The sequence below is a fragment of the Camellia sinensis genome, chromosome 3, assembly GCF_055761805.1.
Source record: "Camellia sinensis isolate YWXY chromosome 3, ASM5576180v1, whole genome shotgun sequence".
Taxonomy (NCBI): Eukaryota; Viridiplantae; Streptophyta; class Magnoliopsida; order Ericales; family Theaceae; genus Camellia; species Camellia sinensis.
This window is the reverse complement of record NC_138963.1, coordinates 12,856,749-13,000,927: the sequence shown is the minus strand read 5'-3', so window position 1 is coordinate 13,000,927 and position 144,179 is coordinate 12,856,749. Positions and strand designations below refer to the sequence as shown.

Genomic DNA, 144,179 nt, shown 5'->3' with positions numbered 1-144,179 from the left:
AGTAAGGGTATGGCTGAAGAGTGGTTGGCTGGAATAAACCAACACTTGTTACTCTTCAGCCGAAGTAAGTGTATGGCTGAAAAATGGTTGGCTGGAATAAACCAACAATTGTTACTCTTCAGCCGAAGTAAGGGTATGGCTGAAGAGTGGTTGGCTGGAATAAACCAACTCTTGTTACTCTTCAGCCGAAGTAAGGGTATGGCTGAAGAGTGGATTGGCTGGAATGAACCAACACTTGGTACTCCTCAGCCGAAGTGATTATATCGGCTAAGGAGTGGTTGGCTAGTAAGCATATTTTGGCCAACCGAAACCGAAATAACAATTGAAGTAATAGAAGACATTACAAGATACAGGCATACATACCACAACCGGAATAAGAGTTGCGTAAAATTTTCATTGCAAGAAAGGTCATTACAAAGGGGCCTAGTTTGGTTACAAAGAAAAAAGTACAAAGTCAAGAAAAAAGATCTTCGATCTCGGCGTCGAAGGCAGCATCGGCGTCAACCTGAAGACCGGTTTCGGGCGCAGGGACGTTTTCAGAAGGAAGAATGGTTTCGGCCGGAGCCACGGTTTCACTTGGTTGATCAATAGTTAGATCTTCCACCATGGGCTCCGACCGAACTACCTGATCTGCATTCACAACCGAAGTATCCTCAGGGGCAGTGTCTTCATCAGAGTCTTCATCGTCTGAGCCCTCAAGGAACTGCTGTTGCATGGCTTTGGCATATTCCATCAGGGAGTTCGGTATAAAGTAGGTCGGAGGGTTGAAAACCTCGGTCTGAGGATCATGACCGAGCTTCTCAACGGCCCCCCTCCAGCCGCACTTAAAGAAGAGGTCCTTGGCAGCATTACACTGTTGGGCATAAGCATCCTCTGCCCTCTTGAAGCCTTGTTTGTCAGCTTCCTTTACCTTCTCCTTTATTTCGGAATCCTTCTTTCTTTCGAGCTTCACCAGCTCGCGCAGGTATTTGTCCTTAAGAGCTATGGCAGTCTTCTGCCTTTCTGCCTCAGCCGAACTAACCAGTCCGGTCAGCCTGCTGTTCTCAGCTCGAAGCTCGGCCATTTGCTTCTTGATTTCTTCCACTTCGGCCGACTTCATCTCGGCTTCTGCAACAACATCCCTTGTAGTTTGTCTGAGTTCCAGCACCTTCTTGTGAGTATTGTAGTTCTTTTGAATTGCCTGGCAAAAAACGAGGATTTCCCATAAGCCGAGATAAAAGTCTACAAAATTGGACAGAAAAATGGACGGAGTGGCATACCAGGATCATGGACTTCGTTGCAGACCGAATGGACTTTAATTCGGTGTTTAGCTGCTTTCTGTGGTGCTCCATATCCTTGGGGAGGCACACTCCCTTAGCCAGATTAAAGGCCAACTCGTGATCTTTTTCGGCGACAACCGAATCAGCATCCTCGACATCTCGGTTTTTAAAAGTCAATTTTGGTACCCAACGGGTGGTAGTTCGGTCGGTAGGTTCCGGTTGGGGGCTCGGTGGCAAGATTGGTGGAGTAATAGTCTCATCTTCATCAACCAAACTTGGTTCGGACTCGCTGGTTAGGGCGCGCTTAGTTCGGCGCGATGAAGACGGTTGTTGAGAGGGGAGGGCCACAACGGTAGGCTGCGTTTGGCTTGGTGACGTTACTTCGGGCCTAGTTGTTTCGGTGAGAAGGGCCCTAACTCTGCTCCTCTTCGCCATCTCCTCTTCAGCGGTTAGTGGGACAAGTCTTATTTCGGGCAGAGTTGGGTCCGGCTCTGGGGCTTCTTCAAGGAGAAAGTCTGTTACTCTTGCTTTTCGGCGACCGCTGTACCGGTAGGTCGGCTCAAAGTTCAGAAGCTTTGCCCAACTTCTTTCTTTAATCCGTAGTGTGGCTCGCAAAATTGCAAGGTTTGGATAACTATATAAGGAATGAAGATGGGCGAAATCTGCGCAAAAGACAAGTGTTAGTTCGGCTAATAGACTAACAAAAACCGAAATAAAATACAAGGAAGAAGACCGAAGTTAAATTACCAGGCTCTCCCTTCTTCCAATTTATAGGTCGGCCAGGAATTTGGGCTTGAAAATCCTCAAAATTCCCAGAGACCCAGAAGAAGTCATCATCATTAAGGTCTTTGTCCAGTGTATGCTTAATTATCTTCTCTCGGCGGCGGCGGATCCTAAGGTAATAGACCCACCCAGCATCTTTCGAGCCGATGGAATACTGGTGGAATATTTCGGCAAGGCCAAGGTTTAAACCGGTTTGGTGGTTTAGGGCGGCTATTCCCATAATAATACGGTATGTATTGGTGGACAGTTGGGTGGGGCATAACCTAGTCTGCCTAAGGAACTCACAAATCAATGGTTGGACAGGAAACCGTAGTCCGGTTTCTATTATGGATTGAAGAGTAATGGGGACGAAGCCTTCATTATCCCAGGGTGTGATGTCTTTTTCGGCCAAAACTAGCTGGACGTCGTCAGGTATTTGGTAATCTTTCCTGAATTCGGCTAAGCCGCCCGGGGTCTCAACTAGATACCTATACTTACCCATCTGATGTTTAATTTACTTATAAGTTATATCGGTGCAAAAATCGTGCTCAGTAGCTCGGTTGAGCGCACACAGGAGTGCCTGGGTAACCTAAGTCTGCAAAGTAAAAAACAGAGGGGGGTTAACGCACTGATCAACGGACCGTGCTACAATCTAAAAAGCAAGGTATAAAAGCCCTACTTCGGCCTCAAAAGACTAGTTCTATCTCGGTTCATCAAGAGGGTTGGTAGCTCGGCTTGAGCAGATTGCTCGTTAGACCGGTTTATCGTCTAGGGGGCAGCTTTCTGAGTTCGGTCTAAAACAACTAAGAAAGCTGGTTTAGCCCCAAGGCCTAAATCGGTTGTAGTGTGAGTATAGTTACTTCGGTTAAGCCTCTAGGGGCGGCTTTCTGAGATCGGTTTAGAAACCAAGAAAGCCGGCTTAGCCCCAAAAGCTTAGTCCGGTTGAAAACCGAGGTTCCTAGTTTGATATGTTCAAAACTCGGTGATCTTGTTTCGGTTAGAGTGACGTGAGACGTAAGTGACTCTAGTTCGGTTATTGGCTGAAGGGATCTACCAATATTGGACAAACAGTATCCTAGTCCGGTTGCTATGTGATTTTGGATCTAAGGCTGGTTTTCTACATAATAGTTCATACGTACATGGGGTTCTACTGGTTTCTTCATAAAAGTACAGAAGCAAAGCAGACAAATGGAGAAAAATGTTTGCAAAAAGCATACAAAACAGAAATGGATGGTAAAACAGATAAAAAAGAGCAAGAAGGGTAGGCTTACTTACCAGATTGGAGAACAAGAAGCTGAAGATGAAGCGGTAGCAGCGATGAAAAGCACAGATTTGGAAGCAAAGAAATGAAGACAGAGAGAGAAGGTAGGGTATATGAATGATTCAGAAAGGAAGGTGTGTTTTGTGAAAAATATGAGAGAGGGATAAGGAAAGAAAAAAGCGGGAACTGTTTCAAAATCACGAAGCACGAAGACGGCGTGACAGCCGTCCTTAGCCAACCAAAACATGCCACGTGTCATAAGAATGGGAAGCGTTACAGACACTATGATTGAAGAGACGTTTTTCACCGGACAAAATAGGGCCCGGAGTAAAATTAGCTCGGCTTAAAAGTTCGATGGTTTTTAGCTCGGCTGGAAAAGCTTAATAAACTCTAGCTCGGCCAGTAGACTGGTAATCCCAATCATGTTGCGCAGAAGGAATTAAGGGGCAATTGAGAGGGTAATTTTTGGGAAAAATTGGGCCGAGCTTCGAGTTGGGCTTTGGGGCCCAAAACGCAAAGGACTAGGTAAAAAGGCCGTAATGGATACTCCGGCCCAGGAGAGCAATGTTACTCCGGCCTTGGGGAGGCAAAGTTACTTCGGCCCAAGGTGGTGAAATTACTTCGGCTCACAAATGATGAAGTTACTTCGGCTAAAGGAATGGCAAAGCTGCTTCGGTTTTGACAACATGAGTTAGTCCAGTCTGAAAAGGTAGTCCGGTCGTGATTTTATTCGGGTAGGTCAGTTGTACTGTTGTTACTCAGTAGATCGGTCCAAACACACCACGGTTCATGTATGAGAGAACCGAGATATGGTGTAGCATGAAGAAGAACCGAACAACTGTTAGTACGACCTACTTTGTGGCTCGGCATAGCCATTTTTACTTCGGTCAAAGGGAAGTTCGGTCATAAAGAGAACCATCCCACTTGGTTTAAGCAGTGGGGGAGGGTGTAAAAGGATAAGCATTGTCCTTAGGAGAATGAATCCTAGGAGGACACTGCATGGAGAAATACAAGTCCTACTAGGATTGTGCCATACGAAACTTATAAAAGCTCACAAACATCACCTTGGAGGAGGTAATTGAACATAATTCTTTCTGAAAACATAGAGCTTTGTCTATTTGTCAAGTTTTCTGACTTAGGCATCGGAGAGGTTTCCGGCACACACCCGCCGGCTAGCTCATGTTTGTGTTTTCAGGTGACAAAACGACGTCGTACGGAGGAGCGTGGACTTGGTCAACAGGATTATACGAGGAGAATTATTTCCTCCCCGTACAGGCTGATAGTCTCATTTTAAGGAAACTGCATGAGATGCTCCGTGGGGTGACCCCACCACTCTTTTGATTGATTCATAATTTTTTTTTTTTTCTATCACTTAGAGCCCTCCACGTGGGGGTTGGTGTGTGTGCGCTGGGGTCGTCTCCAATGGAGATCCCCAGCATGATTGTTCCATGAAAAGGTTGATAGCAAAAGATGATGGTGACTGACTCCCTTCCCAAATTGAAGTCAAATTTCTATACGACGATTTATCTTTCTAATTTCTGTGACACCTGTCCCATATACAAACCAGTATGTGTTAGGTACAGTTAAAATCTATATCATTTTTCAAATTAATTATAATTAGAATCACGTTTTCATTGACTATAATAATGTAAATTATAATCGTAATTATGAGGATTGTACATTTGCGATTAAGAATAATCTAAAATAATTGTATGCTAAGTTCAATTGATTTTTATACCATTTTCAAATTGATTATATAGCATTAATCATGTTTGTTGACTATAATAATGTAAATTTTATCTTAGTTAAGAAAATGTTATACATATTTGGCGATTGCATGTTTGCGATTAAGAATCATCGGGAAGGCCTATGTGTTAGGTTCAATTGAATTTTTGTATTTTTTTTTTCTTTTTGATTACTTAAAAAGGGAAATTTTATTGATAAAATGAACATACATTACATATAACACTACATCAATAAAGAAGAGACAAGAGCAAATAGCATCATAGCATTACTCCCTAATTTCAATTAGGTTGCCATCAAGAAAAAACATCCAATCATATGTTAGTTTGAGCTAAAAATTGGTGAGATACCAACCCAAAAAAAAAAAAAAAAAAAAAAAAAAAAAAAAAACAATTTAGCTAAACAAACAACAAATCGCAAGATGAGTTCAGAACTAAAACAGTCAGCCACAACTAATGGAAACACTACACCAATCAACAGCAACAACTAAAATTCACTTCCACATCCCTTCATCCCAACCTGCTAACCTCCTGTGCACGTGTTTCTGGTCTTTCACCCAGAACACTCAAGCCAACTTAATCAATTCCATCTACACCTCCTATTCGGACTTACCAACGTATTTACCCCAAAACATTTCAATAGTTCTCATTTCTCAATAATTTTTTCTCAATGCAAGTTTCAAATCCCAATTTAATATTTATAACAAGCAATTTATTGAAGTGCCAATGCAACAATTATCCATGCAATGCAATAATCAACCATGTAATGTAATGATTATCCATACGATGTATTCATCCTACCACTCACAAAACTTTCCCACAAACTCTCCGTTTGTGATCACAATTTCCACTTTCCTTTCCAATGCATTTCAACATATATAGCATATGAATTTTTATAGCTATCCAAATGTAGCAACAATCCCACATCTCATGTATCCTCAACCATTTATTATTTCATGATTATGTACATATATACTTAAAACAATAGATTCCAAAAATCCACTAATTCTCATATACTAAGAAAATTGTTATTTGTATCCAATATCATGAAATTTCCACTTAAACATTCATTTAGCACAAGTAAATCCATAGGTTCTCAACATCCACCCAAAACCCCCAAGTTTCTAGGTTTACCATCAAAACAATGCATCTATTCATCTCTTGGTAAAATCACACCAAAAACATCATTCTTAAATCAACGTGATTCAACTCCTCAAGAAAATCTTTTAAGGAGAACAAGAGCCTTTTTCAAAACCACCAATTTCTTGAGCCAAAAACCAACTTCCAAAACAAACAAGGAGGAAATCTCAAAATTGACCAAAAACTTGCAAATATATATATATATATATAATATATAACTCTAAGAAAAATCCCTACCTCAAGTTTGGAGAAGAAATGAAATGAAACCCCCAAAATCAAAGGTGCCAAAACCCAATCTCCACGGCACACACTGTAGCCCTCGAGCTGTTCTTCAACTTTGATGAAGGGACTAAGGGCAAAATTCTAATGAATCTGGAGAAATCAAAGTTTTGATCTAATTTGGTGTAGAGAAATGTAGAGAGAATGGAGAGAAAAGAGTTTTTAGAAGGCGAAAGATACAACCAAAGTGAGATACAATTAACCCAAAAAGGAGAGAAAGCAAAAATTTTGGACTCACCTACCACCGCATGTGCGGCACCCACGCTTGCACGAGCGACACCCACGCTCGCACGTGCGGCCTTCATCCCCGCATATGCGGCCATTTCCCCGCACTTACACTCCCGCACCTACATATATTACAGTGTGCTCCTCAACACTCCTTTGTTTTCCACACGTGCGACCTCACCTCCCACACGTGCGGCCCCTCTCCCACACGTGCGGCCCAAGGCCCCGTACGTGCGGCCCTGGTCCTCCAACCTAGAAATTTCTCAGCTCAACCGCAGACACTCCAGACTCAACCCCGTATCCTCCGAAACAAGTGAAACTCAACACCGAAATAAACAAGAATAAGAATTTTAAAGAAAACTTCCAAACACAACAAACCGAATCGGTTAACAAGGTTCCAATTTAAACCAATAAGAATTTTAAAGAAAACTTCCAAACACAACAAACCGAATCGGTTAACAAGGTTCCAATTTAAACCCGTCGCTCTAACAAGGGTAAATCCAATGAAATTAGTAAGGGAAAAGGCAAACAACGTAACCGGCCATCACAACCTCCCCATCACAAGAAATTTCGTCCCCAAAATTTAAGTCAACCACTCAATAAGAAAAGTTTCTAGCAATCACCACCATGCTATTATAATTTGAAATCGCAAAATGAATTGTCAACTCCCAATACCACACTAGCAAAGACCATCCAAGACAAACATATGTATGGAGCTTTTCAATAAAACAATAACAACTCACAACAACTTCATGCTTGAAACAACAATGTACATCATAACAAGTACCTAACAATTTCAATACATTTCCCCTCAACGCTAGAGAATAAAATCAAGGAAAAACAACTTAAGCATGTTCAAATAAATCCAGATAATTGGAGCGGACTTCTGCCTCCCGTTCCTAATTTGCTTTCTCAACGCCATGGTGTCTCCACAACACCTTTACCAACGGTATAGTTTTGCCCCGTAGCACTTGTTCCCGAGTATCTAGTATTTGGACCGGCCACTCTTCGTAAGAGGCATCCTCATGTACCTTCAAATCAACCCAATCAAGTACATGAAAAGGGTTGGGCTCATACTTCCTAAGCATAGATACATGAAACACATTGTGAACCCCCGAAAGTTGTGGCGGTAAAGCTAACCGGTATGCCACTTCCCCAATTCGCTCCAATATCTCAAAAAGCCCAATGAACCTCAAAGACAATTAGCCACTCTTATCGAATCTCATCAAACACCGTCTTGGTGAGATTTTTAGAAACACATGGTCACCAACTTCGAAAGATAAAGGTCGTCTCCTCTTATTGGCATAACTCTTTTGTCGGCTTTGGGCTGTTGCTAACCTCTTCCGAATGAGGGCAACTTTCTCAGTTCTTTCCCTAACAATTTATGGGCCCAACAACGATGCATCACCCACCTCGGCCTAAAAAATCGGTGATCTACAAGGTCAGCCATACAAGGCCTCAAACGGTGCCACCTCGATGCTAGCTTGGCAACTATTGTTATAGGAAAATTCAATCAATGGTAAGTGCCTCTCCCAAGACCCCTTGAAATCAAGGACGCAAGCATGTCCCCCAAAATCTGAATGGTACGTTCCAACTGCCTATCGGTTTGAGGATGATAAACGATGCTAAAGGTCAACTTAGGTCTCATCTGAGAACATTCTATTTTAGTAACTTTTTGGTTTTTTGGCTAAAATATGAGGTTAAAAAAACTAGTATGTTTAGGATGACTTTTTGACTTTTTACGAAAAGATATGCAAAAAGTAGAGAGAAAAATGAATGTTTGACTTTTTGGTATAGGTTATATGTTTTTTGGCTTTTATAGTAACTTTTTGACTTTTTGGCTAAAATGTTAACTTGCCAAACGAGGCCTTAGTTCCCAACGCCTCTTGAAGGCTTTGCCACAACCGAGCGGTAAAACGAGGGTTTCTATTTGATACAATAGTTACAAGAACCCCATGAAGTCGAATTATCTCTCTAATGTACAACTCTGCCAAATGTTCAACTGAGTCGCCGATGTGCATCAGAAGAAATGTATAGACTTAGTTAATCTATCAACAATCACCCAAATGGCATCATTGCCTCGCTGTGTTCTAGGAAGTCCAATTACAAAATCCATGGTAACATGTTCCCACTTCCACTCGACTATCGGTAAGGGTTGTTGCAAACCCGCTGGTCTTTGGTGTTCGGCCTTCACTTGTTGACAAGTAAGGCACTTCGATACAAAGGAAGTGATATCCCGCTTCATGCCCTTCCACCAAAACTGACGACTAAGATCATGATATATTTTGGTGCCTGTCGGATGTATCACAAGGCGTGAGTGATGGAACTCTCGAAGTATGCCCCCTCTACAAGATTCTGGTACAAACAAACAGTCTAGATAACGTACACTCAGATCCAAGTGAATGTTCAAACCCTTCTTTTCCTTCCCGTTGGAGATTCTAGATAACGAATTGACTCTACTTCAACGTCTCCTTGTTGTGCCTCTATGACTTTACTAATCAAGGTAGGTTGAGCACTCAAAGTAAATAAGGTTGCACTCTCATCGGACTCACCCAAGTGCAAATCAAACTTGCCGATATCACCCAACATAACCCATTCCCGGATGGCCACACTTGCCAAACTATTCACAGATTTTCAACTCAAGGCATCGGCCACTACATTGCCCTTTCCCAAATGATAGTGTAATTCAAAGTCGTAATCCTCCATAAATTCCATCCACCTTCGTTGGCGCAAATTCAAGTCTTTTTGTGAAAACAAATACTTTAGGCTCTTATGATCGGAAAAAACCTCAAATTTCTAACCACAAAAATAATGTCTCCAAATTTTCAAAGCACAAATTACCGCCGCTAATTTCAAGTCGTGGGTGGGGTAGTTCTTTTCATGAGTTTTCAATTGTCGCGAACCATAAGCCACAACCTTTCCCCCTTGTATCAAGACTCAACCAAGCCCATCCCGAGATGCATCACAATAAACGGTGTAATCTAAGCCTCTTTTCGAAATTATCAACACCGGTGTGGTAATCAATCTAATCTTAAGTTCTTGGAATGACCTTTCACAAGCCTCACTCCACACAAATTTGACCCCCTTTCTAGTCAACCTAGTCAAAGGCGTGGCTAGTCTAGAGAAGTAATTTACTAAATGTCGATAATACCCCGCTAAACCCAAGAAGCTCCAGATCTCAAAAACATTTTTGGGTTGTCCCCAATCCTGCACGGCATCTATCTTTGAGGAGTCTACAGTTGCTCCCTCCCTCGACACTACATGACCCAAAAGCTTCACCTCGGTTAACCAAAACTCGCATTTCTCAAACTTGGCATACAATTGGTGCTTCTTAAGCAAATCAAGCACTACCCGCAAATGAGCCTCGTGTTCCTCCTCGGAAGTTGAATAAATTAAGATGTCGTCCACAAAGACGACCACGAAACGATCCAAGTATTCTCTAAAAATTATGTTCATTAAATCCATAAAGGAAGCAGGTGCATTAGTCAACCCAAAAGGCATTACAAGAAATTCATAGTGGCCATAACGCATACGAAAGGTCGTTTTCTAGATTTCCTCCTCCCGGACTCTCAACTAATGACACCCCGGCCTCAAATCTATCTTCGAGAAGCAACGAGACCCTCTAAGTTGGTCAACAAATCATCTATTTTGGGCAGATGATACTTATTCTTAATGGTAACTCGGTTCAACTTGCGGTAATCAATACACAACCGCAATGATCCATCATTCTTCTTCGCAAAGAGAGCTGGCGCTCCCCAAGGCGATGTACCAGGGCGAATGAAGCCCTTGTCTAAAAGCTCTTGGAGTTATATCTTCAACTTATGTAATTCAGTGGGTGCAAATCTATACGGCACCATGAAAATTGACGCCGTGCTAGGCACTAAGTCAATGGAGAACTTGATCTCCTGGTGGGGTGGAAAACTAGTAAAATCCTTGGGAAATACATCCGAGTATTCGCAAACTACCCTGTTCTTGGGGCTGGGATGAAAAGGTGTTCCTGCTCTTCTTGTTGGGTATATAGTCCCTTGACCCCTCAACCTTCAACTTTGAAGCCTTTCCTCCTCGGCCTCCACGGTAATCTCTACATGTGTCGCTGCCTCCACAAGACGGTCATAATTCTGAATAATATTCCCAGCAACCTTGAACAAAATCTTGGTTCTCAATTTCTTCTCAAATTCAGTGCAATGGCGCTCTTCCGTTGCCACCAGCTCCGGTGCAAACTGGGACAAACTAGAGAAGTTCACCTCAAACTCGGCCACAAACATATTGAGTTGCTTGAGGTCTTGAAATTCTTGCCTCAACCTCTCCTTAGCAGTGGAAGGTAGATACTTATCTTGGAAGGCAACTACAAATGCTTCCCACGTCGGCTCTACTCGACCATTGGCGTAATTCCACCATTGGCCTGTATCTCATTTAAGGTAGTAACTCGCAAGAGTCACTCTTAGCTCACTGTCTTCAATGTGAAGCATCTCAAATGTCTTTACCGTTTGCTCGAGCCACTCATCCGCTTTCTTGAGCTCGGGGCCACCATGGAACTCATCCGGCTTGGCCCGCAAAAACTCCCTAGTGAGAAAACTCGCACTTGCCTCTACGGCGTTCTCTCTAGCTTGGTTCTCTACCCTCAATATAGTCATTGACTCCCTTAAGGCCCCCGCCATTCCTCAGGCTAAGGCCCCCATTGCGGCTTGACCGGTTGCCCCAAAATTTCTACTTGACCCACTTGCTTGGCCACATTAGCTTGGCCCGCTTGTTCGGGCGCATTAGCTTGGCCGAACCCTTCCTCTTGCACCAAAACCTCATCGACCGGTACTTCATGCACACCCCGATGAGCCCTACTAGGCCTCCCGCCTCTACCACTACGGATTTGACCACTTCCTGACATCCTAATTAAGGAACAGGATAAACAATTTAGCACATAATTCCAAATGTGCTTATGACTTGCCCCACACGTTTGATCACAATAATTCCATATATATATATATATATATATCTACCATGCGAACAATCTAATTTCACTCCACATAAGCACTTAGTCACAAAAACATATACGGATTATTCTTTTGTGATGAAATTTGTCCCACAAAAAATCAAGAATTCTTAATAGAATAAGTAGTGATCAAGTACCCTTCTAATAAGACCTCAAGGAATTTAATAGGTGCAAACATCCTAAAAGTCTAATCCCATACCCATCTAGTCACGTAGACATGTTATCACATAGCCACAAAATACAAACATCTCCTTATCATGCAAAATGAACTGACTGTGGTATAACAACCACTCCTCGCGAGTCCCAAGTATTCAAACCCCGTAGCTCTGATACCAAGTTGTAACACCCCAAAAAAATACAATGGATATAATAATAACCATGGTTCTTAAGAGATACCAGAATTATCCCCAACACATTCAATTACATGATCGCAATGTTTATACAAAAAAATCCCACATGCAGTTATACATTCAATGAATTCTAATACATGAATATATAGCATGTAAAACATTCAATCAAAATAATAAATGCCCTCAAGGGCTTACAAGTTCCAAGGCTTGAGCCCGGTTACACAAAGGATGGTTTCTTAAACCCATACATAGACAGCCCTAGGCTTCCAAAAATATGGTCACAACAAAATAGAGCCTTGTGTTCTCAATACATACATCCACGCCCTAGTTTGGCAGATTCCCCACATCTTTTCCTGCACCAAAATCTCATAGGGGTGAGCATAAAGCCTAGTAGAGAAATCCTTAACAAAGTATATACATTTTATACAAGCCTCATAAAAAGGAATGCATATGCCATGCTATGCTTTAGACATAAAAAAAAAATTCACATTATTATCTTCTGAAATCCTTTATGCTCAATGATATCTTGAAATCTCAACAATGCATAAATTATCAATTTAATTTAAGGGGCAGTAAATACAACTCAGGTAATTCCTAGGTAGGTGTCTGCAAGTAGGCATAACTAGCACTACCAAAACCCCACTTTACCGGTTGCTAACTGGAAGGGAAGTGGTACTTTCTCCGCGTGTGTTTTCAGTCTTTCACTCCGGACACTCAGGCCAACTTAATCAATTCCATCTACACCTCCTATTCGGACTTACTAACGTATTTACCCCAAAACATTTCAATAGTTCTCATTTCTCAATAATTCTTTCTCAATGCAAGCTTCAAATCCCAATTCAATATTTATAACAAGCAATTTATTAAAGTGCCAATGCCACAATTATCTATGCAATGCAATAATCAATCATGTAATGTAATGATTATCCATACGATGTATTCATCCTACCACTCACAAAACTTTCCCACAAACTCTCCGTTTGTGATCACAATTTCCAATTTTCTTTCCAATGCATTTCAACATATATAACATATGAATTTTCATAGCTATCCAAATGTAACAACAATCTCACATCTCATGTATCCTCAACCATTTATTATTTCAGGATTATGTACATATATACTTAAAACAATAGATTCCAAAATTCCACTAATTCTCCTATACTACGAAAATTGCTATTTGTATCCAATATCATGAAATTTCCACTTAAACATTCATTTAGCACAAGTAAATCCATAGGTTCTCAACATCCACCCAAAACCCCCAAGTTTCTAGGTTTTTCATCCAAACAATGCATTTCTTCATCTCTTGGTAAAATCTCACCAAAAACATCATTCTTAAATCAATGTGATTCAACTCCTCAAGAAAATCTTTTAAAGAGAACAAGAGATGAATCCCTTTTTCAAAACCACTAATTTCTTGAGCCAAAAACCAATTTTCAAAACAAACAAGGAGGAAATCTCGAAATTGACCAAAAACTTGCAAATATATATATATATATATAACTCTAAGAGAAATCCCTACCACAAGTTTGGAGAAGAAATGAAATGAAACCCCCAAAATCAAAGGTGCCAAAACCCAATCTCCGCCGCACACGCTGTAGCCTTCGAGGTGTTCTTCAACTTTGATGAAGGGACTAAGGGAAAAATTCTAATGGATCTAGAGAAATCAAAGTTTTGATCTAATTTGGTGTAGAAAAATGTAGAGAGAAGGAAGAGAAAAGAGTTTTTAGAGGGAGAGAGATACAACCAAAGTGAGATACAATCAGCCCAAAGAGGAGAAAAAGCAAAAATTTCAGACTCACCTACCACTGCACGTGCAGCACCCATGCCCACACGTACGGAGCGTGCCTCCTACACGTGCGGCCTTCATCCCCGCACGTGCAGCCCTTCCCCTCGCACTTCCACTCCCGAACCTGTATATATTGCGTGTGCTCCTCAACACTCCTCCATTTTCCACACGTGCGGCCCAAGGCCCTGTACGTGCAGCCCTGGTCCTCCATCCCAGAAATTTCTCAGCTCAACCCCAAACACTCCGGACTCGATCCCGCATCCTTCGAAACAAGTGAAACTTAACACCAGAATAAACAAGAACAAGAATTTTAAAGAAAACTTCCAAACACAACAAACCCAATCGGTTAACAAGGTTCCAATTTAAACCCATCACTCTAACAAGGTTAAATCCAATGAAATTAATGAGGGAAAAGACGCACAACGTAACCGGCCATCACAACTAAGGCCAGCAACTATTTGTAGTTACCTTAAAATTTAAAGGAGGCATCTATGATTATTTTCACATATGGGCCTGATCTATTGTTATTCTATTGTTAATAGAGGCTGGATGTATATGGAAATTTAAAGGAGGCATTTTTGACTTGTGACCGGTGTGAGTTTAGAACACCTTTGAAAAGGTGTTTTGCATGTAAAAAGATGCCTTTTACCAATAATTGAGAAAAGATGAAAACCTTCTTTTGGAATTGAGTTGTTAATTAATGCACTATTATAGTTGTGATGGTGTAACCACTTTAATTGTATTTCTAAATCTCGAGTTCTGTACGTTCGGTTATGTGGATTGTTGGGCGTTGTAAGAACTTGTTAGACCGGAATCATGTCTTGAGCCGAGTTTTGTTGTAACCTTTTCCTTAAATGAGGTAACCAAGGATCTTGTGGTAAAAATCTAGTTTCCATCTTGTTGGAGTACTGAGCGTGGAGAGTGCTTGGGTTAGTGGTGGTGGATACTCGGGGTGTGCATGTGGTTGCCGTGGTTGTTTGTTGTTCTTGTCTCATAGACCCAGTGAGTGGTGTGAATCGAGGGGAAGTCTGTGACCCTTTCCTTGTGTTCTTGATTAATTCAGTATCCTTGGTATTCCTCGGGTCGGGGTAGTATTCCAAAATTGGTTGTGGCCAGAAGTTAGTGTTGTGTTTCCTTGGTTGGTTGGGAGGTCTTCCTTAGCACCGTTTGAGGCCTTGTATGGCCGACTTTGTAGGTCACCAGTTTGTTGGGGCGAGGTAGGAGATGCACCATTGTTGGGTCTGGAGTTTGTTAGGGAGACAACCGAGAAAATTACTCTCATCCGAAAGAGGCTAGTTACGGCCCAAGGCCGACAGAAAAGTTACGCCAATAAGAGGAGGCGACCTTTGTCCTTTGAAGTAGATGATCATGTGTTTCTTAAGATCACACCTAGGCAGGGTTTGATGAAGTTTGGCAAGAGTGGGAAGTTGTCTCCGGGGTTCATTGGGCCTTTTAAGATATTTGAGGGAATCGGGGAAGTGGCATACCGGTTAGCTTTACCGCCACAACTTTCAGGGGCTCATAATGTGTTTCATGTGTCTATGCTTAAAAAGTACAAGCCCGACCCTTCTCACGTGTTAGATTGGGTTGATTTGGAGGTAGATGAGGATGCCTCCTACGAGAAGCGACCGGTTCAAATCCTAGATACCCGAGAACAAATGCTACGGGGTAAGACTATACCCTTAGTGAAGGTGTTGTGGAGACACTATGGAGTGGAGGAAGCGACTTGGGAGAGGGAGGTGGAAGTCCGCTCCAAGTATCCAAATTTATTTGTCAATGCTTAATTGTTTTGTTTTAATAGTAAGAGTCCCTGGTGTTGAAGGGAATAATGTTGAGAAAATTGATTACATATTGTATGTACTGTTGAATGGAGCACGATGTTATGGAAAGATGATGTTTTGTTACAAATGTTTCATTCATTCCTAGCTTGGTGATTGTGTTTTGATATAATTATGGTGAGAATGATAAGTGTTGGTTGAAATTTTGATGTTGTAACTTGAGAATATTGTTAGAATCATAGTAGTTACTAGGACATCCGGTGTTGGTAAGTCTGTTTAAATTTCGGGGACGAAATTTCCTATGGTGGGGAGGTTGTGATGACCGGGACCCTTTTTCCTCTCTTTCTTTTTCCTTCTTTTGGTTCACACTCTTTTGTTCTCGTCGGGTTGGCACCCTCGGAAATCATTTCCAAGTTAAGACTCTTGTCCTTACATATGGGTCGGTGTTGAAGTTTCTTGTTCCGAGAGGTGCGGGGTCAGGTCCAAAGTGCTCGGGGGCAAAGCGGAGAAATTTTTGGGCTACTGGGTAGGGCTGCACGTGTGGGGGCCTAGGGCTGCACGTGCGTGCGGGGTTGGGTCGCACGTGCAAGAGACCAAGCCGCACATCCGAGAAGAGGGGATTTTGGGTGGCCTGCATTCTACCTAAAAGGCACGTGCGGGAGGAGGTACGGGAAGAGCCCCGCACGTGCTGGGATGAAGGCCGCACGTGCGGGAAGGGGGCTCCGCACGTGCGGGAATGGGTGTCGCACGTACGGCGATCTGGGCAGATTCGGGGCTCTGTTTTCTCTTCTCTTTTAGGGATGATTCTATCTCATTTTTTTTACACCTATCTCTGTCTAAAAACACATTTACTCTCCCTTCTCTCTAGAAACTCTCACCAAGGCTCTAAAACACTTTGATCCTTGTAAATCTTGAGTCTAAATCACCAACATTTCTTACCAATCTTGAAGATCCGAGTTGGGGTTCCTCTTGGGGTTGTGGAACATTGAAGAATCCTCCATTGAAGCTAGGGTTTCATCATCTCCTTCATCAAAACCTTGAGGTAGGGATTTCTTGAGTCATATATACAAGTTTTTCTATATTGTTGTTGATTTAAAAGTGTTCTTGAGTTTTGTGTTGATTTTGTTGTTTTTGACTCAAAATGTAGAGAGAGTTTTGAATGGGGTTTTATATCTAAATCTTTTACTATTTCTTGAGGGTTTCCCTCTACTAAACTCAAAGAAAACTTCTAGATGGAGCTTCTTTTAGAAAAATGATGAAGGTTTGTTTCTTATGAAAACCCTAGAAATTGGGGCTTTTGAAAAATAATGAATGTGACTTTGAAATTGTTTATTTTCTTGTATCAAGAGAATGTATAAGAGTAAGTCTCACCAAATGTTTAACAAAATAGCAACTTCTTGATGTATATATATATATATATAATGGAGGTCCTCTATTGTAATCCTTTGATAAATGCATTTTTGTGTAGAGTGGTAAGATGGTGAGTTATTGAGTGCCATAAATCATGTAAAAATGCTCAACCGTAATGTAATAGGAAATGAAATGAAGGATGGTATGCTAGACATATTAAAAGTTTGGTTATGATGAATTATTGTTGAGGAATTGTTGTGGTGTGTCGAAGACACATGACTATTGTGCGAAATGAGAAATTTTAACTATGTGTTGGAGACGTATGGGTACCTTATGGAAGAACATGGTAAGGAGGAAATGAAAATGTGATGTTGAATATTGTTGTGGACATGTTTTTGAATATAAAGGAATGCTATGAAATTAGTAGTTATTGCATCATATTCTCATTTGTTTTATTGTCATTATTGCACATCTTGACATGAGTTGGAAACACATTTATTTTGAGAAAGATCATTGTAATGAGAACTAATGGAAATGTTTATGGGGTAAATACGGTGGTAAGTCCGGATAAGGGGTATAGTTGAACTTGCTAAGTTGGCCTGAGTGTCCTTGGTGAAAGGCCAGAAAGCCACGCGGATAGGTTTCAAGCCTTCTGGTTAATACCGGTAAAAATGACAGTTTGGTAGTACTCATAGAGTCTACTTGCAGACACCAGCCTAAAAATTACCAGTGTCGCATTTACCGCCCCTGTTGATTTAAATATTGGAAGTTTGAAATTGATGAGATTGCTAAATATTATTGAGAACATGGTGAATTCAAAGTTGTGCATTGAATATTATTGAGAACATGATGATTTTGAAATTGTGCAAAATAAAATTTTCCTTCATTATTGGCACTTGCATGGCATTACATATGCATTTTTAACGTTGATGGAATTGGCATAACTGTATATACTTTGTGAGGAATCTCCACTGAGCTTTATGCTCACCCCTATGGGAATTGGTGCAGGTAAAGATGTGGTGACCCCGCCAAGCTAAGGGCGTGGAAATGTTTGAAGAAGAATAGTTTAACTCTTATTTTGTTGTGATATTTTTGTAAGCCAAGGGCTAATGTGTTTGGGTCTGAGAGACCAATATGTGTAATTGGGCTATTACCTTGAAATTTGTAAGCCCTTGAGGGCCTTATTCGTAGTGATTTAATGATGTCTTTTACATGCTATAGATTCATGTACTAGTGTGTAAATAAGGGTATAACGGCATGTGAGAATACTTTGGTAAACATTTGAAATTATGTAAATGAAATTGGTTAATATCTCATTTTGGAAGTCAATTGATATAATAGTTATGTGGGATTTATTTTTGAGGCGTGACAAATATATATATATATATATATTAAACATCAAATAAAATCTTAATAATCACCATTTGAGCAAGAGAGAAAGATGCAAAGAATATTTATTCTTGTAAACATTAATATTTTACGTGGATGCAGTGAAATATAAGCTCTTTTTTTTTTCCCTTTTGAGGAAGGGATTTAGTAATTCCTACTAAAAGAAAGATTAATTAGTTAGGTAAAATATATAGTATATATTTTTATTATAGAAAGCAATTCCTTAAAGTATGTGTATATTGTTAGGTATAAAATTTTGAAATTTAAATTCCTAAATCATAGATGAATTCAATAGCCAATGATATTTAAATTTTTAACTTTAAATTTCAATTTTTAATAGCCAATGATATTTTTCTCTTTTTAAGAAATAACAAAAAAAATAACATAATTGGATTGGAGTTTTGAAGCTCATAAAACTCTGTTTGGTAGAACTTTTTAAATTTAATTACACCCCTTGGTTTGAGTGTGGTATTTGGTTAGAGTTCTCAAAAATTGATTCTATACCTACTTTTGAAAGCACGTCTACCCGGTCATCCTTCTGGACGTCTCCTCGGACATCCAGTCGGTTGACCAGAACAATGTTTGTTTTTTTTTTTTTTTGGCACCTCTTATTTTTATATTTTAAATAAAAAAATATTCTTAATTTTTTTTAATTTTTTTATGAGTTTTAAATAGAATTTTGGGTTGTGTGTTTGGTTATGAATTGTAAATTTTTGAATCAAATAGCACACGTCACATCAAAAATTTCAAACTCAATTCAAGACTATTTTCAAAACTCATAACCAAATAAATGTTCCACACTCAAATCATAATTTTAAAACTTACAAACTCAAAATACAATTCTATTCACAAATCATAATTCTAAAACTCTATCAAATTTTATCAAAAATTCTCTTCGATTTATATAATATATAAATTTCCTTATATAATATATAGATTTCCTCTTCGCTATGCACAAAATAAATAATAATAATAATAATAGAGCTGTCATATCCGGACCTTAAGATAAAAAAGAAAAAAGAATACAAGAAAGTCTTTTTTTGATAATGGTTTCTATGGCTAAAAGAAAGTCCTTTTTTTTTTTTTTTTTCAATCAGAGTGTCGTTTTGGGAATAAAATAAAAATTCACGGTTTTAGACAAAATATCTGAAAATGTAAGTGCCAAAAACATAACAAAATTGATTTGGAAAGTGCCAAAAATGCAAGTGTAAAATTACAAATTAAGGTATATGACAAAAAAATAAAAAAATAAATTTCTTATGTTGGATAAGGGTATTTTGGTCATTTTAATTTGATTTGACACCATAAATAAATATAAAACTAAAAAGTCAAAAGTCAGCTTTTTACCAATTTCCTAAATCACTTTTCAAAAAGTTAAAAAACTTAATAAAAAATTAAAAGTCAACTTTTTACCAACTTCTCAAAACACCATAAAATACGCCAAGATTTTGGCTGTTTCTCAAGAAACTTTTGGACTTTTTATTGTACACTAAGGATTGGTTTGGAATATCCTAAAAAAGTATATTTTTTATCTTTTTATAAAAAATTATACAGAAAAATAGAGAGGTAATATGATGAAAAAAAAATTAAAAAATAGATTATATAGTGCATCCCAAACCAACCCTTAAATTGCATTGGCTTAAAATATATCTGAACGTAATCTACTTAAGATTTCCTTATGAGTCAACCTAATGGGCCAATACACTCAAACTCAATCACAAAAGAAGAAAGAAAAATGTTTTAGAGCTCTAATTTTTTAGTTTTAAAGATAGCTCTAATGAGTTGGTGGTAGGCTCCACTCATAGTGATGTGATATTTTGGTCTTGGTTTGTTTTTATTTTATTTATTTTTTTGTTCATTGCCATGTCATTAGTGTTCTATTAGAGCACCAAAATTAGTGGTATGAATCATTGCTGAAGAAGAAAATATGTGCATTAATTGGTATATTGGTTTCAAATAAATAAATAATAATTAATTTTAAAATTAAACACTAAAAACAATTAAAATACATAAGAAATATAATTAATTAAATTTTAACTATTTCATCACAATTTCACTTATGTTTCTTTTTTCCTATCATTAATATTATGTTTGAAGTTTTAAATAATAAATACATGAATCACATTGTAATAAAAATTAAAAAAAAATATGGTAAATTACAAATATATTATCATTTTCTAAGGGTTTCATAATTTTAATTTGTCATATATTAGATTTATACGATGATATAGTAAACTATGTGTGTATATATAATAATTACTTCTCTCTTTTTTTCTTTTTCTTTTCTTTTTTTGTTTGTTTGTTTGTCTGTCTGTTTGTTTGTTTGTCTGTCTGTGAAACTAACTCAAAAAAATTGAATAGCAAAATGAAAATGATAAACAATGAACTACCAGTGATCTTTATTTTCTTGTCCTTCTTGTAATTGAGTTTTACCTACCAAGTATAATTTCTAAATTTTCTCACACTCGCTAGCTTTTGCGACCCACATTAAGCCCTTTTCTTGTTCTTCTCTCACTTACTTCGCAATTTTCACGATCTCAATTATCTAACTTTTCTCCTACTAGACATCTTAACTTTTCTTTGTCAATTACCCTTGCCTTGTCACCACCATTTTACTAAACCCCTAAACTCACTTATATTTGTATATAAAATATTGATTTGGCTAGTCTACATTTTTATATATTTTAAATTGAGTAATGTAAAATTATCATATTTTTATATATTTGTTATATGATGTAATATTTTGCATGGAACTAATTACATCATTTGATAGGCTCTATATTATATATATATATATACATATGAATAGTGTCATCTAAAGTATGATATCAAATGTTGCCAACATAAATTATTGAAATTTTATTTTGAACATTCTTTTTAAATATTACAAATTTAAATAGTAACTAAAATTTAAGCAAGAAAATGTATATTACCATGCATAGATTGTTTCTAAAATATTTTTCTTATGAAAAATTCATTTTTGTCATAGAATATTCATACCAAAAAAAAATAACTATTTTATTTTCTCATATTCTTCTTAAACTGTAACGCCCTCAAAATAAACCCATAAATCATACATTCTTAACATGCTTTGACATAAGAGAATAAAGTATAATTTCATTCATCAGAATATTCACTACAAAAGTATTACATGTTGACATCAAAAGGAAATGCCCTACGGGCTTACAACTTTCCAAGTCAACACTTGGTCACGAAAGGAGAGTACTAACTCAAATTACAAAATAAGCCCTTGGCTTGATTTACATGTAATACAATCAGAAAACAACAAAAATGTCAATCAGCCTCAAAGCCTCTCAAGCTACGTCCTTGGAGATAGCATATCGCCTGTACCTGAAAAGGATTTCCCATATAGGGTGAGCCAACGCCCAGTAGAGATATACTAAACATAATATGAGAAATAACTAAAACATTAGCATTTGATAAATGTTTAACTCTTACAATTCAACTCATAACACGTTTCAATTCCATGACAAATATGTTCATGTTTCATTCCTCCATCCTTTACTTAACCAGTTTTCAACTCGTAGATATGGCTCAGAACTTGGTCAAACCATCTCCATGAGACCACAACTCATATCAACAATATTTCCATTATCAACAATTCAAATGAGATAACAACACATATTAAACACTTCCATACTTCACAATAGATACACGTATTTGCTGTATCAATGTCATATTAAAACACTTCCATACTTCACAATAGATACACAATTTTGCTGTATCAATGGAGTCCATCCCCTATCTTCTCCCAAATAATATCCGATTTAGGAGTCCATCCCCTATCTCCTCCCAAACCGTGGAGTGCATCCCCTATCTCCTCCCACACAATACAATGTATATAAACAATTATCATATGCATAATCAATCAATACACATATTTGATGTATTATTCCAACCGTCATATTCAATGACATATTCAATCGATTAGTTTTAGTTTACCTAATCAATCATGCAGTGTCTACAACAATCAAGACTATCCTCCACCGATAGCCCAAAGCAATTATTTCTAAACAGATAATAAATGCATCAACAGATAAATTATCAACATTTTCAAAAGTGAGCGATTAATAAATCCAACTCCACCATTCGATCTCATCTTAATCCAATTTCATCATTTTCATCCCAATTTCATATTTCACAATGAAAGTCATTAATTACACTAATGACCCAATAAAACCCAAATATGGCATTCTCCTAATTTTTCCCAATATTGTCCCAATAGTCTAAATATCAACAATAAATATCACTAATCTCATTTTAAGACCCAAAATACATATATATGGGTTAAAATAACAAAACCCCTCTTTCTCAATGTTCCAAATCTCAAACCCTAACACCAAATCGAACCATTTATACAAAATGCTCAAAATCTATGTCAAAGCTCATAAAGATGAGTAGTTATCCCTTCCTCAAGAGATGAGACCAAATGGAGAAGATGAAGAATTTCGAAGGTGCACCAAATTCCAAGATTTTTGGATAAAAAAAGAAGAGCAAGCCAAACCCCATACTTTTTACAAAGTCCCAAAGGTAGGAGATCACTCAAAGTAGATCAAACCCTAGAAAGAAGTTAAAGTTTAGAGAGAGGAGCTCTCCAATGGAGGTTTTGAATAGTGAGAGAGAGAGAGAGAGAGAGAGAGAGAGAGAGAGAGAGAGAAGGTGCCGAAAAAGTGATCCAAAAAGTCAAAATTCAGACTGATATAAAAGTTGCCCCGCTCGAGCGTGGAACTCCCCGCTCGAGCGTCAGACACAGACCCATGCTCGAGCGTCAAAAGCACCGCTCGAGCACCGGATGCACACCTCCAGAAGTTTTACAAACCATGGTCCCGCTCGAGCGGAGGAACGAAATCAAAGGGGCCCGCTCGAGTGTCAAAAGCCCCGCTCAAGCATTCGATGACCTGCAGATAAAAAAATACTGGGAGATGGAAACTCACGCTTGTAGACGTCCTCGAACGCCCCGGGAGGAATGAGCTCCCGTTTTGTTCATTTTGGGGTCACTACAGCTCAGGACTCTCAAATTTGTCACGGTTCTAAGTCTGAACCAAAGAGTCCAAATCTGGCAAATCGTTTTGAGAAAACTGATTTTTGAAAGAAGTGCCAAACATGGACTGCTTTGCCAGATACAGAGTCGCCACCTAAATGTTTTTAAAATGGGAAATTTTGGAAACCCTGACTCGGTGCCAAAGGCCACGTGTCCGTCATCACCAAAGTTGCCTCGGCTCGGGAACTTGGGTACGTTTGGGGAAGGTCACTTCGTGAGCATCCCCGCTCGCCCGGTCAGAGACCGGCCTCTACTAACCATGATATCTATTTTTGAAAACATTGTATGTTCTTATTCCGGTTATTAGCCTAGGTTACTATGTGATGTACACAACATATAAGTATAGACCAGGTCGCCTGAATTGGAACAAAACATTTCATGTTTATTTTTGAAAGACGGTTTGCTACTCGTAAGTAGGCTTAAAATGCAGATTTTGCCACCCTCAAGTGGGCTTAGGAAAAGATGTTTTTGCCACTATCTAATGGGCCTAAAACATTTGATGATTTATTCCAATTTAAGTAACCCAACCTTCACCCACAGGCATTCAGGCAGTTATATCACATAAGCAAATAGCCTCATGGTAAGCATGCTAGTCATGGCAGTCACTCACACGCATGCAAGGATGCTAAAGCATAAAGCTCACCGGGTACTCCAAGCCAAAAAAGGAAGCTAATTAGAAATCCATGCATGATCCTAATTATACAGAAATGCCTAATGCAACACATGCAAAAATGCAACTAAAATAGGCTCGGTTATTCTAAACATGTCATATGGAATGCTACAGCTAACATGTATTCAATTTGGAATTGAAAGTACAATGCAGTTAGTATGATGCGCCGAGCCCGGTGCATGCAAAACAGATGAATGATGCAAACATGCTGTCATACTTTATGCTAATTGAAATATGCCCTAATCTAACCATCATAAGCAGGTAAATAAAAGTGAAGAAAGACGTGGGGTTGGAAGACATACATCACACTCACCCACACTTATTACAACATTGCCCTCGCGCAGAGGGTCCGAATAAATATACAGTCCCGAATAAAAGAATATTACAGTCCAAATAATACAGTCCAAATAATGTACAAATTCCTAATTAATTAACAAACTAAATAAGAAAACTGTAAAACTGGCGTGCAAGCCAGGGACTGCCTTGCTCCTGATGGATGATGCATGTTTGGGCTGCCTTGCACGGAAATCCACTGGGATGCCCCAATTAGCCTCTGTTTTGTGATTTTTCTTGGGAAGCGCGCCAAACTCCGGAAGTTTGCTGATTCTTTATTTGCTGCAACAGAGAGCAGGAAAGGGGCATAGCAATGTATTTTCACAGATATATGCATGCCTCGATCCTCGTGTCACCAATCACGCATACCGATGCATGATGGCCGAGGAGTCGAAATGTGCAACTCAATATAGAATGAATGCACGTGTAAACACAACAAGAACCTAGCCCCATCATGGATGATCCGGAATGTCGGTGACTTGGAATTGAGACACGTTCCGTCACTCGGAGTACGGAACGCACCTCGTTTCCCGTGCCCGGGCTAACTCCTACCCCGAACACGATGCAATATGCATGACATGCATGAATGCAAATAAGACACAGCTTAGTATGCACAATGCTATGAAAATGAGATGGCTTGAAGTGCGTGCGCAGGGGCACGCAAACTGAGGAAATGCATGAATGCGATCTAAGATACAACCTAGTATGCACTATGCTATGAAAATGAGATGCCTCGAAATGCATGCACACGGGCACGCAAACCGAGAAAATGACATACGCAATGCAAATGACATGGAAATATGATATGGGCTTACACTAACATGAGAGAGCCTCAGCCACACTCACATAAGAGGCCGATGGATGAAAATGAAGTGCCTCGAAACGCGTGCACACGGGCACGCAAATCGAGGCAATGGCATATGCAATGCAATATGGCTAAAATGGCATATAGAATGCAACATGGACTTATACTAACATAAGAGAGCCTCAGCCACACTCACATAACAGGCCGATGGATGAAAATGAAGTGCCTCGAAATGCGTGCTCACGGGCACGCAAACCGAGGCAATGGCATACGCAATGCAATGGCATGAAAAATGATATGCAAACATGCTAATGGAATTTCAGCACTGAAATGTAGGGAAAACAGCCCCGAAATAAAGCGAAAACACACCTGATGCATGGAATAGTCCCGAAACATGAATTTTGGGACCCGAAATGGCCTATAGCTATACCAAACATGCTCAATATGGACATGTAATGAAAAGACAGTAGCAAGGCAGCCCCAAAATTAGCATTTTACCAATACAAATCATGGCCAAACAGCAAGCAAAGATAGGGCAACAATGGCATGCAAAAATAGGGGCCAAGAGAGGGCAATGAAACAAGTGGTATATGCAAAACCCAAACTGAAAAATGCCCTTCTACAAAACTGAAGAGGGACCAAAAATATGCACATTTACAGTTTATGGAAGCCCCAAAATCAGTATACAAACATGCTAGAAATGCAATGCAAAATGAGGCTCAAAAGTGGCTATAATACAAAGCATACAAAATATTCAACAAAAAGCCAAAGGCCCTTAATTAAACATGACAAGGGGGTCAAAATATGGCTGTTTTCAGTTCGGACCAAAGTCCAAAAACAGCAACATCAGGGGCTGCCAAAGCATGCAAAAATGGGGACCAAAAGAGAGATATAACATGAAGTGTATAAAATATACCTCAAATCATGAAAGGCCCTTAATGAAACATGAATAATGGGCCAAAATAAGACTATTTCTAGTACTGTAAAAAGGCCAAAAACCGAAGCATAATAGGCTGCCAAAACATGCAAAAATGGGGACCAAAAGAGAATATAAAGGCAAGTATAGCATGGAGGTCCCAAAAAGTGTTGAGCCCTAAATGAAACATGAATAATGGGACAAAATAAGACTATTTTTAGTACTGTAAAAAGGCCAAAAACCGAAGCATAATAGGCTGCCAAAACATGCAAAAATGGGACCCAAAAGAGAATATAAAGGCAAGTATAGCATGGAGGTCCCAAACAGTGTTGAGCCCTTCTTCAATGTTGAAGAGGGGCTCAAAATAAGCCTATTTACAGTTTACATCATGCTCCAAAATAGATCACACACAAGCTAAAAATACTACGCAAGATAACGGTATTTAAGAAGGATATTGAAGCAAGTGCAATATGGGGGGCTCAAACAGTGTTGAGCCCTTAAGAAAAAGTGAAAAAGAGCTCAAAAGAAGGCCACTTTCAGTTAGGGCCGGAGCTCAAAACAGCAAGCATATATGGCTAAGGAATGTTGCAAAAATTGGCTTAAAAAGAAGGAAATGGCAACTCACCCTTGTAGACCAATCTTTGGTTGCTTCTTGGACCAAGTTGCAGCACCTTTAGCCTCTGAGAAGCCCTCCTTGCTGCTGGAAATGGAGTGGTGGTGATGGTGTTAGGTGGTAGTGAAGAAAAGGGGATGAAACTTGGGTGTTTTAGGGTAGAAATGAGAGAAGGAGAGGGGATATAATGCAAGGGGCTTAATGGATTTTTTTTGTAACCCCTAATACCAATGCTGGCCCCTGGTTATATGGAACAAAAAGAGGGAGTAAAGCTGGGGAAAAGGTGGGGGAAAAGGAGGCAAGTTTTCCCCCAAAAAATATCCCTCGGATTGAGATATTTTCTAGGGGATACAACTATACAGCTGTAAAGTGTGTATTGCAAGGAACATGGCCGGCCACCTTTTGGAGCTGCATGTGGCCGGCCGGCCACCCCCCCTAGCCGGCCGGCTAGGGGTCAAAAAGGTCAAGTTGATTTAGTGGCCGGCCACCACAAAAAGATGGCCTCCCAGGTCCCCTCATCACAACCCTGTGGTTCGAATTTGGAAACTCTAAAACAGGAGAGAGAACAAGCCATTTTTAGGAGGGGTTCAAAAGGTTCAATTGGAGTTTCTGGCCGGCCACAAACTTTTAGGGTCCTCCCATGTGTGTACAACACAAATATGTGGTTTGGGGTTGAAGAAAGTGCCCCCAAGGTGTTCAACATTGGCTCGGAAGTGCGAAAAACGGGTGTCGGAGGGCGAAAATGGAATATAACTGGTTGCCAAGATAATTGCTGGCCTCCCACCCTCCAGTGACCTTCCTGGTGATGAAACAGAGGCACCTGCCAAAAATGAACAAAAACCAATGCAAAACGAAAGTTCGAGGACCAAAACACGCAGTTCGGGGTCCCGAAAACGGGTTGTTAAGCACCGAAAGTGGCATTCAGCCACGAAGTGGGTTTCTCAGACCCCAGTGTCCCTCAAAAGGGAGTAAAAAGGAAGTATGCCAAAAATCAGAACAAACGGAGATGGTCAGGCGGTCCCGAATCGAGGCACACGGGCAACTGTCCCGAAAAATCGGAAATCGGACTCCGAAATGGACAAAATGGCCTACAGCCACAAAATGTAGCCCACGGCCACTGAGAGATGGTCTACGGGACCTCTCCCTCCCCTCAGGAAAAGAAACAGAGAAAACCGAGCCTGGTTCGCAAACCGAGGCAAGGCACAGAAAAGGGTTCGAAAATCCGGAGGCAGGGCTGACGGCCAAGACTCTGAAATTTCTGAACGAGCACATTATGCAATATCACCAAGTGCTCAACTGGTGACGTCTGAGTCTTAAGGTCGGTCAAAAATGAGGTGTCTACAACGCTCGAGCGGAGAAGCAACAACAAAGGGCCCGCTCGAGCGTCAAAAGCCCCGTTCGAGCATAAAGGCCAAAATCTAGGCATCAACCTATGGTTTCTAAACACAACCAACCTGTTTCAAACCTGCCCAACACGACCCAAGACTCAAATACCAAGAGTAAAGGATGGAAACGAGAATAAGACAACAACACCTCCATGGAACAGAGTCCGGAATATAATACATAAGGAAAAGGGAAAGCTAGGATCACTATAACCTTCCTCCCTTAAAGAATTTCGTCCCCGAAATTAGCAACATAAGTTTTGAAAAACATGTTTTCTCAATTCTTAACAACATCACAGTTCAACATTTCACATCCTGACCCATTACTGGTCATCCCATCTCCTCTCAAGAGGCAACTTACAATATACAACTCAATATGCATTATTAACATGCTTTCCCTTGAAATTTATCAATTTCAATACATTTTCCACAATTCAATTATATATTCAATGCCAACAATATATTTGCATTTCTAAAACATCATTAACACATACAATGTTAAAATCAACTTCCATTTTTCCAAGGCATATTCAACAATGCTCCCATAAATCAAAACATACACAATGTTTTACAACTTAAGACATATTCAATACTCTTAAAGTTTATCAATACAACAAAATTCCCAATACATGGTTTAAACATTAATAAACAAGTCCGGATATTTTTTCTCGGACCTCCAACTCACATTTCCAAGTGACTTCTTCCACTCCGTGATATTTCCACAAAACCTTTACCAAGGGTATCATCTTGCCTCACAAGACTTGATCTCGCTTATCCAAGACCCGAACCGGTCTCTCCTCATACGAGGCATCCTCATCTACCTCTAAGTCGGTCCAATCCAATACATGCGACGAATCTGGCTCATACTTCTGAAGCATACTAACATGAAACACATCATGCACTCTGGACAACTGCAGCGGCAAAGCTAAACGGTAGGCAACCTCGCCAATCCTCTCAAGGATCTCGAAAGGGCCAATAAATCGAGGGGACAACTTCTCATTCTTACCAAATCTCATCAAACCCTGCCTAGGTGATATTTTCAAGAAAACATGATCATCCACCCCAAATACCAAAGGCCTCCTCCTACGGCCGGCATAACACTTTTGGCGACTCTGGGCTGTAACAAGCCTCCTATGGATAAGCTCAACTTTCTCCGTCGTTTTCCGAACCAACTCTGGACCCAACAAAGGTGCATCACCCACCTCGACCCAACACACTAGAGACCTACAAGGTCGGCCATACAAGGCCTCAAACGGTGCCATACCGATACTCGACTGAAAGCTGTTGTTGTAGGCAAACTCCACCAAGGGCAAGTGCCTCTCCTATGACCCACTAAAGTCAAGGGCACAATCTCGAAGCATATCCTCAAGGATCTGAATAGTACGCTTAGACTGCTCGTTAGTCTGAGGATGATAAGCCGTGCTAATGGTCAACCTAGTGCCCAAGGCACTCTGCAAACTTTGCCACAACTTAGAAGTAAAACGAGGATCTCTATCTGAGACGATCGACACTAGGACCCCGTGCAACCTCACTATGTCCCGAATATACAAGTCAACAAGATGATCTACCGAATCTCTCACACGCATCGGGATAAAGTGCGCCGACTTAGTCAACCGGTCTACAACCACCCAAATAGCATCACTACCCCGCTGAGTCCTCGGAAGACCTACAACGAAGTCCATAGTGACATGCTCTCACTTCCACTCGGCAATAAGCAAGGGTTGTAACAAACCCGCTGGCCTCTAATGTTCGGCCTTCACTTGCTGACAAGTAAGGCACTTCGATACAAAAACTGCCACATCCTTCTTCATACCCCGCCGCCAAAACTGGCGACCCAAATCACGATACATCTTAGTGCCTCCCGGATGCACTTCAAGGCGTGAATGGTGAAACTCTCGAAGTACTTCCTCTCGGCAAGACTCTGGCACAAGCAGACGGTCTCGGTATCTCACACTCAGGTAGGGATACACAGTCAAACCCTTCTCAACCTTCCCACTAGAGATCTTCTCCGGGAGGGATTCTACCTCAAGGTCACCTCTCTGTGCCTCTAACACTCGAGTCACAAGTGTAGGCTGCGCAACAATAGAAAACAAAGCCGTAGACTTAACAGATTCGCCCAAAAGCAAATCAAACTCGCCAAGTGCACCCAACATTTCCCACTCTCGGATGGCTATACAAGCTACATCACTAATGGATTTCCTGCTAAGGGCATCGGCCACAACATTGGCCTTTCCCAAATGATAATGCAACTCGAAATCGTAATCCTCAATAAACTCTACCCACCTCATCTGCCTCAAGTTCAAGTCCTTCTGTGTAAACAGATATTTCAGACTCTTATGATCTGAGAACACCTCGAACCTCTCACCATAAAGGTAATGCCTCCAAATCTTCAAGGCAAAAATTACAGTTGCTAACTCTAGGTCATGTGTAGGGTAATTCATCTCATGTATTTTTAACTGACGTGAGTCATAGGCTACCACTTTCCCCTCTTGCATCAATACACAACCCAAACCCTCTCGTGAGGCATCACAATATACTGCATAACTCAAACCTCTCTCCGGAATAATCAAAATCGGAGCGGTGGCAAGTATAACTTTTAGCTCTTGGAACGACTTTTCACAAGTCTCACTCCATACAAACTTGACCCATTTCCGTCAACCTAGTCAACGGCGAAGCTAGCTTGGAGAAATCCTTCACAAACCAGCGATAATGCCCAGCTAATCCCAAAAAACTGCGGATCTCAAAAACACTCTTAGGCTGTGCCTAATCCTGCACTGCCTCAATCTTGGATGTATCAACAGACACCCCTTCCCTAGAGACTACATGGCCTAAGAACTTGACTTCTCCTAGCCAAAACTCACATTTCCTAAACTTGGCATACAGCCTATGGGCTTTAAGTAACTCAAGCACCACTCTCAAGTGTTCCTCGTGCTCCTTCTCAGAAGGTGAATAAATCATAATGTCGTCCACGAAAACGACCACAAAACGATCTAAGAATTTCCGGAAGATCCGGTTCATCAAATCCATAAACACTGCTGGTGCATTGGTGAGCCCAAAAGGCATCACCAGAAACTCATAGTGGCCATACCGCGTACAGAATGCCGTCTTCGGAATATCCTCTTCCTTGACCCTCAACTGATGGTAACCCGATCTTAAGTCTATCTTAGAGAAACAACGGGACCCTTTCAACTGGTCAAACAAATCATTTATACGAGGCATAGGGTACTTATTCTTAACCGTAGCCCGATTCAATTTTCAGTAATCAATACAAAGTCTCAAGGCACCATCTTTCTTCTTAGCAAAGAGGGCTGGTGCTCCCCACGGCGAAGTACTAGGGCGAATAAAACCCTTATCTAGCAACTCCTGGAGTTGAATCTTCAACTCACTTAACTCGGCTGAGGCAAAATGATAAGGTGCCATAGAAATCGGCGTCGTGCCGGGCACTAAATCAATAGAGAACTCAATCTCTCGATGAGGTGGCAAACTAACGAGGTCCTCAGGAAAAACATCCGAATACTCACAGACCACTCTCGGCAACTCAATCTGGATCTCATCACACCCACTACTCATAAAGCTGGCGAGAAGACCACTAAGCTCACTCCGCCCTCGCGGATCATACACCGGTGGCAAGACACTACCAACTCGATCCCCCAAGAAATGGAAACAATCCCCGCTCAAGGCACATACAGTGACCCTTTGGCGGTAACAATCAATAACAGCCCGGTATGACGATAATCAGTCCATACCCAAAATTACATCAAAACCCGACATAGCCATAACTACAAAAGAAAATGGAAGCCGGTGGTCGGTGACCTCTATATCACAGCCCCGACACCCCTGTTTCAGAATCCACTCACCCCCAACAGGTGATACAACACAAATAGGAGAAGCTAACTGCGTCAACTCTAATCCCAAAACAGATACAAATGCAACAGATATAAAGGAATGGGATGCACCCGTATCAAATCAACACATTGGCCACCGAGTTGCAAAACAAAAAGGTGCCTCTCACAACAGATGGAGCCGGTACAAAATCCTGCGCGGTAACAGCATACACGCGCCCTGAAGGTCTCTGATCTACCTGCTCACCTCTAGGAGCAAAAGACTACTGCACAGACTGAGACGATGAAGCCCCCTGATTGGCCTTCTAGGCCTGAACTGACTGTGCTGGCCGAAAACTCTGTGTCTGCCTCGAACCAGATGCACCCGATGTGGCACTTAACTGCGGGCAGAACCTCTTCAGGTGCCCTACCTGACCACACTGGTAATAAGAAAATGGCTGACCTCTGCCCTAACTCTAGCTCTGAGGTCGAGTCGAAGATGAAGCTACTCTCTGACCTCCTCCCCTCTGCGGGCTTGTGGCCTAGCTGACCACACTTGTAACAAGTAATGTCTCCTTAACTGCCTCTCCCAGAACCTGCACTCGGCACTGGAATGGTAGATCTAGCAAAAGCACCCTGAGACTGCTGAAGGTTAGGACCCCTTTGCCTCCTACCGTCCCCCTAGCCATCGTGACTCCTCTTGGAGCCCCTCATCCTCTCATCCTCTCATCTTCCTCCTATATCATAATCTCCATATAGGCCGCAGCATCCACAAGGCGCCCATACTCTCGGGTCATGGACCCCCCAACTCTAGTCTTGAGCTCGTGTCTCAATTTCTTCTCAAATTCCAGACAACGGCGTTCCTCAGACGCCATAAGCTCAAGTGCAAACCTGGATAAACTGGTAAATGCAGCCTCAAACTCGGCCGCTAATGAACTCAGCTGCTTGAGGTGACAAAATTGATCTCTCAACTTCTCCCTGACAGCGGGAGACAGAAACTTCTCCTAGAAAGCATCTACAAAGGCCTCCAAAGTCCCTCCAATACGACCCCTTATGAACTTCCACCACTGACCCGCATCTCCCTTCAACTGGAAAGACGCCAAGGTCACCTTCAAAGCCTCGTCTTCGATGCCAAGTATCTCAAACGCCTTCGTCATCTGCTCCAGCCACTCATCAGCCCTATGTGGCTCCTTCGAATCCCCTAGAAACTCATCCGGGTTAGACCGGAAAAACTCCCTCTTCAGAAAAAAAGGCCCTGCCTCAGCAACATAGGCCTAGACTTGATTCTCAGCTCTGAGAATGTCCATAGATTCCCTCAACGCTCCTGCCATCTCGCGGGCTAAGGCACCCATGGCCTACTGACCTACTAGCTCGGACACATTGGCCTAACCAACACCCTCCTATTGCGTCGGAACCTTATCTGGTATAGGCATCTCCTGCCTACCACGCCTACCACCATGTCCTCGTCCTGACATCCTAATAAAGGTAACGAAGAACATTAGCACATTCATAAATGTGCCGAAGCTAATTCACTCGGGTCCTAATACATTGGACAACAGTAATTCATTCCACATAAGCACATAATCACATAAGCACTTACGAATTTCATTTCTGGATAATGACAGTCCCGAGGCGTTGCTAGAGTTCCGGTTAGAAACAACATTGATCAAGTTCCGGGTCCATAGTGACATGCTCCCACTTCCACTCGGCAATAGGCAAGGGTTGCAACAAACCCGCTGGCCTCTGATGCTCGGCCTTCACTTGCTGGCAAGTAAGGCACTTAGATACGAAAGCTGCCACATCTCTCTTCATACCCTGCCACCAAAACTGGCGACCCAAATCCCAATACATCTTAGTGCCTCCCGGATGCACCGCAAGGCGTGAATGATGAAACTCTCGGAGTACCTCCTCTCGGCATGACTCCGGCACAAACAGACGGTCTCGGTATCTCACACTCAGGTCGGAATACACCGTCAAACCCTTCTCAACCTTCCCACCGGAAATCTTCTCACGGAGAGATTCTACCTCAAAGTCACCTCTCTGAGCCTCTAACACTCGAGTCACAAGTGAAGGCTGTGCAATAACAGAAAACAAGGCCGCAGCCTCAACGGATTCGCCCAGAAGTAAATCAAACTCCCCAAGTGCACCCAACATCTCCCATTCTCGGATGGCTATACTAGCTATGTCACCAACAGGTTTCCTGCTAAGGGCATCGGCCACCACATTGGCCTTTCCCGGATGATAATGCAACTCAAAGTCATAATCCTCTATAAATTCCATCCACCTCCTCTACCTCAAGTTCAAGTCTTTCTGTGTAAACAAATACTTCAAACTCTTATGATCCGAGAACACCTCGAACCTCTCACCATAAAGATAATGCCTCCAAATCTTCAAGGCAAATATCACAGCTGCTAACTCTAGATCATGTGTAGGGTAATTCTGCTCGTGAATTTTCAACTGACGTGAGCCATAGGCAACTACTTTCCCCTCTTGCATTAACACACAACCCAGACCCTCTCGTGAGGCGTCACAATAGACTGTATAACCCAACCCTCTCTCTGGAATAATCAATACTGGAGCGGTAGTCAGTCTAACTTTCAACTCCTGAAACGACTTTTCACAAGTCTCACTCCATACAAATTTGACTCCCTTCCGAGTCAGTCTAGTCAACGGTGATGCTAACCTGGAGAAATCTTTCACAAACCGACAGTAATACCCAGCTAATCCCAGAAAACTGCGAATCTCAAATACATTCTTAGGCTGTGCCCAATCCTGCACTGCCTCTACCTTGGATGTATCAACAGACACTCCTTCACCGGATACCACATGGCCTAAGAATTTGACTTCTCTCAGCCAGAACTCACACTTCCCAAACTTGGCATACAGCCTATGGGCTCTAAGTAACTCAAGCACCACTCTCAAGTGTTCCTCATGTTCCTCCTCAGAAGGCGAATAGATAAGGATATCATCCACAAAAACGACTACAAACCGATCCAAGAATTTTCGGAAGATCCGGTTCATCAAATCCATAAAAACTGCCGGTGCATTGGTGAGCCCAAATGGCATCACCAGAAACTCATATTGGCCATACCGCGTACGGAATGCCGTCTTCGAAATATCCTCTTCCCTGACCCTCAACTGGTGGTAACCCGATCTCAAGTCTATCTTAGAGAAACAACGGGAACCCTTCAACTGGTCAAACAGATTATCTATACGAGGCATAGGGTACTTATTCTTAACCGTAGCCTGATTCAATTTCCGGTAATCTATACAAAATCTTAAAGCGCCTCCTTTCTTTTTAACAAAGAGGGCTGGTGCTCCCCACGGCGAAACACTAGGACGTATAAAGCCCTTATCTAGCAACTCCTGGAGTTGGATCTTCAACTCAACTAACTCAGCTGGGGCAAAACGATAAGGTGCCATCGAAATCGGCGCCGTGCCGGGCACTAGGTCAATGGAGAACTCAATCTCCCTATGCGGTGGCAAACCAACAAGATCCTCGGGAAAGACGTCCGAGTACTCACAAACCACCCTTGGCAACACAATCTGTGTTTCCTCATCCTCACTAATCGAAAGGTTAGCAAGTAGACCACTAAGCTCACTCCGTCCTCGTGGAACATACCCCGGTGGCAACACATCACCAACCCGGTCCCCCAGAAACTGAAAATACTCTCCGCTCACAGTACAACAAGTGACCCTTTGGCGGTAGCAATCAATAACTGCCCGGTATGACGATAACCAGTCCATACCCAAAATAACATCGAAACCCCTCATAGGCATAACTACAAAGGAAAATGGGATTCTATGATAATCAACCTCTATATCACAACCCCTAACGCCTTGTTTCAAAATCAATTCACCCCCAAGAGGTGACACTACACATGTAGGAGATGCTAGCTGTGCTAACTCCAACTCCAAAACAGATGCAAATGCAGCAGACACAAAGGAATGAGATGCACCCGTATCAATCAAAACATTAGCAACCGAGTTGCAAAACAAGAAGGTACCTCTCACAACTGATGGTGCTGGCACAAGATCCTGCGCGGTAACAGCATACAAGCGCCCAGACGACCTCTGATCAACTTGCTCAACCCTAGGAGCATAAGATTGCTGCACCGACTGAGACGATGAAGCCCCCCCCCCCTGATTGGCCCTCGAGGCCTGACCCGACTGAGCTGGCTGCTGACCTTGAATCGGCCTCAAACCAGATGCACCAGATGTGCCACCCAACTGCGGGCAATACCTCTTCATATGCCCTGGCTGACCACACTGATAACACGAGAGTGGCTGACCTCTACCCTGACTCTGGCTCTGAGATCGAGCCGAAGAAGATGCTGCTCTCTGAACTCCTCCCCTCTGAGGACAAACTGGAGACTTGTGGCCCAGCTAGCCACACTTGAAACAGGTAATGTCTCCCTGACTGCCTTTCCCCGAACTAGCACTCGGTACAGGAAAAGTCGATCTAGAAAAGCTACCCTGAGACTGCTGGGGATTAAAACCCTTCTGTCTCCTACCATCATTCTGACCATCCTGACTCCTCTTGGAGCCCTTCTGCCCTTCCTCCTCCTCCTGCATCATGATTTCCATGTGGGCTGCAGCATCAACCATACGCCCATAATCCCGAATCATAGTTCCCCCAACTCTCAGCTTGAGGCCACGCCTCAACTTCTTCTCAAACTCAATACAATTGCGTTCCTCAGACGCCACCAACTCAGGTGCAAACCTGGACAAACTAGTGAATGCAGCCTCAAATTCGGCCACTGAAGAACTCGCCTGCTTAAGCTGACAAAACTGGTCCCGCAGCTTCTCCCTGACTGCTGGAGATAAGAACTTCTCCTGGAAAGCATTCACAAAAGCCTCCCACGTACCTTCTATACGCCCCTTAGTAAACTTCCACCACTGACCTGCATCCCCCTTCAACTGGAAAGATGCCAAGGTCACTTTCAACCCCTCGTCTTCGATGCCAAGCATCTCAAACGTCTTCGTTGTCTGTTCGAGCCATTCATCTGCCTTAAGCGGCTCTTTAGGATCACCCACAAATTCATCCGGATTAGACCGGAAGAACTCCCTCTTCAGAAAGGAAGGTCCTGCATCAGCAGCAACAACCTGGGCTTGATTCTCAGCTTTGAGAATGCCTACTGACTCCCTGAATGCTCCTGCTATCTCTCGAGCTAAAGCGCCCATAGCCTGCTGGCCTACTGGCTCGGCCACATTAGCCTGGCCAATTCCCTCCTGAACTGCCTGAATCTCCTCTGGCACAGGCACCTCCTGCCTACCCGGCCTACCACGCCTACCGCGTCCTCGTCCTCGTCCTGACATCCTAATAAAGGAAACAGAGACATTAGCACATTAATAAATGTGCCGAAGCTAAACACTCGCGTCCTAATGCAAGGGACAACAATAATACATTCCACGTAAGCACATAATCACATAAGCACCTACGAATTTCATTCCCGGATAATGATAGTCCCAATGCGTCACTATAGTTCCGGTTGGAAGCAGCAGTGATCAAGTGCCTTTCCAACAAAACTACTAGAAACTCAAGGGTCCAATCAACATCCTAGAAACTACATTCCATACCCACATAATCACATAAACATGTTATCACATAAGCATATAACATTACACTAAGTCTCTATCAAACGAGACGAACCCAATGTGATGCTAATCACATCCCACGTACCCAAAGTATTCAAACCCGGTACGCTCTGATACCAAGTTGTAACGCCCTCAAAATTAACCCATTATATATATCATTGACATGCATTATTTAAAGAAGACAATTTATTAATTCATTCATCAGAGTATTACTAAATAAAGCATTACATGTAACATTGAATAAAATGCCTTACAGGCTTACATCTTTCCAAGCCAACACTTGGATACAAAAATATGAGTTCTAACTCAATACAAGAAAAGCCCTAGGCTTGAATGTTTACATGTACTAATAAATAAAAAAACAATTAATTAAAGGTAGTCTTTTTCAAACCAGAAGCCAAACCCTCCCAAGCTAAGTCCTTGGAGGTAGTTTATCACCTGAACCTGAAAATGATGTTCCCATAAAGGGTGAGCCACAGCCCAGTAGAAATATTCTAAACCACATATAAGCAATGAATAAAGCAATAGCATTCAACAGATGGTTAACCAAGATAATCAATTACCTCATTTTACAGCCTCAAGACACTATTGTCTAAGATACATTTTACTTTCCAACTTAATCAACATGGCTCAGAACCTGGCCGAACTTACAACAGTGAATTATATATATCATATTCACATTCTTCCAATATCAACAAACAAATGAGACTCAAGCTCAATTCAAAACACTTCATACTTCCAGATTGATACACATTTTAGTGCTGTATCAATAAAACACTTCTATATAAATAAGCACACATAAAAGTGATGCTAATGGAGTCCATCCCCTATCTCCTCCCACACAAAACAATGTATGCAAATGCAATGCTCAATCAATACACGTATTTTCTGTATCAATGCAATAGTCAAAATTAATGACTTAACCAATGTGATCAGTTTCAGTTATTCCTAATCCACATGCAATGTCTACAACAATCACGACTATCCTCCACCGATAGCCCAAAACAGTTATTTCTAAACTGAAAATAACTATGTCAACAATTCAATAGACAAATAATTCAAATTTTCCAACTACGCCATTTAATCATTGAATTCCCCAATTCCATGAATTAAACCATCTTTTCCCAACTCCATGAATTAATTATACAAATTAATTTAATAATACAACTAGGGTTTTTCCCAGAATTTACCAAAGTATCCCCAACATATCAAAATATCAAAACTTAGAACAAAACCTATAAAATGGAGTAGGAAAACCCTACCTTAAAGAAAACAACCCAAATGGTGAAGACAGAGATGAGTGCCCAAATACCAAAGTGCTCCAAATCGCCAAATGTTCAGATTAAATGGAAGCCCTCGACTCACTCTATCTTTTTAATGAAGGATCTAGGGTAGAAACACTCCCTAAGTGGATCAAATCTAAGAGAGAAGGTGAGTAGGGAGAGAGAGAAGTCGGACCTAGGGTTTGGAATCAAAAAGAAGATGAAAAGGACTGATCAAAACCCGCTGCTGTGTATATAAACTGGACAGGCTCGCTCGAGCGAAGCCTTTTTCACTCGAGCGACCAGACACAGAAAAGCTACGCTCGAGCCAAGGAAACGTTGCTCAAGCCAACAACCCAAAAGCTCGCTCGAGCGAAAGAAAACTCGATCGAGCGAAGAACTCAAATCCTCAGGTCTGTAATCAGACTCACGCTCGAGCGAAGGAAACATGGCTCGAGCGAAGAACAAACTAACTCGCTCGAGCGAAGAAAATCTCGCTCGAGCCAAGAATGCAGAGCTACAGGTCAATACTGGACGCCATCTCTTGCTCGAGCGACCAACTCCTCGCTCGAGCGAAGAACCAAAAATCCTGGACAGCAACACTTGGTTTCTAAACCCAACCAACCTGAAACAAACCTGCCCAACACATCCTATAATTCCAAATGAGAAAATAAAGGACAACAACAACAATTATACAATGACAGAATCTAAGGAACCTGAGTCCGGATACAATAATCAAATGAGAAAATACCGGGGTCGCTATACCACAACTCATATCAACAATATTTCCATTATCAACAATTCAAATGAGATAACAACTCATATTAAACACTTCCATACTTCACAATAGATACACGTATTTGCTGTATCAATGTCATATTAAAACACTACCATACTTCACAATAGATACACATATTGGCTGTATCAATGGAGTCCATCCCCTATCTTCTCCCAAATAATATCCGGTTTAGGAGTCCATCCCCTATCTCCTCCCAAACCGTGGAGTACATCCCCTATCTCCTCCCACACAATACAATGTATATAAACAATTATCATATGCATGATCAATCAATACATATATTTGATGTATTATTCCAACCGTCATATTCAATGACATATTCAATCGATTAGTTTTAGCTTACCTAATCATCATGCAGTGTCTACAACAATCAAGACTATCCTCCACCGATAGCCTAAAGCAATTATTTCTAAACAGATAATAAATGCATCAACAGATAAATTATCAACATTTTCAAAAGTGAGCGATTAATAAATCCAACTCCACCATTCGATCTCATCTTAATCCAATTTCATCATTTTCATCCCAATTTCATATTTCACAATGAAAGTCATTAATTACACTAATGACCCAATAAAACCCAAATATGGCATTCTCCTAATTTTTTCCAATATTGACCCAATAGTCTAAATATCAACAATAAATATCACTAATCTCATTTTAAGACCCAAAATACATATATATGGGTTAAAATAACAAAACCCCTCTTTCTCAATGTTCCAAATCTCAAACCCTAACACCAAATCGAACCATTTATACAAAATCCTCAAAATTTATGTCAAAGCTCATAAAGATGAGTAGTTATCCCTTCCTCAAGAGATGAGACCAAATGGAGAAGATGAAGAATTTCGAAGGTGCACCAAATTCCAAGATTTTTGGATAAAAAAGAGGAGCAAGCCAAACCCCACACTTTTTACAAAGGCCCAAAGGTAGGAGATCACTCAAAGTAGATCAAACCCTAGAAAGAAGTTAAAGTTTAGAGAGAGGAGCTCTCCAATGGAGGTTTTGAAAAGTGAGAGAGAGAGAGAGAGAGAGAGAGAGAGAGAGAGAAGGTGCCGAAAAAGTGATCCAAAAAGTCAAAATTCGGACTGATATAAAAGTCGCTCCGCTCGAGCGTGGAACTCCCCGTTCGAGCGTCAGACACAAACCCACGCTCGAGCGTCAAAAGCGCTGCTCGGGCGCCGGATGCACACCTCCAAAAGTTTTGCAGACCGTGGTCCCTGCTTGAGCGTCAAAATCCCTGCTCGAGCGAAGGAACGAAATCAAAGGGGGCTGCTCGAGCGTGAAAAGCCCCGCTTGAGCGTCCGTTGACCTGCAGATAAAAAAATACTGGGAGATGGAAACTCACGGTCGAGCGTCAAAACGCCCGCTCGAGCAGAGAAGCAACAACAAAGGGCCCGCTCGAGCGTCAAAAGCCCCGCTCGAGCGTGAAGGCCAAAATCTGGGCATCAACCTATGGTTTTTAAACACATCCAACCTGCTTCAAATCTGCCCAACACGACCCAAGACTCAAATACCAAGAGTAAAGGATGGAAACGAGAATAAGACAACAACACATCCACGGAATCGAGTCCGGAATACAATACACAAGGAAAAGGGAAAACCGAGATCGCTATATAAACTTTAAATTTGAACTCCAAAATCTTTCGATTATTGCTTAAATTAGATTTGATTTACATATAAACCTTCATCTAATTTTAAAAAAAAAATTAAAGTAGATATGTTTGGATGGGTTAATAATTTTATGCAATATATATTTATTAATTTTTATAAATTGAAATTAAAATTTTGAAGCTCTTAACACATTTTGGACAAAAAGATATTTTGCGTTAATATATAGATAATAATAGATTTGGAAAAATTATCACTCACAAATAATAATTATAGTTTATTTGTCAATTAAAAATAAAGTGATAATTTCAAAACATGTACGCTTTCTATTATAGAAATTATAGTTAGATTATTGCTCATTAGAGATTAATGATTATAATTAAAGAAAACTGAAAAAAACTTATCATATTGATTAACAAAATATTTAAATTAAATGAAAATAAGAAAGAACTAATAATATAATTGAAGAGCTCATAATATTATAATATAATGTTATTAAATTCTATCATTTCATAACAAGCGCATTTTCAAATTATAAATTTTTAATAAATTATTTTTTAAAAAGTATCATGATTTTAGAGAATATATTACCTTATTGATTCGAAATAAACTTTTCACCAAAAAATTGTTAACTTTTATTTTACACAATCCCACATCAAAAATATAAAGAAAAAGTGAGTTATTTTATTTATTTAAAATGAACCTTAGAGTGTTGTGCATGTTTTAATTGAAAACAGTTTAAATTTTAAAATAAAATAAAATATAAAAGTTTTAATTAATTAATTTTTGTATAAGTTGAGTGGTTTTTTGACAAATTTTAACGATTTTATCAAAAAATATATATTTTTTCAATGGTATTACACACACCAATTATTATATCAATTAGTATACCAACACATGCTGTAGCAATATAATTTCAAAATTATGAACCCCACCCATTATACAAACTACAAAGACTCAAAACCAATAAAACTATGTCACCTCATCCGTTAGTATACTAATTGGTATACCAATTAGTGCGTATAATTTTATTCATATTTTTTATTTCTAAAATGCATGTTTAAATTTTATAACAAACTTTAACATAGAATAAACTAAGCTAAAAAATTTATAAAACGAGATATGTATTTTTATTTTATCATAAATATAATTTTTTTAACTTATTCTTTTTTTTTCATCTTTACTAATTAAATTATGTCATTTATTTTTTATTGTGAACTTAGAATAAACAATTAAAAGTGCAATATATATTGTGTAGTAAAATGATTAAAATTTAATTCATTCTAAATTATTTTTTTATACTTTTTAAATAAATTTTATATTATTATTTAATTTTACAATTATTTTTAATTATTTGTTTAACCCATGCATAGCATGGGTTGATCTGCTAGTTTAGGTATAATACAAACAAACATGATTAGGTTCAATTGGGGTTCCTATCATTCTTACCACTAAACGTAACGAGGATCACGTTTTTGCACTATAGTAATGTTGATTCTTATTTTCTTTGTCGACAAAAAAATAAAATAAAATATCCACCATTAGAACAATGTGGCAATTGGGTTTTATAACAAAAGCATTCAAACCAATTATAGCATTCTATACAAAAATATTATACAAATTTTCAATTTATACAACATTATATTAGTGTTCCCTACAAATTAATTAAAAAAAACACATATAAATAAGCTAAAAAACTAGAGATGTTTTCAAAATTCATTGTTGTAAACTTTACCGTAAATATATAATGAATTTAATCCACACTTTAATTTTTATACACACGGTTATGTATTTTATCTTCGTCAAAAAAATATTATTGTATACACTTAGTGCAAATACAAATGTAAACACAAACAAAATATTTATATAATATATCAAATTATGCCGTGAAATTTTTTTTCAAGAATTTCTTAATTCCGACATAAATGAATTGCCTGTGATCGTTCAGAAAAAAATTAATTAAGGTATGTATAAGGTGGTTGCAATACTTCTAACCTAAGAAAAAAAAACTATCAATAATGGTGGGACCATTAAGAAAAAACACAATTGTTGTCACGTCCGGAGCAGCAGGCCATGTGGGATTTGTTCTATAGAAATGGCTGATTGTCTCATTTCCATGAAAAGGTTGATAGCAAAAGATGATGGTGACTCCCTTTCCAAATTAAACTCAAATTTCTATACTACTATTTATCTTTCTAATTTCTATGACACGTGTTCCATATATAAACAAATATGTGTTAGATAAAATTAAAATTTGAATCATTTTTCAAATTAATTATAATTAGAATCACGTTTTTATTGACTATAATAATGTGAATTATTATCTTAGATAATAAAAAAATTATACATATATGAGGATTGTACATTTGCGATTAAGAATAATCTAAAATAATTGTATGCTAAGTTCAATTGATTTTTATACCGTTTTCAAATTGATTATATAGCGTTAATCATGTTTGTTGACTATAATAATGTAAATTTTATCTTAGTTAAGAAAATGTTATACATATTTGGCGATTAACAATCATTGAGATGGGCTATTTGTTGAATTTTTGTATTTTAAAAAAAAGAGAAATTTTATTGATGAAATGAACATACATTGCATATGACACTCTATCAATAAAGAAGAAGCGAGAGCAAAGAGTATCATAGCATTACTCCCTACTTTCAATTAGGTTGGCATCAAGAAAAATATCCAATCATATGCTAACTCAAGTAAAAAATTATTGAGATTCAAACAAAAAAAAAAAAAAAAAAAAAAAAAAGAAAGAGTTAAACAACAAATCACAAGATGAGTTCACAACCAAAACAGACAGCCACGACCAATGGAAACACTACACCAATCAGCAGCAACAACTAAAATTCACTTCCACATCCCTTCATCCCAAGCTGCTAACCTGCAGCAGTGGTAAACTAGCTCGAACTGATTATATAGCGTTAATCATGTTTATGTAATATAATAAAGTGAATTGTTATTTTATTTTATTTTAAAATTGTACATCTATGGCGATTACATATTTATGTAGAAGAGATTTTTGCTATAATTATTGCAAGCATTACAAGTTTTTTTTTTGATCGGCAAGTGTTAGTTGTTAGATTAACACCTATGGGAGAAAATTTCCCTATATTTGGCAAAGCACCTAAGTGCTTGCACTCCCTTAATTCAACTCTCCTAAGGAGAATTGAATCCATGACCTCATTGAGACTAAACCCTAAGGAAGGCATGGTGGCCAATTAGGTTAGACCTAGTTGGTTTGCAAGCATTACAAGTTAGGCACATCATTATGAAAGATTTATAGTGAGTATATAAACAATAGATCAAATTCAACTAAAAATTAGGCAAAAATATTGGGATTATCATTTTCCTAGTGGACGACAATGTATGTGAGAGGGTAATTTATGTAAAGCTTGGGCCGAGCTAAGACCGGTAGACGGTGGGCCGAGCTGAATGGACTTTGCAAATTGGGCCCTGTTAGCTCGGCCAGAAAGGACTATATTTTAGCTCGGTCTTGGTGATTTGAACAGAGGTATAGATGAACGGCGACCGAGCTAAACATCGCTCGTGAAAGCGCCGAGCTAAGTGTGTTTGAAGGTTAGAGATAGCTCGGTCATATTGTCATATTATCGCGGTAAGACCATTTCACTTGGTTAGGCAATGAGGGGGGTGTAGAAAGATGAGCATTACCTTTCTGATTCTTATGAGGACTCTGCATTGGAGAAAAAGAGTCTTACTAGGATTGTGCCACACGGAATCTATAAAAGCTCATAGCAGGACCTATGTACAAGTATCACAACTTTGATTCTCTAATACATAGAGCCTTTGTCTATTTGTCTATTTTGCTGACTTAGGCATCGAAGAGGTATCCGGCACATACCTGCCGACTAACTCACGTTTGTGTTTTCAGGGAGTAAAGCGACAACGTTTGGAAGAAGTGCAAACTTGATCAATAGGATTATACGAGAAGATTATTTCGCGCTCGTACAATTGGCGCCGTTTGTGGGAATATTCACAAAGAACAAGACCTTTTGATCAAATTTTTCTCTCTAGTTGAAATCAATGGCTCACAATGAAGACTTGCCGCAATCTATTATTGATGGGCAAACCTTGGAGGGGGGTGGGAGGCACGAAGGTCTACCCTCTGTCCCACCCATGGCAGAATTAGAACCCCAGCGACGAAACTCTCAAAGGGACACAAGGGAGAGACAGGGCACTAGTCCTCGTCGCTCTCAAAGTCTTGATAGACAGAGGCGGAGGCTGGATCCTCAAAAACTGGAGGATCGCGTGAGGGAGCAAGACGAGTTAATAAGGAGGATAGCGGTAGACATGGAGACAATGAAGCGCTAGATAAAAAGGAAAGGGGTGGCGACAGGAGAGGGACGCAAAGGCAACACGCCCCCTCGCCACTCAGAAGACCGTGACAGACATACCACACCTTCACAAGCAGAAAGTAGGAGCCTTAGAATAGGCAATACTCACTCAAGGACTTCCAAGACTCGTCACTCCCGGTCTGAGAGAACGAGGACTGAGAGGTCATATACAAAGGGAAGCAGCTATCGCCCCTCACACACGCACCAGACGACATCTAGGCACACGGAGTTGCCTAGATCAGCGAACTTACGGACAGTGCTAAAGGAGAGGGCCCGATGGAAGGAAGACACAAGGGCTCGCGACCCTCGCAGGGTTTCAGCGCTACAACAATTGGCCCCTAGGACACATGGGAGTGTCGAGGTAGGGATGCCAATGCCGCGCTTTGCTTACGAACCAGCGGATAAAGTATTAGCAAGGTTACAGAGTTCACTGTTTGTTCTGGAAATAGAGAACGCACCACTACCTTCGAGCTTCCACCAGCCCAAATTTACTACTTATGAGGGGAAGACAGACCCCTACATTCAGTTAAGCCACTTTCGCCGGGTTATGGCAGTATATCGACGAAATGAGGCTCTAATATGTATCCTATTTCCATCCAGCCTGGGCGACCTAGGGCTAACCTGGTTCAAAAGGCTATCAGAAGGTAGCATCGCCTCATGGGCACAATTGGCAGAGGCGTTCGTGACTAGATTCATAACGAACACCAAGACACCAGTAGAGATTGATTAGCTACTCTCTATTGACATGGGTGAAAAGGAGACATTGAGGTCTTACAACAATTGCTATTGGGAGACCTTCAACCAGATTAGGGATTGACTAAATGAGGTTTACCAGTCGGAAACAAACTAAGGGACTCAATAACAATGATGCCACCCCTCATGATGGAGGCCCTAATGGAGAGAGTGCATCAACATATCCGAGTAGAGGAAGATGGCGCCCGTGCTAAAGCAAAATCTGGCATAACAGCAATGCCAGATAAAAAGACTACAGGGAAAGTCAACACGGTGGAACAACCAAACAAGAATGGGCGAGGCAGGCAAGCCAATAGAGAAGACCCAGAAAAAAAGAACTTAAGAGTCTGCACCGCCATCACCACAGTATTCAATAAACCTATCTACCAAATTCTCAGTGAGATACGTAATGAACCCTTCATTTGGCGGCCAGCCAAGCTAGGAAAAGCACAAAAAGGCTATGACGAGAGGCCTCGATGCACCTTCCATGATGAGAAGGGGCACCGCATTGAAAATTGCACGCCATTGAGGCAACATTTGGAGGAGTTGGTGGTTGCTGGGCACCTGGACCAGTACATAGAAAGGGGGACGCAGCCAGCCCCCCAGGACCTCAACAAACCAAACGGTATGCCAGACGACGGTCCACCCCAAGGCGTAATCAACGTCATACATGGGATCATCGAACCTAAGGGGGTATGTGAGCTCAGGGGGATGATCAAAAAGGCTGAACACTTGAGAGAGGTATTAAGTGCTCAACCTACCGTCAAAAGGAGTAGAACAGAGGCTACGAACGCCATATCCTTTTCCGACAAGGATCTAGCAAGGCTACATTGCCCTCACAATGATGCACTGGTGGTGACTTTATGCGTCAAGAATTTGAACATCAAGCGGATTCTAATTGACCAAGGAAGCTCATACGAGATAATGTACTACGAGACCTTCAAACAACTGAAATTTGAGGACAAAGACTTGGCACCTATGACATCTCCCCCTTGTTGGTTTCAACTCAATGCCAGAGTGGCCAGTGGGCAAGATAATCCTCCCAGTTAAGGCAGGAAGCATGACAAAATAGGTAGAATTCTGGGTATTGAAGGTCCCTTCTACTTACAACATAATCTTAGGGAGAATATGGTTATACGTCATGCGATCGGTAGCGTCAACCTACCATCAAGCATTGTGGTTCCCCAACGAAGCCGGAGTAATTGAAGAGGTCTTGGGAGACCAAATTATGTCGAAACAATGCTTCGTCACAGTAAATGGCACAGGGCTGCAAAAGGGTATGTATAGATGGTGGAAGAGCCAGAGAGCAATGAACTATTTGCGGATGTTGGCAAGGCAGCTGAACAGAAGGCAGTGGAAGACTTGGTAGAGGTAATGATAGATGAAAAGAACCCAGAAAAGTTCTTTTTGCTCGGCTCGTCTTTATCCAGCACTGAAAGAATAGAGGTCATGGAATTCTTAACCTCTAACATCGAAGTGTTTGCTTGGACACCATATGACATGTCTGGCATTGGCCTAAACTTCATCTGCTACCAACTTAATGTCCACCCAATTGCCATACCAATTATACAGTGCACTCGCAGATCGGCACTCCACCACGCAGAGATAATTGCGGAGGAAGTGGGAAACTTACTGGAGGCAGGAGTTATCAGAGAAGTGCACTATCCCAGGTGGATCTCTAATACTGTTGTAGTGCCAAAGATGAACGGAAAGCGGCGTGTTTGCGTGGACTACAAAACAATCAACAAGGCATGCCTAAAGGACAGTTTTCTTTTACTATGGATAGACCAACTGGTGGACCTGATGACAGGACATAACTGACTTAGCTTCCTTGATGCATATCGAGGTTACCATCAGATCGCTATGTATGAACCAGACCAGAAGGTCACATCATTTACAACGCCTAGAGGATTGTACTGTTACAAGGTCATGCCCTTTGGCCTAAAGAACGCAGGGGCTACATTCCAACGGATGGTTACCAAAATATTTGAACCATTGTTAGGCAAAACAATAGAGGCTTACATAGATGACATGGTGGTCAAAAGAAAAGATGAGAAGGACCATCTCAGAGACCTAGATAAAATGTTCCAAATTCTGAAGAAAAACAAGTTGCGTCTAAATGCATCCAAGTGTGCATTCGGCGTAGGATCAGGCAAATTCCTAGGCTTTCTAGTAACCAACTGAGGTATAGAAGCAGACCTCTCTCAGATCAAAGAAATCCAGGATCTTGAGAGGCCCAACACAGTTAAAGAGGTGCAGCATCTCACTGGCCTAGCTGCCGCACTCAACCGATTCATAAGTCGGTCATCAGACAAATGTTGACCATTCTTCCAAGCACTGAAGGCCAAATTTGAGTAGGACGAAGAATGTAACCACGCCCTACAAAGTTTGAAAGACTACATGACCTTTCCTCCATTGCTAGTAACCCTAGTGCCAGGAGAAGAGCTCTTTTTGTACTTAGCGGTTTCACAGCATGCAGTCAGCGCAGTGTTGGTCAGAGCAGAAGGAATCCAACACCTTCCTATCTTTTATGTTAGCAAAACCTTACTAGGTGTTGAAACCAGGTACCTACCATTGGAAAAACTGGCATTGGCTTTGATGATGGCCTCAAGAAAGTTGTCACACTGCTTTCATGCCCATACCGTAATTATCCTAACGGCTTTTCCATTAAAGGCCTTGTTTGAGAAGGCGGATTTTTTTGGACAAATCTTAAAATGGGCAGTGGAATTGGGACAGTTTGATATCGAGTTCCAACCTAGAACAGCAATAAAAGCCCAAGCTTTAGCTGACTTTGTGACAGAGTTCACACCAGGAAGTCATCACATCTATCCAGTCGATTTAACCGAAGCAACCGAAGTAAGGGGGGACAGTGCCGCTGGAACTGCGCAGCCCTTAATACAAGACGTCCAGCCACATTGCAAGCCATTCAAAGTTGGGGCCATGGAGGAAGGAACAAAACATGTTATTCCCAATGAGGACTCATCAAAAAATGAAGACTTGAAGCAATCATACAGCGAAAATCAAACCCCAACCACAGGCATGGACTAGGAAAAAAAACACTAGCGACACCCATAGTCCCAAGACATCATCCGACCCCTCTATTTGCTGGAAACTATTCGTCGGAGAGATGTGGAAGCTCTTTGTAGATGGAGCATCCAATATGCACGGTGCAGGACTTGGCATAGTCCTCATCTCACCAGATGGCCTAATAGTGGAACAGGCAGTCAACCTTAGCTTCCCAGCATTAAACAATGAGGCGGAGTATGAAGCACTTCTAGTAGGCCTAAAATCAGCACTTTTCATGAAGGCCTCCGAGCTAATGGTTTACAGCGACTCCCAGCTAGTAGTAAACCAGATTTCAGGCGACCACGAGGCAAAAGATGAAAGGATGGCTAAGTACCAAGAGTTAGTCAGAAAGGAGATCATGAAGTTCGAAGTAGTTCGAATAGAGTAAATCGGCCGAGAAGAAAACGGTAGAGCAGATGAGCTGGCAGGTTTTGTTTCAATGGTAGATACTTCTATCCCATACCCATTACTGATCGACTTTCTACCCAGAACAAGCATTGAAGAACCCGAAGTAGCTGAAGTGTGTTGTGCTGAAGTAGGCCCTTCATGGATGGATCCCATCATAGTATTCTTAAAAGATGGCATCTTGCCTGAAGAAAAGAAAGAGGCCAATAAAATCAGAGCAAAATCACAGCAATTTTGGCTTTCACCATCATTGGCATTGTACAAAAAATCATTCACAGACCTTACCTGAAATGCGTCCATCCCAGCAAGGTCAAGGCATTTCTGTTCGAGATACATGAAGGCGTATGCGGAAGTCACCAAAGGGAAGATCATTGGCCTACAGAGCAATTTCGCAAGGATATTGGTGGCCATTCATGCAAGCAGATTCAGAAAAATATGTCAAGAGGTGCGAAAACTATCAGAAGTTCGCACACTAAATACATCAACCAGTTAGAGAGCTTCTACCATTAACTAGCTCATGGCCCTTCGCAATGTGGGGCCTGGACATAGTGGGACCATTTCCAATAGCACCCGGCAACAGAAAGTTCTTTCTCACTGCAACAGACAACTTCATCAAGTGGGTGGAGGCAGAAGCACTCGCATCAATAAAGGAGAAAGATGTAAAGAAGTTCGTCTAGAAAAATATCATCACTCGATTCGGCATACCCAAAGCTGTAATATCTGACAATGACACTCAATTCGATGGCAGAATCTTCAGGGGCTTTTGCGAGGAATACAAGATAGAATTTTACAGCTCTATACTAGCATACCCTCAAGCAAATGGCCAGGCAGAAGCCTCAAACAAAGTTGTCTTAGATGGCTTAAAGAAAAGGTTGGAAAGAGCAATAGGCAAGTGGGTTGAGGAGCTTCCTCATATTTTATGGGCTTCCCGTACCACACATCGGCGGTCAACTGGTGAAACGTCTTTTTCTTTGGCCTATGGCATGGAGGCAATAATCCCACTAGAAGTAGGCCTCATCACTATTAGAAGTGAAAATTTTGACCTAGACTTAAATAAAGAAGCCATAACCTTAGAACTCGACCTTGCAAATGAGAGAAGGAAAAGAGCTCTAGTTCACATTGCCTCATACCAGCAGGAGTTATCCAAAAAATATAACAAAACAGTGCATCCAAGGCAATTCAAGATTGGGGATTAGGTATGACGCAAAGTAATGGGTAACACTTTGGTACCCGAAGATGGAAAATTGGGACCTAACTAGGAAGGACCATACAAAGTGGTTGGTTTAGTTGGAAAAGGGGCATATCACTTAGAAGATGGAGACATCAAGGTTATTTCCAAGCCATGGAACACTGTCAATCTCAAGTTATTTTATTTTTAGCCTTTTCCTGGAATATTTGTAATTTTTTCCCTTTTTCAAATAAAACAAGTAGTTTTTTCGGCATAATTCTTTCTATTGTAAAAGTTGTTTTCAGTCATTTCCAGCAAGAGGCAATCAGAAAGTTTGGCAGGAATAACCAACATTTATCTCTCTTCAGCCGAGAAAAGGATCTAGGCTGAAGAACATTGGCCAGAATAACCAACATTTAGCTCTGTTCAGCCGAGATAAGGATCTAGGCTGAAGAGGTTGGCAGGAATAACCAACTTTTAGCTCCCTTCAGCCAAGATAAGGATCTAGGCTGAAGAGGTTGGCAAGAATAACCAACATTTATCTTTCTTTAGCCGAGATAAAGATCTAGGCTGAAGAAGTTGGCAAGAATAACCAACATTTAGCTTTCTTCAGTCGAGATAAGGATCTAGGCTGAAGAGGTTGGCAGGAATAACCAACACTTAGCTCTCTTCAGCTGAGATCAAGATCTAGGCTGAGGAAGGTTAGCAGGAATAACCAACACTTAGCTCTCTTCAGTCGAGATCAGGATCTAGGCTGAAGAAGGTTGGCAGGAATAACAATATTTAGCTCTCTTCAATTGCGATTAGGATCTAGGCTGAAGAAGGTTGGCAGGAATAACTAACATTTAGCTCTCTTCAACCGAGATCAGGATCTGGGCTGAAGAAGGTTGGCAGGAATAACCAATACTTAGCTCTTTTCAGCCGAGATTAGGATCTAGGCTAAAAAAGGTTGGCAGGAATAACCAACATTTAGCTCTCTTTAGCCGAGATTAGGATCTAGGCTGAAGAAGGTTGGCAAGAATAACCAACATTTATCCCTTTTCGGCCAAGATCAGGATCTAGGCTGAAGCAAGTTGGCAGGTATGGCTAACAAAAAGTAAACTGATTACCGAGTACTTTGACCGAAATGATTATCTCGATCTGAAAATATTAAAGCATAAAAACCAAGCAAAAAGTGTTCTCATACAATAAAAGTTGAAAAATAAATACAAGTGTGGAGTGAACCGAACAAAAAAATTGGAAAATTGAAGACTTCAATCCATAAGAAAAAGATCCACTACAAGAGGAGGGGCTTGAGCCCAATTACAAATTCTTTCAAGAGTAAAAGAAGAAAAACAAGGTCAGGCAAATAGGTCGTCCAAATCTGCATCCAGATCAACCCGAGCTTCACTACTCGGTAGCCCGGTCTCAGCAAGTAGGTCGATCACAGGCGCATCATCAACCATATGTACCGGTGGCTCCACCCGAGCTGGCAGAACAATTTGGTAACCGTGGTCTGAGGTAATAGTTGGGGCATTGTCTGGTTCTGGGGATTCTTTCCCTTCCCTATCTTGAAGTAACTTCTCTTGAATGGCATTGGCATAGTCTTCCATATAGCTTGGAATGAAATGAGGAGGAGGGTTTTGGAAGACCTCGGTTTCTTGACCAAAACTGAGCTTTGATACAGCCACCTTACATCCGCATTTGAAAAATATGTCCTTTGCAGCTTCACACTGCAAGACATAGGTGGCCTCCGCTTCTTTATAGCCACGCTCTTCAGCATCTTCCATCTTCTTATTTAGCTTGGCAATCTCTGCACCCTTCTTTTTCTCAAGCTTGGCCAACTCGCGCAGATAGGTGTCTTTTCTTTCAGCTAGGGCTTTCTGCTTATCTGTTTCCGCCGAGCTGACCAGCTCCGTGAGTTGGGTGACTTCAGATTCGAGCTTGGTCATTTTTTGCCTGGCCTCGTTCAGCTCGGCCGTCTTGGTATTGGCATCTGCAATAGCCAGCCATGCTGTCTTACACAGCTCTAGCACGCGCTTGTGAGCAACGTGGTTATTCTACATGGCTTGCAAGAAGGAAGATAACAATTATGATTGAAACCGAGCAAACAGATATGTGAATTGAAAAAAAGAACATAGAGCACTTACCAACACCATCGACTTAGTGGCCGAGCGGATAGCTTTTAGCTCGGTCAGATGATCGTGGTGCTCCATGTCGGCTGGCAGACACACGTTTTTAGCAAGGTTGAAGCCAAGCGTGTGGTCCTTGTCTGCAACCATTGAGTCGGTGTTTGATATAGCACGGTTCTTGTATGTCAATTTTGGAGCCCACTCTGAAGGGGTAGCTCGGTTGGAATGCACGGGCTCGGGGCTCGGCATTTTGGTATCGGGAAGCACGATATCCTCATCAACCAGGCGTTGCGGTTTGGCTGAAGTGGTTCGTGAACGTTTGCTTGGCTGAGATGTGGAGGGCCTTGCAGTTGGAAGGGCCACTATGGTATCATGAGGCTAGCCAGTTGGCTCTAGCCCGGCTTAAGCTTCACCAGTGGTTTGCTCGGTGATGAGTGCTCGCACGGCTCTTTTTTTTGCCATTTCTTGTTCCTCTGTTAGCAGGATCAGCTTGATTTGGGAAAGTGTGGGATCTGGTTCAGGTGATGGCTCGAGGAGAAAGTCTGTCACCCTGGTCTTCCTCCTTCCGCTATATTTGTAGGTCGGTTCGAAGTTAAGTAGTTTGGCCTAATCTTGATGACGGTATCGAAGCGCGGCGCGGAGAGCATCTAGGTTAGGGTACTGGTATTGTGACTTTAGCTGGTTCAAGTCTGCATAAGGAGAAAGACAACGGTTAGCGCGGTGTGAGAGTTATAAACAACAAGAGCAAAAAAAAAAAAAGAAAAAAAAGAAAGATAAACTAAGCCGAGGTATTCATACCGGCTGTTCCTTTATTCCAGTTAATACTGTAGCCCGGTATCTGGGCTTCCTGGTCTTCAAAATTACCAGAAACCCAGAAGAAATCGTCGTTGTTCATATCTTTGTCCAGTGTATTTTTAATTATTTTCTCTTGGCGTTTTCTTATTCTTAAATAACATACCCAGTCGTCTTCATTTTGGCCGAGTGAGTATTGATGGAATAGCTCAGCCAAACCGATTTTGAGGCCAAGCTAACGGTTTAGTTCGGTGATACCGTTTATTATTCTATATGAATTTGTGGAAAGTTAGGTGGGGTAGAGTCTTGTCTGCCTAAGGAATTCACAAAGGAGAGGCTGAACGGGAAATCGAAGACCGGCTTCTATAATAGATATTACGGTAAAGAGAACGAAGCCCGATTTTCCCCAGGGCATGGTATCTAGTTCGGCTAATGAGAGATGTACATCATCAGGAATGTGATAATCCTTTCCGAACTCGGCTATCGCCCCAGGTGAGTCCACCAGGAACCGGTATTTACCCATTTAACTTAAGTTGTAAATAAATTAAGCCTAACTCGGCGTGACTGAGGCTTTGGTTGGCTCGGTTGAGCAAAGCTTCCTAGGGGCAGGGTGCAAGGAAGTGCCTGGCCAACCTAGTCAAGTCTGCAAAGTGGAAATAAGAAGTGTTATGCCCAGACAACTGGACTGGACTAAGTAAACAGTCAATTTACAAAAAAATTGTAAAAGCTTAGCTCGGTCACATACGGGAAACGTGGTGTATTCAGTTCGGTCGAACAGAAGGGTTAACACGACCTCTAGCTTAATTGGAGGTCAGTTTGCAGAGTTTTTAGTTCGGTCGTAAACACAAGGGTTGGCTCCAAGTTCTAGTTCGGTCATTGGGTGACGTTTCCAGTTCGGTCTAATAAGCACCTATGGAAAACAAGTTCCTATCTTGGTCGTGGTGTAATTTTGGATCAAAAGCATCACATTTCAGATTGTTAGTGAATCCATTAGAGGGTCTATCATGTGGTTTTTTGGGACTAAGTGGTTTTTACTCATTGATGTGAAACCTATACTAGTGTGTTTTGAAAAACGTACATATACTATGCTATATATTGCTATACTATGCAAAAATAAATGGAAAGGAAAAAGCATAGAACCACTTACAGCTTTGGGGTGAAAGGATGGAGATCACGACTGTAAGGATGGCAGTGAAAACACAAGCTTTGCAGGAACTATGGTCGTAAAAATGGAGGCTCAGAGGACAAGTGCGAGAAGATGAACAGTGGTGTGTTTTATTTAAAAAGCAGGGTTTTTGTATAAAGCATAGGTTTGGGCGGGACTGTTCAAAATTTGCGAGGTACAAAGACGGCTGTGACAGTTGTATTGGACCAATGAAAGCAAGCCACGTGTCTAGGGGAATAGATAACGATTCAGATGTACTTGAGAGGCAAAACGACGTACCGAGTTAATTGACAAGACGCTTCTGAAACCGGGTAAATGGGTAGCTCGGTCGAGAACGAGCTCGGTGGTATTACTTATTTTAATTCGGTCGGCTTAGCTCGGCTGGAGAGGAATAATCCCAAATCATGCATTGCAGATGGAATTAAGGGGCAATTGAGAGGGTAATTTATGTAAAGCTTGGGCCGAGCTAAGACCGGTAGAAGGTGGGCCGAGTTGTGGGTCGAGCTGAATGGACTTTGCAAATTGGGCCCTGTTAGCTTGGCCAGAAAGGACTATATTTTAGCTCGGTCTAGGTGATTTGAACATAGGTATAGATGAACGGCGACCGAGCTAAACATCGCTCGTGAAAGCGCCAAGCTAAGTGTGTTTGAAGGTTAGAGATAGCTCGGTCGTATTGTCATATTATCGCGGTAAGACCATGTCACTTGGTTAGGTAATGAGGGGGGTGTAGAAAGATGAGCATTACCTTTCTGATTCCTAGGAGGACTCTACATTGGAGAAAAAGAATCCTACTAGGATTGTGCACACGAAATCTATAAAAGCTCATAGTAGGACCTATGCACAGGTATCACAATTTTGATTCTCGAATACATAGAGCTTTTGTCTATTTGTCTATTTTGCTGACTTAGGCATTGGAGAGGTATCCGACACACACCTGCCGGCTAGTTCACGCTTGTGTTTTCAGGGAGTAAAGCGACGCCGTTTGGAGGAAGCGCAAACTTGATCAGTAGGATTATACGAGAAGATTATTTCGCGCTCGTACAGTATGGATGAATTCTCTTGGTTGAATTGATGTTGGTGGGCTCACACGAAGTCTCCCGCTAGAATAGAAAAATCTATAAGTAAATCTTGATAGAGTAAAAAAAATTCAATTGTATGTGATTGATGAACCTGTAACATAATGTCTCTTATTGGAGTGTATGCGACTGATGTTGGATTTCATATTCAAGCAAATTGTCAAGAAATTGCTTTAGTATGAAATCCAACATCAGAATAATTGTCTAATACATGAAAAAAAATTGTAGAAGTAATCCTTGAGTAAGAGTTACACAAGCTTAAAAATCCTAATGCAAAATATCAATTCAGTGTGGAGGAATTTATAGAGTCTGAAATCTTGCTTCAAACCATAATTGTAGCATTTTCTAACAACAAATTTACTTAGATCATGTTTTGATACAATATTCGCTTAAGGTATTTTAAAGTCTTAAATTAAACATCACAATGAGGCTTTAGGTCTCAAGCGAGGCCTTTGATAATCGAGGCATTTGGCAAGAATGATTTTTTGAACGAGTCTTAAGCAAACTATTGAAAAGAGAATTGCAATGTGAAAGTGGGGAGTCATCTTGTAATTCGTATCAGAGTATGGTGAACATTCAAAGGCCAAAAAAAGAGATTCTGGTTATTTGGTTTTATGAAAGGAGTGATAAAATAACCTTATTTTATTTTTTAAATTATAAATTGGTTTGACAAAAATAAATATTAAAAATTATTTCTATCCTAAAAAGAAAAAAAAAATCAAATAAAAATATTGAGTTCTTTTAATTTTTAATTCGCATTAATCCCATTTTCATCTGTTATTCCACTACAACAAAATGTACATTCGGCGATTAAAATTGGCGACTAAAAAAAATTTAGTCACCAAAAGTTATGAAATTGGCGACCAACTAATTTTTTTAGTCGCCAAAAGTAAAATATTTAATTGCTAATTTTTTTTAGTCGGGGTATATTGGTTTTTGGCGACTAAAAAAAATTTTAGTCGCTAAAAATGCTAGAATTGGTGACCAAAAAAAATTTTAGTCGCCGTATATTAGGTTTTGACTACTAAAATCATTTTGTCGCCGAAAGAAAAATAAAAAATTAATTTTTTACCTTTGGCGACCAAAATTTTGGTCGCCAAAAGTTTTTTTTCAGCGACAAAAAAGAATCTTAATTGTTGTATGTTGAGTTTTGGCTACTAAACCATTTAGTCGCCGAAAGAAAAATAAAAAGTTATTTTTTACCTTTGGCGATCAAAATTTTAGTTGTCAAAAGTTTATTTTCAGCGATAAAAAAAAATTTTAGTCGCCAAAAAAAATTTTTATTGTTATTTGACGACCAAAAATATATTTAGTTGCTAAAAGTTGTAATATTTGTTTTGGAGGAAACAAATTATTTTTGGCGCCTGATCTCTGTTCTGTCTCTCACACACACAGACACACGATATACATTTCTGTGCCAAACACTAGCAAACCTCACCCTCACCATCTCGACTCACCATCCTTGCTAACAGTTACCATCGAACTTCCACCACCGACCATCGCGGCTCTCGCCACCGTCGCTCACCATCGCGGCCCCCCTCCCAGCCACATTCAGGTTTCTCTCTCTCTCTCTCTCTCTCTCTCTCTCTTCCTCTATTTCCCCATTTCACCATCTTGGATCTAGGGTTTTATTTTATTTTTGATGCTGTAGGATTTTGATAAAATCATTTTAGGGTTTTACTCTTTTTCTACATTTGAAGCACATATGAGGTCCAAGTTGTGTTTAATTCCAAACTTTTGTTGCTCTATTTAAGCAATCGTAAAGAGCTGCTTAAATTGCTGAGTAGAGTTATATGTCTATATATATATATATATATAGTATTATTAGGTAGATAGCAATTGATTTAAGGTACTGAACAATTTAAGAATATTATTAGTAGGTAAGTTAATGGAAAATTTTAGGAGTATATTGAAATAGATTATATATGCTTACACTTCTTCCTCTAAGGAGTATAGATTGATATAGATTATATATGCTCATGCTCTGTTTTTTCCCCTTCTATTGCTTCAGAGTTATACAGTAGATGAGAGGAAATTTTAGTTGTTAATGCTCAGGCTCTGTTTTTTTCCTTCTTGAATGACACTGGGTAGATATACAAGTGTGCCAATAGACAAGCACAACTTTTTTTTTTAATATGCTTTATTTGTTATGCCATATAATGAACCAAATATGCTCTGAATACCTATAAATCTTTCCTATGTATTTCAACAAAAATCAGCTTAATTAAAATCTTCCAACCATTCATGTTTAACTAAATATATCAGTGGTTCAATCTAGGCAAAGCTCTCCCTTCCCAAGGCTACAACTTCCAATGTTGTTATATATATATATATATATATATCATAAGCCATAAACAAGAACCTTTTCTTTAAACAGAACTCTTCAAATCTCCTCTAAAATCTCAACCACCTTTGAATAGAATAACTGATGATAGTGAATAATGGATCTCCACAACATCTCCCTCCCTTGTCCAATGACAAAAACCCAAATTTCAACAGAAGGTAACACCTGTCCAATTGCCTTCCACATGGTTAGTACACATGTCAAGCAATGGATTGCTTTCAAAAACTATAAATTTCAGTAACTCTGGTACATATACAACTCAGAGTTTTTGAGCAATAGTTGCATATATTATATGTTAAACCAAGAACCAAGAAGTTTGAAAAAAATGGACAGTTCACAGAACATGAGTTATCAAGCTGGCCAGGCCAAGGGCCAAGCCCAGATGAGCTTAATTGGCTTTCTCTATCTTCTTTTTTTTTCCAATTATGTACTTCTCAACATCCATGGCACATATTAATTGATACACATAATTAACTAGTTGGTTTAGTTAGTCAGAACTCTTTCACCTCGTTAGGAGATTAAGAGCACAAAAAAAGAAGAAAAAAGAAAAAAAAGAAGACTGATGTGCAGATGTTTGTTATATTTGTTTCAGCAAAAGGGCAACCAGATGATGGACAAGGCCAACAATGCTGCCCAATCTGCCAAGGAAAGCCTGCAAGAGGTTCATGATCTTTTATTTTATTCTTTTAAATGGATTTACATGTTGATCTGTTTGTTTACAATTATTCTCAGTTTCTAAATGACTAATGGTTTAGTTATTTGAACCAGGATATCAACACTTCATAGTGTTAATTATGATCAAGATAATAACATTAAAGTTTCTGAAGCATTTTCTCAATGCAAAGTTTCTCTTTTACTGAAATGTGCAGCTGAAGTTTTAAAAAAAAAATTTAAAAATCTATCTTTTTTTTTTTTTTTTTTTTTTTTTTTTGTAAAAAAAAGTTTTTTTAAAAAAGCAAAGTTTGTGAAGAGAGGTGGAATGTCTAATGATTCATTGTGATAGATAGTTCTCGTTCATCCATTGGAGATATGATTTCTAATGCATAATAGTCAGAAGGTATGATTTCTAATGCATAATACTCTATTGGGTCATTCACTTTTTGCTCTAATTCTAGCTTCCCATTAATGGCTTTTATCAATATTTTTGGTTTCTATTTCTCTTCTTCTACTTTAGTTCACTTTGTTTCTTTGGCCCCCCATGAATTGTTGGTTTGGGAAGTTGTTATGGCTTTTCCATTTGGATTCTTATAATAAAGGATTTGTTTGTTTGTTTGTTTGTTTGTTTGTTTGTTTTTTCATTGCCTTCAAACTGTCTGATAAAATGCCTCTTAGGCTTCTCAAAATTCTAAGCCACAAGCCTAACTTATTGGCTGCTTTTTTAATCAACTTCGTGTTTCATGCTCAATAGCATGAACTCTTGCCATTGCACTAGGCAATTATTAGTTGAAGTACATGTAGAAGTAATCTTTGGCAAATTTATGGAATCTACAATTTTGCTTCCAGCTAACTATTAATTTGAAGTTGTCTTGGTGAAATAATTCATGCTAATATGGGAAGAGATGAATGCTTGTACTTTGTCATGTACTGTTACTTTCAAACTGCATTTAGTAGTTTAAATTCTGTGAGATGGAAAATCTATGGAAAATCTATGCCAGAAAAGTGAAATAGAGTTGCAGTTGCAAGAGTGATGAAGCATTAATTATCTTGTCGTTGTATTTCTTTGTATGAAGATATGATATTACTTATGTTGCCTTCTTGTTTCTTTCTATGATAATGGATTGGAATTGGGCCCTCACAAAATGATGGTGGGAACTGCTATTGGTGGTAAGGCTTTAAGGTGTGGATTGTGGGATAGATATGTTATCCACGTTCTTAATGAGGAAAAGATATTGGTGTTGTTTGTATGGTTGTGGGTGTGCATTTATGGCTTTGATTTTGACTCAAATGGTTGCTATATTTGATTGGTTTACATACTCCCCACAGTGAAATTTTTTCCATTGAAAAGCCTTTTGCTAGTTAAAAATTTTGAGTTAAGAAAATGATTTCCGCTTGAATTCCAATAGGACAACAATGCATTAAACTTAACCGAAAAGGGGCGTTAAGGGGGCGAAAATACGAATCAGCCCCCGAACGACCGTATAGATGTCACGGCCACCTTCCCCGTCACAAATAGGATCTGTGACAACAGACGGAATGTAATTAGCACACGTAGTTTGGGAGTTAGAGCCGAAAATGCATTAAACTTAGTCGAAAAAGAGCGTTTTGGGGGTGAAAATTCATAACAACCCCCGAACCACTATGTGACTCACACGGACAGTTTTCCCATGACAAATAGGACTTGTAAGAACTGACGGAATGTAATTCGGACCCGTAATTAGGGAGTTAGAGCCGAACACGCACTAAACATGGCCGAAAAAGGGCATTTCGAGAGCAAAAATTCAAAACTGCCCCCGAACCATCGTGTGACTCACACGGACAGTTTTCCCATGATAAATAGGACTTGTGAGAACTGATGGCATGTAATTCGGACCCGTAGCTAAGTGGGCAACATTCCATATTGGGGAGGGCAGTGGTTGTGCATGCAGATCCTGATGATCTTGGGAGAGGTATGGTTCATTCTTTGCATCTTATGTCATACTACAATGCCTAAACTTGAAAGCAAAAGCAATACTTCCCAAGTATGTATATTTACTTGAGAGATTAGATGTGTAGGGAAATGTGATACCAAGCACCTGTTATTCTTGGGTCAAAGAGCTAAAGATATTTGAAGTGGATTTTATTATTATTTTATTTTTATTTTTTTCGTGGTCTTATCATGGAAGGGGATTTCAATGGGACATCAAAATGCATCAAATTGGTTTTGATTTCAATGGGACATCATGATGCTAGTCTTGTGTGCTCTAGAAAATGGGTTTAGAAAATGATCTTCTATATCATTTCCTTATTTTATTTTGTTTTATTTTACAGGGATTGAAGTCAAACCTGGCTCACCATACACTTGCCAACTTGATCCGGGAGTAAAGCATCACATATCTCAGGTTTATTTTCCTTTCTCAAACTAATGCCTCTTTCCTGGATTCAACCATATATAGTCAACAAAAGTCTGGTTTTAGATCCCAAATTTCTCAAGGTTTTATTTATTTTTAAAAAAAATTATGTATATATATGTTACGATTTGATGGAATGTTTGTGAAAGACACCCAATTTTGATCTAAAAACAAGGCCAATAAAAAAAAAAAATCAATGTTTTACTATCTAAAAAAAAAAAAAAAACCAATATTTTAAAACTTAGATGTTATAGTTAATAAAATAGATAATCAATTGAGTTAGCTCAATTGGCCTCTTTTGTGTACATTTTGACTAAGAGAGGTGGTAAGGGAAGGATGGAGGGAGAAAAGAGGGAGAAATTTGGTTTGGCATATTACTTCACTGCTGATAGGAGATGAATGAATTTATAGTGGCTCTAAGACATTAGTTTGTGTGTTATTCTCTCTCTCTCTCTCTCTCTCTCTCCACGTGTATTAGTTTGTGTGGCTCTAAAAAGGCCCATAAACTAGTCTTAGAAAAAACATTCCTGTCATACTTGATGGGGCAACATTCCTGTCATACTTGATGGGGACCTTAATAGCATGCCACAGGTAATTCATTCATGTGTGATTGTTAATTTAGTAGTTTCTCAGAAAAAACACAGTTTTAGTTTTAACTGCCCCACTGTGTACTTAAAATATTTCTGTTCATGTCATGTTCAGAGTGCAATGTATGAGTTTCTGGCTTCGTCCGAGGTGAGTTTTGGTTCAATGCGATTCAGAGATGGCTGCTGCCTGCATTTGTATGATATGGTGGAAATGTTGTTGTTATTGAAACTCCTCTTTTCAAAACATGATATTGCATTTTTTAATTTTCAAGTTTCAGAAACTATTCATATTTCTTCTTTCTCATGATTTTGTTCATAGTCATTGTGACTCCTCTTTGTTTGTCAAACACACCTCTACTTCCATTACTGTTCTACTTGTTTATGTAGATGATATCCTCCTTACTAGGAGTGATCCTCTCTATATCTCTACTCTTGTTCAACATATGCACTCAGTTTTTTCCATGAAAGAGCTGGGTTTACTCAATTATTTTCTTGGTATCTCTGTTGCTTCTTCTCCTTCAGGTTACATTTTGTCTCAGCCTAAATATGCTTCTGAAATTCTTGCAAAGGCAGGCATGACTGATTGTAAAACCATATTCTTCTCCCATGGCTACTAAGGTAGTTCTTCCTGAGATGGACTCCTCTTTTTCTTAGCCTAGTCTTTATAGAAGCCTAGTGGGTGCTCTACAATATCTTACACTTACAAGACCTGATCTCAGCTTTACAGTTAACTCTTTGTGTCAATTTTTACAAAACCCTTTGAATAGCCATTTTGCTGCTGTTAAACGGCTTCTCAGATATCTCAAGGGTACCTTGAGTCATGGCTTGCATTTCACCTCTGGCCCTCTTGTTCTCAATGCCTTTTCAGACTCTGATTGGGCTGGCAGTGCTCTTGATAGACTGTCCACCACAGGTTACTGTGTGTTTCTTGGTCCCAATCTCATCTCCTGCTGTGCTAAGAAGCAACCCACAGTTTCCCGATCTTCATCTGAGGCAGAATATCGTGCTTTAGCTCAGGTATCTGCTGAGTTGAGCTGGATTGGCATGCGTCTTGCTGAACTTCATGTTTCTGTGGCTGTTCCTACTTTATGGTGTGATAACTTGTCTACCATTGCCTTGGCTCACAATCCCATCTTTCATGCTCGAACTAAGCATATTAAAGTAGATTATCATTTTGTTCGTGAGAGAGTTGCTGCCAAGAAACTTGCTCTTTGCCACATTGCTTCTACTGACCAAATTGCAGATATTCTCACTAAGCCACTCTCTGTTTCCAGATTTCAATATCTTCAGGGCAAACTTCAGGTTTCTCCCACTTCCCTCAGTTTGCGGGGGACTGTTAAGCATAAGACTCAAGATGAGACTCAAGATAACCCAGCTCCTCCCTTATCTTCTCAGCTGCACCAAAGCTCTTCAGCTGCAACCGCTTCTATCTGATACAAGACAGCAGCAGCATGTAAAGCTCAGCTAGAGGTTACAGGTTGTTAGTTTGGTAGTTAGTTTGTTAGAACTAGAGTTAGATTGTAGTTATGGTTAGGTTAGGTGGTTAGGAATTGTAGTTACCTTTTCTCTATAAATATATGTTCTGTAATTCTATCTTGTATTGAATAAAAAATTCAAATTCTCTTTAGGGGTGGGGGATGGGGGCACCAAGTATTTGTGTGATTGCAGTTTTCTTGTTCAATTTATGTAGCTAAAAGTTGAATCTTTTATGCTTTCTGGTGTTGCAGCCTGTGGTTTTTACTGATGTTAATCAAGAGCAAGCCATTGAGTTCAATGATTACTGCCATAATCATGGGCCTCCTATTGCATTCATAAAGGCTGAAGTTAGACGCCTTTTTGGAAGTGTGTTTTGTGATTTTGGACCAGAGTTTACGGTTTTTGATGTTGATGGCGAGGAACCACACACGGGTATTCTTGCATCCATCAGTAATGATAGCCCTACACTTGTGTCATGTGTTGATGATGAAAGGCTTGAATTTCAGGATAGGGATCTTGTTGTCTTCTCGGAAATTAGGGGAATGACAAAACTCAATGATGGAAAGCCAAGAAAGATAAAAAGTGCAAGGCCATACTTGTTCATTCTTGAAGAGGATACTACAAATTTTGGTTCTTATGAGAAAGGTGGTATTGTCACATAAGTGAAGCAGCCCAAGGTGTTGAACTTTAAGCCATTGAGAGAAGCACTCAAGGATCCTGGTGATTTTCTTCTGAGTGACTTCTCCAAGTTTGACCGCCCACCTCTACTGCACTTGGCATTCCAAGCACTGGACAAGTTCATTTCTGAATTGGGATGCTTTCCTGTTGCTGGCTCGGAAGGAGATGCACAGAAGCTGATATCTATAGTCAGTGACATCAATGAGGGTTCTGGAGATGGGAAACTGAATGATATTAACCCAAAACTTTTGCTGTACTTTGCCTTTGGTGCCCGGGCAGTTCCGAATCCCATGGCTGCCATGTTTGGTGGTATCGTCGGACAGGAGGTTGTAAAGGCGTGCTCTGGACAGTTTCACCCAATTTTCCAGGTTACTTCTATCATTAGAATGCTTGTTTCACAATTAAATTCTGTTATCCTTGTGTTTGCATGCTCATAATTGTCTTTTTCCTCTTCGCTGTAGAATTAGCCCTTTTCTTCGTAGTTCAATATATTTGACCATTTACTTTTAGTGATATGAATTTTGTTGGTGATAACAAGTCTTGACTTTTCTGTACTTGTTGAATTTGATTTCTAATACGGTAACCCTAAAATTATTTATTTCAATATGTTTCTACAGTTCTTCTACTTTGACTCAGTTGAATCACTACCCACAGAGCCTATAGAACCCAGTGATTTTAGACCATTGAATTTTCGTTATGACGCACAGATTTCAGTTTTTGGGTCAAAACTCAGAAGAAACTGGAAGATGCTCAGGTGTTTGTTGTAGGATCCGGTGCACTAGGCTGTGAGTTTTTAAAAAATTTAGCTCTGATGGGAGTTTCTTGCAACAGCCAAGCGAAGCTAACAGTTACAGATGATGATGTCGTTGAGAAGAGTAACCTCACTAGGCAGTTTCTTTTTCATGATTGGAACATTGGCCAGGCAAAATCTACTGTTGCTGCCTCTGTTGCTGCAACTATAAATCCTCATCTCTGTATAGAAGCTTTGCAGAACCGTGTGGGCCCTGAGACAGAGAATGTCTTTGATGATTCCTTCTGGGAGAATCTAAGTGTTGTTATTAATGCCTTGGACAATGTCAATACTAGGCTTTACGTTGATCAAAGATGCTTATATTTCCAGAAGCCACTTCTCAAGTCAGGAACCCTAGGTGCAAAGTGTAATACTCAGATGGTCATTACTCACCTGACGGAAAACTATGGTGCATCGAGAGATCCACCAGAGAAACAAGCACCCATGTGTACAGTTCACTCGTTCCTTCAACACATTGATCACTGCTTGACGTGGGCTCGATCAGAGTTTGAGGCCTTGCTTGAGAAAACACCAGTGAATGCTTTTCTTTCAAATCCAAGTGAGTATGCATCTGCAATGAGGAATGCTTTACTTAATTAGCTTGTCATATGAATTGAATTTGCATGTATTTTAACTAGGAAATGAAAATGTATTGGCGGGTAATTGTCTGTCTCACACAATGTCGAATACGCCCTAAACGTAATCGAAAAAGGGCGTTTTGAGGGCGAAAATTCAAAACAGCCCCCAAATCGCCATGTGGCCGACACGAACACCTTCCCCATGCCAACTAGGACTTGTGACAAATGACGGAATGTTATTCAGACCAATAGGTTGAGATTTAGAGACGAATACGCCAAAACTTAGTCGAAAAAGGGCGTTTCAGGGGTGAAAATTGAAAACAGCCCCCAAACTGCCGTGTGGCCAACACGAACACCTTCCCCATGCCAAATATGACTTGTTACAACTGACGGAATGTTATTTGGACCCATATGTTGGGATTTAGAGCCGAATACGCCCAAAACTTAGTTGAAAAAGGACGTTTCGGGGGCGAAAATTAAAAATAGCCCCCGAACCGCCGTGTGGCCGACACGAACACCTTCCCCATTCCAAATAGGACTTGTGACAAATGACGGAATGTTATTCGGACCTGTAGGTTGGGATTTAGAGACGAATACGCCCAAAACTTAGTCGAAAAACAACGTTTCGAGGGTGAAAATTCAAAACAGCCCTTGATCCGCATTGTGGCCGACACGAACAACTTCCCCATGTCAATTATGACTTGTGACAACTGACGGAATGTTATTCGGACCCGTAGGTTGAGAAAATGCAATTTGTAATATTGCATGGTTACAAATGCCAATACAAAACAAGCAATGCTAGGATCATATAAATGTTAGTTATAAATGAGGGAAAATATGTCACTTCATCTTCTCATTATGTGAATATTGTGTTAGTGCTTATAAATTTTCTCAATGCATGTCGAATATCTAATTCTAGTGTCTGTCTGGATTAATTGGGGGTGAATTGAGATGATTCCCTGTTTACAAGTATCCCATACTTTTTGGGTATTTTAAAAACAGACAGTTTAAATAGAAAATATATCCAAAATGATGTGTTAATGATATTTATAAAAATTATGGGGACAACTGTGAAAAATGTGTTAAAATCAATAACAAGTGTTTCATGTTCTTGCTGTTTTTTCCCCCTCGTGTCCTGGTTGATTTTCTTCTTTCTTCTCATCCAAAACATGATGGGATGGTCTAAAACAACTGGTTAGCTAAATGTCATGATTATATTAATGAAAAAGTCCAGTCCAAGTATTGATAAAGAAAAAGCTCTTTATAATATCTTCCTAGCATGAGTATTTTTGTTAAATGTTTTATCAAGCTCAAGTTCAATTTTTTTATCAAGCTCCCTCGATGGCATATGCAAGGTTACTTGATTATGTTAAATGTTTCATAATAATATCTTCCTAGCATGAGTATTTTTGTTTCTCGAAATGACTTATTTTCGGATTGTAGGTATAGGACCTTGTTAGTGGAAGATTTTTACAAACTCGAGCTTTTCCACTACCAATTAATGTAATAGTTGTTGATCCAACAGAGATGAAGTTATTTTCTGGTAGTATAGATTACTAGTGGATATTTCTTTTTTGTATACGGAGGACATCATTTTTGTATGATTATCTGTTTGTATGGAATTATTATTTTGGGTTGGATTATATTTGGTTTGTATAGAATTTGATATTACAAAACCAAATTTTTGGATGGTTGAAAGTGAAATAGAAATAGTGTAGACGTCCCCGAACGCCCCGGGAGGAACGAGCTCCCGTTCCGTTCATTTTGGGGTCACTACTGCTCAGGACTCTCAAATTTGTCACGGTTCTAAGTCTGAACCAAAGAGTCTAAATCCGGCAAATCGTTTTGAGAAATAGATTTTTGAAAAGAAGTGCCAAACATGGACTGCTTTGCCAGATACAGAGTCGCCACCTAAATGTTTTTTAAATGGGAAATTTAGGAAACCCTGACTCGTTGCCTAAGGTCACGTGTCCGTCATCACCAAAGTTGCCTCGGCTCGGGAACTTGGGTACGATTGGGGAAGGTCACTTCGTGAGCACCCCCGCTCGCCCGATCAAAGATCGGCCTCTACTAACCATGACATCTATTTTTTGAAAACATTGTATGTTCTTATTCCGGTTATTAGCCTAGGTTACTATGTGATGCGTACAGCGTACAAGTATAGACTGGATCGTCTGAATTGGAACAAAACATTTCATGTTTGTTTTTTGAAAGATGGTTTGCTACTCGCAAGTAGGCTTAAAATGCAAATTTTGCCACCCTCAGGTGGGCTTAGTAAAGATGGTTTTGCCACTATCTAGTAGGCTTAAAACACACATTTGATGATTTATTCCAATCCAGATAACCCAACCTTCACCCACAGGCATTCAGGCAGTTATATCACACAAGCAAATAGCCTCATGGTAACCATGCTATCATGGCATTCACTCACACGCATGCAAGGATGCTAAAGCATAAAGCTCACCGGGTACTCCAAGCCAAAAAAGAGACTACATTAGAAATCATGCATGACCCTAAGAATACAGAAATGCCTAATGCAACACATGCAAAAATGCAAACTATAGCAGGCTCGGCTATTCTAAGATGGCATACGAAATGCTACAACTATCATGTATTCAATTTGGAATTGAAAGTACAATGCAGTTAGTATGATGCGCCGAGCCCGGTGCATACAATACAGATGAATGATGCAAACATGCTGTCATACTGTATGCTAATCGAAATATGCCCTAATCTAACCATCAAAAGCGGATAAATAAAAGGGAGAAAGATGTGGGGTTGGAAGACATACAACACACTCACGCACACTTATTACAGCATTGCTCTCGCGTAGAGGGTCCGAATAAATAATACAGTCCGAATATTACAATCCCGAATGAAAGAATATTACAGTCCAAAATATTACAAAATCCTAATTAATTAACAAATTAACTAAGAAAATAAATAAAACTGGCATGCAAGCCAGGGACTGCCTTGCTTCTGATGGATGATGCATGTCCGGGTTGTCTTGCGCAGAAATCCACCGGGATGCCCCAATTAGCCTCTGTTTACACCTGTTCTTGAAATGCGTGCCAAGTTTCAAAAAGTTACTGATTCTTCATTTTGCTGCAACAGAGAGCAGGAAAGGGGCATAGCAATGTATTTGCACAGATATATGCATGTCTCGATCCTCGTGCCACCAATCACGCATACCGAGGCATGATGGCCAAGGAGTCGAAATGCACAACTCAATATAGGATGAATGCACATGGAACTACAGCTAAAACCTAACTCCATCATGGATAATCCGGAGTGTCGGTGACTGGGGAATTGAGACACATTCCGTCACTCGGAGTACGAAATATACCTCGTTTCCCGTGCCCGGGCTAACTCCTATTCCGGACATGATGCAATATGCATGACATGCATGAAATGCGACTAAGATACAATCCTAACATACACAATGCTATGGAATGACATGCCTCGAAATGCGTGCACACAGGCACGCAAACCGAGAAAATGACAGAATGCAATCTAAGATACAACCTAGTACGCACTATGCTATGAAAATGAGATGCCTCGAAGTGCGTGCACACGGGCATGCAAACCAAGAAAATGACAGAATGCAATCTAAGATACAACCTAGTATGCACTATGCTATGAAAATGAGATGCCTCGAAGTGCGTGCACACGGGCACGCAAACCGAGAAAATGCAGAATGCGATCTAAATGACATGGAAATGTGATATGGGCTCATACCAACATGAGAGAGCCTCAGCCACACTCATATAGGATGCCGGCGGATGAAAATGAAGTGCCTCGAAATGCGTGCACACGGGCACGCAAACCGAGGCAATGGCAAAATGCGATGTAATGACATAGGAATGGAAAGCAATCATTCTAATGGAATTTCAGCAAGAAAATATGGGGGAAAACAGTCCCGAAATCAGGCGAAATGATACCAAATGCATGAAATAATCCCGAAATGCGAATTTAGGCACCCGAAATGGCCTATAGCTATGCCAAACATGCACAATATGGACATGTAATGCAAAGACAGAAGCTAGGCAGTCCCAAAAAAGGCACTTTCACAGTTATAAACATGGCCAAACAACAAGCATAGGTATGGCAAAAATGGCATGCAAGAATAGGGGCCAAGAGAGGGGTAATGAAGCAAGTGATATAAGTAAAATCCAAACTGAAAAATTCCCTTCTACAACACTGAAGAGGGACCAAAAATATGAATATTTACAGTATATGGCAGCCTCAAAATCAGTATACAAACATGATAGAAATGTGATGCAAAATGAGGCTCAAAAGTGGCTATAACATGAAGTATGCAAAATATTCACCAAACAGCCAAAGACCCTTAATAAAACATGTAGAATGGGCCAAAATAGGACTATTTCTAGAACTGTAAAATGGCCAAAAACAAAAGCATGATAGGCTAACTAAACATGCAAGAATGGGGAATAAAAGAGAGATATAACATGAAGTGGCATATGGAGGTCCCAAACCATGAAAGGACTTAAATGAAACATGAAGAATGGACCAAAATAAGCACTTTTTCAGAACTGTAAAATGGCCAAAAACAAAAGCATGGTAGGCTGCCATTGCATGCAAAAATGGGACCAAAAGAGGAGTATAAAGGTAAGTACAACATGGAAGTCCTAAATGGTGTTGAGCCCTTCTTCAATGTTGAAGAGGGGCTCAAAATAAGCCTAATATCAGTTTACAACATGCTCAAAAACAGATTACTCATGGGCCAAAAATAGCATGCAAGATTATGACATATAAAAGGATCAAAGAAGCAAGTGTATCATGGAGGGCTTAAACAGGGTTGAGCCCTTAATGAAAAGTGAAAATGAGCTCAAAAGAGGGCCCTTTTCAGTTAGGGCCGGAGCTTGAAACAAAAAGCATGTAGGGCTTACCAATGGATCAAGAAAAAGGGTCAAAGAGAAGAAATATTACTCACCCTTGAAGACTAAAGCTTTTGTTGCTTCTTGGACCAATTTGCAGCTCCTTTGGCCTTTGAGAAGCCTTCCTTGTTGCTGGAAATGAGGTGGTGGTGGTAGAGCTTGGTGGTGTAGAAGAAATGGTGATTAGGGACTTGGAAGTTTTTAAGGAAATGAAAGGGATCAAGATGGCTTTGTGTATGGATGCTTGAAGACCAATTTTTCTAACCCCAACAAATGATATAGCTTGCTTGTTATAAGGGCCAAAAAGGGGGTGTAAAGGTGGGGGAAAAGGAGAGCAACTTTCCCCCACAAAATATCCCCCGGATAAAGATATTTTCTGGGGGATAAAGCTCCACAGCTGTAAAGTGCACAGTGCAAAGAGCTCGGCCGGCCTGTTACTTTTGCTCCAGGTGGCCGGCCGGCCGGCCACACCCCCTAGCCGGCCGGCTAGGGGTCAAAAGGGTCAAGCAGATTTTCTGGCCGGCCACCAAATGATGGTGTCCTCCTATGTGTGTACAACACAACCCTGTGGTTAAAAGTTCAAGAATGTGGGTCCAAAGGGTTCAACATTAGCCCGGAAAGAGGGGTTCAAAAGGGTCAAGCAAGATTAATGGCCGGCCACCATTTTTTAGGGTCCTCTCATGTGTGTACATCACAAATATGTGGTTCAAAGTTCAAGAAAAAGGGGCAAAGGTGTTCAACATTAGCCCGGAAGGAGGGGGTCAAAAGGGTCAAGTAACATTAATGGCCGGCCACCATTTTTTAGGGTTCTCCCATGTGTGTACATCACAAATATGTGGTTCAAAGTTCAAGAAAATGGGCCCAAGGTGTTCAACATTAGCCCGGAAGTGTGAAAAACGGGCGCCGGAGAGCGTCGGAGGATGTATAACTGGTTGCTGCAACAATTGCTGGCCTCTCACCCTTCAGTGACCTCCCCGGTGATAAAAAAGAGGTACCTGGCGAAAATGAACGAAAACCGTCGCAAAACGAATGCTCGGGGACCAAAACGCGCAGTTCGAGGTCCCGAAAATGGGCTGTCAAGCACCGAAAGTGGCGTTCGGCCACGAAATGGGTTTCTCAGCCCCCAGTGTCCCTCAAAAGGGAGAAAATAAGAAGTATGCCAAAAATCAGAACAAACGGAGATGGTTAGGCGGTCCCGAACCGAGGCACACGGCCTGACGGCTCCGAAAACCGGAAACCGGACTCCGAAATGGGAAAAATGGCCTACGGCCACCAAATGTAGCCTACGGACATTGAGAGATGGTCTACGGGACCTCTCCCTCCCCTTAGGAAAAGAAACAGAGAAAACCGAGTCTGGTTCGCAAACCGAGACAAGGCACAGAAGAGGGTTCGGAAGTCCGGAGGCAGCGCTCACGGCCGCGACTCTGAAACTTCTGAACGAGCACATTATGCAACATCATCAAGCGCTCAATCGGTGACGTCTGAGTCTTAAGGTCGGTCAAAAATGGGGTGTCTACAGTTGCCCCTCTTTGACAGAACTCGAAAGTCATAAGTGACGGGAGTGAATGTCAAAGCCCAGAGACGACCCATTTTTGACAAGGCCGAAGACTTAGACAAACATACGGGATAAACAGAGATGTGCCCGCAGGCATGCCCGCAGGCAGGGGGCAAAATGCAAATGATATGCAAGAAGCCGAACATAACTCAATGATCATGCAAATGCAGCAAGCTGTAATGAAGCAAGTATTCGCAAATAGATGCAACAGTTTTAAGCAAGAATGCAAAGCAACAACTACATTTCATGCAGTTAAGAATGCGGAGGATTATTCAATCCCCGCCACGTCTCACACGGAGAAGATACGATACTTGCGCGATTCGTCTGGTCGCACCAGCCTCAATTGAACCGTACATACAATATCGTGCCTGCAAAAGAGAGAAACTCAACGAGCACAATATGCTAACAACATATATTTAATGTGATTCCGAAAGTTCGACACACGCAGTGCCGGTGAGTGAATGCATCGCAATGCAAGAGTGGAACATGCATGACAACGTATGCTCAAACATAGAGGTATGCCAATATCAAGAAATGTGCACGTTAATGTAGGTATGCTCATGAGAATGCAAGATAATGTGACACGAGCATGAATCAGGGTGTTCATTTGTCATGAAATAACGAGTACGGAAACGCGTGTTTCGGCGAAGGTAACTCGATCACGGCCTCTGATCCGCTTCCCGGAAAGGCTACAACTCATTCAAAAAGGATATACTTCGATTTCGATGAATGATGATGAGACATATGTCAGAACTCGAAGCTGAAGTCCCGGCGGAGCTATTTCGCGACCGGAAGTGTACTTTTCTTGAACTTTTTCAGGTCCCGGGAACTCCGATCTTCCTCAAAATTTGCAGGGAGCTAGGTGAGCATGTGGGGGACATGGCCGGCCGGTTATATGGGAGAGGGGAGGTGGCCAACCGGTTTTCCATAAAGTAGATAGCTGGCCGGCCAGTTTTCCAAAAAGCAGATAGCTGCCCGGCTAGAAAAGAGGGCCGGCCGGCCATATGCCCAAATTCGGGGGCATTTTGGTATTTTCACCTCCTTTTTGATGCTTCTTCAATCCAAGACTTGGGGCCTATATATTGCAGCCGAGATCCCTTCCTTTCTTGCCTCCTACAACACTTTCTTCTCCAGATCTGAGTTTCATACGCGTTTTCCAACGCCCCGTGTAAATTATTTTCGCAAAAATATTCAGTTTCAAGTACTTTGAAGCGATTAAATTTCGGTTTCGGAGCTTCTTTTCGCATTTTCACCCCTTGAGGTAAGTTTGTCTCAACATTTGGAAGATTTTCTCGGGAGTTGACTTTTGTTGACTTTTTCATTTCCCGAGAGTTGACTTTTGTTGACTTTTTCCAATTTTGGCTCATTTTGCTCATTTTTGCTCCCTTTGCAGATCTTCTGAAAATGGCGGGCAATTCTCCCCACGGCGGAGGCTTTCCAGGTGCCGGAGACGATTTTGATCCCATGACTCTACCCCCGAGGACCCGACCTTTTATTCCCGGGAGGTACCGTCCGCCAGCACATGTCCTCCATCGCGCTGTCTTCCGTCACTTTACTAGCTTTGACGAGCGAGCACCCGGGGATCTGCTTCTCCGAAAGCCGGAGCATCACCTCTCTCATGAGGCCCGAGAGGTATTTACTTCATTTTTTGTATTTTTCGTACATTTCGCACCTTTGCCATACTTGAACACGCAGTTTAGCTTATGATATGGTACTTTGCTTGCATCCTGAACATGTAGTTTCAATACTCGAACTTCTGAACACTCGGCTCATTAATTAATTGCGAACGCACAGTACACATTAATTAGGAGGCGAACACACGGCTCAAACACTGATTTGTCGAACACACAGCCCGAATTCGAAAGTGAACACACAGCCCACACTTTAAATTTTCTGAACACGCAACCCAGATTAAATAGTGAACACGCAGCCCACACTGATTGAAAGTTGAACACGCAGCCCAAACTTTAAATTTTCTGAACACGCAGCCCAGATTAAATAGTGAACACGCAGTCCACACTGATAGAAAGTTGAACACGCAGCCCAAACTTTAAATTTTCTGAACACGCATCCCAGATGAATAGTGAACACGCAGCCCACACTGATAGAAAGTTGAACACGCAGCCCAAACTTTAAATTTTCTGAACACGCAGCCCAGATTAAATAATGAACACGCAGCTCACACTGATAGAAAGTTGAACACGCAGCCCAAACTTTAAATTTTCTGAACACGCAGCCCAGATTAAATAGTGAACACGCAGCCCACACTGATAGAAAGTTGAACACGCAGCCCAAACTTTAAATTTTCTAAACACGCAGCCCAGTTAATAGTGAACACGCAGCCCACACTGATAGAAAGTTGAACACGCAGCCCAAACTTCAAATTTTCTGAACACGCAGCCCAGATTAAATAGTGAACACGCAGCCCACACTGATAGAAAGTTGAACACGCAGCCCAAACTTTAAATTTTCTGAACACGCAGCCCAGTTAATAGTGAACACGCAGCCCACACTGATAGAAAGTTGAACACGCAGCCCAAACTTTAAATTTTCTGAACACGCAGCCCAGTTAATAGTGAACACGCAGCCCACACTGATAGAAAGTTGAACACGCAGCCCAAACTTCAAATTTTCTGAACACGCAGCCCAGATTAAATAGTGAACACGCAGCCCATACCGATAGAAAGTTGAACACGCAGCCCAAACTTTAAATTTTCTGAACACGCAGCCCAGATTAAATAGTGAACACGCAGCCCACACTGATAGAAAGTTGAACACGCAGCCCAAACTTTAAATTTTCTGAACACGCAGCCCACACTGATAGAAAGTTGAACACGCAGCCCAAACTTCAAATTTTCTGAACACGCAGCCCAGATTAAATAGTGAACACGCAGCCCATACTGATAGAAAGTTGAACACGCAGCCCAAACTTTAAATTTTCTGAACACGCAGCCCAGATTAAATAGTGAACACGCAGCCCACACTGATAGAAAGTTGAACACGCAGCCCAAACTTTAAATTTTCTGAACACGCAGCCCAGATTAAATAGTGAACACGCAGCCCACATTAGAATTTGCATGTAGCTTATTTCACTTCATCGGTATACAGCCCATTTCATCTCATTGGCACACAGCACATTCATTTCATTATTGACACATGTATTCATTCTGAATGCAGGTTGGTTCCCGTAGCGTGCGGGGGTATGGCTCCACCATCGCGCGGGACTGGTACGCTGAGCTCCCGGAGGGTGTTTGAGACTTAGTAGACTTGGCAGGGTTTGGGCCCTTCTGCGTCGGGTTGTCACGTTGTCCTGCCAGGAGGACACTGATGGCAGCCTTGGTAGAGAGATGGTGGGACACCACCAACTCCTTTCATTTCTCTGCTACCGGAGACATGACCATGACGCCCCTAGACTTCGCTGTGTTGACTGGCTTAGACATAGGAGGTTGGTCCATCCCCTATGATGAGGATATGGGCGAGTGGGAGGCCGCTTGGATGTATCTATTGGGGGCTCGCCCGCCTGTTGACAGGGTTTCTGGGAGAGTCCGATACACTTGGTTCTCTTCCCACTTCCGGCGGGTGGAGATGGTGCCCGAGACTCCTGAAGAGACGGAGCAGTATGCCCGTGGTTTCCTTATGTTCCTCTTCGGGACTACCCTGTTCGCCGACAGAGGGAACACAGTCGGGCTATACCTGTTGAGCGCTCTGGTTGATCTATCACAGGTCCATCGATATGACTGGGGTAGCGCCGGCCTGGCTACCCTTTACTTTTATATGAGCGCGACCTCCCGCGGGCGGGGCGATTTACTTGGCGGCTACTGGAGAGCCTGAGAGGTACTTTTCTGTCCTCTTGATTTACATTTCCGCTCTTCATTACTTGTACATTGCACACACAGCGCACTTTTACAGTCTGTATTTTGCCCTCAGCATTTCGTACTTACATTCTGCACTGCTTTTCTCAACTATGGGTCTATGTATACTTCTCATCATTAGCCCCAGAGCTGGAGGTGGCAGGGATTCCCATGACCCCATATTCATTGGTGTTCGAGGGCCCGCATCGGCCGAGACCTCGAGAGACCCTCCTTTACCTGCGACAGTACTTTGACACTGTGCGACATTCAGAGGTACCTCTGAGCTTTCAGTTCCTTTCATTTTCATCTTTGATTTGCTCTGTATATTCTCGATTTCTGATTGGTTTATGCATTTATCATCCGCAGATCACATGGCAGCCTTGGGCGCCCCTGGGTGATGGTCTCCGACTTCAGTATACCGGAGGGTCGGACATCTCCCAGTATAGGGTCCTGCTCGAAGGGCCGGTTGGCAGGGTATGGTTCCTGGGGGAGCGCTTTCTGCGCCAGGTATGGGGGTATCTTTCTCAGGATCCTCCCGCAGTACCCCCAGTCAGTATGCGGACTGCTGACAGGCTCTCTTACTCGGAGGTAGTCGGCGCCATGCTGAGTAGTGATGCTTTACTACATATTGAGGAGGGGGACTACGCCACTTACCGTCACATATATTTGATGCCTCCATTGACGGGAGCTCGTATCCCGATGATGAGGCCTGCCGGTATGTCATCCTCGGGCCAGGCTCGGGCTCGGGCTGCAGACGCCCCTTCTACTAGCAGGGCTGGTATATCTAGAGGTGGGAGTAGACCGGTTCCTCCGGTTCCGTCGACTTATCCTCATCCTGGATGGCCAGATATGCCGACTGAGTTGATGGCGTGGCAGTATGGGGCTATCTCTCCGACCCCGATCCCGCTAGAGCCTCCGATGCCCAGTGATCGATACGCCATTGATCCTGACTCACCGCTGGTATGCTCCACTGTTTTTCATTCATCATTCAGATGTTTAGACATTCTTTTGTTCACTGATGATTATGAACTCATTTTTGCAGCCACCGCGAGGGTACATGGAGGAGGTGGTTGGACTGGTGGCCACACTCGAGGGCATGGTCCTGCGTAGGGAGGCACAGTTGTCTGTCGCGGGCATTCAGGTACCCTTAAGTTTTTTGGCATTTATCATACTTATGATGACATGCTGATTTCTACTGCATCGATAGACTACTTGTGTAGAGCACATCTGATACACACCCCACTTGTACACTGTATTTACATGCACCCACTTCACGTAGCCTTTGCTTGTATCTGCATCTGATGTATATATTTGGACTGATGCATTTGAATTGAACTCTTTGTTTTCAGATGCCTTCATGGTCCGGTCAGCCGCAGGCCAGGCCACCTGGGCCTCCTTGGGGAGCTGGGCCATCTGGGCCTTTTCAGGGAGTTGGGTCACCCGGGCCTTTTCAGGGGGCGGGGCCATCTCAGCCTTCCCGAGGAGCCGGGCCATCTAGGCCTTTTCGAGGAGCTCGAGGAGGGCCTGTCCGCAGACGCAGGGCTCACGTTGTGGAGGTGGAGCCTGATGAGGAGGAGGAGGATGCTGAGGAGGAGGAGGAGGCTACCGATCGTCAGTCAGAGACATCTGCTGAGGAGGGGGGCTCCGGTTTTGGCTCGGGGAATAGAGGCGAGGCTGAGGGGGATCCTGAGGATGATAGCTCCGACTCAGATGATGATGATGGTGCGGAGATTGTCTCGCAGAAGAGGATGAAGAGTGCTTCTCGTTCCCGCTCCCGAGGACATTGATGCTGTTATTTCCTGTTTTATTTTTCTTTTTGCTAATAGTTTGTAGCACTTTGCACATTGTTAGGCAGTTTTATTTTTTGTAAAACTTGTACCTTTGTTTGTTGTAAAGCATGATGGAATGAAATAGCTTTTGAAAAGGTGTTTGTATTTTAAACTTTAGCATTGTATCGCATCATTTATTTCGCACAAAAATGAAATTGAATGAGAATGTGCATTGTGTAATCACCAAGTCAGGTAGTGAACTGACGCAACAAACTAAGTAACTCAACTTACTAAGATATAACAGAACCTTAGGAAGTTTACAACTCGATAAGCAAAATGCAACAACGTTGACAACGCAAATAAACAAGACTTTAACAAAGATTGCTTAAACAGAGCGCAATGACTCAAAAACACGAAACACGTCCGCTCGACAAACAACTCGATAAGCAAGACAACAACTCGATAATCAAAACTACAACTCGATAATCAAAACTCAGCAATAACAGAGTGTACTTCGAACGATCTGGGCACCGGAACGCATCCGAAACGGAGGGAGATGAAGGCCTTTGACTCTCCCGTTGCATGGAAATGCTTGGAACTTTCCCTCGAAGGGTAAAACAGGGCCAAGGAGATACACTGCAGCATTGCCGGCCATCTTTGGGAGCCGGCCGGCCATTTTTGTGGAGAGAGACAGCTGGCCGGCCAGTTTTGTAAAAAGTAAATGGCTGGCCAGCCAGAAAAGGTGGCCGGCCGGCCACTTAGTCCTGCAGCCACCAGATTTTGACACGTGTCCCCGTGAATAGTGTTTTTCCCTCTATAAAAGCCTCAACTTCGGGAACATTCATTTCATCTTAGTTTTAGCCAAAGATGGAGGCGTTTCTCGCAGAAAATGTCACATCTTGGATCTCTTCTCTAGATGGCTCGGAAAAGCTGAATTTCCGGGGTTTCGGCTTGAATGCACTATTCACGCTGAGCCGTACTCCGCTACAGCTTCCTTTTCTCCATGCCGCGGCAAGGTTCTGGAATCCAGTGACGCATGTTTTTAGCTTTGGCGGCCAAGAGATGTGTCCCACTTTCGAAGATTTTTCAGGTTTTGATGGAGTCTGAATGCTCTAAAGTGATCTTGCCTCAGCTCCGTTTTGGCCACGTCCAGGCTTTAGGGTGGATGTGTGGGCTCACGGCGCATGATGCTCGATCTCTGATCTGCAGTGGGGAACTGGACATCCTCGACTTGATCCATCGTTTTTCCGACGCCGGTGACCGCAGCAACCATTATTGGCAGGGTTTCCGGCAACACGCCCTCTGCTTATGTTTGTTGTCTCACTTTCTGCTTTCCTCGGGCTTCGGCGGGGCTAGCATTCGCCTGATTGAAGTCGCCCAAGGCTTGAGAGAAGGGAAGAGCTGTATTGCCATGACCTTGGCCGAGACACTGATGGGCTTAGATTCTGTCTATCGCTGGGAGGCGACTAGGTTCGCCGGGAGTCCACTACTGCTGCAGGTAATGTTTCCCACCCGACCTTACATATATATTTGCTCACATCACTCGACCCTCAGGCTCGGTTTTTCTCACAAAAACCCTTGTCTTACTTTTCTCTCATCGTACATCTCTCTGTTCTTTATTCTCTCATTTTCCATCCCTCTCCCAGGTATGGTTAATGGACAAGTTGCAGGTTGTGGACTCTTGCCCGGCCTATTCAGCTCGAGGCTACTTCTTTCGGCAGTGCCTAGTCAATGCTCTTGACGAAAGGTGGTGGTTCGATTGGATGTGCAATTTGTCCGCAGACGGCATTGCTTGGCGTTGCCCTTGGCTCAACCTCCCGGCAATGAGCTATAGTATGTCTCGGCTGATTGGGATCCAATTGATTGGTCTAACCCACTGCGTATTCTATTTTCCGTTCCGGTTCCTGCGTCAGTTTGGTCATGATCAGACCTGTCCACTGGAGGGGATTGAGTACCCAGCCGCTTTCCCGGTCCGGGGTGCACATCTTGCCCGATATGCCACAGCATGGAGGACTAGAGAGCTCCTGGCCCCTACTTCCACTTTCAGTTGCACTTTGTCCGATGAGTGCTTGGATTGGCTCAATGAGGAGGCACAGGTTGGGCCTAGCTTGGCATCAGATGCTTCGTCCAGCTCTGGGAGGGGACGCAGAGATACTTGATTTAACTATGCCCCAAATTTATTGCTTTATTAGTATTTTCAAGTTTTCTTTATGAATGTACTAAAAAAAGCAACCTCGATTGTGATGCAAGAGCAGGAGAACTCAGTTTTGAAATCAATGAAATTGAAAGTTGTGGTACTGAAAATTTTCCGCTTAGGGTCCAAAAATGGTCTTAGTCGTAAAAAGATTAATTTGAACAAAGTCAACTTTTATTAAAACTTTTCAAAACTATTTTCGATGTGGATCAGAATTGGACACGCCGAAAATTTGTCATTGAGACGCACAACCCCAGATCCCTGCAACTGGAACGGCACTCCATAGCAACGGAAAGTTGCCCCTTGTCTGAGTAACTTTGCACTGTCGCGGCAACGGAAAGTTGCCCCTAGTTTGAACAACACTGTACCGGAGATCGCAATAAATGCTGATGGATAAAGATGACTGAGATGATCAAGATGGACAGAGTTGATCGGGGAAAAGTTATGGCTGAACTTCAAGGTGAAGTTGCCTACGTATCCCAAAGATGGGAATCAAGCCTTACATAGTTCAGGCTAAGGTTCACTCGAGTATTTTCACTCTCCTTTTGCGCTCTAACTTTTGCCAAGGCCGCCCTTTGCGGGTTTTCAACCTTGCGAGCTCAGTTTTTATATTTTCTAATTTTTTGTGCTCTGACTTTTGCCTAGGTCGCCCTTTCGGGTTTTCGGCCTAGCGAGCCTCTCAAGGATAGTATTTCTTCAACTTGTCCATATTGATCGGTTGTGAGAACTCCAAGCCATCTAGATCCATCAGAACCACAGCTTCACTTGACCAGATAGCTTTGATGATGTAAGGACCAGTCCAATTAGGTTTGAACTTGCCCCTTGGGTCGTGGATAGGAGCTCGGTTATCTTTGAGCACCAAATCTCCTTCTTTCAGATTCCTGGACTTAACCTTCTTGTTGAAAGCCCGGGCAATTCTGCGTTGATAGCCTTGGATGTGGTACAGTGCTTTCAGTCTTCTTTCATCAAAGAGCATGAGTTCTTCGAATCTGCTCTGCTGCCAATCTGCTTTGGCTATCTGGCATTCAGCCAATACTCGTAACGACGGAACCTCAATCTCAATGGGTAGAACAGCCTCCATTCCATAGACCAATGAATATGGAGTTGCTCCAGTAGAAGTTCTGATTGAAGTCCTGTAGCCCCACAGAGCAAATGGCAACTTGTCTGGCCAATCCCGATAGATTCCCACCATCTTCTGCAGTATATGCTTGATATTCTTGTTGGCGGCCTCAACCGCTCCGTTGGTCTGCGGCCGGTATGTAGATGACTTATGGAAAGCCACATTGTATTTCTCCAACAAGTCTATCACTTCTTTCTTGAAGTGGGAACCATTATCTGAAATTATCTCGTTTGGCACCCCGTAGCGACAGATGATGTTGTTCCTGATGAACTTTGTGACATGCGACGCCTTCAACACCGCGTATGATTGGGCCTCGACCCACTTTGTAAAATAATCTATCGCTACCAGGATAAACTCATGCCCGTTTGACCCCTTCGGGGTAACAGCTCCGATTACATCAATTCCCCAGACTGAAAAAGGCCATGGCGAAGTCATGTTGTACAGTTTTGACGGCGGGATGTTCATGCGGTTTGCATGAATTTGACACTTGTGGCATCGCCGAACAAAACTAATACAATCCTCCTCCATGGTTGACCAGTAGTACCCCTGTCTGAGGATCTTTCTGGCCAGCATTACTCCATTCATGTGTGCACCGCACTCCCCCCCATGGATGGCTTCCATCAGGCGTTTTGGCTCTTCAGCTTCTACACAGAGCTTATGCATTCCCAGATGACCCCTTTTGTATAGCTTTCCCCCGCAGATAATGAACTGAGCAGCCATTCTTCTGATGGCCCTCTTATCTTTGGCATTTGCCCCTAGTGGATATGTCTCCTTTTCCAAGAAGTTCCAGATGTCGTAGTACCAGGGGTTGCCGTCTTGAGCCTCATCTATGGCGGAAATTGACTCGTATGCTGGTACGAACTTCTGATCAATAATGACTGGACGCATCCGGACTCCGGACGGGATGTCTATCATAGAAGATAGAGTTGCTAATGAATCTGCGAACCTGTTGTTCTCTCTTACGAGGTGGGTGAAATTTAGCTTCTCAAACCGAAGAATTAACAAATCCAAGGTTTGGTGGTAAATTATCATCCTTTCCTCCTTGATTTTCCAATCTCCTTTTGCTTGAGACACAACAAGGTTCGAGTCCCCAATGACGTCCAACCGTCTTGCCCCTAGTTCTAGGGCTGCTTCCAGGCCAGCAATACATGCCTCATACTCTGCTTCATTGTTGGAGACTTTGAACCGAAGCTTGAATGCTAAAGGGATACGGGAATCGTCAGGCGCTATCAGCAACACCCCTATCCCATACCCATACTGGTTTGATGCTCCGTCAAAGTACATCGTCCAAGTTTCATCTTCGACGTGCAGAATGGCTTCATCTGGGAATAGATACTCAACCGCTTCATCCCCCTCAACCGGGTGGTCGGCAAGGAACTCCGCTACCGCTCTCCCTTTTACTGACTTGCGCGTTACATACTTCAAATCAAATTCGGAGAACAACAGCAGCCAGCGAGCCAGCCTACCCGTAAGTGCTGGTTTCTCGAAGAGATATTTGATGGGATCCAAACGCGAAACCAACATTACAGAGTGAGCTAACAGGTAGTGCCGCAGCTTCCTGGTTGCCCATACCAAGGCCAAACAAGCCTTCTCCAGCGGTGTATAGCGGGTCTCGTAATCTAGCATCTTTTTGCTCAGATAGTATATGGCCCTTTCCACTTTGTCTTCTGACTCCTGCGCGAGCATGCAGCCCATGGTAGTCTCAGTTACCGAAAGGTACAATATCAACGGTCTCCCCGGCTCTGGTGGTGACAACACGGGTGGGTTCTGTAGATACTCTTTGATCTGCTCAAAAGCTGCTTGACATCGGCCGTCCCATTGGAATTTCTTTCCTTTCTTCAGGAGACCAAAAAGTGGTTCACAAGTCAAGGTTAATTTAGAAATAAACCGTCTTATGAATTGCACTTTACCCAGAAAGCCTCGCACCTCCTTTTCAGTCCTTGGTGGTGGCATTTCTAAGATGGCCTTGATTTTGGAAGGGTCGATCTCGATGCCCCTTTGTGTAATCAGAAACCCTAGCATCTTCCCTGCTGTAACACCAAACGTGCATTTCTGGGGATTCAGTCGCAGCCGAAACTCTTTGATCCTTTGAAAGAATTTTTGTAAGGCGGTGTAGTGGCCCTCTCTATCTTTGGACTTGACAATCATGTCGTCCACATACACCTCGACCTCTTTATGGATCATATCATGCAATATTGTAGTTGCTGCCCGTTGATACGTAGCTCCAGCATTTTTCAACCCGAATGGCATCACTCGATAACAATATGTCCCCCACGGGGTAGTGAACGCAGTCTTCTCCCGGTCTTCGGGTGCCATTACTATCTGATTATAGCCTGAGAAACCATCCATAAACAAAAGCAAGGCGTGTCCTGCCGTGAAATCCACCAATTCGTCAATGTGTGGCAAGGGAAAGTCGTCCTTCGGACTAGCCCTGTTCAAATCTCTGAAGTCTACACAGACCCGAATTCTGCCATCCTTCTTTGGCACCGGAACAATGTTGGCCAACCAAGTTGGGTATTCAGATACCAGCAGGAACCCTGCGTCAATTTGCTTGGTGACCTCTTCCTTGATCTTGAGAGCCCAGTCCGGGCGAATCCTTCTGAGTTTCTGTTTGACAGGTCGAGCCTCGGGGTCAAGAGGGATCCGGTGCTGTACAATCTCAGGATCGATTCCAGGCATGTCTTCGTAGGACCACGCGAAAACATCTTTGAAATCTTTTAATAAAGCGACTAAGCGCTCGCGCTCCTCCGAAGACAACGTGGACCCGATCTGGACCAGCTGCGGGTCCTTCTCAGTACCAACATTCACAGTAGTGATTTCATCCATTAAAGGTTTAACAAATCTTTCCTGCTCTTGATCAATTAATCGTTGCAAAACTGGAGAAATTTCTTCCTCGTGGTTTTCATCAAAATTTTGAAAATCCTGATTTAAGCAATAAATCAAAGGCACAGAAAAACACTCGGAAACCACATCCACATCATTCTCATTAAATATTTCCAAGCCGTCAGATTCCTCTGTTACAACAGACTCAAAAGAAAATGAAAATGACGACCTAGACAGGACTGTGGCATCCGGGTTATCACCCCCAGGAATACCGGACTCAGACTCAGTCGAGCTGGAATCTGATTCTGACGCACAAGATTCGGTAGAATCAGATTCCGGCTCACTACCTGACCCGGAGCTGCTAGATAAAAAGCCTTCTTCATATTACCAGATGAGAGAAGGTGCGATAGATGCATCCAAAATCGGCGCTGGAAAGTCTGCAGCTATTTCATCTCCAATCATAGAAACCGAAGAGTTATCCCCCAAGCACTCTTGGCCGATCGGAGGATCTGATAGTAGACTCGCCAGTGCTACCTCCATTTCAAGCTCTGTGCTCTCAGGATCCACTGCTTCACACTGCTCAACCTCAGTTGGTGGGTCTGTCTGCGCTTCGGCAACGTCATCCCCAGATAATTGTATGTCGAAGAAGATTTCAAAACCAGGCACGCGCTTCCCCTCCGCGTTTAGCCATGGCTCCGGGAAGCCGCAGAATGGAAAATCTTCCCCCTCCCGGACGAAGCGTCCGTTTAGGGTACCCCAGATGGGCCTGTGCATTAACTCAAATGGCTTCCCGGCCTTCTTTGCTCTGGCCCTTCCGGCCATTTCTTTTCCTTTCCTTACCCAGTCTTCTTTGGTGGGCAGATAACCCAGTCCAAAGGCGTGAGGGTTGTGTGGCACTTCGGCCAACACTGAGACGCCCTTCCGGCCGCTTCTCCCTAATCCCATCCCAGGGGTATGTTTTAGCTTGTTCATGAGGTAGATAGATTGTGCACTAACGTACATGCCCTCATTCACAGCCATGACATTCTGCACCACTTGAGCCTCGGCCAAAGTGAACCCCGACAAAAACACATCCTCCGTGCCGTGCTCGATCTCCAAGACAGGTGTGGACACTTCCGGCGGCGGGTGGATTGATGAATTCCCAAAAACGATTGCTACCCCTTTCCCGTGAGGGTACTTTAGCATTTGATGTAGAGTGGAAGAGACTGCTTTGACCTGGTGCAACCACAGTCGCCCCAAAAGTAGGTTAAAGGTTGCGGGAACGTCCAAGATATGAAATTCAATGCTGTGTTGTCCTGGACCAACCTTGGTTTGAATTTTAACAGTCCCCATCACTTCTCTGCTGGTATTGTCGTATGCTCTGATTACTTGGGTAGTTGGGACGAAGTCCACGGGCTTCAACCCGATTGCATATGCTGTTCTGGTCGGGCAGACATTAATCGCAGACCCGGTATCAACAAGTACCACCGGTATCCACTTATCTCTACATTCTACAGAAATATAGAGAGGTTTGTTATGACTTGTGCCCTCAGGCGGTAGTTCCTTGTCTGAAAAGGTTAATGCCGGGGAACCTCCTCCCGGAAAAACCAGCCCAACCAGCTGTTCAGGCGTGGTGTCTATGGAGAGTTTAGACTTGTCCATAGCAGATAGGACAGCTTCTTTGTGTACTCGTGATGCCATTAGCAGTCCCCAGATGGAGATGTCTGCTTGTATCTTCTTTAACTGTTTCAGCACAGCTTCCTCCTCAATCTGCTTCTCCTTCTGTTTCTCCGCTTCTCTATCCTTCCCGGATGCCTCGGGTTGGTCCAGGTGTGGGGGCTTGAAGTACCGCCCACTTCTCGTCATATGGTCAACCTCATCGAGGTACCAAGTGTCATCCGGTTGATTATTTCCCCAGTCTTCATCCGTGTGGGCAAGACATAAGTCATCGTCTTCCCACCACATTCCATCGGCAGCCAACAGACACCTGTCTGGCTCCGATTTAGTTGTACTCACAGTATTCTCCGTCCACATGCTCACAGCATTCTCCATTTTTGTGCACACAGCACTTTCAGTCCCCTCAGGGCCTTTAGCTTTCCTAATTCTCTCAGCCTCCTCAAACTTTTCTTGTTCTAGCTGCATCAGTACAGCTGTTTGTTCAACATTTCTCATATCCGTAATGCCCATGTCTCGAGCGGAATTCTTAGCACCGGCGCTCTCCGGCGATACAACTTGACTTTCGGCCATTCCGGCCACAACTGATACTTCTGCCCCTGCCGGGCTCTGTTTTGGTTGGGCTTCCCCCACTGCATCTGGTTGATCCTCGAGCCATCCAGTGGCCTTCGCTGATCCCTCATAATCGTACCAGTTGATTGACGTATCCTCCAGTTCCTGGTCATCGAGAAATTGCAGGTTGGCAAAGTCCTCCTCTGCGGCTGTCAAATCATCTGACCATAGCCCAGATCCATCCCCCCGGATCATGCATAGCTCTCCTGTCTCTGGCAATTCTATACCTAGCCCAATTCGGCTCGTTGATAGGATGTACTTGCTTGGATCATAGGCTCCCCCAGCAAAACTCTGTCTAGTCCCAGATTCAACAATCTCATTCTCTCCCAAAATCTGCCCTGCCCTATCTTCGACGGTCACCACCATCGGTTCTGGTTGGGTTTTAGAGATGTCCACCATGCACAAGAAGTCAGTGCAATCGGGAAGGAGCACCTCCGGCTTGGGTAGGTGGGTGGGCGTGATATAGATGCTAGGATCGTAAGATGCGACCCCAGTCTGGATAAAATTAATTCTTTTGGGAGGGGGAGTTTGGTTATGTGGTGGGAGAGGGTTGGTTGTGACATTGGGTTTATCAGGAGGCGCGATCACCTGTTTGTCAATAAGATCCTGGATCTCATGACGCAATCTGTAACAACGGTCGGTGTCGTGACCGTGTTGTTGGTGATATGCGCAGTACTTTGACGGGTCGTAAGAGGGGGGGAGTGGATTCGGTAATGGCTTTGGCTCCAGGGGTTTTAAATGATTTTTTCTGATCAATATTCCCAGAACTTTGGTCAGGGGTATATATAGTGGGGTAAAGGTTCTTTGGCCTCGCGGTTGGAATCTGTTGGTTTGTGTGTTGCTTCCGGACGCGCCGGAGAAGGGTGTGGCAGTCATGGGCCTTGGAGGGGGAGGGGGAGTGGTGGTGACCATACTAACTTCCGAGGCTCTCGTATTTGCAGCGCCACTCGGGCCCGCATTGTTGTTGCGGTTGAAAGTCCTCCTCGGTTGTTCTCTGTCGTGGTCAAACAGACCTTGTTTCATTGCATCTTCGATTTGCACCCCCATCTCATGTAAATCTGCGAAAGTAGGGAAGGGGACTACGATCATTCTCTGCATCAACTTTGGGTGGAGATTGCGCACAATCATCCGGATTTGATCTTTGTCAGTGGGCCTTAAAGTCATCATTGACGCCTTTGCCCTCCATCGGATCACAAAGTCCGAGAAAGTTTCCTTGGGCTCTTGCCTTGTCGTTTCGAGATCGCGAGTTGTGATCTCGATCTGAGTGTTGTATGAATATTGCGTGACAAAGGCCTCAGCCATTTCATCCCAATTCTTTTTCACTTCATCTTGTAACTTTGCGTACCAATGGGAGGTCACACCCGACAGGGTTCGGCCGAATAGTGAGAGCTTCTGTGGTCGTGTTAGGCCCATTGGCCGCAAGACGTCTGCAAACAGTCGGATATGGACCATGGGGTCGCCGGTCCCGTCAAAGCGGTCGATTTGTGGCATTTTGAACCTATCGGGGAGTGTTACGGCCTCCTCGGTATATCCATCTTCGATATCCGGCATAGCCTTGACCCCTTGGGATTTCTTGAAGAGCTTCTCCAGTTTGCTCAATTTCAGAGCTGTATGATCAACCTCGACCTCGAATGGAGAGTCCGGGTGATTGGGTGTATGGACCTTGGACAGTTGTGGTGGAAGTGGGGGCGGAGCTGGCCCCGTTGGAAGATTTGTGTCCTCTTGCAGATTTTGGATAATCGGCGCAGTATTCTGGGTGTTCGGAGGAGCGTTCTGAACAACAGGTGTCTGCTCAGGTAATGGAGCCCTCGCCGGAGGAGGAATTTGTTGTGAAGCAGACGCTGTATTCTGTTGTTGCAGCCTGGTTATCAGCTCAGCCTGCTGGGTCATAATTTCGGCCTGTTGCTTAGCGAGTTCATCTCGGCGAACGGCATCCTGCTGCATGGCCCGCATGGTTTCCTGCATTTGGCACATCATCTCCTCAACTCCTGTTGGTGCCGTCATACTGTTTTGATTTGTCTGAACTACTGGCAGATCTGTCTCAATGGGGATCTCAATCCAACTGTCCACTGATGGGAGAAACCACTGTTCTGGTGATCTCTGTTCAGATACACTGCGCTTTTTCTGCTTCCTTCTGGTAACAGGGGGTAGAGAATGGAACACTGGCTGTCCGTCGATTAGATCCTCAGATCGATGGAGTCGACGACCTCGTGTCCAAAGTGCTTGGGGAATGCCTGTTGGGTTGGAAGCAATTGTGCTAGAACTGACCTAGCAAAAGATAAATAAAGCGAAAAAGGAAATAAATAAACAGATAAACGGGCAGCATAACAGCTTAAAATAAAATGCATGACACACAGTCGGGCATAACAACACACAGTTGATAAGCTGAAAACACACTGTCCTCAAACACTGATTATTATCCCTGTATCACTGTCCCCTAAAACAGAATCTGATACCCGCAGATAACTAATTCTCAAATGCTGGTTGATGCCCGCAGGCCTGATACCCGAACTCATGTACTGAACTGATGCCCGCAGGCCTGATGCCGACAATACTGAACTGAAGCCCGCAGGCTTGATACCCGAACTCATACACTGAACTGATGCCCGCAGGCCTGATACTGACAATACTGAACTGAAGCCCGCAGGCTTGATGCCCAAACTCATATACTGATACATGCATTCCTATAGAGACGCACTCTAAAGCACATAACAGATAAGTGAGAGCCAAAACACCCCTATGTTGGGGTAGGGTTTCCCTGTCCTATTTTGTCAAGAGCTAGGGTTTCACTATGCACGCAGCGGTTTCAAACAACCTATAAACGGGTAAGCAACCTGTCCTAATTTGGAATGGTCACTATGGATCCGAATATGCACTAGGTCGAATGGTCAAAGAGGGTGCCCCGGTAAAACCGGGGTTTGTGTTCCCATACTGGCAGAGCCCACAACCGGTCAGCCTTATGGTCATGCCTTGACAAGACAAGCCTCCGGCAAACCGTTCAGGAATAGCAGATGGCAAACACGGTGTCCTAGGCGCACCAATGCAAATGCAATGCAAAGAAACACACAAGTGTAGTCAAAAACAGATATCATGAGTTCGAGTGAAGTTCTCTAAATCCCCAGCAGAGTCGCCAGAAACTGTAGACGTCCTCGAACGCCCCGGGAGGAACGAGCTCCCGTTCCGTTCTTTTTGGGGTCACTACAGCTCAGGACTCTCAAATTTGTCACGGTTCTAAGTCTGAACCAAAGAGTCCAAATCCGACAAATCGTTTTGAGAAATAGATTTTTGAAAAGAAGTGCCAAACATGGACTGCTTTGCCAGATACAGAGTCGCCACCTAAATGTTTTTTAAATGGGAAATTTAGGAAACCCTGACTCGTTGCCTAAGGCCACGTGTCCGTCATCACCAAAGTTGCCTCGGCTCGGGAACTTGGGTACGATTGGGGAAGGTCACTTCGTGAGCACCCCCGCTCGCCCGATCAAAGATCGGCCTCTACTAACCATGACATCTATTTTTTGAAAACATTGTATGTTCTTATTCCGGTTATTAGCCTAGGTTACTATGTGATGCGTACAGCGTACAAGTATAGACTGGATCGTCTGAATTGGAACAAAACATTTCATGTTTGTTTTTTGAAAGATGGTTTGCTACTCGCAAGTAGGCTTAAAATGCAAATTTTGCCACCCTCGGGTGGGCTTAGTAAAGATGATTTTGCCACTATCTAGTGGGCTTAAAACACACATTTGATGATTTATTCCAATCCAGATAACCCAACCTTCACCCACAAGCATTCAGGCAGTTATATCACACAAGCAAATAGCCTCATGGTAACCATGCTATCATGGCATTCACTCACACGCATGCAAGGATGCTAAAGCATAAAGCTCACCGGGTACTCCAAGCCAAAAAAGAGACTACAATAGAAATCATGCATGACCCTAAGTATACAGAAATGCCTAATGCAACACATGCAAAAATGCAAACTATAGCAGGCTCGGCTATTCTAAGATGGCATATGAAATGCTACAACTATCATGTATTCAATTTGGAATTGAAAGTACAATGCAGTTAGTATGATGCGCCGAGCCCGGTGCATGCAATACAGATGAATGATGCAAACATGCTGTCATACTGTATGGTAATCGAAATATGCCCTAATCTAACCATCAAAAGCGGATAAATAAAAGGGAGAAAGACGTGGGGTTGGAAGACATACAACACACTCACGCACACTTATTACAGCATTGCCCTCGCGCAGAGGGTCCGAATAAATAATACAGTCCGAATATTACAATCCCGAATGAAAGAATATTACAGTCCAAAATATTACAAAATCCTAATTAATTAACAAATTAACTAAGAAAATAAATAAAACTGGCATGCAAGCCAGGGACTGTCTTGCGCAGAAATCCACCGGGATGCCCCAATTAGCCTCTGTTTACACCTGTTCTTGAAATGCGTGCCAAGTTCCAAAAAGTTACTGATTCTTCATTTTGCTGCAACAGAGAGCAGGAAAGGGGCATAGCAATGTATTTGCACAGATATATGCATGTCTCGATCCTCGTGCCACCAATCACGCATACCGAGGCATGATGGCCGAGGAGTCGAAATGCACAACTCAATATAGGATGAATGCACATGGAACTACAGCTAAAACCTAACTCCATCATGGATAATCCGGAGTGTCGGTGACTGGGGAATTGAGACACATTCCGTCACTCGGAGTACGAAATATACCTCGTTTCCCGTGCCCGGGCTAACTCCAATTCCGGACATGATGCAATATGCATGACATGCATGAAATGCGACTAAGATACAATCCTAACATACACAATGCTATGGAATGACATGCCTCGAAATGCGTGCACACAGGCACGCAAACCGAGAAAATGACAGAATGCAATCTAAGATACAACCTAGTACGCACTATGCTATGAAAATGAGATGCCTCGAAGTGCGTGCACACGGGCATGCAAACCGAGAAAATGACAGAATGCAATCTAAGATACAACCTAGTATGCACTATGCTATGAAAATGAGATGCCTCGAAGTGCGTGCACACGGGCACGCAAACCGAGAAAATGCAGAATGCGATCTAAATGACATGAAAATGTGATATGGGCTCATACCAACATGAGAGAGCCTCAGCCACACTCATATAGGATGCCAGTGGATGAAAATGAAGTGCCTCGAAATGCGTGCACATGGGCACGCAAACCGAGGCAATGGCAGAATGCAATGAAATGACATGAAAACATGATATGGGCTTATACCAACATGAGTGAGCCTCATCCACACTCACATAGGATGCCGGCGGATAAAAATGAAATGCCTCGAAATGCGTGCACACGGGCACGTAAACCGAGGCAATGGCAAAATGCGATGTAATGACATAGGAATGGAAAGCAATCATTCTAATGGAATTTCAGCAAGAAAATATGGGGGAAAACAGTCCCGAAATCAGGCGAAATGATACCAAATGCATGAAATAATCCCGAAATGCGAATTTAGGCACCCGAAATGGCCTATAGCTATGCCAAACATGCACAATATGGACATGTAATGCAAAGACAGAAGCTAGGCAGTCCCAAAAAAGGCACTTTCACAGTTATAAACATGGCCAAACAACAAGCATAGGTATGGCAAAAATGGCATGCAAGAATAGGGGCCAAGAGAGGGGTAATGAAGCAAGTGATATAAGTAAAATCCAAACTGAAAAATTCCCTTCTACAACACTGAAGAGGGACCAAAAATATGAATATTTACAGTATATGGCAGCCTCAAAATCAGTATACAAACATGATAGAAATGTGATGCAAAATGAGGCTCAAAAGTGGCTATAACATGAAGTATGCAAAATATTCACCAAACAGCCAAAGACCCTTAATAAAACATGTAGAATGGGCCAAAATAGGACTATTTCTAGAACTGTAAAATGGCCAAAAACAAAAGCATGATAGGCTAACTAAACATGCAAGAATGGGGAATAAAAGAGAGATATAACATGAAGTGGCATATGGAGGTCCCAAACCATGAAAGGACTTAAATGAAACATGAAGAATGGACCAAAATAAGCACTTTTTCAGAACTGTAAAATGGCCAAAAACAAAAGCATGGTAGGCTGCCATTGCATGCAAAAATGGGACCAAAAGAGGAGTATAAAGGTAAGTACAACATGGAAGTCCTAAATGGTGTTGAGCCATTCTTCAATGTTGAAGAGGGGCTCAAAATAAGCCTAATATCAGTTTACAACATGCTCAAAAACAGATTACTCATGGGCCAAAAATAGCATGCAAGATTATGACATATAAAAGGATCAAAGAAGCAAGTGTATCATGGAGGGCTTAAACAGGGTTGAGCCCTTAATGAAAAGTGAAAATGAGCTCAAAAGAGGGCCCTTTTCAGTTAGGGCCGGAGCTTGAAACAAAAAGCATGTAGGGCTTACCAATGGATCAAGAAAAAGGGTCAAAGAGAAGAAATATTACTCACCCTTGAAGACTAAAGCTTTTGTTGCTTCTTGGACCAATTTGCAGCTCCTTTGGCCTTTGAGAAGCCTTCCTTGTTGCTGGAAATGAGGTGGTGGTGGTAGAGCTTGGTGGTGTAGAAGAAATGGTGATTAGGGACTTGGAAGTTTTTAAGGAAATGAAAGGGATCAAGATGGCTTTGTGTATGGATGCTTGAAGACCAATTTTTCTAACCCCAACAAATGATATAGCTTGCTTGTTATAAGGGCCAAAAAGGGGGTGTAAAGGTGGGGGAAAAAGAGAGCAACTTTCCCCCACAAAATATCCCCCGGATAAAGATATTTTCTGGGGGATAAAGCTCCACAGCTGTGAAGTGCACAGTGCAAAGAGCTTGGCCGGCCTGTTACTTTTGCTCCAGGTGGCCGGCCGGCCGGCCACACCCCCTAGCCGGCCGGCTAGGGGTCAAAAGGGTCAAGCAGATTTTCTGGCCGGCCACCAAATGATGGTGTCCTCCTATGTGTGTACAACACAACCCTGTGGTTAAAAGTTCAAGAATGTGGGTCCAAAGGGTTCAACATTAGCCCGGAAAGAGGGGTTCAAAAGGGTCAAGCAAGATTAATGGCCGGCCACCATTTTTTAGGGTCCTCTCATGTGTGTACATCACAAATATGTGGTTCAAAGTTCAAGAAAAAGGGGCAAAGGTGTTCAACATTAGCCCGGAAGGAAGGGGTCAAAAGGGTCAAGTAACATTAATGGCCGGCCACCATTTTTTAGGGTTCTCCCATGTGTGTACATCACAAATATGTGGTTCAAAGTTCAAGAAAATGGGCCCAAGGTGTTCAACATTAGCCCGGAAGTGTGAAAAACGGGCGCCGGAGAGCGTCGGAGGATGTATAACTGGTTGCTGCAACAATTGCTGGCCTCTCACCCTTCAGTGACCTCCCCGGTGATAAAAAAGAGGTACCTGGCGAAAATGAACGAAAACCGTCGCAAAACGAATGCTCGGGGACCAAAACGCGCAGTTCGAGGTCCCGAAAATGGGCTGTCAAGCACCGAAAGTGGCGTTCGGCCACGAAATGGGTTTCTCAGCCCCCAGTGTCCCTCAAAAGGGAGAAAATAGGAAGTATGCCAAAAATCAGAACAAACGGAGATGGTTAGGCGGTCCCGAACCGAGGCACACGGTCTGACGGCTCCGAAAACCGAAAACCGGACTCCGAAATGGGAAAAATGGCCTACGGCCACCAAATGTAGCCTATGGACATTGAGAGATGGTCTACGGGACCTCTCCCTCCCCTTAGGAAAAGAAACAGAGAAAACCGAGTCTGGTTCGCAAACCGAGACAAGGCACAGAAGAGGGTTCGGAAGTCCGGAGGCAGGGCTCACGGCCGCGACTCTGAAACTTCTGAACGAGCACATTATGCAACATCACCAAGCGCTCAATCGGTGACGTCTGAGTCTTAAGGTCGGTCAAAAATGGGGTGTCTACAAATAGACGTAGACATATGTATTGTTTTGTTTATATACAGGGTGCAGGTTGCACAAAATAAATACAGGTTGTGCAGAAATTAATAATAAAAAAAATAACATTGAATAAAGTTTTTGGTGACTAAATGTTTAGTAACCAAAAAAACAAAATAAAACTTATTAGCTACTAAAAATTTAGTAGTAAAAAATATATGAGACTTTAGGCGACTAAATAGTTTAGTAGCTAAAAAAAATATGAAAATTAATTTTTTTTGGCGACTAAATATTTAGTAGCTAATAATAAATGATACTTTGGGCGACTAAAAGTTTTAGTCGCTGAAAATGAAAATTAATTTTATTTGAAAACTTTTGGCGGCTAAATATTTAGCTGCCAATTTATGACTTTTGGCTACTAAAAAATATTTAGGCACCAATACCTTGTACTTTTTCCTATTAAAACATTAGTAGCCAGTTATAGGACTTTTGGCGACTAAATTTTTTTTAGTCGCCAAAACCTTCCCCGACCGTTTTCCCGCGACAAATCTAGTGACGAAAATATTTAGTCGGGAAAAAGGCTTGGGCGACTAAAAACCTTACTTTTTTAGTCGTCAAAAGTACATTTTCTTGTAGTGTTCATTAGTACAAAAATAAATAAATAAATAATGTTGTCATCTATTTTACATTGAAATATATTTTTTAATTTGTTTATCTCTACATTAGTTTTGATCTCTTTAGGCTGTGTTTAGTTCATAGAATTATGTAAGAATTTTGAAATTGAAACAAAAAATGTATGTGAAATCTATATAATAAAGCATTAGAGTTTTTGAATCTTCAATATATTTTTGTCATACTAGGACATTTGGACGACTTTGATCTGTTCAAATTATAAAACAATGACTAAGAGATGTATTTTTCAAAAAATGTCCTGCATGTATATTTTCTATTTTATCGCTTCTCTCTCTTACTTTTTTTTTTTTTTTCCTCACTGACCCTCTCATGATCCCATGATTCAACTTTCCTCATTTTCTTTTTATTTTTTTTATTTCCCCCTCCTTTTTTATTTTCCTCCCTATTTATTTATTTTCTTTTTTTTCCCACTTATTTTTATTTATATCATGTCTTCAAACATGGACATACACTAGTGTAGTTATATTTTAGTCCAAATTTCTTCTCAAATCCATAAACCAAACATAACCTTAAGATATATGTATTCAAGACATGATAACAGAGTTTAGTCTCATAGAGTTGAATTTATGATAAATTGAAGATATTTTAAGAGTCTCAATCTTTTTCCTTTTAATTAATTAACAAATAATTTTAGCATTTTTGTAACAAAAATATTTTTTAATTTTTTCTTTCTTTTCTTGATCACGTTATGGCAGGAATGGATTGTGACTCTTTTGGTTGTTTTGGGAAGTATGTTGAAAGTTAATTTTTTTAGCTTTTTATTTTATTTTTTTTAAAAAAACATGTAAAGAAGTAGAAAAGTGATGTGTCCTAAAAAAGTCAAAAATAAGCCAAAGTTGCCAAAATTTGTAATAACAACAGTCCTTGAGTCTGATATTAGTTCTTCATCACATTATCAGTCTGATATCAGTTTTGTCTGATATCAATTCTTGATCATGTTAGGTGTCTATTTGGTTTAATTATTTTTAAATAATTATTTATTGATTTTTAACACTTTTTTATATTTTAATTATTTTTTATTTTTTTAAGTGTACCTAATCAAGATGCATCTAAAAAGTAAAACAAATTATCTAAAATATTTTTTAAAAAATTACTAAAAATAAGCAAAAATTTGAACAAAAATCTGTGTGTATTTTTGTTTGAGTTTTTATTTGTTTTTAGTGAATTTATTTTATATTTTAAATAATTTCTTTTACTTTTTAGATGTATCTAACTTTGATGAAAAAAACTAAAATACAAAATAAAATTAATAAAAGAAACAAAAATCTATTTAAAAATAATTTCTAAACATATAAACCAGACAAAGCAATTTCGGACAGGTCATGTTCATTTCCTATCATAGATGGGCCATGTACAGTAGATAGGAAGACATGCATTTGTGGTATTTAATACAAACAAATATGTGTTAGGTTAAATTGAGATTTCTATCATTTGTAACTTTTTCTAACCTTGAAAAATCATTTAAAGTTTTGTCAAACACCACTAAAATTGTGGTTGTGGATATAGGTTAGGAAGTGACTTCTCTTTGGTCGGTTTTTCTAATTACATCGTCTAGTTGCTTTTCTATGGATCAAGCCTACCACAATCATTTTTTTATTTTTATTTTTTTTCATATAAGAGATATGTATTTTGTTTATATTTTTAAATAAAAAAATAAATAAATGTTGAAGATTTTTTTTTTTTTTTTTTTATGTGAGATTAAAAATTGACCAATTTGTTATGATTATCTTTTATTGAATTTAATTAAATGATTGTGTTTTTATTTGTTGTTAGGTTAACTTTACTTTGACTTGTTTTGTTAATATGTAGTTTATATTTGTTTACTGATACTCTATTTAAATGTGATATTAAAATTTCGGTTGTGCTGGAGAGCTCGAATTTGAGCTCCTCGAATCCCCCTAATTCCAAAACGTTGCCGTTTTTGATTTTTTTTTTTTTTTCTCTGTGCAGAAGAAGGAAGATCAGAAGGGAAGAAGAAGAAGAAGAGAGGGAAGAAGGAGAGAGGGAAGGAGAGAGGGAAGAAGGAGAATGAGGGACTGAAGGGGGCTAATAAATTGGGCTGGAGGCAGAGGTAGAGGGCGGGGGCGGAGGCAGAGGCAGAGGGCGGGGGCGGAGGCGGAGGTGTGGACGGAGGAGGCAGAGGCGGAGACGGACGACGATCGGCCTGCGACGACGATCGGGCAGAGGTGGAGGCGACGAGCTGCGACGACGACGGGCGGAGCTGCGACGACGGCCCTCTTCTTCCCTCTTCTTCTCTCTTTCTCTCTTTCTCTCCCTCTTCCTCTCCCTCTTCCCCCTGCGTGAAAATGGAGGAAAAAAAAAAAAAGCCTAATGCCCAAAACGACGTCGTTTTGGGCATTAGAGGGATTCGGGGGGGAGAAGTCTCGAGCTACCAAACATTATTCTTAAAATTTTTCTCTTATTGGTTATAATAATATGTCATTTGTCTTTTATTTACTAATGCCTTTTTTTTTTTTAATTAACAGTAAAATTTTACTTTGTTAACATTATTATTTTATTGTTTTAATAAATTTTTTTATTTAATATATTTTTTTTAATGACTGAATGCCCAAACCAACTTGCTACATTATTCTAATAGTATGTGGCTTTTCAAAACAATTTTTTTTTTTTACTTATTCCTAATACATAAAAAATGTATTATGATTATATTTTGACCGTATCTTCCGTTATTATATTGTTTATTTCTCTTTGCTCATAAAAAATAAAAACCTCCATTAGAACAATGTGGTAATTGGGTTTTATAACAAAAGCAGATAATCCTTTATCAAAAAAATTTATTTTAAAAAATTAACAGAAAAATAAAATTTTTAACTATTCTCTTATACAATAATAAAATTACTCGAATTAGTAATTAAAATATATTTTTAATATCATTAAAGTTGTTAATTAATTTAATGATTTATTAATAAAATGAGTCGTTTGTTATAGGATTAAAAATTTGAAGAGTATAATGCAATTTTTAAAATTACAATCTAATTTTATGCAAATTTTAAAAAATATATTTATAATTTACTTTTAAATATATTAATGACAACGAGTGATCCATTTTGTGATGTAGGCCCGCAATGGGATTAGCCAAGTGATTGAAATAATATCATGATTATAGTGAATATTCATTTTTCTATCCCAATGGGACCCTTTATGATATGCCTTACAAAGATAGGCGTTTTAGATGTAATACAAACAAATATGATTAGGTTCAATTGGGTTCCTATCATTTTCTACACTTAAGCCCCAATGCCCCAATGAGGATCACCTTTTTGCACAATAGTAATTCATATCTTCTTTGATTTGTGAATAAAAAAATTTCAGGCTAAAAAAAAAATTCCAATAGAACAATGTGGCAATTGAAATTTCTAACAAAAGCATTCAAACCGAACATACGAATCTATACTTAATTGTATACATTTTTTTTTTCTATTTATACAACATTATATTAGTGTTGACTCCAAATTAATTATAAAAATAAAAGGGGAATTCACTAATAAGTCTCATATTTTGGACTTGTAATCTATATAGTCTCATGTTTTTTCTTGTGATCCATTTAGTCATTTTGGATGTGTAATGACTCATTTTCCCGCCACATTGGAGTGTTACATTTAGAAAAAAAAATACACTAAAGAGTTTTTTAGTGTTACATCATACCCGTTACATTAGAGTGTCACATTTAGAAAAAGTATACTAAAGAGTTTTTAATTTTTTTAAAGTATCACATCATACCCGCCACATTGGAGTGTCACATGTCACGTTTGGAAAAAGTACACTAAGGAGTTTTTTTTTTTTGGAAGTGTCACATCATACCTCTCACGTCGTCACGTTTGGAGAAAGTACACTAAGGAGTTTTTAATTTTTTTTAGAGTATCACATCGTACTCGCCACGTTGTCTCATTTGAGAAAAGTACACTAAGGAGTTTTTATTTTATTTTTTTGAAGTGTCACATTATACTTGTCACGTTGTCACGTTCGAGAAAAGTACATTAAAGAGTTTTTATTTTTTTTGAAGTGTCACATCATATCTGTCACGTTGTAACGTTTGAGAAAAGTACAGTAATAATTTTTATTTTTTTGAAGTGTCACATCATACCTGCCACTGTCACATTTGGAAAAGTACACTAAGAAGGAATTATTTTTTTTGAGTAGAAGTTTTGGAATGTCACATCATACTCATCACGTTGTCACATTTAGAAAAAAATACACTAAAGAATTTTTTAATTTTTTTGGAGTGTGATATTAATACATGTCATATTAGAGTATCACATCATACCTGTCACATTAATAAAAAGGTATAACTGTCTACCAAAAACACTATCAAAATAAAAAATAGGACCACACGAAAACAAAGTCTCCACTAATAGGACTTAACAGATCAATAGAAAAAATTTGGGACTCATTGAAGTACTTGTTTGTGAGATAAGATTTATTGGTAAATATCTCAAAATAAAATTAAAAAACACGTAAATAGGCGTAAAAACAAGAGGTGTTACCAAAATGTATTCAAATTGTAATCTCCACAATAAATGGAATGAAATTAATTCACATTTTAATTTTTATGAAATGTTTATGTATTTTGTCAACATCAAATTAACATTATTGTACATTGTACAAAATATTTATACAATATATCAAATTAAGGTTATTTACATTAAGACTTTTTTACTTATTACCGAATATTATTTTACTCCATTATCTATGAAAACGTATATTATGACCCCTTAACTATAAAAATATACGACTTTCTGTTGGTATTTTTTCATAATAATACAAGAAAAATATATAAAATGAATTAAATAGAAATGACAAAAAAATTATTATTATTATTATTATTATTATTATTATTATTGATTATTAAAGAATGAAATATACAATAAACTATAAAACTAAAAAAAAAAAAAACACAAGAATGAACTAGATTATACCAGGGAACATATTACAAGATGAATTCAAATGGACATATAAAATAATATATGAGAAATTATTTAAATTTAGAACTTTGAAGAACAAAAGATAAAGGATGCAAACCAAAACCTGTGTGATATCACAGTTTCCTTAAAAAAAATTCACCGCCTCCTGATAGATGCTGAAGGTACGCCGGCATCTATCTCCCAAGATACGACGATCGAAACCAGCTAATGCAGAAGCACCATCTGAATAGCTTCGGCGAACTTGACAATGGATGCACTCTATAACATCTGCCTCTTAATTAGCTGTTAATTTTATGATTAATCTTAATTATGTCTTTACACGTGCATTTTATGTTTATTGATATGTTAAGTGCACCATGTTTCGTTTGACAAATACGTTAATTTGTGAAAAAGACCTGATGATTTGTTAAATTGTAAAATTGCCAATTAACTAATGAACTAGGTGGGTAGAGCCTAATTCCCCTTAAAGTAGGGTTCAGCTAACTTAGGTGACAGTAAGGAATAATCTAATTAATTAGATAATTAATTCAAGTGATGTGGTTCTAATTTCATTAATTCACATTAATTAAAAATTAGATAAGTTTTATATCTATGATGAACTCAAATAAGAGAGAGAGGGATATAATCTGAGCGAGAGAGAGAGTATTAGTATTCTAGAGAACAATGAGAGAAGAAGAGAAAGAAAGGGAGAAGAAGAGAACTTGAAGCAACTTCACTAAATTAACTCTTTGAGGTAAGAATTCTTCCTAATTTCTTGCATGAGAATAAGTTTCATCTTGAACTCATGGAATTTAAGGAGAGAATGAGGGATTGGGTAGTATAAGTTGTGTTACAAACCCTAACAAGAGGAATTCTCCAAATCTTGGCATGAATAAAGCTCACCTACTTGGTCTTGCATGATTGTAAGTTAGATTTCCATGGTTTTGTTGAAACATAGAATTCTCATATGCTTAGGTTTTGTTTTCTTTTCAACTTTAAAATTGTTCATGTGATTGTGGGACTTAGGTTTGAATTTAAAGTTCTATTCTTGGTTTGAACTTGGTTTTTGTCTATACACCATGTTTGATAACTTTTGGGCTTTGATTTGGTCAAATTGGGTTTGAGTTTTGAAGATGGAGAGCTCACAAAAACATAGCAGCATTTTCAGTTTTGAACACCCAGAACCGCACATGTAGCAGAGGTGACCGCATGTGCAGGAGGCACTGGCGCACGTGCGGCAGGTAGGCTCACACGTGCAGAGAACAGGGGAAATGTTTGGAGCATTTTGCATAAATTACACTTGCTAGCACACGTACAGTGAGAGTCCCACACATGCGGTCAAGGGGCTTCGCACGTGCGGCTGTTTTGTAGTCTCGGTTTCATTTTTCTTCTTCGTTTACCCCACTTCCAAACCTCCGTTAGCGTGATTCGCATCCATATTTGGCGTACATTTGCATTGCACAGGCATTTAAATAGAGTTAAGACCAATTCCTGAATAATGAAAATAATTTGTTGATTGTATAGTGAATTAAGTGTGCTACGCTTATATTTGTCTAGGTAGGTCAAACGCTACGTCCCAGTCACGTGTATCTCAGAGCCAACTTTGAGTAATAATGTTGTAAAGATATGTTTAACTTAACGTATTTCTTTCCTGCTTTATATACTCTGTTCTGACGTACTTTTTCTTATGTTTATGAATGATGATCCTATTTTTCTTACATTGTATGTCGTGGCATCCTTAGCACCTGTTTACATGATTACAGAGATCTCTATCAGTTCCAATTCCTAGAACTCCTGTTTATTATGTTGATGGCCATCATATCTACATACCGGTCTTTATGACCGCCTGCTCGGTTTTCCAGACCGCTTGTGTTAGCTTGCTATGGGATGTACAACGTATACCTTTATGCTTTCTATATAAGATAAGAATCTGTTCAGTTTGTGATTTGCCTTACTTCATGATCATCATTCAAAACCCTTTACACAGTTGTTATTCACTGGGCTTTAGCTCACATTATATATATATATATATGTAGGTTATCTAGTTCAGGAGGGGATGTAGTAACGGTAATCTTGCCTCCCTTTTGGTCAAGCTACCTTTTGTGTCTCACGGCGAGATTCCTATTTGTTGAAGCACGTTGGTGGTCCAGTGTGCACCCTTTTGAAATTACTCATGTATTATGGGCGGTTGCCGTTGGTATTATATTCGTGGTTGATGGGAATGTCTCCTCTCTTTTAGTTGTATTTTGATAAACTTGTGCTACCTTGATGTACATATGTATATATATATATAGATATACATATCTATAGTAATTCATTTTGTCTCATGTGAGTTCACAACTCGTTGGACGTTTTACTTTCTTATATCTTCGCTTCCGCTTGCCCCGTTTGTTTAATTTATACAATTAGGCCTTTGGTAATCATAGATTATTGGCCAGTTACAATACCAAACTTTTAGAGGTGGGCTTGGGTCGTGACAGAGTGGTATCAGAACATGAGTTATACTGCACACATACGTCTAACTGAGTTATAAGATGCCCTAGAAAAGAAATTAGGGCATTTTATTTGCATGTGTGAGTGTGTGTGGGTTCTTTATGTGCCCTATGTGATAACAATGCAAGGGTAAACTCTATGTATCCTATGTTTTTTATCACTCTGTTTATATATAGCCCAATGGAAAAGACAAGACCTACAGAGACATCTAAGTCTTCTGATGCAAGAATGAATCGGTTAGAGCGAATGGTAGAGCTATTGACAGAAGTGTTAAGACAACAACCGAGATAGCCTTTTCCACTTCCTCCTCCGCCACCAATTCTAGTGGAGCCATTCAATAATGGTGACATTATTACCTTGACCCAGAAATTTAACAAATTGAAACCGCCTACTTTCCCGGGAGGACTTGAACCGTTGAAAGTTGAAGCCTGGATACTAGAGATTGAAAAGTTATTTGAACTATTTCCATGTACCGAAGAGAAAAAGGTTTTGCTAGCAACCTTCACTCCGCAAGAGGAAACGAGAAGGTGGTGGATGTTTGTTCGAGATCAACTGACAGCAATGACTTGGGCAAAGTTTAAAGAGGCCTTTTATGAAAAATATTTTCCATAGTGTGTAAGGGATCGGAAAGTAACAGAATTTGAGCAGTTAAAGTAGTGTACCATGTCGGTAGCGAAGTATGAAGCCAAATTCACAGAGCTTGTGCGATATGCGCCACATATGGTAAATACCGATTACAAGAAAGCTAGAAAGTTTGAAGGCGGATTAGATGTTGAGGTTCTTGATCAAATTAATGTACTCAAGTTAAAAAAATATGTTGATGTCGTAGATAAAGCCATCATGGCTAAAGGAAATGTTGCTACAGTAAGACAAGCAAAGGCACCGATGATTGAATTGAAGGGTAAAAGACCAGGATCCAATTTCAAGAAGGGTCGAAACAACTTTAACACTCCACCGAACAAGAGGAAAAATATAGGATCATCTACTAACTCAAGCCAAGGGAACAATACACCCATCTCCCAGAGTGTGGAAAAAGACATAAGGGAGTTTGTTGCAAAATTTCTGGCACGTTTTCGGTGTGGAAAAACAGGCCATATGATCAAGGATTGTCCTTTAGTGTCCCAAAGCACAAGCCAGCCCCGGGCCAGTTCAACTGCATCAGTATCAACACCAAGGGTAAATTTGAAAGTAGCTACGGGGAAGGAAACTTTAAAGCAAGGATGAGTTTTTGCATTGGTACCGGGTGATGTGCAGACGACAGAGACGGTTGTGTCAGGTATTCTTCCTGTCTGTTCTCAGGATGCATATGTTTTGATTGATTCGGGGTCGACACGCTCCTTTGTGTCCTATGCATTTGCTTCAAAATTAACTCAAATATTGGAACCAATGCATCATTTGTTAGCTGTATCTTCTCCAACTGGGAAGTCTATGACTTGCGTGTATATGTATCCTGCATGTGATGTTAATGTTAGGGATATGACTTTATATGTTGATCTATTGTATTTAAATATCATGCATTTTGATGTAATTCTGGGAATGGATTGGTTATCGAGGTATTGTGCTACTATTGACTGTGTGACTAAACAAGTTGTGTATCGTTTGTCTGAAGTGCCTGAATTTACATTTAACGGGGATGGTATCGTATCTCCCACATATTTAATTTCCTCCATGAAAGCAAATAAATTGATTAACAAGGGTTGTAAGGGATTTCTATGTTTGGTGTTAACGGTGCCAACTACTGCTAAACTTGAAGTAGATAACATTCCTGTGGTGAGAGATTTTTCAGATGTGTTTCCAGATGATTTGCCGGGACAGTTAGTTGATAGAGAGATCGAGTTTACTATTGAGATAGTACTAGGTACCCAACCAATTTCTAAGACCCCATATCGGATGTCGACTATTGAGTTGAAAGAATTGAAAACTCAGTTACAAGAATTGCTGAACAAGAAATTTATCAGGCCCAGTACGTCTCCATGGGGTGCTCCAGTGTTATTTGTTAAAAAGAAGGATGGAACCCTAAGGCTATGCATTGATTATCGGGAATTAAACAAGGTGACAATAAAGAACAAGTACCCGTTACCACGCAATGACAATCTGTTTGACCAACTACAAGGAGCACAGGTATTTTCAAAAATTGATCTGCAGTCTGGATATCATCAGTTAAAAGTTAAAGCTGAAGATGTGGAGAAAACTGCTTTTCGAACCAGATACGGCCATTATGAGTTCCTTGTTATGCCTTTTGGATTACAAACGCACTAGCTACTTTTATGGATTTAATGAACAGAGTTTTTAAGTCGTTCCTTGATGAATTCATTGTGGTTTTTATCGATGACATCTTGATTTACTCCAAAAGCAATGAGGAACATGAATGCCACTTGAGACTTACTCTTCAAACGTTGAGGGAGAGGAAACTGTATGCTAAATTGTTAAAATGTGAGTTCTGACTAGATAGCGTGATGTTTTTGGGACATATGATACCGAAAGATGGTATCTCAGTTGATCCACAGAAGACAAAGGCTGTTGTAAATTGGCCGAGACCAATGAATGTGACAGAAGTCCATAGTTTCTTAGGCCTGGTTGGATACTATCGCAAATTTGTAAAAGACTTCTCAAACATTGCCTTGCCACTTACTCAATTGACACAAAAGGGGGTACCATTCGAATGGACTGACCGAAGAAAAGTAACTTTTCACAAATTGAAGACAAGTCTTGTGACAGTACCGATTCTCACTCTACCCTCTGGCACGGATGGCTTTACTATTTATAGTGATGCCTCTTATAAAGGCTTGGGGTGCATGTTGATGCAAAATGGAAAGGTAATTGCCCATGCTTCCTGTCAGCTAAGACCGTATGAGAAGAGTTACCCAACTCAAGATCTGGAACTAGTTGTAGTGATTTTTGCATTGAAAATTTGGCACCAATACCTGTATGGGGCGACGTGTGAGGTGTATACGGATCACAAAAGTCTTAAATACTTCTTTACCCAGAAAGAGCTAAACACGAGATAGCGTAGATGGCTAGAACTAATTAAAGATTATGATCTGCAAATTATGTACTATCCTGGAAGAGCTAATACGGTGGCCGATGCTCTTAGTCGAAAATCAATGAAAAACTTAGCTTGTTTACTTACCAGGCAGGAAACAATATTGGATGAACCAGTAATATTTGAAGAGATCAAAGAAAGACAATTACAGGATGAATTCTTAAAGAAAATAGTGGATGAACAGGATTCCAAACCTAGATCGGGGTTCAGTTTTGAAAATGACATTCAAGTTTCAGGGACGGTTATGTGTACCAAATGACGGTGATTTGAACAAAAAAATCCTCCAAGAAGCCCACAGTTCCAAATTCTCTATCCATCTAGGAAACACAAAAATGTATCAAGACCTAGAGAAGAATTTTTGGTGGCCAAAAATGAAAAGGGAAATCACGGAATTTGTGTCCAGATGTTTGCAATGTCAGCAAGTTAAGGCAGAACATCAACGAGCTGTAGAATTACTTCAGTCATTACCAATACTGGAGTGGAAATGGAAACATATCACAATGGATTTCGTGGTTAGACTGCCTTGCTCCAGTAGAGGTATGGATTCTATTTGAGTAATTGTAGACCGATTGATAAAATCTGCTTATTTTTTACTTGTTAAAACGACATATGATGTGGATAAATTGGCTGCTCTGTATATGAATGAAATTGTGAAATTGTATGGAGTCCGTATATCGATTGTATTTGATAAAGATCTGAAGTTCACTTTGAGATTTTGGCAAAGTCTACAAAAGGCAATGGGAACTGAATTGAGGTTGAGCAGCGCATACCATTCGTAAACTGATGGCCAATTGAAAAGGACAATCCAGACGCTAGAGGACATGCTACGTATGTGTGTACTAGATTTTCAAGGAAATTGGGAGACACATTTGCCTTTGGTTGAATTTCCATTCAACAACAGTTATCACTCGAGTTTTGGCATGGCACCATACGAGGCTCTCTATGGCAGAAAATGTCAGTCACTAATTTATTGGGTTGAGCATGGAGATAGACCGTTATTGGCACTCGAACTTGTGCAAGAGACTATTGAGAATGTAAAGTTGATCCAACAACGGTTGAAAACAGTACAAAGCCGACAGAAAAGCTATGCTGATGTGCGTAGACGGGAGAGAGAATATGAAGTAGGCAACTATGTCTTTATCAAAGTCACGCCAATGAAGGGACACATTCATTTTGGAGCCAAAAGTAAGTTAGCACCTCGATACATCGAACCGTATGAGATCATTGAGAAACTGAATCCAGTGGCATACCGGATAGCTCCACCTCCGAACATGGAGCACAAGCATAATGTTTTTCACATTTCCATGTTAACAGAAACCCTTCTAGATCCTCAACAAGTTATTGAACCTACTCAGATACTTGTGAGGGATGATTATACATATACAGAACTGTCCATTCGGATTGTTAGCCGTCGTATTAAGAAGTTGAGAAATAAAGAAATTCCATTGGTAATGGTGGATTGGCAGAACCACAGTGGCTTGTATGCAACTTGGGAAAGAGAAGTAGATATGCAAGAGAAATGCCCTGAACTTTTTCCGTTAGACCCTGCACTCTTCATTAAAGAAGATACTTGAGTTTGGAGGACCAAACGTCCTAAGGGGCAGAGAGTGTAACACCCGCATCTTAATTAGCCGTTAATTTTATGATTGATCTTAATTATGTCTTTATACGTGCATTTTATGTTTATTGATATGTTATGTGCACCATGTTTTGCTTCACAGATACGTTAATTTGTGAAAAAGACCTGTCTAATTCGTTAAATTGTAAGGTTGCTAATTAAGTAATGGACTAGTTAGGTAGAGCCTAATTCCCCTTAAAGTAGGGTTCAACTAACTTAGGTGACAGTAAGGAATAATCTAATTAATTAGATAATTAATTCAAGTGATGTGGTTCTAATTTCATTAATTCACGTTAATTAAAAATTAGATAAGTTTTATATCTATGATGAACTCAAATAAGAGAGAGAGGGATATAATCTCTGTGTGTGTGAGAGAGAGAGAGAAAGAGAGAGAGAGTACTCTAGAGAACATGGAGATAAGAAGAGAAAGAAAGGGAGAAGAAGAGAACTTGAAGCAACTTCACTAAATTAACTCTTTGAGGTAAGAATTCTTTCTAATTTCTTGCATGAGAATAAGTTTCATCTTGAACTCATGGAAGTTAAGGAGAGAATGAGGGATTGGGTAGTGTAAGTTGTGTTACAAATCCTAACAAGAGGAATTCTCCAAATCTTGGCATGAATAAAGTTCACCTACTTGGTCTTGCATGATTGTAAGTTAGATTTCCATGGTTTTGTTGAAACATAGAATTCACATATGCGTAGGTTTTGTTTTCTTCTTAACTTTAAAGTTGTTCATGTGACTGTGGGACTTGGGTTTGAATTAAAAGTTCTATTCTTGGTTTGAACTTGGTATTTATCTATACACCGTATTTGATAACTTTTGGGCTTTGAGTTGGTCAAATTGGGTTTGAGTTTTGAAAAGGGAGAGCTCACAAAAACATAGCAGAATTTTTGACTTTGGACACCCAGAACCGTACATGTGGCAGGGGTGACCGCACGTACTGGAGGCACTGGCGCACGTGCGGTGGGTAGACCCGCACGTGCGGAGAACAAGGGAAACATTTGAAGCATTCTGCATAAATTGCACTTGCTAGCACACGTGCGGCGCACGTGCGACTGTTTGGTAGCCTCGGTTTCATTTTTCTACTTCATTTACCCTACTTCTAGGCCTCCGTTAGTGTGATTCGCATCCATATTTGGTGTACATTTGCATTGCACGGGCATTTAAAGAGAGTAAAGACCAATTCCTAAATAATGAAAATAATTAGTTGATTGTATAGTGAATTAAGTGTGCTATGCTTATATCTGTCTGTGTAGGTCAAACGCCACGTCCCAGTCACGTGCATCTCGGAGTCAACTGTGAGTAACAATGTTGTAAAGATATGTTTAACTTAACGTATTTATTTCCTGCTTTATATACTCTGCTCTGACGTGCTTTTTCTTATGCTTATGAATGATGATCCTATTTTTCTTACACTGTATGCCATGGCATCCTTAGCACATGTTTACATGATTACAGAGATCTCTGTCAGTTCTAATTCCTAGAACTCCTGTTTATTATGTTGATGGCCATCATATCTACGTACCGGTCTTTATGACCGCCTGTGTTAGCTTGCTATGAGATGTAGCACGTATACCTTTATGCTTTCTATATAAGATAAGAATCTGTTTAGTTTGTGATTTGTCTTACTTCATGATCATCATTCAAAACCCTTTACACATTTGTTATTCACTGGGCTTTAGCTCACGTTTATATATATATATATATATGTGCAGGTGATCCAGTTCAGGAGGGGACGTAGTAATGACGATCTCGCCTCTGTTTTGGTCAAGCTACCTTTTGTGTCTCACAACAAGGTTCCTATCTATTGAAGCACATTGGTGGTCCAGTGTGCACCCTTTTGAAATCACTAACGTGTTATGGGCGGTTGCCACTGGTATTATATCTGTGGTTGATGGGAACGTCTCTCCTCTTTTAGTTGTATTTTGATAAACTTGTGCTACCTTGATGTACATATGTATATATATAGTGATGCATTTTGTCTCATGTGAGTTCACAGCTTGTTGGACGTTTTACATTCTTATATTTTAGCTTCCGCTAGCCCCGTTTGTTTTGATTTATAAAGTTAGGCCTTTGGTAATCCCAGATTACTGGCCGGTTATGATACCAAACTTTTAGGGGTGAGTTTGGGTCGTGACACACTCTCTCTAACAAGAACCAAAGAAAGGGCTAGCAAAAGAATATAGGAAAAACTTTCTTTGGTGTAAAATAAAATCTCCAACTTTTTATCTCAAAACACCACCTCCATTTTCCATCAAAAATCTCTCTAAAATTCTTTTTTCAAGTTGAAAGGGAAAGACCTCTATTTATACAAGTAGGGGAATCCCTAGCCATAAAGGTTATACATCAATAGGGCCATCAAATGCCATTAACTATGGCCATTAACCAAGGCCATCAACTCTAGCCATTAGGGCTAGAGTTACAAAGGTTAAAAACATATGGCCATTAACATGGTCATTAACTCCATCATCAAAAGATGAGAGTTACAAAGGTCTAAACCTCCCATGTGCTTAATGTATACAAATAAATATGTATACAATGATGTTTGAATAAACCAACTAGATGAGTCACAAAATGGATACTAATGTTGGGTCACAACCCGATCCAAACCCAATTCTCAAACATATGCACAAGCTAAGCCCAACATAACATAGCTTAGCCCAAGCTTAAGATTAAGTCCAAGTCTAAGTCCAAGACCAAACCCAACACATGCACAAGTACAAGCACAAGTCTAGGCCTAGTCCATCCCTTCTGATCTCCCTCTCATCTCCATCCCTTCCTTTCGATCATCCTCCAGATTTGGTCATTAATCCAGATTTGATGTTTATCTCACTAGTCTGGTCATCACCATCTTACCTTCTCCACCATTGAGTCCAAAACTTTAAGATATGGCATTAGATAATCTCACAGTCTGAAAATCAACGTTAGATAATGCATTTGTTCCACACTAAGTGTCACGACCCAAATCCGCCCCTATAGGTTTAGCGTCATGACTGGCCAATAATCTTGGATTACCTACGGCCTCTATTAACAAAAACATCTTTAGATTAATTTGCGGGCTTAGTGGAAGCAATGTAAGACTTGAAAATAATCTATTGAGTTGTGCTTATATGAAGAGACTTTACATTAATCCTGTGCAACCATTCATAAAGAGCATAAATAACAAAAGTATAAGACATCCAATTCATCCAACAAAACTCCACAATTTATAATTAAACAAAGACCCCTATACAAAAACCAAAATGAAAACCAAAAGTTCATAACAAAAAGGGTTTAGACTCTACTTGGCTCCACACGAGTCCAAGCTGGTTCATTCTCGGAAGCTCTACAAAAGGCCGACAATGGGTTGACTCCGACCCAATCTCTATCCTTGATGCTCAACTTGTTCACCTACATATACATATAAATAGTAAGCTAGAGCCCAGTGAGTAATAACAAAATAAAGATGTTATATGAATAAAGTTCAATAACAATTCCAATATCAATTTTGATTTCAATTCAAATCTCTATATCAATAGTCATTTCATTCAATTTACGTGGCACATCTAGTAGAGTAACAATGCATAAATGACAATGGGACCGCAAGGGTCAACCGATGGGACCCATGTTCAATGTGTCCACGAGGGTCTAACATCAGAGATTTCTGTGTTTCAATTAATCCAATGGGCCACGCCATAGTATTAATTTCCCCCAAGCAAGGGCCTATTAAACAATATGCCTTGGTATTAATTTTCCCCAGGCAAGGGCCTATTAAACAATGTCCCTTGGTATTGTTTTCCCCAGGCAAGGGCCTATTAAACAATGTGCCTTGGTATTAATTTCCCCCAGGCAAGGGGAAAATTAAATAATGGGCTATGGTATTAATTTCCCCTAGGCAAGGGCCTCACTATTGGATACCATGAATACAATTTAAAAAGGCCAATTTCATTCATTCATAAGAAAATAATGTATCAATAAATCATTCCATCAATCATTATAACGTTTCAATAAACCATTCGATCAGCCATATATCGATTTTGAGAAAAATAACAGTTTCAAAAATAAATATAATTTGAACATATCTTTATAAAGTACGACTCACAGTGGGTTCTATCGATGCTAGCCTCGGATGTCCACCTATACAAAACATATAGCAAATGTACAATTGAAGCACCATTCGATAACCATTTCACTTTAATTCAACTCTCCTTATGTGTTTCTAACTCATTCCAAAATTACATGAGTTCAATTGGTGCCTAAGAGTACTTGAAATGATATAAGGATGCAAGTATGCACTTAAAAGAGTTAGTCAAAATTTGCTAAAAACAGGGTCTTTGCTCGAGCGCAACTTTGGTCGCTCAAGCGGTCTGCAAAACTCTGTAAAAGTATTGGTTACTTGATTTTTAGGCTCGAGCCAACTTTCTGTCGCTCAAGCCATGAGTAATACAAAACAGGGTTCGCTTGAGCACAACTTTTGCTGCTTGAGCCACCGTGTAATTGTCTGTAAAACTTCTGGGAGCTTAACTTTTACGCTCGAGCAGCACTTCCTGCGCTCAAGTGAACTGGTCAAATTTTGGAATTTCCAAAACTGTGTTTGAAGTTCAAAACATGTTTCCAAAGGTTCAAAGCTTGCAAGTTGGGTACAAAAACATGGAAAAACATTACGTAACGTGAAAACACTCTCAATTTGAAACCAATCACTCAAAATCATGAACCATTTTCTCAATTTGATCTCAAATTGTAAGTTATAAACCATGTATGTCTTAACTTGAATTCTCCTCTTTCAAAACATGATCAAATGACATGAGAAGTATGAAAACATGAAGAATTATTCAAGTTGAGGTGTTAAAGCACCATGCATGTAAAAATTTCATGAATTTCAAACTCAATTATGCATGCATGTACATGATCATGCTCAAACCTTACATAACTATGATGATTCTAGCATATACTTACTAAATTCATGTAAGAGGTCTCATGTCTTGGTGAATTCAGTACCTTTATGGATTATCTACAAGAATTGAGTGTGATTATCATACCTAGAATTAAGTTCAAGTGAAGTCCTAGCTCAAATCTTCAAGTCTCCCACATATGCTCCCCTCCCTCTCTATCTAGAGTTGATTCTCCTTCTCTTCTCTCAAATCTCAGCTCATGTACGTATATTATGTGAGTTCAAGTCATGAGTTGGCTTATATATGGTGTATTAACTTAAGTCAATTAAGCTTGTTTAAAACTAATCAATTTCACTTAATCCTAATTAATTTCAATCAATTATTCTAATTATTTTGATCCAAATCAAATTTTAATTAAAGTTGTCATAAAATTCTAAGTAGCATAATTAGTCTATTAGGCTAGTCAATTTTGGTTTCTGAAGCCATTTGAGCTTTCAATTTTTGAGTCTAAGTTGTTAAGTGAACATATATTCCATGTAATAACAGATAATCACAAATTAAGCATTTAATTACACAATTAAACACATGATCATGCAATTAATAGGCGGCCACCTTAACTTTAATGTTCTATCTTAACCAACGGATGTGGGGTCTTGAAATTCCAAGTTGAAAGAGCAATGGAGTTTTGGATGAGTATGGTGATGACTTAGATTTGATTTTTTTTTTTTTCTTGTTTGGTTTTTTTAATTCTTAGTTTGTTGATCTAATAATTATTAATGTGTGGAAGTTTGTTTCCCTCTCTTGTGAGAGTCTTTTCTCTTCCTCTATGAAGGCTTGAATCGTCATTCTATAGAGGTTGTTTATTTATATTTGAAATCTTGTGATACCGCTATAATGGATTGATTTGATTTTTTTTTAAATCAATTTTGCAATGAAATCTTTCTTCCCAATTTAAATAAAAAATTATATATAAAATCATAAATGAAGGAATAAAGTGATATTCAATAAAGTTAATGGAGTTTAAATGTAATTTACTCTATCAAATTAATACCAATGATGTTGGCCCATTAAGGGGAAAAAGGAGAGGGAAAATTAATGAAACATCCCTCTTTAACTTTGTATAATAGGAAAAGTCTAAGAATTTTTTTTTTATTAGTTTAGGTCCCTCAATAAAAAAATTTTGTGATCCACTACAACATATAAGAGTTTTAGAGACTAAATGTTTTGGTCTCTAAAAGTGAAAATTTTGTTGCAAAAGACATTTAGGGACCAATTTCTATTATCATGACGATAGTCGCTAAAAGATCATCTCCGAAAGTAAAAAATAAGGCTTTTAGCGACAAAATTTTAAAAATGTTACTAATAAATAGAGTTTTACGGACAAAATAATTTGGCCTCAAAATGGTTTATTTTCTGAGACAAAAAATTTGGTCTCAAAAGGATAATAATTCATCACTAATATCTAATTTTCGTTGCTAAAAATATAATAACAATTTTCGCAACAAAATATTTGGTCCCTAAAAAATAATTTTTCCCCTAAATTTTAGTCTCTAAAACTTTAATTTTTTGTAGTGATCATACCAGAGAAATTTCAAAATTTCTCTATGATCATGTCAGAGAAATTTCTCTGTGTCCGCGTCAAAATTTCTTTGAGTCGAATTTTTTCTGTGAAAATATTAAGAGAACTTAATTATTATGAAAATATTATATATTCTTTATCTTATAAAATCTTAATATTAGAAATCTTAAAAAAAATTCCCCAAAAAAATTGATATCAGATGCGTGCACGGGCCGTGTCTCTTAGATTGGAGGCATTTCACTGCTAGAAAAATGACTTTTAGAGGCTTTTGAAAAACGCCGCTATATGTCTGAAAAACGCTGCTAATTCATTTTATGACGCTTACCATCAAATGCCGACGACGAGGCCGTCGCTATAGGTTTATGGCGTTTTAAAAACGTCGTGAGATTAGTATAAACGCCGCTAAATGTGGCAACCAACGGTAACATGACGTTACACAGGCATTTAGCGACGCTTCAAAAATGTCGTAATAGCTTTTTTGTTATTTTAAAATATAACTATAATGGCGTTTTGAAAAACGCCGCAAAAGCTTCCTTCTTTTTTTTAAATCTACTAATTCTGTGAGATTTGACTTTTAAAAAAGTACCTGTAAAATAGCAATAATGAATAAAACTTTGTATAGACAAATATTTGTTTAATTACGGTTCCCTCACATCTATAATAGTACCCAATACAACATCTTTCATGAAAAAAATCCAACAAATTCAATTCCAAAAAACCAAGCAACCATCTCATGCACGGTTTCACATCATCCAACAACAATCTAATATAGAAGGCAATTAGAATTGTCTTAAAACACAAATTGACTCTCTCTCTCCTGTAGAATATAAGTTCCAGAATAGAGCAGCAAAAAAATAAAAAAATCCCTGGAAATAGCCCCATTAATTCAACAAAAAAATCGGCTCCGACTATTCCCAAAATAGCAACAAATGTCCCAGCAGTAGAACAAAGTCAAAAACAACCTGCATTCTTTGCTTGTAGTAGAACAAAGTCAATGTCAATGTCAAAAACAACCTGAGAATGAAAGACAATGTCAAGTCCAGGCCATATGAAGATTCAATAGTAACTCTATATTGTGAAAGAAATAAATTCAAACTCAAAAATGAGCTACCTAAGTTATAATTAAGTTGTTTAACTTAAAAACTTAACAAATTTCAAAACATGTTCAAGCATATGCCTATTTACATAAACCAATCTTAAATGAGCTTTTACAAGTCAAATACAAGTAAATTAATTTTCTTTTACAATACATACATATATTTACTGAGTTGAATACTAAATTGTTCAAATTTAGTATGAATACGTAACAAAAATTAAAATATACTAAACCTAGGCATCAAGCTCGAAATATCTTGGTTTGTTTTGCAACCCTAGTGAGGGAGGAGCTGAGCTTCTACTTTTTAAAACAATTTAAAATTTATATTTTATTGCAATACACCCCTCAATATTCTAACCTTAATCCCATTCCGAACTTCTCATTTCCTCCTTACACCTACCCTAGCTCTCTTTTTCTCCCCACCCTATCCCCTGTAACCATTTTAGTACTCAATTGTCGTAACGAAGGATTATCAAGCAGACATAGTGAGACATAGTGAGAAAATAGCATAAATTCAATACTCAAACAAATAATTCATTTTGGTGGCCATTTCCCCTGTTGGAAGAAATAGAGAAATCTAAAAGCCTTACCCAAAAAAGGAGAAATTAAAAAGGGAAAAAGTTGCCATCCCTATTGGTCAGTTTCTAATTATTGATGGCCACTACTGAATGTGTGTGTGTGTGTGTGTGTGTGTGTGAGAGAGAGAGAGAGAGAGAGAGAGAGAGAGAGACACTAATAGGACAAAGTCTTGCTCCCAATGGGCCAAAATGCAACCTAACCCTGCTAGAGATAATGCCAAGGCTTTACATTTTTTTATTTTTATTTTTTTGAACTTCCCAAGAGGACAGTAGTGTTGGTGTTTATAGTGGCTGATTTGCAACAACTTGATTTATTCTTATAGAGCTATGGAGGTTTGAAAGGAACAAATTCCCGAGTTTAAAGTTGGCTGATACAAAGTTTAGGATCTTTAAAAATAATAATAATAAAAAGGTTGTAAGAAGAGAATAACAGGTGACAAAAAAAACCTATGAAAATCATGGTCCAGTGAGCAATGTGCAATGTCATCGCTAGCTAAGCATAGAATATAGAAGAAGCTCAGAAGAAGCAACAATTCATTAGCTGCTCTAGCAAGATAACAGAAAAACAAATTGCATTGGTAACACCTTACATTACAACCAATACCTTAAATAGGTATACAAAGAGTCGAGAGAATTCAATAGGATAGAAACAAAATTGAATCAAAATCATCTATTTCCATAATTTGTTGTTAATTTCATCAATTTGTTTCTACAACTAGCTTCCTGACATTCTTTAATTTCCTTTCACCTCTAGTTTTCTCATGATGATTTATATCCTCAATAGCTTTCACAAAAAATTTATTTCCATTGATACTATTACTTCGTTTCACTTTCAGACCTTATAAAACCTTCAAACAGGAGGAAAACATAACCAAGAATTATGTCCCAAATTATACATTAATTAAAGCCATACCTAAAATAAATTGGAGTACTCTGTCATCAAGGCCCATTTGTTCCAAATTATACGTTATAAACCTGATAGCAACATTTTAGCACTAGTGCAGCCATAACCTCTTTCTTTAACAAATTAACTGAAGTAAAACACAAATGCAATCTTCCTTTTCCTATTTCAATTTTATTTCTTTAAAGCTCGAAAGTTTATTTGACCAGTTATCCACACTATTTTGCGCATTACATCCAGATGAAATGCCTATTGACAACACATAATCTTTCTTTCTTACTTTCCTTTCTTTTAAAAAAAAAACCTTTTTTGACAACTATTATAATCGCACATGCAACAACCCTCTTACACCATGTTTCCCACAAATTTTCACATAAAGTGTGCTGCAACCAGTCACTAATAAAACTCTATGCTCGCCATTTGGGTTGGATGCAAGTTTACCACTAATATGTATCAAAGATGAGATATATCATAAGCTTTCTAAATTTTAGTTCTAGCAGTCACATATGGTAATAAACAGAAGAGTAACAGTATGCACTGATATCCTTTTGATGAAGAAATTATGGTTGGCAATACTTTGGGCAGTAGAAAACATGAAATGTGCTCTTGATGGATAAAGCATTGCCCATGAGAGAAAGAATGCTTTGATAATTTTGGTTACTGAGAACTGAATCAGGAAGACCATTTCTTGGTCGAACAGCTCATCTAATACCCAACCTCAGCTCTCCACCTTCATCTCTACAAAGACCATTACACATAAATTAAAGAGCTTCATATTACTAGATGAGAGAATCATTTGGGGGCATTTTAATACCAAAACGGAAATATTTTCATCCTCTTTTAGCACTCAATTCAATAATGTTTTATTATTTTCCCAATTTGCCAAAAAATTTGAAAATTGTTCTTAGGGTTTTAAGAACCTTAAGCATTCAGAGCAGAAAAAGGTTAAACAATGGAGTCATAATCGGGATTTTAGATAACGGTATCCGGATAGGAGTTGATATTGGTCCCCATATAGCAACATATTGGTAGTATCTCGAAATGTGTATTACACAGTCATGAATTTTTTTAAATCACTCGACACACACACACACACACACACACACACACACACACACACACACAAAAAAACTCATTTGACAAACAATAGAAGAAAAATTGTTACATTTCCTACCTATTTATATTTAACCACAAACTATACCCCGAAAAAATGTTAATAAAACCATCAAAATATTGGATAACTCATTCATGGGCCAATGCTTATTTCAAGGAACAAGCTGGCCAATGCTTTTACAAACCTATATAATTGATTGCTATAATCAGGTGAGTGAAGAAAGATTATACACTAATAAACCTCTATAATGGATACATATGCCATTAGAACAGAAAAAGTTAACACACTAACCAATTTCATTCTTAAAAAACCAAGCAATTGAGATTATGAACCAATAAAATGGTTTTTGGTGTTTCAATAAAGCTTTTTGTAATTATTCCTAAAGCCCAAAAAGTGTATTAGTTCTTCAATTACAAAGCAGTGCCGTTTTGGTTAAATAATATGCGGCGGTTAAAAAAAAGCCATTAAAAATTAAGAAAATTGACGCTAACACTAATTGGAAAATTTGTGGGTTTGGTATGGGAATTGGAAAATTTGATATTCACCTCTGTCAGTCCAACCATACTAATTTCTGGGTGAGTGAAACAAGCTACTGGAATGCAAAAATGGTTGAGCACGTGATCTTTTCCACTGACTTGTTCAACAACTATATGAAGAGAGCAACGCTAAATATGCAATAGGTGTAAAATGTAAAGCATATAGCCGGAAGTAGAAAATAGCAAGGTAATAACCACATACCACAAAATTGTGCATTGGTAGCATAAGCACGCATCATTTTCCTATTTGCATCACCAATACAATACAAGTGAGGAACCTAAACGTAGAAGTATTATTTCAAGAACCAATTGCAAAATCATACAGAAAATTGTGTTCATGACAGAATGTATAGATAACAAACCATACAGAAAATTATATGCACATTGTGTCCACATCCATGCATTTTCCCATCTATTTTGCTCTTATGCTTCCACTCAACCAACTCCTACAAATACTCAAAAGCAGAATGACAAGAAAACAGAATACAAATGACAGAAGAAAGAATGTAAACCACAATCAATCTATACATAGAGAGAGAAAAAAGAATACGAATCACCAACTGTCCCAAAAGAAAGAAATAAAGAAATAAATAAACATAATATCAAGCAATCCAACAAAGAAAACTATTGAAACATCACTTGCAAGGTAAAATTTTAAATTCTTAATTCAATTCTTGTTTATGGGCAGTATTACATAACAACAATTTTAAACAGCAGCTTCATAATGGTTATTAGTTTTAGTTTTTTGACAGTTCAAAATGTGGCCCACCAGCTACATGGAGTACACCTATGCATGCAAGAGCAAGAATCAAACAACACTTCTCAATAATAGAGGTTTCTGATGGGAATGGACAATTAGCTAATTAATTTGTTGATACATAAAAGTGATGTTACTTTAACAATCCAGACCCACCAGCCCAAGAACCAAAAAGTGAAAAGTGAAGACCTTGTTAATAATATGTTACATATCAATGCCATTAGATTTAATATTCTTAACATTCTACAACAGATCACATTGTAAATGGTTAACAATGAACTAAAAAGGCATAGTTAAGTTCCCCAAATATATCACCTAAAATGTGTTAAAAAAAACGTCCAAGGAAAATTATTAGACTATTCAAATTGGTGAGACAGTAATGGAAAAGGCATTTTAAAAATTCCATCTGCAAGATCTCTACCTGAAAACATGACATGAAAAAGGTTACTTTTTGTTGTGAAGGTTGCTTTCAATGTTTTCCTGGTGCTGTTAGAAAGTGTAGTATGTATATCCCATTTTAAAAGACACTCCATCATTCTTAAACCAGGAGGGATACAAAGTAAAGTTTACATGTAACCTACCTGAAAACTTTTCACACCCTTCATCAGACAAATTGCATCTGCTTAGGTTCAAATATTGCAGGGCAGGAATAGCTGCATGCATAGAACAAGTGGTAATTAGATTAATACCAAACATGAATAACTTATACTATTATTAATCATAGTATATCACAAGAAATCCTTAATTCATCACCAGCATTTACCACGCCCAGTCAAAAACATTTAAGCAGAAAATCAAAAATTAACAATCAACTCCTTTGAAAATCAGAAGTTAGCTTCCAAATAGAAAACATTCCTGAGAGAGTAATTTTTTTCATTTTCTCATTAATCCAATGCATTACACTTCCAAATATTTTTATTGTGCTTTGATCCACAAAATGTTTAAATTTTCAAATGGAAATCCTAGATTTGCAATAAACTGCTAGTCTCCTTGTAATAACCCTCACCATTGATTACTGATAACCCTACTGATTACTGCTAAACTGAGACTGATTATGAAAAGTAATTGAATTGATTGAACTGATTGATTGAATGTGCTAGTTTAAATGCATATCTATCTGTTGACTGTTAAACCTATATGTCCATGTTTTATGTTTAAACTGCAAATTGAAGGCCTTATCGGCGGCCGAACCCGAAATTGTTTAGCGTTATGTACTAATTAGAATTTATGTGATTTTATGGTATATTTATCTGAAGTGTGATTTGGTATGATTAAATTGGATCAATATTGATAAATTGCAAGAGTTAGCCTTATTTATCATAATGCCATTAAGTGGGCCACTTAGTCAAACACATATTGAAGCCTTATTATTCATCCAACACAACATTTATTCAGCCATATTCCTTGTTATAGCCGACTAGAGTGAGAGAGTGAGAGAATAGGAGTGATTTCAACTTGATTTTGTGAATTGGCTTGAAGAACTTGAAGAATTGAAGTATAGATTGCAAATTGAGCTCCTAGACCTTGAATACATGACTTAAGGTAGAGTAATTACCTTCTTGATTGTGTATTTGAGTTGATTCTTGCATGGTTATTGAGCCTCTAGTGATTTAAGCCTAGAATTGGTCCTTATATGTTGAATTGAAGCTCATTCCATGCATGCATGCTTATATCCTAGCATTTTGAGGTTCACTACATGGAATTTGGTACATGCATGTTCATATTATTGGTATAGTCCATGATTTCATCATGTTTTGGAAACAATTGGCTCAATTGAACTAGCTTTTGAAGCTTTGAAGTTGTTGAATTCATGCATGTTACACATTCATCATGTTCTTGAAATGTTGGTTGAAATTGGGTTTAATTCCCTCACCTTTGGGCCTTGATTTTACAAATTGAACTTTGAATCATGTCATACTATGTATTTACAAGTGTTTTCCAGGAAATGGGCCCAAAGGAGTCGAATTTGTTACATTTGAAGTTGAATTTGAGCTTGAGGTTCAAATTTGAGAATTCCAGAATTCGAACTCACGCTCGAGCGGGGTGATTGGCGCTCGAGCGTGAAAATCATGCTCCCAGCATTTTGTTGGGTTTTGCAGTCCGCTCGAGCGGGGTAATTTACGCTCGAGCGGGACCTCGTGTCTTATGCTCGAGAGGGTGTCGAGCGTCCAATCGAGCGTGAATTTCACCTATCCATCACTTTTGACTATTTTGCAGTACGGTCGAGCGGGTAAGTCTACGCCCGAGCAGAAACCTTTGTCTGCATGTCCGCTTAAGTGGAGTAACCTACGCTCGAGCGGGACCCCTGTTTTCTGAAAATTCTGAAAATGCTTTGCAAGTGTATCTTTGCATCCTTATTCCATTCTAGGTATTCTTAGGCCTAGTTTAAGGCATCTTAATGAGGATATTGATGTAGAACCACACCAAGTCAAGATAGGGATTAAGTTACTATTTTCCCAACGGTGTAGCTTAGTGTGTGTTCACTCTGTAACTGTGTAGGGTTGGCATTTGAGGACACGCTCTAGCTTATCTGTAGCCCAGAACTCTGTGAGTAACAACTGTGTAAAGATATGTTCACATATGAATATCTTCTGAATGGTTAAACCGTACTGTTTCTAAATTGATACTGTTAACTGAATGAGTGTATGTCCTCTATTCTGAACTGTATTGTGGCATCCATAGCAACTACTGTTACTGTTACTGCTACTGTTACAGAGATCTCTGTCGGTTCTCATGTTGGAACCACTACTGTTTATTGATATGATGGCCATCATTGACTGCTTGGTCGTTTAAGACCTACTGTTTACTGTACTGCTATGCTAAGGGATGTACCACATATGACTGTTATGACTGAATGACTGATACACTGAATCAATTGACTGTTTTCAATATTGAAAGGACATTCATTCTTAACCTTTTTACGCATTATGTTATTTAATGGCTTTAGCTCACTGCTCATATATATATGTAGGTGTGCAGGCACCGGACCATTGCTAGAAGCGTCGGGGTAAACTCCAGTTTTGTCAAGCCAACCTATGTGCCTCACTACGAGGTTCCGAGTCCGTTCAAGCTAAGGCTATGGGGGTGTTTTAGTTTCCCCCTTTCTGTTCTGTTTTTGTATAGATTGTATACACTGTTACTGTACTCTTTTAATAGGGATTAAGTCTCTGTCCTGAACGATTGTAAATGTTGTACATACTGTTTTGCTTTGCACTAATTGTATATATGTATGAAAAGTCTTTCTGCATACAGACTGTCACAGCTCATTGGGCACTGTCTATTTACTGTTTTGGCTTCTGCCATGCCCCTGTACTCTGTATTACTATTTTACTATTAAGCAGGCCTTCGGTAATCACGGATTACTGGCCGGTTATGGTGTTAAACCCATAGGGGCTGGTTTGGGTCGTGACAGAGTGGTATCAGAGCGATACTTAACCACGAGTTATACCGCACACACGTGTCCAAATGAGCTATAGGGTGTCCTAGAAAAGCAATTAGGGCATCACATGAGCATGAAAAGTGTGTGTGGACATGACATGAATATGTGTTAATGTGTTGAAACATATAACTGCTTATGTTTAAATGGTTAAAGTATACAACTTCCTATGTTTATTATTACTATGTTGCATATAGTGAAATGGATAATGCAAGCACTGCTAATGAAACTGAATCCTCTGAGGCAAGAATGGCGAGGTTGGAGAGAATGGTGGAATTACTAACTCAAAGATTAGAGCAACAACAGAACCCACAGCCCCCACCTCCTCCAAAACAACCAGAGCCACCTGTTAATAATGATATCATAGCCTTGACACAGAGGTTTAGCAAAATGAAACTGCCATCCTGTCAGGGAGGCCTCGAACCGCTAAAAGCTAAAGCTTGGGTTCTTGAAACAAAAAAATTGTTTGAAGTGTTTCCATGCTCTGAAGCACATAAAGTGTTGCTAGCTACCTTCACCTTGCAAGAAGAGGCCAGAAGGTGGTGGATGCTGGTCCATGACACTAACACTGTTGTAACTTGGGCTTAGTTTAAAGAGTCCTTCTTTGAGAAGTATTTTCCTCAGTGTGTCCGAGACAAAAAAGTGACTGAGTTTGAACAACTGAAACAATGCACCATGTCGGTAGCCGAGTATGAAACAAAGTTCACCGAACTTGCTAGATATGCACCACACATGGTGGACACCGACTACAAGAAGGCCAGGAAGTTTGAAGGTGGCCTCAATGTAGAAATACTGGACAAAATAAATGTACTGAAACTGTTGAAGTATGTAGATGTTCTTGACCGAGCCATTATGGCCGAAGCAAATATTGAAGCACTGAAACAGACTGACTCACCCGCAACTGAGTGGCGCAGGAAGAAACAGGGTTTTAAATTCAAGAAAGGCAGAAACAACCCATTGAACAAAAAGCAAAACTCAGGGTCAAACACCAGCTCTAGTCAGGGAAGTGGTTCTATACCACCTTGTTCTGAATGTGGTAAGAAACACAAAGGGGTTTGTTATAAATTATCTGGTGCTTGTTACAGGTGTGGCAAGGTGGGCCACATGGTAAAAGATTGCCCCTCTGCTTCTCAGGGCAATAGTAAAGCTGCAGCCAGCGGCACAGCATCAACTGCTCCACCAAAACCCAACCCTAAAGCTACTGGGAAAGAGCCTATGAGGCAAGGCCAAGTGTTCGCACTCGTACCGGGAGACGTACAAAATACCGAGACCGTCGTGTCAGGTATCCTCTCTATTTGTACCCAAAATGCTTATGTACTGATTGATTCGGGGTCTACACATTCATATGTATCGCATGCTTTTTCGTGAAAATTGAATAGACCATTGGAACCGATGAATTACTTGTTAGCTATATCTTCACCTATTGGGGGATCTATGACTTGTGCTTATATGTACCCTGCATGTGAAATTATTGTTGGGGATATGCATCTATATATTGATTTACTGCCTCTGAACATTGACCATTTTGATGTAATATTGGGGATGGACTAGTTAACGAAATATCATGCTACCATAGACTGTGTAACGAAACAAGTAGTTTTCCGTCCGCCTGGTTTGCCTAAATTCGTGTTTAATGGAGTAGGAGTAGTACCTCCCTCATATCTGATTTCATCTATGAAAGCTTGTAAACTGATTAGAAAGGGGTGTAAAGGGTACCTATGTTCTGTATTGACCGTACCTACTAATGATAATACTGATGTGAACAGTATTCCTATAGTCAGAGAATTCCCAGATGTTTTTCCAGATGATCTGCTAGGGGATTTGATTGATAGGGAGATTGAGTTCACCGTTGATGTAATTCCGGGTACACAACCAGTATCTAAAGCTCCTTACCGAATGGCTCCGACTGAACTGAAAGAATTAAAAGTTCAATTGCAAGAGTTGCCAGATAAGAAGTTCATCAGGCCCAGTACTTCACCATGGGGTGCGCCTATCTTATTTGTGAAAAAGAAAGACAGCTCACTGAGACTTTGTATCGACTACCGTGAACTGAACAAGGTAACTGTGAAAAATAAATATCCATTGCCGCGTATTGATGACTTATTTGATCAATTACAGGGTGCTCAAGTGTTTTCTAAGATTGATCTCAGATCCGGTTATCATCAGTTGAAAGTTAAACAAGAGGACATTGATAAAATTGCTTTTCGAACGAGGTATGGAAATTACGAATTCCTAGTTATGCCTTTCGGAGTTACCAATGCACCTACTGCATTTATGGACCTTATGAACAGAATTTTTAAACCATTCCTCGATGACTTTATTGTTGTATTTATAGATGACATTCTGATTTATTCCAAGAGTAGAGAAGAACATGAACATCATCTGAGACTTGCCTTAAAGACCCTAAGAGAACATAAACTTTTTGCTAAACTGTCTAAATGTGAATTTTGGCTTGATCATGTTATGTTTTTGGGACATGTTATTAGCAAGGATGGAATTTCAGTTGATCCACAGAAAGTTGAAGCATTAGTGAATTGGCCTAGACCAACAAATGTTATAGAAGTCCGAAGCTTTTTGGGATTTGCTGGATATTACAGAAGATTTGTCAAAGATTTCTCCAAAATTGCCTTACCGTTGACTCAATTGACTCAGAAGGGGATATCATTTGACTGGACTGACCAAAGGGAATCAGCATTCCAAGAATTGAAAACTCGACTTGTGACTGCACTGGTTCTTACCCTACCTTCAGGTACGGATTGTTTTACCATTTTTAGTGATGGTTCTCATAAGGGTTTGGGATGTGTTTTAATGCAGAATGGGAGAGTTATTGCCTATGCTTCCTGACAACTGAGACCGTATGAAAAGAACTACCTAACCCATGACTTAGAACTTGCTGCAGTAGTATTTGCATTGAAAATCTGGCGTCACTACCTATATAAGGCGACATGTGAAGTATATACCGACCACAAGAATTTGAAATATTTCTTCACACAGAAAGAACTAAACATGAGACAGCGGAGACGGTTAGAACTGATAAAAGACTATGATTTGCAAATTTTGTACCATCCGGGGAAAGCCAACACCGTTGCCGATGCATTGAGTCGGAAATCGATTGGAAACTTAGCCTGTTTACTCACCGGATAGAAAGAGTTGCTATGTGACCTTGAAAAGTCTGAAATTGAGATTGTTTTGCGAGAACAAGGTGGGGCAATAGCTGTTATTTTTGCTCGACCGGCACTGATTGAAGAGATTAAAGAGAGGCAACAACAGGATGACTTCTTGAAGAAGATCATCGATGAACGGGAATCTAAACCGAGGCCGAAATTCAAATTTGAGAATAATGTACTAAAATTTCAAGGAAGATTGTGTGTACCGAATGATTCTAAACTGAAAAGAAGAATTCTGCAAGATGGCCACAATTCAAAACTGTCTATCCATCCAGGGAATACAAAAATGTACCAAGATTTGAAACTGAATTTCTGGTGGCTGAGAATGAAGAAGGAAATTGTTGATTTTGTATCAAATTGTCTTCATTGCCAACAAGTCAAAGCGGAACATCAACGACCCGCAGGATTACTGCAGCCCTTACCGATACCGGAGTGGAAATGGAAACATATTACCATGGATTTCATTGTTGGTTTACCTCGCTCCAGTAAAGGTATGGACTCAATTTGGGTTATTGTTGATAGACTGACTAAATCTGCTCACTTCTTACCTATCAAAACAATTTATAATGCGGACAAATTGGCTATACTCTATATTTATGAGATTGTTAGACTGCATGGAGTGCCTGTGTCCATTGTTTTTGATAGGGACTCGCAATTTACATCGAGATTCTGGCAAAGCCTATAGACTGCATTGGGTACTGAACTGAGACTGAGTAGTGCATACCATCCTCAGACAGATGGTCAGTCAGAAAGAACCATCCAGACTCTAGAGGACTTACTGAGAATGTGTGTCCTTGATTTTCAGGGAAATTGGGAAAGCCATTTGCCATTGGCTGAATTAGCCTACAACAACAGTTATCACTCAAGTATTGGTATGGCGCCTTTTGAGGCATTGTTTGGCAAAAAATATCGATCTCCGATTTGCTGGGCAGAAGTTGGAGATGGGCCTTTGCTTGGGCCCGAGATTGTGTATGAAACGACTAAGAAAGTAAAACTGATCAAACAGAGACTGAAAACCGCACAGAGCCGACAGAAACGTTATGCGGATGTCAGAAGGCGAGACATAGAGTATGAAATAGGTGATCACGTTTTTGTGAAAGTGACATCGATGAAAGGCCAGACTCGTTTTGGAGTCAAAGGCAAGCTAGCGCCGAGATATGTCAGACCGTATGAGATTATTGAGAAAATCAATCCGGTGGCGTACCAAGTAGCGCTTCCTCCTAAAATAAAGCATATGCACAACGTGTTCCATATTTCAATGTTGAGGGAATACCTTCAAGATCCCTTCCATGTGATTGAGCCTACTCGTGTTGTGCTGAGTGATGACTACACTTATGAGGAACGCCCTATACAGATTGTGAACAGACGGATCAAGAAGTTAAGAAACAAAGAGATTCCGTTAGTAAAAGTCGACTGACAAAACCATGGTGGCGTGTATGCCACTTGGGAAAGGGAAGATGACATGGCCAAGAGATATCCTGAACTATTCCCACTAAATCCTGTTTTCTTCCAGAATGAAGGTAATTCGAGTTTGGAGGACCAAACTCTTTTTAAAGAGGGGAGACTATAATAACCCTCACCATTGATTACTGATAACCCTACTGATTACTGCTAAACTGAGACTGATTATGAAAAGTAATTGAATTGACTGAAATCACTGAACTGATTGATTGAATGTGCTAGTTTAAATGCATATCTATCTGTCGACTGTTAAACCTATTTGTCCATGTTTTATGTTTAAATTGCAAATTGAAGGCCTTATCGGCGGCCGAACCCAAAATTGTTTAGCGTTATGTATTAATTAGAATTTATGGGATTTTATGGTATATTTATCTGAAGTGTGATTTGGTATGATTAAATTGGATCAATATTGATAAATTGCAAGAGTTAGCCTTATTTACCATAATGCCATTAAGTGGGCCACTTAGTCAAACACATATTGAAGCCTTATTATTCATCCAACACAACATTTGTTCAGCCATATTCCTTGTTATAGCCGACTAGAGTGAGAGAGTGAGAGAATAGGAGTGATTTTAACTTGATTTTGTGAATTTGCTTGAAGAACTTGAAGAATTGAAGTATAGATTGCAAATTGAGCTCCTAGACCTTGAATACAAGACTTAAGGTAGAGTAATTACCTTCTTGATTGTGTATTTGAGTTGATTCTTGCATGGTTATTGAGCCTCTAGTGATTTAAGCCTAGAATTGGTCCTTATATGTTGAATTGAAGCTCATTCCATGCATGCATGCTTATATCCTAGCATTTTGAGGTTCACTACATGGAATTTGGTACATGCATGTTCATATTATTGGTATAGTCCATGATTTCATCATGTTTTGGAAACAATTGGCTCAATTGAACTAGCTTTTGAAGCTTTGAAGTTGTTGAATTCATGCATGTTACACATTCATCATGTTCTTGAAATGTTGGTTGAAATTGGGTTTAATTCCCTCACCTTTGGGCCTTGATTTTACAAATTGAGCTTTGAATCATGTCATACTATGTATTTACAAGTGTTTTCCAGGAAATGGGCCCAAAGGAATCGAATTTGTTACATTTGAAGTTGAATTTGAGCTTGAGGTTCAAATCTGGGAATTCCAGAATTCGAACTCACGCTCGAGCGGGGTGACTCGCGCTCGAGCGTGAAAATCGTGCTCCCAGCTGTAGACGTCCCCGAACGTCCTGGAAGGGAAATCCCCTCCCCCTCGGTTTTGTTCATTGGGCTCACTACAGTTCAGGACTCAATATCACGGTCTTGTATCTAATTTCGCAGAGTGCAATGCAAGACCGATGAATCATCAAAGAGTCCAAATCCGGCAAATCGTTTTTGAAAACAGATTTTTTTTTTTGAAAGAAGTGCTAAACATGGACTGCTTTGCCAGATACAGAGTCGCCACCTAAATATTTTATTTTGGGAAATTTAGGAAACCCTGACTCATTGCCTAAGGCCACGTGTCCGTCATCACCAAAGTTGCCTCGGCTCGGGAACTTGGGTACGATTGTGGAAGGTCACTTTGTGAGCACCCCCGCTCGCCCGATCAAAGATCGGCCTCTACTAACCATGATATCTAGTTTTGGAAATGTTATGTGCTCTTATTCTGGTTATTAGCCTAGATTTACTATGTGATGCGCACAACATACAAATATAGACCAGATCGCCTGAATTAGAACAACACATCTCATGTTTGTTTTGAAAATGGTTTGCTACTCGCAAGTAGGCTTAAAATGCAGATTTTGCCACCCTCGGGTGGGCTTAAAAAACAAGATGATTTGCCACTCTCAAGTGGTCTTAAAATTCACAATTGATGAATTGTTCCAATCCAAATAACCCAACCTTCACCCACAGGCATTCAGGCAGGTATACCACGTAAGTACGTAGTCTCATGGTAAGCATGCTATCATGGGAGTCACTCACACACATGCAAGGATGCTAAAGCATAAACACTTACCGAGTACTTCAAGCCAAAACAGAAGCTATGTTAGAAATCCATGCATGATGCTAACTATACAAAAATGCCTAATGCAACACATGCATGAATGCAATTACAATAGGCTCGGCTATTCTAAAGATGGCATGTGATGATGCTACAACTAACACGTATTCAATTTGGAATTGAAATATAAATACAGTTAGTATGATGCGCCGAGCCCGGTGCATGCAAGACAAATGAATGATGCAAACATGCAAGCATAAGTATGCTAATTGAAACATGCCCTAATCTAACCATCATAAGCTGGTAAATAAAAGAGAGAAAGACGTGGGGTTGGAAGACATACATCACACGCATGCACACTTATTACAATTGTGCCCTCGCTCGGAGGGTCCGAATAAATAATACAATCCGAATAATAATTACAATCCGAATAAGTACAAAACCCTAATTAATTAACAATTTAACTAGGAAAGCAAGTAAATTAGCATGCAAATCCATGGACCGCCTCAGCTCTGTTCCGAATGATGAAAGAAGCATGCTCGAGTTGCCTTGCGCGGAAATCTATTGCGATGCCCCGATTCGCCTCTGTTTGCAATTAATACCGAAATACTGTGCAAGGCTTTAGAAAGCTGCTGATTTCTGATTTGCTGCAACAGAGAGCAAGAAAGGAGCACAACAAAGTATTTTCACATATGTATGCATGACTACTCTTCAGGGAGTGTAGTCATCAATTCTCGTGCCACCAATTACGCATCTCGATGCATGATGGTCGAGGAGTCAAATTGCACAACTCGATGTGAAATGAATGCACATATAAACATAATAAGACCTAAACTCCATCATGGGTAATCCGGAGTGTCGGCGACCGGGAATTGAGACACGTTCCGTCACTCGGAGTACGAAACGTCCCTCGTTTCCCGTGCTTGGGCTAACTCCTATCCCAAACACAATGCAAATGAGATGGCATACACAATGCGACTAACATACAACCTAGCATACGCAATGCTATGAAATGGCATACACAATGCTCGATGTAACATGGCATACACAATACTCTAGCATGCAACTCAGCATACACAATGCTATGGACTGAAATGGCTTACACAATGCACGATGGACTTATACCAACATGAGTGGACCTCAGCCACACTCATATCAGTGGCCACTAGATGAAAATGAGACAACCGAAATGCGTGCACACATGCACAGAAACCAAGGACCGAACCTAAGGCATCAAATGCCACTCTACCAAAGCATGGCAAGGGATGAAAGATGGCATACAAACATGCAATTTCCAGTACTGAAATATGATGCGCAATGGTCCCGAATCATGGAAATATGGCACCCAATGCATTAAAGAGGTCCCGAAACTCAAAACTAGGCAAATACATTGAACTCTAATCATGCAAAGCAAGCATTATTTGATCACGAAGTATAAAAATAGAGCCAATGCAGTCCCAAAATATGCGCAATATTAGTTCAAAGCATGGCCAAAAAGTGCTAACATGAGGGGCTAAAACAACATGCAAACTAGGCTAGTAAGCATGGTTTACATGGCATGTACATGAAGCATAAGAGAGGTCACCAAACCAGCCAAAAATAGGAACATGATATGCTAAATTATGCCCAAATAACCACTGAAATGCATCCAATGCATGCAAAAATGATGAGCTCCTTTGGAGGGCCATGCAAGGGGTTACTCAACACATGCATCAAGGACACTTAGCATAGAAAAACCAGCTCTGGAACTCAATTATGACATTCCTAAAACTCACCAAAAAGTGCCTGAAATGGCTCGAGGAAGTATGCAATGAAAGGTCCCCTTGAAAGGCCTTAAGGAGGATTGCTCCACACATGCATGATAGACATAAAATATGGCCAAAAGGGCACCGGACAGAGTTAAGGTAGACCTCAAAACTCACATAATAGGGCCTGAAACAAGACTTCAAAGCATGCAAAATGGGGGTCCTTTGGAAGGCCAATAAAGCTAGTAAAGAGAATGAGGGGTGAGAGGGTCACCCCTATATGATTTTGAAGTTTAAAGACACATCTAAGCCACTGAAAATCAGCTAGATTTCAGTGGCTAAAAGGCCAAACCAAGGCCAATGCAAATGCTCACAGGCATAGCTCAAAACATGAGGAAATAAAGCATGAAAGGGGGTAGATGACCCCCAACAGGAAAATGACCTTAAGAAAACATGTTTATAAGCTCAAAATAAAACTCTTTTTAGTTCATGACAAATCTCGAAAATGCTCACAAGTAGGACTAAGATATGATGCAAAATAAGCCTACAAAGAGGGATAGAGCATACAAGGAGGTAGATGGCCTCAAACAGAAAAGTGTCCTTAATCAAACATCAAGAGGAGCTCAAAATAAGACACTTTTAAGTTTATGACAAAGTCCATAAATTCTTACAAATAAGGCTAATCAATGGAGCAAAATAATGCAAGAAAAGGGGAAAGAGAGACTCACCCTTGAAGAGAAGATTTTCAACAACTTCTGGACCAAGATGGGAGTTCTTTAACCTCTACAAATCAGCTCCAAGATGCTTGGATGGATGGTGGAGGTGTTGTACTAAGGGTTGGTGTGCAAATGGCCAAGACTATTAGGGTTTTTGGAGCTCAAGTGTAAAGATATAGGGAGAGAGAGGTGTATAAGCCTTCAAAATTGTTGAACCCTTGCAAATGAAGACAAGCCTCTCCTTTATAGAGGAGAGGCTCTAAAGCTTCTCTTGGAAGCTTCAAATATCCTCCATAGATGGTCCAAATGCCTCCCAGTTGGCACAGCTGTGATGTATTCAGAGAGAGCAAAAAGTAAGAAGCAGGCTGACCAGTTCAAGTGGTCGGCCGGCCACTCCCCCTGGTCAGCTGACCAGGGGTCAAAAGGTTCAAGGAGAAATGCTGGCGCCACCCCAGAAAGGTGGCCTCCCAGATGAGTGCAACACAGCTGTATGGTGGAAAACCAGAAAATGTGATCCAGGAGAGAGAAAAACTAGCTTTTTAGCAAGGTTCAAAAGGGTCAAGAAGAATTACTGGTCGGCCTACCCATATTGGTGGCCTCCCAGATGAGCACAACACAATGGTGGTATGAAAAATTAGAAATTGTGGCTGAAAAGTGAGAAAAACCAGCTTTCTGTCAGAAAAATCAGCTGGAGGAGAGAGAAAAAGAGAAAACTAGTTTCCAAGGGAAAAAGGTGGCCTCCCACCATACTACCAGCTCCCTAGCAATGAAAATAGGGTCCCTACCAAAAATGGACCAAGACGGATGCAAAACGAAGGTTCGGGGGCCAAAACGCGCAGTCCGAGGCCCCGAAAATAGGCTGTTAGGCACCGAAAGTGGCGTATGACCACGAATGTGGTCTCCCGGGCCACAGTGTCCCTCTAAAGGGAGGAAACAAGGTGTGTGCCAAAAATTGGAGCAAACAGAGGTAGTTAAGCCGTCCCGAACCAAGGCACACGGCCGATGGCTCCGAAAATCGGAAACTGGGCTCCAAACGGGAAAAATGGCCTACGACCACGAAACGTAGCCTACGGCCACTGAGAGATGGTCTACGCGACCTCTCCCTCCCTTTGGGAAGAGAAAACAGAGAAAACAGGACCTGGTTCGCAAATCGAGGCAAGACTCGCAACCGAGACTCCACAACCTCAGAACGAGCACAATATGCAACATCATCGAGCGCTCAGTTGGTGACGTCTGAGTCTTAAGGTCAGTCAAAAATGGGGTGTCTACAGTTGCCCCTCTTTGACAGAACTCGAAAGTCATAATTGACGGGAGTGAATGTCAAAGCCCATAGACGACCCATTTTTGACAAGGCCGAAGAAGACTTAGACAAATAGGCAAGATAACAAAGATGTGCCCGCAGGCGTGCCCGCAGGCAGGGGGCAAGATGCAAAATGATATGCACAAAGTCGGACGTAACTCGTGATCATGCAAAGCAGCAAGCTGTAATGAAGCGCACATGCAACAGTTTTAAGCAAGAATGCAAAGCAACAACTACATTTCATGCAGTTTAAGAATGCTGAGAATTATTCAATTCTCGCCACGTCTCACACAGAGAAGATACAATACCTGCGCGATTCGTCTGGTTACACCAGCTTCAAATGAACCGTACATACAATATCATGCCTGCAAAAGAGAGAAACATAACAAGCACAACATAGTTAGCAACACATGTTCAACGCTATATCGAACGTAGACAAACAGGGTGCCGATAGGAAAGTGCATCGCAATGCGAGAGACACGCGCGTGTCGACGCAAGCTAAGCTTGAGGGTATGACAATACCCATGAAACGTGCACAACAATGCAAGTAGTATGCATGAGAATGCAAGTGACGTGCATAACAATACAGGATAAGTGCAAACTTGAATGCATGTTTGACACGAAACAACGAGCAAAGAAATACAAGTTTTGACGAGTACGACTCAATCGCGACCTCCGGTTTACCTCCCGGAAGGGTCACAACATGCTCCAAAAGAATACATTTTTCTCTTGATGAGTGACGATGAAACGCGCATCGAAAGTCGGAGTTGAAGTTCCCGCGGAGGGATTTCGCGACGAAAAGTGCACTTTTCTTGTACTTTCTTGGGTGCCGGGGACTCCGATCACTACCAAAATTTACAAAGACCTTGGAGACCATCTTGGAAACACCACTGACCAGGTTTGGAGTTCACTGGAGGCCACCGACCAGGTTTGAGTGCAGGGGGTGGTCGGCCTACCAGAAAAGGTGGCCAGCCGACCACCTAGCCCAAATCTGGGGCAATTTTGTCCTTTCACACTCATTTCTTTAAATATACAAAGCCAAACACTTTTTGCTCACAACTCTAAGTCCGAAATCAGTCCCTCTCCCTTCCTAGAGTATTTTCCCTCTCAGATCTGCGCTCTATACACGTTTTCCAACACCCCACGCAAAGTTATTTCACGAAAACTTTCAGTTCTCTTCACTTTGAACCGATTAAATTTTGATTTCGGAGCTTCTTTTCTCATTTTCACCATTTGAGGTAAGTTTGTCTCAACATTTGGAAGATTTTCTCGGGAGTTAACTTTTGTTGACTTTTTCATTTCCCGAGAGTTGACTTTTGTTGACTTTTTCTAATTTTGGCTCATTTTGCTCATTTTTGCTCCTCTTTGCAGATTTCTTGAGATGGCGAGTCATTTTCCCCATGACGAAGGTTCTCCAGGTGCCGGAGGTGAGCCTGACATCATGTCTTTACCTCTGAGGGTTCGGCCATTCATTCCTGAGAGGCGTGACCCTCCGACACACATCCTCCTTCGGGCGGTTTTTTATCATTTTACCCACTTTGATGCTCGAGCACCTGTGGACCTATTATTGCGGGAGCCGGAGTCCCATCTCTCTCATTAGGCACGAGAGGTATGTACTTCACTTTTTTACATTTCCTGCCTTAATTCTGCATTTTCCGTGCATTTTATGATACGCATGCTTATTTGCTCGCTCTGAACACATTCGCATGCCATACTTCTACTCATTCTAGCACACAGCTTGTTCTGAATGCTTAGTCTATAACACAGTACTCTGTTTGCATCTTGAACATACAACTCAATCACTTGAATTTCTGAACACGCAGCACACACTATCTCTGAAATCTGAACACACAGCTCATATTTGTTTGTGAACACGCAGCACACATTTGTTGAAAGTTGAACACGCAGCCCAAACTTTGAATTTCTGAACATGCAGCCCATATCTTGATTGTGAACACGCATCACACACTTGTTGAGAGTTGAACACGTAGCCCAAACTTTGAATTTCTGAACACGCAGCCCATATTTGTTGAAAGTTAAACACTTAGCCCAAACTTTGAATTTCTGAACACGCAGCCCAAACTTTGAATTTCTGAACACGCAGCCCATATTTGTTGAAAGTTAAACACTCAGCCCAAACTTTAAATTTCTGAACACGCAGCCCATATTTGTTGAAAGTTGAACACTCAGCCCAAACTTTGTTTGTGAACACGTAGCACACATTTGTTGAAAGTTGAACACGCAGCCCAAACTTTGAATTTCCGAACACGCAGCTCATAATTGACGGTGAACACGCAGCACACACTATTTCTGAAATCTGAACACACAGCCCAAATTTGTTTGTGAACAGGCAGCACACATTTGTTCTGAACACACAGCCCATATTTGATTGTGAACACGTAGCACACACTTGTTGAGAGTTGAACACGCAGCCCAAACTTTGAATTTCTGAACACGCAGCCCATATTTGTTGAAAGTTGAACACGCAGTCCAAACTTTGAATTTTTGAACACGCAGCCCATATTTGATTGTGAACACGCAGCACACACTTGTTGAGAGTTGAACACGCAGCCCATATTTGATTGTGAACATGCAACACACACTTGTTGAGAGTTGAACACGCAGTCCAAACTTTGAATTTTTGAACACGCAGCCCACATTTGTTGGTGAACATGCAACACACACTATTTCTAAAATCTGAACACACAGCCCAAATTTGTTTGTGAACACGCAGCACGCACTTCAATTCTGAACGTACAGCTCATACTGAACACGCAGTTCACAGCATTGTATTTGATTTGATTTGCACACAGCTCATACATTCCATTTGCACGCAGCTTATTCATTTCATTCTGAAACTGAATACATGTGTTCATTGTGAATGCAGGTGTCCTCTCGTGTTACACAGGGATATGGCTCCATTGCTGCGAGGGAGTGGAATGCAGAGCTCCCAGAGGCCGTCCGTGATTGGGTTGATCAGGCAGGGTTCGGGCCCTTCTGTACTGGGATATCTCGCTATCCCGCTAGCAGGACGGCGATGGGTACCCTTGTGGAGAGGTGGTGGGACACCACCAATTCCTTTCATTTCTCAGTTATCGGGGACATGACTATGACCCCATTCGACTTTGCTATGTTGACAGGCCTCGACGTAGGAGGTTAGGCGATCCCTTATGATGAGGACATGAGCGACTGGGAGGCTGCCTGGATTTATCTATTAGGAGCTCGCCCACCGGTCGACCGATCCTTGGGCCGAGTCTGGTACACCTGGTTTTCTTCATATTTCAGACAGAGGGAGCCCGAGACTCCAAAGGAGATAGCACAGTACACCCGAGGGTTTTTGATGTTCCTCTTCGGGACCACTCTGTTCGCTGATAGGGGGAACACTGTTGGGCTATATCTGCTGAGTGCCCTGGCAGACCTCTCGCAGGTCAGTCAGTATGACTGGGGTGGCGCCGGCTTGGCTATCCTCTATTGCTACATGAGCGCGACCTCCCGCAGACGGGAGAACATAGTTGGCGGTTACTGGAGAGCCTGGGAGGTACTTTCTACCCTCTTGATTTACATTTCTGCTTTTTATTATCTGTACATTGCACGCACGGCACACTTTACATTCTGTACTCACATTCTGCACTCAGTATTTTGTATTCGGATTTTGCACTCAGCATTCTGTATTCTGATGGCTTTTGCCCTATTTTCCACAGTTATGGGTTTTTGCGTACTTCCTGACCCTAGCCCCTGAGCTCGAGGTGGAGGCGCCCTTCATGACCCCCTACTCGCTCATTTTCGAGGGCTAGTACCGGCCGCGGGCCCGGGAGACTCTCCCCTACCTACGGCAGTTTTTCGACACAGTGCGGCCGACAGAGGTCATTCAGAACTCTCAGTCCTCCATGTTTTCATCTTTGATTTATTTTGCACATCTACGATTTCTAATTGGCTTATGCATTGGTTATCTGCAGATCACATGGTAGCCCTGGGTGCCTTTGGGTGGGGACCTCCGATTTCAGCTTGCCGGAGGATGGGCTGCCTCTCGGTACAGGATCCTGTTTGAGGGGCCGGTTGGTAGGGCCTGGTTATTGGGGGAACGCTTCCTTCGCCAGACTATGGGCTTTCCTGAGCAAAGTGTCCCTTCAGCACCCCTAGACGGTATGCGGTCTGCTGATAGGCTTACTCCCCAGGGTGTCATTGACGCCAGGTTGGGCACCGATGTATTGCTACACTTGGAGGACGGGGAGCACGCGACCTACCGTCATACATACTTGATGCCTCCATTGGCAGGTGTCCGTATTCCCACGAGGAGGTCTACTGGCATGCCATTCTTGAGTCGCACCCGAGCTAGAGACATTCCTTCGACCAATAGGGCTGGTACATCTAAAGGTGGGGCTGGACTGGTCCCCCCGATTCCCTCGACTTATCATTACGCTGGATGGCCAGATATCCCGACTGAGTTGACAGGATGGCAATACGGGACTTCCTACCCGATTCCGATAGAGCCTCCTATGTCAGATCACCCATACATCAGAGACCCTGACTCACCACCGGTATGCTTTACAGCTTTGATTTATCACCCAGATACTTGGACATTCATTCATTCACTGATGACTTGCACTTGCGTCTGCAGCCTACCACGGAGTATACTGAGGGGTTGTTTGGGTTAGTGGCCTCACTTGAGGGCATGGTCTTGCAGAGAGAGGCGCAGCTGTCCATCATGGGTGTCTCGGTACTCTTTAGTTTTCTTGCATTTATCATACTTTTGATGACATGTTGAACTTGAACATTTCACTGTATTGATTGACCGACTGTATGCATAGAGCACATCTGACACACACCACATCCATGTACTATATTTGCATACATCCACTCCATGCAGCTTTTTTAATCTGTGCATTTGATATACATATTTTGGCTGACGCATTCAAATTGCACTCTTTCTTTTCAGATGCCTCCTATATATACCAGGCCACAGGCCGGCCATCTGGGCCTTCCCGAGGAGCTGGGCCATCTAGGCCTTCTCGAGGAGCTGGGAAAGGGGAGTCGTCTCGCAGACGAGGTGAGCGCAGAGCACATATCATAGAGGAGGAGTCCAGCGAGGAGGAGGAGTCCGCGCATCCTCAGTCAGAGACATCCGCCGGCAGAAAGGATGACTCTGAGTCCAGTTCCGAGGGCGGAGGTGATGTCGAGGAGGGTTCCGAGGACAGTAGCTCCGATTCAGATAGTGGTGCTGATGGGGATGACGCAAGGGCTGTTCCGCAGAAGAGGAAGAAGAAGGCCTCTTTTTCTTGCGCTTGAGAGCACAGATGTTCCTATTTTATTTGCCTTTTTTACTAGTAGTTGTAGCACATTGTACATTATTAGGCAGTTTTATTTTCTGTAAAACTTGTACCTTTGTTGTAAAATGTTGTAACAAAGGAAGCATGATGGAATGAAACAGCTTTTGTTCAAAAAGTGTTGCATTTTATGTTCTTGCATCGCATCGCATCATTTTGCACAAAATGAGATTGAATGGAATTGTGCATTTGAAAATTGCCAAGTCAGGTAGTGAACCGACGCAACAAACAAAGCAACTTAACTTACTAAGAAAGAACAGAACCTTAGCAAGTTTATAACTCGATAAGCAAGACACAATAATGTTGATTAAACCTACGACTCGATAAGCAAGACACAACAATGTTGATTAAAAAAAGAGTAACAACTCGATATACACAACTCGTCAACTCGACAAAACTTAATAACTTGATAAACTAAACAACTCAATAAACAAAACAATAACTCAATAAGCAAAATAACAACTTGATAAGTAGGATTTAACAACAACTCAATAAACAAATGCATTTCGGACGATCTGGGTGATGGAACGCATCCGAAACAGAGGAAAACTCGCACCTTTAACACCCCCAATGCATGGAAATGCTAGGAACTTTCTTCTAGAAGCTAGAACAAGACCAAAGCCACCCCCCTCTCTATGGCCGACCACCTAAGGGAGTTGGCCGACTAGCTTTTTGCATTGGAGGGGAGAGGGGTGGTCGACCTACCAGAAAAGGTCGCCGGCCGACCACCTAGCTTGGCAGCCACCAAATTTTCGACACGTGTCCCCCGAACAGTGCCTTATCCTCTTTAAAAGCTCCATCCTTGTGGCTTTTTCATTTTATCTTAGTTTTGCATCAAAATGGAGGCATTCCTCACCCAAAATCTCACAGCTTGGATTGCTTCTCTAGATGGCTCGGAAAAGTTGAACTTCCTGGGCTTCAGCTTGAACGCACTCTTCACGCTGGGCCGTACTCCGCTGCATCTTCCTTTCCTCTATGCCGCGGCAAGGTTTTGGAATTTGGTAACACACGTCTTTAGCTTTACCGGGCAAGAGATGTGTCCTACTTTCGAGGATTTCCAAGTTTTGATGGAGTCCGAGCGCAACGAGTAAATCTTGCCTCAACTTCGATTCGGCCACGTCCAAGCCTTAGGACAAATGTGCGGCCTCACTTTGCATGATGCTCGATCATTGATCCATGATGGGGAGCTGGACATCCCAAGCTTGGTTTGCCGATTTTCTGATGCTGGTGACCGCGGTGACCATCATTGGTAGGGCTATCGGCAACACGCGCTTTGCCTATGCTTGCTATCTCATTTCTTACTTGCCTCAGGTTCCGGAGGATCCAGTGTCCAATTGATCGAGGTTGCCTAAGGTTTGAAGGAGGGCAAGAGCTGCATTGCTATGACATTGGCTGAGACATTGATGGGCTTAGACGCTTTTCATCGCTGGGAGACGGCTAGGCTTGCGGGGAGCCCACTACTATTGCAGGTAATGTTTCCCACCGAATCTCACATATGTATTGCTCACATCACTCGGCCCTCAGGCTTGGTTTTTCTCGCAAAGCCCTTTTCTTACTTTTCTCTCATCGTATATCTCTCTATTCTTTATTCTCTCATTTTTCAATCCCTCCCCAGGTGTGGTTGATGGACAAGTTACAGATTGTGGAGTCTTGCCCCACATACTCAGCTCGCGGCTACTTTTTCTGACAACGCCTGGTCGATGCCCTTGATGAGGGGTGGTGGTACAACTGGATGTGCAATTTGTCTGCAAACCGCATCGCTTGGCGCTGCCCTTGGCTCAATCTGCCAGCGATGAGTTATAACATGACCCGTTAACCTGGGATTCAATTGATTGGCATGACACACTGTGTCTTCTATTTTTTGTTCCGATTTTAGCGCCGATTCGAACGTGATCAGACTTGCCCGCCAGAGGGGATAGAGTATCCTGCTGCATTCCCGGTTCGAGGCGCACAGCTTGCCCGGTATGACACAGCATGGAGGACTAGAGAGTTCCCAGCCCCTGCTCCCATTTTCAGTTGCACTTTGTCTGATGAGTGCTTGGATTGGCTCAATGAAGAGGCACGGGAAGCACCCACTTTGGTATTAGAGGCTTCGACCAGCTCTGGAAGGGGGTGCAGGAACACCTGACTTAGCTATGCCCCGGATTTATTGCTTTATTCGTACTTTCAAGTTTTCTTTATGATTGTAATAAAAAACAACTTCAATTTGTATGCAAGAGCAGGAGAACTCTGTATTGAAATCAATGAAATTGAAGGTTGTGGGTACTAAAAATTTTCCGCTTTGGTCCAAAAATGGTCTAAGTTGTAAAAAGATTAATTTTGAACAAAGTCAACTTTTATTAAAACTTTTCAAAACCATTTTCGATATGGATCAGAACTGGACACGCCTGAAATCTGTCACTGAGATGCACAACCCCAGATCCCAGCAACTGGAAAGTTGCCCCTAGTCTGAATAGTACCGCAGCACTGCGCAGTAACGGAAAGTTGCCCCTAGTCTGAAAAGCACTGCACCGGAGATCATAACCGAACTCTTGAATGCTGAATAAACAAAGATGGTAGAGATGATCAAATGGACAAAGTTGATCGGGAAAAAGTTTATGGCTGAACTTCAGGATGAAGTTGCCTACGTATCCCAAAGATGGGAATCAAGCCTTACGTAGTTCAGGCTGGGGTTCACTCAAGTATTTTCACTCTCCTTTTACGCTTTAACTTTTACCAAGGCCGCCCTTTCCGAGTTTTCAACCTTGCGAGCTCAGCTTTTATAGTTTCAAATTTTTCACGCTCTAACTTTTGCCTAGGTCGCCCTTTCGGGTTTTCGGCCTAGCGAGCTTCTCAGGGGTAATATTTTTTCAACTTGTCCATATTAATCGGTTGGGAGAACTCTAGGCCATCTAGGTCCATCAGAACCACAGCTCCACCAGACCAAATAGACTTAATGATGTAGGGACCAGTCCAATTGAGTCTGAACTTGCCCCTTGGGTCGTGGATGGGAGCTCGGTTGTCCTTGAGCACCAAATCTCCTTCTTTTAGATTCCTGGACTTAACTTTCTTGTTAAAAGCCCTGACAATTCTACGCTGATAGCCTTGAATATGGTACAGTGCTTTCAGTCTGCGCTCGTCGAAAAGCATGAGTTCTTCAAATCTGCTCTGTTGCTAATCTGCTTCGGCTATCTGACACTCAGCCAGCACTCACAAAGACGGAACCTCAATTTCAATAGGTAGAATGGCCTCCATCCCAAAAACTAATGAATACGGAGTCGCCTCAGTAGAAGTTCTAATTGAAGTCCGGTACCCCCACAGAGCAAACGACAGGTTGTCTGGCCAATCCCAGTAGGTTTCCACCATCTTCTGCAATATGTGTTTGATATTCTTGTTGGCGGCCTTGACCGCTCCATTGGTTTGCGGTCGGTATGTAGACGACTTATGAAAAGCCACATTGTATTTTTCCAACAAATCAATTACTTCCCTTTTGAAGTGGGAACCATTATCTGAAATGACCTCATTTGGGACCCCATAACGACAAATGATGTTGTTTCTGATGAATTTTGCAACATGTGACGCCTTCAACACCGCATAGGATTGGGCTTCAACCCACTTCATGAAATAATCTATCACGACCAGGATGAACTCATGCCCATTAGACCGCTTTGGGGTAACAGCCCCAATCACATCGATTCCCCAAACTGAAAATGGCCATGGCGAAGTCATATTGTACAGCTTCGACGGCGGGATGTTCATGCGGTTTGCATGGATCTGACATTTGTGGCATCGCCGAACAAAGCCGATACAATCCTCCTCCATGGTGGACCAGTAGTAACCCTGTCTGAGGATTTTCTGTGCCAGCATTACCCCGTTCATATGCGCATCGCATTCCCATCCATGGATGGCCTCCATCAGGCGTTTTGATTCTTCAGCTTCAACGCACAGCTTATGCATTCCCAGATGACCTCTCTTATACAATTTACCTCCACAGATGATGAACTGAACGACCATTCTTCTGATTGCCCTTTTATCCTTGGCATTTGCCCCTGGTGGATACGCCTCTTTCTCTAAGAAATTCCAAATATCGTAATACCAGGGGTTCTCATCTTGAACCTCATCTATAGCAGTAATTGACTCGTAAGCCAGCACAAATTTCTGGTCGATAATGACTGGACGGATCCGGACTCCAAACGGGATGTCTATCATGGAAGATAGAGTTGCTAGTGAATCTGCGAACCTGTTATTTTCTCTTAATAGATGAGTGAAGTTTAACTTCTCAAACCAAGGAATTAACAAATCCAAGGTCTGGTGATACATAATCATCTTTTCTTCTTTGACTTTTCAATCTCCTTTCGCTTGAGATACAACAAGGTTCGAGTCCCCGATGACGTCCAACCGTTTTACTTGTAGTTCCAGGGCTGTTTCTAGACCGGCAATGCATGCCTCATATTCTGCTTCGTTGTTCGAGACTTTGAACCGGAGTTTGAAGGCTAGAGGGATACGGGAATTGTCGGGTGCTATCAGCAACAATCCTATCCCTTACCCATACTGGTTAGACGCTCCGTCAAAATACATCGTCCAAAACTCGTCGTCGATATGCAAAATGGCCTCATCTGGGAATAAGTACTCAACTACTTCACCCCCTTCCACTGGATGATCAGCTAAGAACTCTGCTACTGCTCTTCCCTTGACTGACTTGCACGTCACATATTTTAGATCAAATTTGAAAAGCAACAGCAACCAACGAGCTAGTCTACCTGTAAGTGCCGGTTTCTCGAAGAGATATTTGATGGGATCTAATCTCGAAACCAAAATTACAGAGTGAACTAACAGGTAGTGCCACAGCTTCCTGGTAGCCCATACCAAGGCTAAGCAAGCCTTCTCCAATGGTGTGTAGTGAGTCTCATACTCTAGAATCTTCTTGCTCAGATAGTAGATGGCCCTCTCCACTTTGTCCTCTGATTCTTGCGCGAGCATGCAGCCCATTGTGGTCTCAGTTACTGAAAGGTACAATATCAACGGTCTTCCCGGCTCTGGCGGTGACAACGCGGGTGGGTTCTGTAAATATTCCTTGATCTGTTCAAAAGCAGCTTGGCATTGGCCGTCCCACTGGAATTTCTTTCCTTTCTTCAGGAGACCAAAAAGTGGTTCACAAGTCAAGGTGAATTTTGAGATAAACCATCTTATGAATTGCACTTTACCCAGAAAGCCTCGCACCTCCTTTTCAGTCCTTGGTGGTGGCATTTCTAAGATGGCCTTAATTTTGGAAGGGTCGACTTCGATACCTCTCTGTGTAATCAGAAACCCCAGCATTTTCCCTGTTATAACACCGAACGTACACTTCTAAGGATTCAGCCGCAACCAAAATTCTCTAATCCTTTGAAAGAACTTTTGCAAGGCGGTTTAGTGGTCGTCTCTTTCTTTGGACTTGACAATCATGTCGTCCACATACACCTCAACCTCTTTGTGGATCATGTCGTGCAATATTGTGGTCGCGGCCCGTTGATATGTAGGTCCAGCGTTCTTTAACCCAAATGGAATCACTCTATAGCAGTAGGTCCCCCACGGGGTGGTGAATGCAGTCTTTTCTCGGTCTTCAGGTGCCATCACTATCTGATTATAGCCTGAGAAGCCATCCATGAACGAAAGCAAAGCATGCCCCGCTGTGAAGTCCACCAACTCATCAATATGGGGCAAGGGAAAGTCGTCCTTCGGACTAGCCCTGTTCAAGTCCCTGAAATCCACGCATACCCGGATCCTGCCATCCTTCTTCGGCACTGGAACAATGTTGGCCAACCAAGTCGGGTATTCGGATACCAGTAGGAAACCTACATCAATTTGCTTGGTGACTTCTTCCTTAATCGTGAGGGCCCAGTTCGGGCGGATCCTTCTGAGTTTTTGTTTAACGGGTCGAGCCTCGGGGTCAAGAGGGATCCGGTGCTGTACGATCTCAGGATCGATTCCAAGCATGTCTTCGTAGGACCACGCGAAAACGTCTTTGAAATCTTTTAATAAAGCGACTAAGCGCTCACGTTCCTCCGAAGACAACGTGAACCCAATCTGGACCAGCCGCGGGTCCTCCTCAGTACCAATATTCACAGTAGTGATTTCATCCATTAAGCGTTTAACAAATCTTTCCTGCTCTTGTTCAATTTAGCGTTACAAAATCGGAGGAATTTCTTCCTCGTCGTTTTCATCAAAATTTTGAAAGTCTGAGTTAATGCAATAAATCAAGAGCACAAAAAAGTACTCAGAAACCACAGCCACATCATTCTCATTAAGCACATCCAAATTGTCCGATTCTTCGGTTACAACAGACTCAAAAGAGAAAGAAAAAGACGACCTGGACAGGACTGTGGTATTTGGGTTATCATCTCCAGGAATACCGGACTCAGACTCAGTCGAGCTGGAACCTGATTTCGACTCAACAGATTCAGAGGAATCAGATTCTGACTCACTACCTGACCCGGTACTGCTTTACAAAAATCCCTCTTCATACTGCCAAATGAGAGAGGGTGCGATAGATACATCGAAAATGTTTGCTGGTAGGCCCGTAGCCGTTCTATTCCCGATCATGCATACCGAGAAGTTATCTCCCAAGCACTTCTGTTCGATCGGAGGATCTGAAAGTAGACACGCCAGCGCTACCCCCATTTCATTTTCGGCGTCCTCAGACTCCACTTTCTTGCTCTGCTCAACCTCAGCTAATGGGTCTGTCTGCTCTTCGACAACGTCATCCCCGGATAACTGTAAGTCAGAGAAAATCTCAAAACTTGGCACGCGCTTCCTCTCCACGTTCAACCACGGCTCTGGGAAGCCACAAAATGGAAAGTCCTCCCCCTCCCGGACGAAGCATCTGTTTAGGGTACCCTGAATGAGCCGGTGCAGTAAGTCAAAAGGTTTCCC

The 144,179-nt window shown here is 40.9% G+C and overlaps 3 protein-coding genes across 14 annotated transcripts; all 3 read left to right on the top strand.

The window, feature by feature from the left end:
* The first annotated feature begins 57,408 nt into the window (after positions 1-57,408).
* On the top strand, positions 57,409-96,985 carry LOC114308015 (ubiquitin-activating enzyme E1 1-like). 12 transcript variants are annotated; one of them, XM_082919082.1, is made up of 9 exons: positions 57,409-57,624; positions 59,006-61,019; positions 61,381-61,451; positions 62,163-62,195; positions 62,570-63,524; positions 63,775-64,569; positions 64,819-65,550; positions 73,416-73,654; positions 75,200-75,336. In XM_082919082.1, the coding sequence occupies exons 7-9, from the start codon at positions 65,013-65,015 to the stop codon at positions 75,275-75,277; spliced, it is 855 nt and encodes a 284-aa protein (XP_082775208.1). In that variant the 5' UTR covers positions 57,409-57,624; positions 59,006-61,019; positions 61,381-61,451; positions 62,163-62,195; positions 62,570-63,524; positions 63,775-64,569; positions 64,819-65,012; the 3' UTR covers positions 75,278-75,336. The 12 variants fall into 12 exon arrangements, with proteins under 12 accessions (XP_082775208.1, XP_082775218.1, XP_082775209.1 ...); XM_082919092.1 differs by lacking the exons at positions 73,416-73,654; positions 75,200-75,336 and adding an exon at positions 96,610-96,749; XM_082919083.1 differs by lacking the exon at positions 62,163-62,195 and having other exon boundaries at positions 57,410-57,624; positions 59,006-61,451; positions 62,570-62,665; positions 62,916-63,524.
* Positions 75,716-77,797, top strand: LOC145822336 (uncharacterized). Its single transcript, XM_082919081.1, has 5 exons — positions 75,716-75,856; positions 76,016-76,146; positions 76,240-76,833; positions 76,916-77,014; positions 77,223-77,797. The coding sequence occupies exons 2-5, from the start codon at positions 76,045-76,047 to the stop codon at positions 77,658-77,660; spliced, it is 1,233 nt and encodes a 410-aa protein (XP_082775207.1). The 5' UTR covers positions 75,716-75,856; positions 76,016-76,044; the 3' UTR covers positions 77,661-77,797.
* Positions 96,986-102,737: 5,752 nt separating the features above from the next.
* Positions 102,738-104,333, top strand: LOC114318413 (uncharacterized). The gene is made up of 2 exons (XM_028265314.2): positions 102,738-103,250; positions 103,374-104,333. The coding sequence occupies exons 1-2, from the start codon at positions 102,738-102,740 to the stop codon at positions 104,331-104,333; spliced, it is 1,473 nt and encodes a 490-aa protein (XP_028121115.2).
* Positions 104,334-144,179: the final 39,846 nt, after the last annotated feature.

Coding starts and splice junctions, on each gene's coding strand:
- LOC145822336 (XM_082919081.1), top strand. CDS start 76,045: ATGACCCCATATTCATTGGTGTTCGAGGGCCCGCATCGGCCGAGACCT. Junction 76,147..76,239: donor ACACTGTGCGACATTCAGAG/GTACCTCTGAGC, acceptor TATCATCCGCAG/ATCACATGGCAGCCTTGGGC. Junction 76,834..76,915: donor TTGATCCTGACTCACCGCTG/GTATGCTCCACT, acceptor TCATTTTTGCAG/CCACCGCGAGGGTACATGGA.
- LOC114318413 (XM_028265314.2), top strand. CDS start 102,738: ATGTCGGTAGCGAAGTATGAAGCCAAATTCACAGAGCTTGTGCGATAT. Junction 103,251..103,373: donor CATCAGTATCAACACCAAGG/GTAAATTTGAAA, acceptor GTCTGTTCTCAG/GATGCATATGTTTTGATTGA.
- LOC114308015 (XM_082919082.1), top strand. CDS start 65,013: ATGGGAGTTTCTTGCAACAGCCAAGCGAAGCTAACAGTTACAGATGAT. Junction 65,551..73,415: donor TGCTTTTCTTTCAAATCCAA/GTGAGTATGCAT, acceptor CTCCCTTTGCAG/ATCTTCTGAAAATGGCGGGC. Junction 73,655..75,199: donor TCTCTCATGAGGCCCGAGAG/GTATTTACTTCA, acceptor TTCTGAATGCAG/GTTGGTTCCCGTAGCGTGCG.